Source organism: Cetorhinus maximus, chromosome 7, assembly GCF_964194155.1.
Source record: "Cetorhinus maximus chromosome 7, sCetMax3.hap1.1, whole genome shotgun sequence".
Taxonomy (NCBI): domain Eukaryota; kingdom Metazoa; phylum Chordata; class Chondrichthyes; order Lamniformes; family Cetorhinidae; genus Cetorhinus; species Cetorhinus maximus.
The window spans coordinates 60,074,420-60,199,094 of record NC_135885.1 but is presented as its reverse complement, the minus strand read 5'-3'; the positions used below and the strand labels follow the sequence as shown (position 1 = coordinate 60,199,094).

At 43.8% G+C, this 124,675-nt stretch overlaps 1 protein-coding gene across 1 annotated transcript; it reads right to left on the bottom strand.

Moving 5' to 3' along the window:
• Positions 1-7,149: 7,149 nt before the first annotated feature.
• st6gal2a (ST6 beta-galactosamide alpha-2,6-sialyltranferase 2a) lies at positions 7,150-85,672 on the bottom strand. Its single transcript, XM_078545574.1, has 5 exons — positions 84,689-85,672; positions 61,228-61,325; positions 54,778-54,879; positions 30,396-30,570; positions 7,150-16,045 (listed from the first exon to the last, which is right to left on the bottom strand). The coding sequence occupies exons 1-5, from the start codon at positions 85,617-85,619 to the stop codon at positions 15,795-15,797; spliced, it is 1,557 nt and encodes a 518-aa protein (XP_078401700.1). The 5' UTR covers positions 85,620-85,672; the 3' UTR covers positions 7,150-15,794.
• Positions 85,673-124,675: the final 39,003 nt, after the last annotated feature.

Below are 124,675 nucleotides of genomic sequence, written 5' to 3'. Positions count from 1 at the left end.
CCTATTTGTACAGAGTAATTACTTTATCCTTTCTTCTAATCTATTATGATGAAAAATATTCTTAAAACTATAAAGGTCTTAAAGTTTCAGTTAGGATAATGTACCTATTTGAATTTGTGTTGTGTTTGATTTTTTTCATTAATCTGTAATAAATTCTTTTTTGCCAAGTTCATAGTTTTTTTGTCATTATGAAGCAGTTATGAAAATAGCAAGAAGGCTTCAGGGTGCTGAAATTCAATTTGCCCGGGGTGCCAACAAACTTCAAGCCAGCCCTGGTAGTATCTATCGCATTTGCTGCAGAGGAAGACAGTGGCCTGAGAAAGTGCACAGTTCGCTGACCCCTGTTTTCTCGGTGCCCTCTTCGCAGCTAGGTGCGCTTTTTATTTCTGCTCACATTTTCCAATGCCCTTCCAAATAGTCAGCCTCCAAAGGTCACAGCCATCAGTGGCTGCCTCCCAGTTGTCAGTGTCAATGTCTGCCATCTTCATACCTCACTTGCAGGTGTCCTTTGTAGTGGAGATATGGATACACAGGAGATCGTGACCCAGTGGTCCGTTTACTGTATAGAAGGTCTTTGGGTATACGGTAGTCATCCATCCAATGAATGTGGCCGAGCCAGCGCAGACATCATTGGCTTAGCAATGAATGTACGCTGATGGAATTAGCATGATCCAGAAACTCTGAGTTGGTGACCTTGTCCTGCCAAGAGATGCCGATATGTCTGAGACAGTGAAAGTGGAACCTGTTGAGCCTGTTCTCCTGCCTAGCAAGTTCAGGTCTCACCACTGTAGAGGAGTTTGCTGAGGGCACTGGCTTGGTAGATTAACAGGGTGGAATTTTCTACGCACATTGGCAGCGGGCATGTTTGGTGGCGTGCGTAGATAATATGGCGAGAAGGCCAAAAACCGGGGGGAGAAGAGGCCTCAGGAAAGGGAGGAGGCCCTAGGGTGAGGGCTGTACCGGGGAAGGGTATTATCCCAGGGTTTGTGTGGTGGCACAAACAAGTTGATCTATGCAAATGGCCTCAAGATGGTGAGGGCTGAGGAGACAGTCTCCACAGGAGATGAGGCCAGATAGAGATATGAGGATGTGTTTGAGAGAATGAGTGGTGATGTCCCTTGAGCTGGCAGTGAGTGAGATATCAGTGAATGTGCTTGTGAGCGGGTGAGTTTAGAATGATGGAATGATTGCCTTACCCTGGCGGTATGGATGAGATCATTCGTCCTCTTTCTGCATTGGATAGCCAACCTCTTCTGTGCAGCATTGGTGCTGATCGCCATTGCCATCGCCTACCAAGCTGGACTGGTGAGATTGCTGGACCTCCTGCAGGCAGAGCGGGGTTGAGGACATCATGGCGGGCTGCCACACCATCCAAAATGCTTTCCAGGGATGCGTCACTGAATCGAGGGCTGCAGTCCTCTTGCCTTTTGGGACCATGTCTTCTGTGCATTACTCTTTGTCTGAAGCACTGAGAGGTATGCGTGCGGCTGTACTTTAAATATGGCACCTGGCATGAGGAAGTGTCAAGGTGATGGCATGGCAAGCAAATGTGAGCCTGCCCACCATCGAAACAGCGTGTTTCCCAGGAATGCATGATTAATGAGACGTGATTAGGATTGTATGGTCTGAAAAGCCGCCATTGTGGTTGGCAGATAAGAAGTACTTATTCCTGCCCGCTACCGCACTTAGCGCAAATCTGGGACGATTCCGCCCACATTTTGGTGTTCTCTCAATCTGATTTCTGTTGTTCCACACTCTCTTATTCAGCTTGGACATAATAGCTGCAGCTTTTTCAATGTGTGTTTTGATTCCAGCATCAAGTGACAGATTGCTGGTGATTGTGGAGCCTAGATATGTGAAGCTATCAATAACCTCCAGACTCTCATTGTCTATGCTGATCGATGGCAGTATGGAAACACCCTGGACCATGACATTTGTCTTTCTGATGCTGCTGGTCAAACCAAACTCTCCACAGGCCTGAAAGAGTCTGTCCATTTGCCACTGAAGGTGTCCTTCGATATGGAATGCGAGTGTTACATCATCAGCGTAGAGCAACTCTCTGAAGAGTACTTGAGGACCCATCTTGGCCTCCTCCTGAGAACCCCAGCATCACAGATGCCAGTCTCTAGCCATTTCAGTTCACTCCACATCACATACCAGCTAAACATTTAGAGAGTGGAAGGTCTCCCTGTTGATGAATCTCACCCGCTACTCACTCAATACCTTGATGGCCACATGTGTGCAATTGATGATGCTCTCTTCCGATGGGGTTCTACAGATGGAGACGAATCCATGACCTTTGTGGCTGTGAAGCACCATTTGTTTGAAATTGAAACAGCTTCAGGCACTGGATACTACAACTTAGATGAGGGGAGTGAAGGCATGGTAGCTAAATTTCCAGATGACAGAAAGATAGGTAGGAAAGTATGTTGTAAAGAGAAGATAAGGAGGTTGTAGACGGATATAGATAGGTTGTGTGAGTGGGCAAAAATTTGGCAGATTGAGTATAACAAGGGGAAATATGAAGTTCACTGTGACAGGAAGAATAAAAAAGCAGAATATTACATAAATGGAGAATAGCTGCAGCATTTCGAGCTGTAGAGGGATCTAGGTGTTCTAATGCATGAGACACAAAAAGTTAGCATGCAGGTACAGCAAGTAATTAAGAAGGCTAATGGAATGCTATCCTTTGTTAGGAGAGGAACATAAAAGTCAGGACGTTATACTTCAGTTATACAGGGAATTGGTGAGACCACGGACGGGATTTTCCGCACCGGCCCGCTGCCGGGATCTTCTGGTCCCGCCACAAGTCAATGGGCTTCTGGCTGGGGCACCGCCTCACCCAAAGCGGGTCCCGCCCGCGATGGGGCCAGAAAATCCCGGCCCACATCTCGAATATTGTGCGCAGTTTTTGTCTCCGTATTTGAGGAATGATGTAAATGCATTGGAGATGGTTCGGAGGAGGTTTTCTAGACTGATACCTGGAATGGGCAGGTTGTCTTATGAGGAAAGGTTAGACAAACTGGGCTTGTTTCTACTGGAGTTTAGAAGAGTGAGGTGTGGTTTGATTGAACTATATAAGATCTTGAACGGTCTTGACAAGGTGGACACGGAAAGGATGTTTCCCTTTTTAGGTGAGTCCGGAACTAGGGGGGCACTGTTTTAAAATTAGGGCCTGCATTTTGTGCTCGTCAGGCGCGCGTGATCCGCAGGCCAGGGAGCGGACTGGAAATTGTCCCCCGACCGTGATCGGCCCCTGACCGCGATTTCTCACCGGCTGGCCAATTAACAGCCGGCCAGCGTGAAACACGCTTTGAGAAAGGCTCAGCACTGCCGGTGGGGGCGGGAAGAGGGTGGGCGCCGACATCACAGCGGGTGCCGACGTCACCGATGCGAGCATTTCCACTGAGCTCCCTGAAGGTAGACGGATGCCTCAGGGAACTGCAGACCTCCAGATAAGAAAAGAAAGCACAAAAATGCTACAAAAATTGTCTATGCAGCACAAACAAGTGCCTGAAAGCAGACCTCATAAAAACGCTGTCCCCAGATATTTCTTTTTATTTTATATCCTAACAGAGATTTCATCCCGCCCTTGGATGAGGTTCCATCAAAAATGTAAAGGCCGCCCGGCTGATTGGCCAATCCACCAACCGTAAGGACCACGAAAAGTTGCTTACAATTGCACCATTACTGAGCTTAATTGCCCACTTAATTTCCGACTGCCACACGCGCCCGCCAGCTGAAATATTGCGTGAGGCACGATGACATCGGGGCGCTTGCCATTGTTATCTCATGTGATTTTATGCCCGTTTGGGTTGGGCATGCGCCCACCCATGGAACGTAAAATTCTGCCCCTAGGAGTCACCCTTTTAGTACAGAGATGAGGAGAATTTTTTCTCTCAGAGGGTTGTGCGAGTTTGGAACACTCTGCCTCAGAAGGCAGTGGAGGCGGGGGTCATTGAATATTTTTAAGGAAGAGGCAGATAGATCCTTGTTAGGCAAGGGGATCAAAGGTTATCAGGGGTAGATGGGAATGTGGTATCCGAAACACAAACAGATCAGCCATGACCTTATTGAATGGCGGAGCAAGCTCGAGGGGCCGAATGGCCTACTTCTGCTCCTATATCGTTTGTTCATACGTTCGTATGCAAAGGCTATGGGCCCTGACAACATTCTGGCAACAATACTGCAAACTGTACTCTAGAACAAGCTGCGTTCCTGGCCAAGCTCTTCCAGTAGAGCTACAGGGATTTACCCGACAATGTGTAAATTGCCCAGGTATGTTCTGTCCATAAATCCAACCCGCCCCATCATTCTACTCTCCACCATCAGCAAACTGATGGAAGGGGTTGTCGACTGTGCTATCAAGCAGCACTCAAACAGCAATAACCTGCTCACTGACACTCAGTTTGGGTTGTGCCAGGGCCTCCCAGCTCTGCATTGTTTCAGTGAAGCCCAACGCAAACTGGAGGAACAGCACCTCATCTTCCGACTAGGCACTTTACAGCCTTCAGGACTGAATATTGAATTCAACAACTTTAGATCATGAACTCCCTTGTCCATACCCACCCCCTTTCCGTTTCTTCCCCATCCCTTTTGTTTTTTCCAATAATTTATATAGATTTTTCTTTTCCCACCTATTTCCATTATTTTTAAATCTATACCTGTAATGCCCTGTCAGTCTTTCCACCCCACCCCCACTAGAGCTGTACCTTGAGTGTTCTGCCATCCATTCTTAATTAGCACATTCTCTTAGATAATATCACCACCTTCAACACCTCTTTGTTCCTTTATCTGTAACATCTTTTGATTATCTGCTCCTATCACTGCTTGCTTGTCCCTACAACCACACCCCCCCCCAACTTCTCTCCCCCCCCACCTTAAACCAGCTTAAATTACACCCCTCTCCTATTTTTACTTAGTTCTGTTGAAGGGTCATGAGGACTCGAAACGTCAACTCTTTTCTTCTCCGCCGATGCTGCCAGACCTGTTGAGTTTTTCCAGGTAATTCTGTTTTTGTTTTGGCCTCCCAGCTCCTGGCCTTATTACAGCCTTGGTCCAAACATGGACAAAAGAACTGAACACCAGAGGTGAGGTGAGATTGACTGCCTTTGATAGCAAGGCAGCATTTGACTGAGTGTGGCATCAAGGTACCCTGACAAAACTGAAGTTAATGAGAATCAAGGGAAAACCCTCCACTGGTTGGAATCATACCTAGCACACAGGAAGATGGTTGTGGTTTTTGGAGATCAATCATCTCAGCCCTAGGACATCCCTGTAGGAGTTCCTCGGGGCAGTGTCCTAGGCTCAACCATTTCAGCTGCTTCATCAATGACCTTCCCTCAATCATAAAGTCAGAAGTGGGGATGGTCGCAGATGATTGCACAATGTTCAGCATTACTCACAACTCCTCAGATACCATACTGAAGACTTGAACAATTTTCAGGCTTGGGCTGATAAGTGGCAAGTAACATTCATGCTACACAAGTGCCAGGCAATGACCATCTTCAACAAGAGAGAATCTAACCATCTCCCCTTGACATTCAATGGCATTAGCATTGGCGAATCCCCCATTATCAACATCTTGGGGGTTACCATTGAACAGAAACTGAACTGGATGAGCCATGTAAATACTGTAGCAATAAGAGCAGGTCAGAGGCTGGGAATTCTGCAGAAATTAACTCACCTCCTTATTCCCTAAACCCCATTCATCATCTGTACGGCATACTCAGGAGTGTGATGAAATACTTCCCGCTTGCCTGGATGAGTGTAGCTCCCACAACATTCAAGAAACTTGACACCACCCAGGACAAAGAAGCTCGTTTGATTGGCACCCCATTCACCACCTTAAACATTCACTCCCTCCACTACTAATGCACAGTGACAGCAGCGTGTACCATCCACAAGGTGCACTGTAGCAACTTACCTCGTTTGACAGCACCTTTCAAACCCACGATCTCTACCACCTAGAAGGATAAGGCAGCAGATGCATGGGAACACACCACCTGCAAGTTCCCCTTCCAGTCATACATCATCCTGACTTGGCCCCAGATGGCCTCCCATTCCCCACTGACCTCCCTGGCTCGTCTCCAGCTCTCCGCTGCTGGCCTCCAGTTCTTCCCTGCTGGACTCCCACTCTCCCCTGCTCACCTCCAGCTCTCCCTGGCTCTCCCCCGATTACCTCCCGCTTACTCCCCACTGCTAGCCTCCCTTGCTCTTCCCTGGTGGCCTCCCAACTCTGCCATTGGCCTTTGGCTCTCCCCCGCTGTCCTCTCCCATTCTTCCCCGCTGACCTCCCACACTGGCCTCCCTTACCCTCTTCCGCTAGGCTCCTGCATGGAATCTCTGATTGGCCAATCGGAGCCTTCTGATTAAATGCCCAATTAGGCCATCGAATTTTGGGAAAAAAATTCACCCCAGGACTAGCTCCGAATGATTTTTGCGCATGTGGAAGCATCCCAGTGTAGCCGCTTAGCGGTTGGTGAGTAGGCGGCATTGCGATTCCCACAGTGCAGCCAAGAGGGGTTTGTTTGGGTTTGCCAACAGTAAATGGAATGGGAGGGGCGGGCTAAAGTGGAGGGGGCTCAGGAGAGCCAAAAAATATGGTGATTTGGGTAATCCGGAGAAAACTGACAGGACATCAGGACTATAGTGAAAAACTGGGATCGTCCCGGCAAAACCGGGATGTCTGGTCGCCCAGGTAGGGTGCCTAGCCTTAGGCCTATTGATGCCCATAAGTCAACAATTAGCTGCCACTTAAGGGCCTCATTTCCGCCTCTGCAGGGCAGCCTGATTTCTGGTCGGTGAGATGCCAACCGTTTGGGTCAGCGGGGGCAGGTTATTCGTCCTCCCCCACCACCCCGCCCCTGGTAAAACCCATCCACAGAAGTCGTCATCAGTTTCAGTGGAATAATGATGGCAAAATCTGAGTTTTTATATCACTACCACTGCAAAATCCTTGTGTAAATGTTGTAGTAAAGACCAGCGCTGAACTTCACATACATTCTGTTCCCTCATTCCCCCTGTGGTCAATGTGTTCTGCTCAGAGTCTGTTTGTCTTTTACTGTTTCACTAAGCCCTGACCATTCCACATCGATTGCACTAATCTTCAGCTATTAAAATAAATATTTTCAACAGGCAGATAGGTAAAGATAAAAATGTTTATTTACAACAAGTTCTATTCAGTACGTATACATATAAAATATATAAAAGCAAAATCTATAAATATGAACATTTATAGATAAACATGTTTCTAGTTTGCTGATTGCTAGCTTCATGGAATGCAAGCTCATAATAAGTCAGAAAAACAAATTGAAAAATTAGTTAAGAGTTTGTGAAAATTTCAAATTTGTTTTAAAATGTCATTCTATTTGAGACCCAAACACAATTGTCACATCAATTATGTAAAAGAGATCTCTGGTGTGGGTTTGTGCAGGCTGTAATTTGTAATATTTACAATGCAAAATATTTAAAACTGTAATAGGATCATTAAAAAAACTCAGAAGTTACTACATGCTGAGCAGAGCATGAGAAAAATGGACTTTCAGATAAAGTCACATAAAAACACGTCCTTGAACAAAGATATATTCTTTCTCAGTTCAAGACCAGTATTTTTATAAGTGCACTCCCTGTACTGCTGCAGAGTTGTAACAGTCAACTCTTTAACCCACGGGTTTTTCTTAAAATAGATTATTCAGGCCATAATAATCATCAATGTCACAATTTTAATACTGGAAGACTGTATGGTATCACACTGTCCCTAAGGCTCATGACACAAGGCATATGGAGACTTGCTGTTGGCATGTTCATGAGACTGAAAATAAAGTTCAGCCCTTCCACATCCCTTTCTCCATATTAAAGAAGCTCCCCTGTGGTTCGAGTGGGAGCTCCAGACAGCTGGCTGCTCCAGGCCATGTTAAACAGTCGACATTTCTCAACAAAAATTTCATAACATTTTGTTAACATTTGCGCATTGTTCATTAAGTGGAAGAATCTCAAACTTTATATTTTAATTGATGTTGTAAGGTTTCAGGTGTGCTCAGGTAAAAAAAGATTATCTGTAATTACTAGTTTGAAAATTAGAGGTTTCAAATATTAATTAGAGACTAACATTCAATTCTCCTCTCATTTTGCAATTAAGGGGTTTCATAGTGTGATCAAGTCCTCTTGAAAGTAATGCTTTTGAAATGGTACTTAAAATACAGTATGATAAAATCAATGGTACTATTTTTCTTATTCCTGAACTTTCTTTCTTCATAAACAAATAGTTGGTTTACAAGCTGGAAACTTCTGGTGGTGCAGTTTCTTTAATATATTTTAATAACAGTTGCACAACCAGAATATTGTTGTTGACACTGTTAGTGAGGAAATGCTTACTGAATTCATGGGACATTCCTATGTTGCTCATTTAGTGGAACTGTTAACCCATTTAAAATGAGGTACACAACGGAGGATTTAATATAGATTATGTTCACTAATATTGCCAGGGGCCATTTTTATGCTTACATTTCATTCAAGAGAAAAAAATCAATTTGAATACATTGCTGAACATAGTAACTGAAATGAAGGAAGAGTTATCTGAAAGTAACAATGAGTCACAAATGGCTCTTTGGAAATATTATCCCAGTGAGAAAAAAAAACAGCATTCTATGGGTCAAACAGTAAAGTATATGTATAAGTATAAGAATTGCTTTTAGTTCAACTATATCAGCCATATCATTAAGAACAAATCTTCATAATATATGTTAACACATATACAATCTGAAAAATTGAATCAAAAGGATTTTTAGACAGACTTAAAAGTATCATTTCTCAAGTTCACTGTAGACACAAATTTCAGGCCTTATAATTTTTTCTTTCAGTGAATAGTGATTAATAATTTGACAGAACAACTCTTCAGCAATTATAATGTCATTTCTGAGAATTAACCAAAAAATAAAACTGGATGCAATGGAGTATTGTCAAGGAATTATTATATTAAGATAATTTACAATAATACTCCTTTGGTTATAATACCATTGTGGACTGTTGTGTTTTAAATTTTCCTGTTTTGTGATTACTAACCTCCAAATAGAGGCATGTTACATTATCTTCCTCCTTCCGGCATCCTTGACATGCTGAGGTCAAGATTCTTTCGATCGCCTACTGCAACTATCCTTTGAGGGCCTCAAAGTCTTATAATTCCTTTTTGCCTCCATTCTCCCTTCCTCCAATGATCTATAATCCTTTAAAATCAAAGTGTTGAGATGCATAGCCTTACTCTTTTAAACTTTGACGATGACCTGCACTCTAGGTACTGGCTCTTATCCAAGGTTTCCCAATAAAATGGATCACACTGTTTTATTAACCCTTATTTACAAGACCTGTTTCCTCAGCACATTGCTGCATGTCAGCAAAGCCCAGATAACTTACGCCTACCAAGAAAAAAGGCTTCATAACCTCCACCTCCAGTGTCTACACCAGTGAAGAATCCCTTTCTAGGGCAAACATGCCAAGCATGCTAGTGATACTTAAGCAAAGAAGGCTTTCCTGGCTTGGGACTATTCACAGAAAATGGCCATATTCCCAAGGATATGCTAAATGGGGGTGGGAGGAGGGGTAGCCTGTGCCAGGGGAACAGCAGGATACCCTAAGCTCCAATTCCAGGATGCTGTCAGAAGAGGCATGAAAGCCCTCAACATCAATCACAAAAAGTGGGAAATTCCAGCTGACTATAGATTCAAATAGCGACACCAGCTATGGGCAGGATCTTGTCACGACGACATAGTTTCAGGAGCTCCAAAGCAGTCGCCAGCCCTGCAAACAAGGTGTCAGCATCTTGCACCACCTCGAAGGGACAACTTCATGTGCAGCACCTATGGCAGGCTTTGCCTTTCCAGAATTGGCTTGTCAACCGTAAAAGATGATGATCTCTTCTGATCTCATCAAAGTTCTGAGGCTGCATTCCCATCATTTCTCACAGCTGGAAGGATGCCCATTGCTGTTTCATTAATGCAACCCAGAATCAGAACAGCAAGATGCAGCTTATGAAATTCACTGTCAATTCTGTAAACTTTCTTGCCATTTTGTGTGTTTCACATTTACATTGGAATATTAACCTCTATTATGAAAAAGCCTCTGATTTAAATGTCAGGGAATTCCTGTGCACTTTTTAAATGTCATCCCTACAAACCTCACCCGCTGTATATTTGGAATCAGAGTGTACAGAATGCAAAATCTGTTATAAAATGGGGGAAACAGCAATCTAGAAAGTACATTGTAATTTTAAAACTACATTCGTATTTCATTAGAACATCAGAATATTGACAACTGTAAAATATGATTCCAGTAAGAACTTTCTCAAGTTGTCAATAGCCAATCTAATAGGCCTCCCCATCCTCTTCCTTCCCCTTCCATGCGTGATCCTGTATGTTTTAATTTTGTTTATAATAAGCTTGATAACACAGCTTCTCAAATTAAAATGTAAACTTGAACAAGAGGAGCATGCGAAGAATGTCAAATACCTACATATCCCATCTCCAGAAGGAACAACATTGATTCTCCCTGTCTGATGGAAATTGGGCAGCTGGACAGTGAAAAATGAAGGAGTTCCTTGCACATTCAGGACTTGATGCATCCTCAGCATTGCCGATTTTAACCTGTTGGGTTTTATAAGCAAACGAGGTGCCCATCTATGGCAAATGTGATCCCTGTGAATTTATGTAAATCCATGCCGTACCATGTCCAAAAGATCCTAATTGTATTTTAACAAAGCCTGAGCAGGTACATCACTGCAGCTTTCCTGGCAGCTGAAACAGGACTGCAGCTGGTCAGAAGGAGAATCACAAGCCTCCCCCATTCTTCCATTCGCAAGTCTCCCCTGAAACCCGGCCCAATGTTGGTCAGCCGCCACTTAGTAAGGGCTGACTTTTGTAGACAACAAAAGTCCTTGTGTAGAGAGCAGTTGCTGTCACTATGCTACTGTACTGCAGCAAGAACTGGACTGTGTATCAGTGACACATAAGTGCGCAAGAGAAATTCCATCAGCAATGTCTCTGCCACATCATTCAGATTCAGCGGGAGGACTGTCAAGCAAACACTGATGTCCTTCTTGAAGTCAGGACCACAAGCATTTAGGCAAAACGCCTGAAAAATAAACTTTGTTGGACTGACCACCGTGTCCATGTGGCCAAAAACTGTGTTCTCTGCCAGGTCCTGTGCTCTCAACTCTCCAAAGGACAATGTTCCAGGGATGACAAAGAAAATACTTCAAAGATGTTCTGAAGCTCTCCTTGAGGTTTGGCAGCATGGAAACTTGCTATCAATTGTTGAGAATGGCGACAACTAGTCCATCAAGCTGCATCACGCTTCAAGTCACAACACATTAATGATGAAGCAGAGCAGCAGCAGAGAAGAAAAGGAAGCAAATCCTGTACCCCAATTCTCACTACCTCTTGGGATGTCCTGTCCCATGTGCCCAAAGATCTGCAGGTCAGGAACTGGCCTGTTCAATCACATGAAGAGCCATGGCAGAAACTTGCCGCCCTAGGTAGACGTCATCCTCAAATCGAAGGACAGCCAACAATGATGAGTGAGGGCTGGTAGTGTCCAACTGCTTGAGCTTTCTCTCCTGCCTATTGGTCAGATACCAGCTTTTTAAGCAGCCAGCTAACTGATGGTATGTCAGGAATTAAAATACACAGTCCTCGAACTTAGGCCAGCATGGGTACATTTTGTAGTTGGCTCGCTCCCTGCACGCCCGAAACTTGCTCGAGATTAAAATTAACTTTTGCTTGTTGAATACAAATTAGTTTTTATTTGCAGTGTTTGGAGATGTACTCATGGCTCATTTATGGATTACGGTTACCAAATTGGCATCCCACTGCAGGTCACCAGCTCTGCAGCAGCACAATATCTGACTTGCTGGCACAAGGTAGGTCAGGTGGAGGGTATGGTTGAGGGATGGAGAGTGTGATGGCAACAGAGATGGCAGCAACACACATTGGCCTGAATTTTACTGGAGATTTTGGGACCCTGATGTTGGTGAAAAGCGGGTCCTGAGCCCACACATGCGGCCAGTGGGACTGGCTCAGCACCCTTATGGTAGATGGCTTCCTAATTGGCTGTCTGTGAGCCCACTGTCCAATTAAGGATGGCAGATAGGCTCCTGATGCCGCTGACCCAATCAGAGGGCTGGCAGTTCTGAGGCCTCAGCAGCCCCACCAGGTGAGTGGGCTGCGTTGAGGCAGGTGAGAGGCCTTGGTCCTCAGACAGGCAACTAAAATAAAAAATATGAAAGATTCAGGGGCTGAGGGTCAGAAAGGAAACCCCTCTGGGGAGATTGTTGGGGCAGCGGGGGCTTCCTTCCTTGCCCGTTGCCCCCTCTTTGGGCTGTGGAGTATCTGGTTCTGATGGTTGGCGCAGGGAGGCTGGCTCCATTAATCTGGTGACCTCTCCACAAGATGGGGGAGGCTCTGCCATTGACAAATGCCTGATGGTCCTCATAGGGCCTTTAAGTCTGCCTGCCTCCTTGGAGCATACAGCCTCTCTGCATCTGGTCCCTCAGCTGGGAAAATGCCCTGGTGGCTGGACTGCATTAGAGAGCTGACCTGATGAGAATCCCCGCTATTTTACTGGTCTCCCTTGACTCCTAGCCTGCCACCTGGGGACTGGCAAAATTCAGCCCATTGTTCTTGCGGAGTCTGAAGAGAGACTCCCAGCTCCACAAAACCCACATTTTGAACTTACCATTTTTGGTCTTTTCCGTTGGACTGCAGATTAATCTGAGCAGAGTTTGCAGAATCCGTCTGGCTGTATCCCCAGATTGCCTATCTCCATTGTAACTTTCTCATAGTTATTTCGAATAACTTATAGTGAATAGTTTTTCAGAAGTATGATTCTGTAGCAGATTTCAAATGATAAACCAGGTTCCACATCATCCAGGACATAAATATCACCCCTTTTATAAACTGAAATTTCTGGGCAAAATCTAAAATTACAGCACATTCTGTATGTTGTGACACAAGAGCATGCACATTATAAGGATAACGCTGGAACTATGCCTGCGATGTAAAAAAAAACAGGTGAGAACAGATTAGAAATTCGGATCAGGTGGCTGGTATAATGGATGGCTGATCCTCATCTTGCCACTCCCCCCTTTCATGCCCAAGCCAAAGCTGAAAGTTCCATTCACTATGTTTGGAAAGCATAGGATGGTATAATGTCCAAATAACGTAAATTGTCATAAAAATATTGTTAAGCAAGATTTAATCTCAAAGCAAATTCTTAGGGGTTGAAATTGGTCTTGCCTGGAGCATGAAATAGGCTCTCAGCAAATCAGCAGCCATTTTACATTGTGCCCAATTTTCTTTTCTAATTCACTAATGAGAAAGTAGCCACAAAAAAAACATACTTTCTGCCACTATATGTAACTAATTCATCCAGTAAATATTAATTTTACAATATTAGGTTGCCTGGATGAGTGCAGCTCCAACAACACTCAAGAAGCTTGACATCGTCCAGGACAAAGCAGCCCGCTTGATTGGCACCCCATCCACAAACATTCACTCCCTCCACCGCTGACACACAGTGGCAGCAGGTTGTGGCATCAACAGGAACTCACCGAAGCTCCTTAGACAGCACCTTCCAAACCTGCAACCACTACTATCTAGAAGAACAAGGGCAGCAGAAACATAGGCCACCTGCAAGTTCCCCTCCAAACCACTCACCATCTTGACTTGGAAATATATCACCATTCCTTCACTGCCACTAGGTCAAAATCCTGAAACTCTCTTTCTAACAGCACTGTGGGTGTACCTATACCACATGGACTGCAGCGGTTCAAGAAGGCAGCTCCCACCACCTTCTCAAGGGCATTTAGGGATGGGCAATAAATGCTGGCCTTTGCCAGCGATGCCCACATCCAGTGAATGAATTAAATTTAAAAATATTAAAGTTGTGCTAAAGGTGTCTCTTTCCCATCATTCACTAGAATAGCATAATTTTTCTTGTCATGGTACAGTGTGACCAAATTATTGATTGTTAAATATTTAGGCCTTAATTCTGAAACAATGTAATCAATGGTTCCTTTAAGGATTTTCTTCTGGCTTTTGGATGACTACTCCCATTTTATAACATTTTACCTTTGCTTTTGAAGGTAGATAGAGGTAACGTTTTCGCTCCTGTTAGTCTGTAAATATATCTCAAAAACTAGTGGATGGATTTTAACAAAACTTGATCCACAGATAGCATATCACCCAAGAAGGGTAAAATGACTTTTGTTAAGAATGTTGTGGGTTGTTTTATTTAGAATGTTGTCATTTTAGAAAGTTGTGGACTATCTCAGCTGCTGTGGCGGAATTTGTCACAGCTGTCAAAATGTGAACAGAGTTTTCAGAGCAGGTTGTTGTATGTAGATTGGCCTGAAGCTTCCTCAATGAGATGTAAACTTTTAATAGAAAAATATTTATTTTTCCAGCTTTGTAGTTACACGAGCATCAACCAGGGAGGGAAAAGCACCAAGGGAGAGCTGCATAATTGTAATAATGTTGAGTTAACACAGTATGGTGAAGGTATGCGCTCTACTGAATGCCTTCTTCACTTGTTTAGTGAAGTATTTAATTTTTCCTATAGAACTTCCTTCAGGTCTGCCGAGCCATCTACAGTAGCACTCTTTGGGACCCCTAGGGAACTAGAGAGAAAGCCAGAGTTAATGGCCCACTAATTTCCTATTACACATTATGCTGAAGTCTTTGCCCTCCACTAGACTCCCACAAGCCTCACTTTACCCCAGCCCATCATAGCAACACAGGTTGGTAACTTGAGTGGTGAATTATAGACGTGAACGACATCCCATCATGGTGAGATATGTAGAACTCCAACTCACTGTTGCGTTTGGCAAGGTACTTTGGCTTGATGTGCTGGAAATTTTATTGAAACGCAGTAACACTAAAAAGTTGACATTCAGGAGTGACGAGGAGATTTAAGTACATGCACCAAATTACTCAAAACAGCAGAGTTCTAGAGGAATTAATCTGGCCTAATAAATTTCAGTAAAACTATGCTCCTTTAAGAATTTATCAATATTAGTTCCAGACTTTTTCTGGTGCAATATTTAAATTTCCCTCTGCATATTATTTTTATTTGTACATTTATACTGGCATATGATTTGATTTTTTATAATGGTCACTATGTATGCATTTAAAATATCAAATCCAAACTGCTATTACTAGCTGAGCAGAAATGTGAATAAAGCACAAACAACCCAGCCACATATTTTACTACTAAATTACATGTAACTGTCTTATTATAATAGATTAGAGGAGTCATGTATTGGAGAAAAAGGATTGCAATTTACTGTAACGTAACCCACAATGCAAAACTTAAGTTCTGGTGGTAATTGCCACTGAACTTAAATAAGACTTTCAATTTCTTAAACTATCATCTAACCTGTGTAATAGCAAAACTAACAGCCATTTTTACTTAAAACCATACAGGCCCTATTCATACAACAATCTATTCACAGTGGCATGGGAGGAAAGGGGAATCCATTGTAAGTCTATGGTCTTTATCTGAAATTTCACAACTTTAGATGGTAACCTTTAAGCATAGCGTGTTGCAATACATTTGTACAAAATGCAAAAGCTTCAATGTGATGGAACAGGATTATTTTGTAGTTTAAATGGCTCATTAACTTGATATTACCCTGAAATTAGTCCTATCTAGTCATTTCAAGTATTTTAAAAAAGGTTTCAGCATATCTGTCATGTTCTGTCTTGCACTACTTAACCAGCAATCATTCTGCAGCACAAAGTTCATTATTCTCCAGAACATTTCATGGTACAAAAGCCAGGCACAATAACCTTTCCTTTTGCATATAAATCTGCTTCCATTCCTTTGTTCATGCGTTGCACCAGAAGTTTCTCATATAGCAAAGGGTGGTAGGCACCCAAGGTACAGGCAGCATCATAGTATCGCTCATGGTAGTGACAGAGGTCAGTCAATCTGATGGAAGGGATATACTCGTAGATATTGACATTATCACACAACGACATCATAATGAGGATTCCTGAAAAATATTTCCAAACAGATGATTACTTCAGCAAGTCCACCAAAAATTCCTTAAAATAATTACATTTTGATTAGATCGTCCACCTAAGTATTATTAAAATCACTATGATCAGTCATCCTTCCATTCAAAAGTTCAATGAGCAGTCCTAATGGTATTTTCATTAATAAGACCTGATTCAATAATATCCTCATTACTTTTTCATAGAACTTTCCTAGTAATGTGATATGTGATTGTGCAATCCACACTCTCACCACCAGCCGCCAATGTGGAGCAGATTTATTAACAGTCTTCTGAAACATTTCCACGGCAATTTTTTCCAGTAAAGTTAGTTTCTATTTTACAAAATAAGGATTTAAACAAAAATCAAAGAATAAATATTTCATGCTAACATCATTACATTTATATGCCGTGTTGTCTTGTGAGTCTTTAGTGCCTTCATTAAAGTTTTAGCTAGAATCCTGATTGTGTCTCAAACGTTTAGACCTCACCTGGATATTTTACCTCACAATGGTTCAGTGGGAGCTTTAATCCCATCTCTGGGCATGTGGAGGTTTTATACATAGAGCAGCTTATACAAGAGTTTAAACAATACAATAAGGAGCAACAAATTCTTCATCTCTTCCTGTTATTGCTCATCTCATTGTCCTCAACAAGTTGTTCTGTCCCTTTAAATGATACAATAATTAATATTCCCCCAACACCATAAACACGCTGATAAAGTATGTGACACTTGCCAATCTAAGTGGCTAAAGTCTCCATTTAGAAATGAGATATCAGGATGATGTTTATGCTCCCTTGCCACATGACCATCCTATTAAACACACTGAGGAGAGGGGCTGACTGAACGGGGGTAATAGGATCGTATCAATGTCCCATATCCAATGCTAAAGGACCAAGAGCTGGATATTTGTTTTGGGGTCAGGTCCCTGACAGTGTGTCTCAAAAGTTTAGGCCTCACCTGGATATTTTACCTCACAATGGTTCAGAGGGAGCTTTAATCCCGTCTCTGGGCATGTGGAGGTTTTATACATAGGGCAGCTTATACAAGAGCTTATACAATACAATAAGGAGCAACAAATTCCTCATCTCTTCTTGTCATTGCTCATCTCATTGTCTTCATTATGGCGCTGTTAAATCTCTGTAGGGATGGCCAGTTTGTGGCCAGGGAGCATGTCTGTCATCCAGTTAAGGGCAGCAGGTGGGCTCCAAAGGCTGGAAGGCCTATTAAGAGGCCCTCCAACAAATACACATCAGCAACCTTGCCATTCCGAGGTGGAAGCTGCTGTTGTATGTAAGAGAATGCATGAGACAGCACCTCACAGTGGAGGCACCTTCTGAAGATAAGATATAAAATATTTCAATTTAAAAAGGCCACAGCCGCCAGGCAATCATTGTGAAGGGCCATCTCTCCACTGGATGGCCAGAGGCCACAAATGTGGCCCAATAGTCATTTCAGGCATTGAGCTGGATGGAGTCCGGGCCCCCAACTCTCCAGGATTGGCCTAGAGTCTCCAGGAATTTAAGATCAATCTCCAGGACACAGCTGTGTGCAATCCTGGAGAAAAATCACAGGGATATTAGAGACGATAATTTAAAAAAAAATCTTTGAACTCTTTGCCAGATGTAAAAATACTGAAAATGGGGAAAAAAGGCTGCTTGGCTGTCAGTCAAGCATCATCCATTTGGGTAATGAGTCCTTTTGCTTTCCAATTGGCTTAGGTAGGCAGAACATCACAAGGATGGACGTGTTAGTAACTAATGGCTGGAGTGTGGGGACAACTCATATGATGAAACCTCCAGAAATACATATAATCACAGCTGGCAACTCTAGATGGAGTGCTTCTCCCTTTCGGTGAGCAGCCGAAAGACTCCCTACCAGCCCCTGGCCATGTTTCAGCCTCAGTGGGGTGAGCCCGCAAGTTTCCACAGCAACCCAGCATGCTGCTCTCTGCCAAATTTCAGGCCTTCCCACCTTTGGTCCTGCCTTCAATATGTTAACTCTGTTTTTCTCTCCACAGATGCTGCCAGGCCTGCTGAGTATTTCCAGATTTTTCTGTTTTTATTTCAGATTTCCAGCATCTGCAGCATTTTACTTTTATTCAACCCTCTGCTGCACACAACAATTACTATATTAACAACCCCTTTGGTGAACCTTGCATGCTCCAAAATTTCCTGTTTCTTTGAACTGGGCAATTCTAACCTTTCAATAAATGGATGCATATTCCTGAATTTGTGATACAAAATGCAACATAGCTCTACAATAAGTAGATATCATTTAAAATTGAGTGAGGTAAAATTGAATTTAACAGAAGCAGAAAACAAGGTCAATCAAGAGGAAAGTCAAGCAGGACATGTAATGGACAACCAATCTCCCACCATCCATTTTGCACCTTCTGGAGTTGATTTTTACCCCCAATATATTCTTTTTAAAAATCTATCCCTCACTCCTACAATGTTTCCCATTATCCGTTAGAATACATCTGAAGATTATGTGAAGGGCTAAGGCCCATAATACTGGACATCACTAAGGTTGAAAAGAATGGGTATCGAAAAAGAAATAATCAAAAAATTATGATTATGTAACAGCAGGTTGCGGTTTAAAACCTACAGGTTGTAGGATGAAAGGAAAACAAGAAAGCACAGCATTCTTTAGTTGTGTAGCCCTCAAAATAGTTGAAATCATATCCTTTTATGGCAAGTATTGTATGTTGTGGCCTTTCCAAATGTGTACAACATAATTTGTGTTCTCTTTGTCCTGCTGATACATGATGGAAAAGTATATCAAAAAGTGTCTCAGGATTCAGACTTTTTAAACTTTTTAGACTTTTACACTAGTTTGTACTCATTTTTTCACAGATTGCTGTAATTATTTATTTCTTCTCCCTCTCTAGTTTTACAGATGCCTTCTTACCCTTCTCTGCTGTAAACCCATTTCAGCATCCACTACTTCAAACCTACGCAGATCAAATAACACAAGCCTTCAAAAAAAGCCCTAAGATCTGGACACACTGAATGAATGGTAGTGTTCTGATGCTTTTAGTAGAAAATAAGAGTGTGCAGAAATCATTTCCAACAATTAATGATGTTAGACTATAAAATAGAGGAAATTTGGAATAGCAATGAGTATTATAGCTTCCAAAATGTGTTTATAATATAGCATCTTAAAAACATTTTTATTTCCTAATACAGGGTAGGATTTCTGTAATCTTTATCTTAAAATCTTGTAAATTTAACTTCTTTTGCAAGTCAGTTTACAGTTTTGAAGTAGAAACATTGCATCTATGAGCTTTGAGAGGTTGCTTTCCTGGAAGAGGAAGATGCACTTGGCTGTTTAAGCAGTAAAGCACTATGATGAATATTACCCAAGTGAATAGTAAAAGTGAAACTAACACTTAGTTCTAAGGTTAGTTTTAGTTCATTTAAAAGACACCAATTACTGAGTGGAAACAGAAATTTCTAAAGCTAGATAATCATAATAGGAAGGTACCTTGCAATGAGATTATTTTTAAAAATAGTTCACTTTTTCTGTGAAAATTACACCTTTAAATATATCCTATATTTATTATCGTCAATTTTCTATGCAGTCTTTGAGATTTCAAAATCTTTGCAGCTAGAAATATCAGCTCAACGTTCAGCTTTCTTATGATATTGCATGGGAAAGTAGAGTGTTGTGGGCTGGAATTTAGCGCAGGATGAACATGCATGCATGATATGCAGATGTGCTAGTTGAAGACACCTCTGCGACTTGACAGAATTGTCACTTAGTACCAGCAGCAAATTTCTCATGAAGTAAAATAAAATAATGTATATGTCCAATTGGACAACCAGTAGCTGGACAGTATAAATACATGTGTTGCAAGGAGTCTGTGGAATTTTTATTACACAAGAAGGGTGCCTCTGGAACAAGAAGGTGGAGAATCCCTCATGTGCCAAGGAAATGCTACATTATCAGAAGTAGGGCAAATCAATTAAATAAATATTGGGTGGGTTTAATAATGGCAGGTAAGATGCCCTGTCAGAATATCGTCTAGGCAGTGAAGATAAAAACTTACCCTATTGTGTCTGCATTAAATTGAGGCCCCAGCTGCATTTAAAGATCTCATGGTACTTTTTGAAGGTGTTCTTGGTTACACTTCTCCCTCAGTCAATTCTACTGAACAGGCTAACAACTCATTTATCTTGTTGCTGTTGAAGGACCTTGATATGAGCAAATTGCCTATTGCGTTTCATTACTTAACAATGGTGACTACAGTTCAAATGTAATGCATTGGTGGTGAAGTGCTTTGGGTAAATTCTAAGGATATGGATGCAAGTTTAACAAGTGGTCTTGGGTTAAAACCAGCTAAACTGGATGTCAGAGAAGGAACTCCACACAAATTACAATTAAAACTTGGAAGGTCTTCGGGTAATGTAGAGACGGCAGTGACCTTAAATTCAATCAAAAATCAATTAGATGAAATAATGGAGGTCTAGATATGCTAAGATGTGCTGAATGGGCCCCTGCATCCATATCTTGTGATTCAGCATCATTGTGGGCCAAGATTACAAGGCTGTTGACTTGCTTGGGTGATTTGGGGGAGTCAAATAAAAATTGACAAAAAAAACTGACATAAACATTTGGCAAGAAGGAAAACTGAAGAGTGGAAAAAGAGCCATAAAATAATTTAAACTACAATGAGCTTTATCCTTCCTCCTTTAGGTTCTGTATTTTAGCTCATCTAGACACATTGCGGGTGGCCCAGTTAGTTAGATCACTAGAATGTGGTGCAGAATAATCGTCAAAAGCACAGATTCAACCCCTATACTGGCTGAGGTAGTTCTTGGAGCCTGTCTCCTTGCCTCGCCCCATAATCATATTGTGGTATAAGCAATGATTAGCAACCCTTGGACAATAAGGACACTACATGGAGAGAGACAGCGAAAACTTTAAAGAGATTCCTATACTAGGACATATTTTGCATTAATCAGTGATTTATGTTCAGGTCTGTATAAATACTTTGGGGATGGGTCAGGGTGGGTGGGGTAAGTATTTAATGATGTAAAATGTTGTTTAGCATTTGGCCATTGTAAATCTCTGAATGTCAGAAGCAATGATAAAACCCACAAACATGTCAAAATTTACAAGTACAAGTGTAGTGATTGCTAATGTATATTATTAATTGAGATAACTGAACATAACTGTTCTGTAATGTTATTAATAATCTGTAGTATAATATGATAAGAAATGCTTTCTGATAAGCATTGCTGCTGTAATCTTCAGTAGTGTTTTCATAAAGAGCTGTAATACTGTTTATGAAATGATTTAATGTCTGCGTATTCCATGTGCATCACAACAAAAGTAACCAAGGTGTAATTGTATTTGCTGTTCAAAATGTGTTCATTGCCCACTTATATCAATACTTATTTCTGTAAAATAATTTTATCCAATCAAGTATTCCTTTAAAAGTGTTAATTATGTTATATTTCTACTTAAAATCCTGATGCTATATTATAATCCAATACAACTTGTGTGGTTGGTAAAATGTAGAAGAATTGTTCATTTCTTTTTGCTTCTGTAAAGTTATTCTTTCCTCTGTACCGTATATTGTGTTTTGTTGTCAGCTTTCTGATAGTGAATGTATGTTCACTGAATTCCAATATAAAAATAAATATTGTGACTATCTTTATTCTACTTTAATGGCCTGTATTCTGCAGTAGAGAAAAAGTAAAAACAAAATTATTTTGTAATTTAAAAAAAATCTCCAACAAAATTAAAATCTAGAGCACATTTGTAAAAGTAAATATCTGTGCTAGGGAGGTCCTATCACACCATTGAAAATTCATTTACACTTGAATGGGCAAACCCTAATGCTCTCCATGTGTTTGAATGCTGAGTTGAATCTCTTAGTGAAGTATCAGCGTAGCAAAACTTGTAAGGAGCAGGGCAAATGGACATCTTACATCTTTCTGCATTAACTGCACACGTGCCAATGCCAGAAGTTGTCTGACTTGCTCCATAATAATGGGGTATGTCTATAGTCTCAGCATTACTCCTACTGCTAATTTCAGGCCATAGTGTTTTCACAGAATTGTTACAGCTCAAAAGGAAGCCATTTGGCCCATCATGTCTGCACCTGCTCTCCGAATGAGTAATTTATTTTGTTCCATTCTCTCACCTCCTCCCTGTAACTCCGCACACTCTTTCTTTTGAGATAACCGTCTAATTCCCTTTTGAATGCCTCAATTGAACCTGCCTCCACCACACTCTCAGGCAGTGCATTCCAGATCTTAACTATGGGCTGCATGAAAAAGTTTTTTCTCATGTCGCTTTTGCTTCTTTTGCAAATTACTTTAAATTTGTGCTCTCTCGTTCTCGATCCTTTCATGAGTGGGAACAGTGTCTCCCAATCCACTCTGTCCAGGCACCTCACGATTTTGTATACCCCTATCAAATCTATCCTCATAACTTAAGTTTCTCATCCCTCGTACCATTCTCATGAATCTTTTCTGCACCCTCTCCAATGTCTTCACATCTTTGTTGGCTGGTTATTGTATGGTTTGGCAGTTATTTGCCTGGATTTGGAATCCTAGTCCTGGTGTGCAGCTTGAACCTACCACCCTACTGACCCAAAAGAAGTAACAATGCCATAAAGTGCATCAGACATTCAACTCTTAACAAAAAAAAGCACACAGTATATATGGATCAAAGATTCAAGAGTCATCAGAACATTTGGTTAACAATACACGAGCAATGACTTTTCTGACATTAAGGCAAAATATTCCCCAAAAGGGTTGATGTCTTCAAACTGCATTAAAATTAGCACACAAATGTCATAGAAAGCTGTTAATTCCATAACTTGTTTTTGCACAAGTAACATGCAGACTTCATTGTATAACAGTAAATTAAATTGGTACAAACCCTAAAATGGAAGGGGATATTTGACACGATGTGAAATCCATTCAGTCATGAAAACAGATATATTTGAGTTAAAATATTGACTGGTACGCTGTAACAATTCTTTGAAAATATTATGTTAACCTTCAACTAATGTTCCAATACAGCTAATAAACACAAAGCTTTAAATTATCCCATCAATAAAGTGCACTCATTGGGCGAAATTTAATTGCCTTTTCAGAAGCACACTAGGAGGTGGAGTGGGGGTTGCCATAGAACTGGATGGGAAGGTGGGTGCACCCACTGAAAGATTTCCTCTGCCCTCACGACCAAACACTATCCCCCTTACAAGCCCTTCAAACTCACTTGAACTCTGGTACCTTCATGGTTGGTCCACACCTGCCGCAATATCAGCAGTGGCCAGCTCTTCCGGTGGCACTGCTAGGAGTGAAGAGCTGCCGGCCCTCTGATTTGCAGATCTTGGAGGCGGGACCTATGCCTCTTCCTAATATAGGGGTGCTGACACAAGTTGTAGCACCCCTAATAGCATTCCAGTAGTCATCACAAATCACTCAAATTGAATCTGTAATGTAGCACTATGTAACAAAGATAGTAATATTTCATTGTTCAATATCTATTATTATATTTCTCGTGTTCTTTTTTTTGGAAAAGTGTGGTCTTGATATTTTATACATAGAAATATTTCTAATTCACACTGGGCAGAATTTTACATTCCCCACTGACGGGTTTGCAGGTTGTGGGGGTGGACCCATAAAATTCCTTGGATGACTTTCCCACTGGGCTCCTGCATGCCCGGGCTGCTCTGCAGTTTCACGGTAAGAAGGCACGCCTGCCTGTGCCCCAATTCAAACCCTTCGGTGGCCAATTAATGACCACCTAAAAAGGTGTTTCCCACCCAGCCTCAGGTTTCAAGCTGGTGGAAGGAGCTCAGGGGTGGGGGGAATCAGAAAAGTGACCCTGCTCAGGCCTTGTAGTATAAGGGTCTGGCACAGATAGGGTTAATGTAGGACTGAGTACAGTACCACCCATACAGTGATGTAAGAGAGCACATGACCTGCACCAAAGGTCAGTCTAAGGAAGGGAAGGAAACCTGCTGTTCTTGCCTAGTTTTCTATGACTCCGGTCCCTCACCAGCATGGTTGACTCTGAACTGCCTACAAAAGTGGGTTAGCAAGCCACTTGCTTCTACAAAGCACTAGAAAACATATCAAGATGGTGACTACATAGGCTGCAGTAGTTCAATAAGAAGGTTCACCGCCAATCAGGGACGGACATTAAATGATGCCCTTCCAGTAACACTCATCCTGAAAATATTAATAAAATAGTCAAGTCTAACAGGAGGATGGTATTTTGGGTTATTATTTCAGAAAGATGACAGGCCAAATGTGTTGAAGGGCCTTCCAAATGTAGGAAATCACAGTTGGGAACTCTGCTGGTAAGAAATTCTAATTGACAAAGTTCAAGAATGAATGCCTAAGATGCTTGGAATTCATTCCAGCCTGCATCGTTTTAACACGGGCATTAACTGGAAGGATAACAATATTCCACACAGCAGCTAACACAAATGTGTTATTCACTTGTATATGAGCTTTGAACTGCCACCCTGTGAAGTTCATGGCTGCAATTCCCCACAGAAACTTACTGCTCAAGACATTGTGTTGAAGGGTGGGGGCCAGAGGGAAGTGGGTGGAGGTTGACAGGTGCAATGAGTGCAGATTATGATGACTATTAGGGTGTGGAGATGGAGGAAATTACAGGGACAGTCATCCCAAGTTACCCTTGTGTAGGTACAGAGGCATTGGCAGTTCGGCAGCTTGAGTGCCTGACCCCTAGGTGATTATTCTCAAATGAATTCAATAATTTTCACATAAATTACAAAAAGGCAATAATAAACTGGTGTAGTGTCCAATTTACAAATGTCAGACAATCTGTATCTTTGCAGAAGATGAGTTTTATTTTGTATGATTTAATTATTGGAGCAAAACGCCAGCAAAGACCATCAATGCTGTAAATTCTCTGTGATATATTGATTTTATTCATTTATGGGTTTTGATTTGAAGGCTTTTTAAGCATGATGTGTTTCTTCCCAACAGAGAAAAATAAAATACATTCCGTTTGTCTTATATATGGGGCTGGATTTTACAGGGGGTGGGGAGAGGGGCAGGAGAGTGGGGTTTGGAGAGCATACAGGTAGGAAGAAAGGTGGGGTTCCTCCTGATGCACAAAGGGCACCCTCTAAAGATAGTAGCTCCCCTTCCTTCCTGGCCTTTTAAAAACATTGGGCAGAATTTTCTGTTCGGCATTAGGAGGCGGGCCCCGTATACCGACACGTCAAATGACACGGGGTGAAGTTGAGCGTGTGTCCCGACGTCACTGCACGTCATTCCGATCTTTCATTTGGTGGGCATGCACCGGAGTCAGCTGTGCGCCCGCCGAACTGTCAAAGGCCTTTTAAGGCCATTAATAAACTAATTAACCAATTTGACAGGGCTGGCCGTCCAACCTTAAGGTTGGCGGGCAGGCGAAGAGCCCAGACGGCCTTCGGATTTTTCATGAAACCTCATCCACGGGTGGAATGAGGTTTCATGAAGGGTTTATTAAATTAATAAACATTTTGTAAACATTTCATAAATATGTCCCAGCTCATGTGATGTTGTCACATGAGGGGACATGTGTAAATGATTTCTAACTTTCTTTATTTTAAACTTTAAAATTGAATTTAATATCCCTGAGGCAGCTCCATGCCTCAGGGCGATTTCTGCACTCGTGTGAAAGATCACAGGCCCCAGCTCTTCCTCCTCCCCGCGCCTGCACAGGTAGTGCTACTGGGCGCGCATCACGCTGGCAGGCCTTAATTGGCCCGCCCACATAAAATGGCGGCGCACAGGCGATAATGGGCAGTGATCGGCTCCGCGCCCGCCTGCGCCCGTTCCCAACCGGCCCGCCCGATGGGTAGAACATTCTCCCAATTTTTATAAAAATGGCCTGCCCTCTCCCGCCAGACTGCCCATGCCAACTGTAATATGTTGCCCACACCATAATATCGGGGTACATTGTCTTGTTAACAAGCTCAATTGACTATTAATTATTTATTCACATATGGCGGTCAGGCTGCCGATTTCAGAGGACTGAGCTTGGGGGTGAGTGGGAAGGTGATGGGCTGGGCATCCACCTTATTTTACACGCCTCCTCACCAAAAACAAGCCCGGTGGAAGCACCTAAAATCTAGCCCCTGGGCTACACACTGACTTCCAACAACCTCTGCATGCAGGAATTCACCTAAATCTCTTCACTCACCCTTTGGTAATATTTCAAAATTCATGAGCTTGATTACCGACTTCCCAATCAGAGGAACTAGTTTTTCCCTTTTCATTCTATCAAAACTCTTCATAATTTAAAAAAAACTCTATTAAATTTCCTCTTAGCTCTCCCTGCATCAATGGAAATAGCTCCAGTGTCTCAAGTCTCTCCTTATAATTAATTATTGCTTGCCTTCCCTGGCATCATCCTGGTAAATTTATGGTTTTAATATTTCTAGAAATCTACACTGTGACCTAATATTTTATATAAATTCTTCATTACATTTTATTTTCTTTAGCAATCTATACCCCAATGTATTATACCAAAACAAGCTGTTGCTTTTTTTTATGGCTTTATCAAAATACACTCACATTTTTGGGAACTATGGCTAGGATTTTGCCCTTGTCGGGCGGGTTCTGTGGGGGCGGTCAGGAAGCCGACTGCCTCCCGCAATTGGGGCCGGACTGTGATTTCGCGCTGGCGGGCAAATTAAGGCCCTCCAAATGTGAAACGCGTGTGATAGTGCTCAGCGCTGCCTGTGTTGGGGGTAAGGGGGTGGGGGGGGGGGGGGCGAGTGCTCAACTTTGTGCATGCGCGTGGGGGGCGCATTAGAAAAGCTCCCTAAGGCACAGAGTTGCCTCAGGGAAATGAACAGTTTTGAAAATGAAAAATAAAGAATCGCAAAATGTTAAAAAAAAGCATGTCCTCTCATGCGAGTCTGTTACATGTTATTATTGAAATGTTTAAATTTTTATTTAATTTTTAATGGGTGCTGGAAACCTTGTCCCGCCCGTGGATGAGGTTTCCTAAAAAATCCGAAGGTCACTTGGCCTTTTCGCCAGTGAAAAGTTTCTTTCAATTATGACTTTAATGGCCTTAATAGGCCTTTTAATTTAGGCGGGTGCGCTGCCAACTCCTGCGCGTGCCCGCCGACCGAAATATTGTGCGAATGCGCAATGACGTCAGGACGCTTGGCTAATGTCATCGTGTGTCGTTTTACGCTCGTTCAGGTCGGGCATGTGCCTGCCCGACTAGCACATTATTCAGGCCTATGTATTTGAACCCCTAGGCCTCTCTGTTCATTCACACCCTCAGTGACTTACCATTAAGTATATACTTCCATTTTTTGTTTTCTTTTAACCTCATACTTATTGACATTATGTTGAATTTGTGATCTATCTGGCATTCCTTTAATCTTTCTTCTTTAAGTATTTTACAGTCCCTCTTCAATATTTGCCAACCATCAGAATTTTGGTTTATCAGCAAATTTTGAGATTGAGATCACAATACCCATTTATACATCATTTATATACACAGAGAGAAACATCACTTCTAACTCTTTTCCTGTCTGAATAACAGCCATTTATTTTAACTTTTCATTCCCCAACTATCAGCTTTCTATTCATGTGCAGGATCTTCCGGTCGGTGATCGGGTGTGGGGTCCAGTTGCCGACGTGTAAAATGATACGGGATGACATTGGGTAGAACTCCCGACGTCACCCCACATTATTTCCACTTTTAGGTCGGCAGGGGCGCAGCCGAGTCAGTTGTGCGCCCACCAACCTGTCAACGGCCTATTGTTGCCATTGAAAAACTAACTAAGGTCGTTAATGGACCTGCCCATTCAACCTTAAGGTTGGCGGGCAGGCCGGGAGCCCAGGCGGGCTTCGGAAAAAGCATGAAATCTCATCCACGGGCGGGATGAGATTTCATGAGGGTATTTAGATTGTTAAGAAAGGTTTCAATAAAACTTTTGGACATGTCCCAACTCATGTGACAGTGTCACATGAGGGGACATGGCAGGGAAAATTTTTAAACATGTTTAATAAAAGTTTTAAATCGGAGCTGATCTCCCTGAGGCAGCACTTAGCTTCAGGGAAATCTGTGTGCTCTTTTGTGTACATGCGCGAAAGCACACTCCCGGCTGAGGGAATCCCCCCGCCCGCACAGGGTTCCTGGCGGCGTCACGCTGGGCGGGCCTTAATTGGCCCGCCCATGTAAAATGGCGGCACACGGATTGGAGGCGCGCCCACCCACACCCGCTCCTGCACTTCCCTCCACAAAGGGGGGAAAATTTTTCCCCATGTTACTGCATTTTCTTTGCACCATATGACTGAATTTTCTATCAAGCCTCTTGTGAGACACCCTATTGAATCCTTCAAAAATACTTGTTCACTTTATGTGCTTGTACTTCTTTATCTATGCAATCAAACATTTCTTCATTTGCTGGATTAAGCATAACTTCCAAGTGGGTTTTTATTTATTGCCCATTTTTTTCCCTTTTTCTCCTGAAGACGTTGATTAATATATGTTATGTTAAACATATATATAACTTGGTTAGGCCATACTTGACCAGAACGGTGCACAGTACTCCATATTATAAAAAAGGCAATAAAGACACTGGAAAAACATCAAAAAAGATTCACAAGGAAGATACCAAAACTGAGAGGTTATTGCTATCCAGAAAGATTGAACAGGTTGGGCTGTTTTCTCTAGAAAAGAGAAGGCGAGGCTAAACCTAATAGGTCTTGAAAATTTTAAAGAGATGTGACAGGGTAGACATAGGCCAGAATATTGCTGTCAGCATGCGGGGGAGGGCCTGATATGCCAACCCGCAAAATGGCACACAATGACGTCGAGCGTGCGTCCCAAAGTCATTGCATGTAATTTAGAAATTTTGTTTGGCGGGCGTGTGCCAGAGGCAGCTGCACGCTTGCTGAATTGTCAAAGGCCATTAGGAAACTAACTAAGCTGATTAACAGCGCTGCCCGTCCAACCTTAAGGTTGTCAGGCAAGCAAAGAGCCCAAGCGGCCTTCAGGTTTTTCAGGAAACCTCATCCATGGGTGGGTTGAGGTTTCCAGAAAGTTTAATAAAATAATTAAATAAAATTTGAGAGGTGCACAAACATGTCCAAGCTCATGTGGCACTGTCACATGATGGGACATGGTTAAATAATTTTTCAGATCATTTATTAAAAATTTGCACTATCAACTTAATCTCCCTGAGGCAGACCCTGACTCTCCCCCTCCCCTGGCCCGCACAGGTAGCGCTATGCTACCGGCCATGCGTCACACTGGGCGGGCCTTAATTGGCCTGACCACGTTAAATGGTGGCGCGCAGCCAATTGTGGGTGGTGATTGGCTCCGCGCCCTCCCCTGGCTGGTCCTGCCCAGTCCGCCCAACACAGGTAAGTTTCTGGCCATAGAGATGTTTCATTTGTGGAGGAGTCCAAAATTAGGTGTCATAAATATAAAATAGTTACTTACAAACCAACAAGGAATTGAACAGAAACTTGACTCAGAGCATTTAGAACATGGAACTTGCTACATTGAATAATTGAGGTGACCAGCATATGTACATTTAAGGGAAGCTAGGTAAGCGCATGAGGGAGAAAGAAATAGAAGGGAATGCTAACAGAGTGGGAAGAAGCTCATGTGGAACATAAAATGTGGTGCTGCTGGTCTCAATATGTTACCCAAGTAGCCATTCTTCACACATTACTCTATTCATGTTGCTGCATTTTATTTACACCATATGACTGAATTTTTCTATCAAGCCTCTTGTGAGGCACCCTATTGAATCCTTCAAAAATACTTATACATTTTACTTACTGCATTCTCTTTACCTATGCAATCAAACATTTCTTCAAAAAAACTCAACTGGATTTGTTGATTATGATTTGTCTGACAAATTCCTGCTGATTACCCTGTGCATTTCTAAATTCTTGCAAATTTTATCTTGCGTTATTAATTCTGAAAGTTTGCCCACAACTGAGATTAGATTAACCAGTCCATAGTTAGCTAATTGGTTTATCATTCTATTCTTTACTGAACAAGGGTGCAACGTTAGCTTCCATGGAACAATTTGTATCTTTAACAAGAATTGAAAAATTGTGGTTAAAACCTTTGACATTATCTCTCTGATTCATTTCAACAGAGTGTTCACCATCTGGTAACTTTGTCACCTAAAGTACTTCTCACTTCTCAAAACAAATTCATTTTCTGCCATATCTAACTATATCTGAACTTCCACCATCATTTGTAAATACAAGGTATGTGCAATTTGGAAAGAAATGAGTTAGAGTTTCCATTAATTCTTCACTGTACAATTAGACTGCACGACTGACTGGAAAAGAGGAAAGGTAGACTCACCAATGAAGCCAGAGGAGGGAGGGTTTGGCTGTATTTTTTCCTGAGTGTTTTCCTGGATTATATCCCAAAGCTGCCAGACAAATTTTGGATGAAGGATGTAGAAGGGCTGGTCAGGATTCTTTCTTCTATATCGCAAATAGGGCAGGAACAGGTTGTAATCTGGTTTCTTGTACCACTGAGGAGCACAGAGCGTGCATTAAAAGGGGATCAAAATGCTCACTTTCAATGCTGCAGCATAATGACAGAAAGAAACAAGACTCTTTCTTTTTATTCTTATAATTTACAAAACTGACAAATAAAGCAATGAACTATTTTATGTAGATCTAGGATTGAGGGGAAAAAAAAGCAATCTCTATTGGTCTTATAGACCAAATGCTCATGACATGGTCAAATCTCAGCTAATTATTATTGTTATTTGTTAATCATCGTAAATAATAAATACATATATTTAAGCTAGTTCAATAAAATCAACTAATACTTATGCCTGGCCTGTGCAATTTTTTCATCTTTGTATAATCATACCTACAGTAGATGAGTTTAAAGTGGCCAGCACTTTTTCATATTTACAACAGCATAAGGAGAAACAGATGGATTTGATTTTCATTAAGAGACTCGTAAAGTTCAAGAAAAGATGAAGTTTACCACTCTGTTGAGAAAGCCTGGCTGTTATGTTCTCCATTTACCTTAACTATTCTTCTCCATCAGTATAATGTACTTTTGATTATCAGTTTTCTGTCATAACTATGTTTGCCTTTCAGCATACGTCCTTGTTTGTAGGGGAGAATTTTTTAACCTGCCTCAATTGTGCCATTTGCTGCATACCCTGAAGTGCACCAACATCCTTCAAAGCTCGCTGCATCATTGTGCATTTGTGCAACATGTGTAAAAGTCATGCACTGTGCGCAGTGAGGTCCTGAGTTTTGGAAAAAGGTAATGTCTAAAATGAGCAGCCAGTATAATCAGATCCCCACATGATGCCCTGTCATTAAGGTGCTTTTCCAAGCATAGCAACCACTTTATCAACTCCCCCAATTGCGATGGTCCCTGCAGCTCCTGGCCTGGATCCCCTGCTCTCCACCCTTTCCCTCATCCAGCCCCTTCTATTCCTCTGCTCCTTCTAGTGCTCCTCTTAATTCTCCTCCTCCCCTCACTCTTTCCTGATGATGTCTTGGTCCAATTATTACCCTGCCCTCTGACCCAGCTTGAATTGAAGATAACATCATGGAAAGAAAAAGTATGCGAGAGGAGCAGCCCAGGATAAAACCAAGCCTGAGAGCGGACCTGTGAAAGGGGCGAAAACAGATAAAATCAGTCTTGAGAGAGGACGTGGGGGAAAGTGAGAGGGGTGACAACCGATAAAACCAGGCCCAAGAGCAGACCTGTGGGAGAGCAAGAGGGGCAGTGAGTCGAGTTTTTTGAGGATGTAGCTAGGTAAAGGGGGACCAGTAGATGTAGTATACTTGGATTTCCAAAAGGCATTTAATAAGGTGTCACACAAAAGGTTAATTTGCAAGATAAGCGCCCATGGAGTTTGGCATAATATATTGGTATGGTTAGAGGATTGGTTAATGGACAGGAAGCAAAAAGTTGGGATAAATGGGGCATTTTCAAGTTGGCAGGCTGTGGCTCGCAAAGTGCCACAAAGATCAGTGCTGGGTCCTCAGCCATTTACAATTTATATTAAGAACTCAGATGAAGAGACTAAGGTTGGGATTTTCCGGCTCTGTCGTGGGCGAGGCGGCCCAGCCAGAAGTCCATCAACTTGTGGCAGAACTGGAAGATCGCGGCGGCTGGCGGATGCGGAAAATCCCGCCCTAAGAGTAATGTATCTACGTTTGCTGATGATACAAAGCTAGGTGGGAATGAAAGCTGTGAGGAACACAGAAAGAGGCTTCAAAGATACATGCAGGTTAAGAGCATAATTGTGAAGTGTGAGGTTATTCACTTTGGTAATAAGAATATTTTTTAAAAGGTGTGAAACTTTTAAACGTTGGTATTCAGAAACTTGGGTGTACTCATACAAGAAACAGAGGAAGTTAGCATGTAGGTACAGCAAGCAATTAAGAAGGCAAATGGCATGTTGACCTTTATTGGAAGGGGATTGCAATACAAAAATAAGAAAGTCTTGCTACAGCTGTATACGGCTTTAGTGAGACCTCTGGAATACAGTGTGCAATTTTGGTTTGCAAATCTAAGAAAGGATATACTTGACTAGATTGGTTCCCAGGAAGAGGGGGCTATCTTATGATGAGAGGTTGAATAAATTGGTCCTATACTCTCTGGAGTTCAGAAGAATTTGAGGTGATCTTATTGAAACATGGAAGATTCTGAAGGGGTTTGATAGGGTGGACACAGAGATTGTTTCCTCTGGCTAGGGAATCTAGAACAAGGAAGCACAGCCTCAGAATAAGGGGTCAATCATTTAAGGCTGAAATGAAAGATTTCTTCATTCGAAGGACTGTGATTCTTTGAAACCCTTTATCCAGAGAATTGTGGATGCTCCATCATGGAATATATTCAAGGCTGAGTTGGACAGATCTTTGGGACAGGAATTTTAGCCCCATATGGGGCTGAAAATGGAGGTGTCTGGGTGCACCTGCTTTCTACCCCAAGTCAATTCCCTGGAGGTGGGGTGGCTTTTGCCTGAAAGTGGTAGGTAGGTAGCCAGTTAAATACCTATTAAGGCCTATTGTAGAGGTGAGCGGAATTTTTCAGTCAGCCTGAAGGCCTCCCATAGGCATTAGGGATTAGGCTAGCTGCCTCTATCCATATCAGTGATTTAGATAAAGGAACCAATGTATGGGACCTAAATTTGCTGATGACACAAAGATAGGTAGGAAAGTAAGTTGTCAAGAGGACATAAAATGTCTCCAAAAGGATTTACATAGGCTAAGTGAGTGGGCATAATGAATATGTGGGAAAATGTGAACTTGTCCACTTTGGCAGGAAGAATAGAAAAATAGTATATTATTTGAATGGTGAGAGACTGCAGAACTCTACGGTACAGAGGGATTTGGGTGTCTTGGTAAATGAATCACAAAAGGGTTGCATACAGGTACTGCAAGTGATTAGGAAGGCAAATGAGATGTTGGTACTTATTACAAGGGGAATAGAATATAAAAGTAAGGAAGTGTTGCTGCAGTTTTACGGGACCTTAGTTGGATCACATCTGGAGTACTGTGTACAGTTTTGGGCTCCTTACTTAAGAAAGGATATAATTGCTTTGGATACACTTCAAAGAAGGCCATTATCTGTTGTATTTAAAATTAAACTCAATACTTCAGACTTAGTGGGATGAATATTAAACCCCTCCCTACAATGGGTAGGAGAGGGTTGGCAGGGGGGTGGGTGGGTTAAAAATTAAAAATCATGCAATGTAACCCTAACTTGCTGTGTAAATGTCTGCCACCATTTTTACTGCAATGGGTTACATGGTGTGCCTAGGAGAGGTGGTACACTTCAATGTAATACTTAAAGGAGTCTCCAACAGTGCATCTGAGAGACTGATTTAAATTTATCGGCAATGGGCCAATTTTCCCAGAGGTCAGGAAACGCAGCATGTAATTGAAAACAGAAGCCGGCAAATCCAGCAGGTAAGCACTTTTCCAGCACTGGGAAGGTCGAGGTCAAGGAGCCAGGAGGAGCAAGAGTGCATGAACCAACAAAGAAAAATAAACTGATTAATTAGTACAAAGTAATCCTTCCGCTATGGTTAGAAGTTTGGAATTTACTTTGTATATGTGGGTCATTTGCGAGATTAAATGGTATATATATTTTCTATGATTCTTGTTCTCCACATTTTCGCAGATGATATAATTGTAGCGAAAATAAATAAGCCATTTAAAAAAATGTTGATGGCATAATGAATTTCTATTATTAATAACTGGCATATTGAGATGTGTTTGTAGAACACAGTCTAAAGCGCAGGTGGAATGGAAAATCTGACATGGTGAATGGGGCCACAGTATAGAGGCAAAGTCTTAAAGGTAAAATGTCTTTGGGTTCCATTTGGATGATGTGCTATTCATTTCCATCTGGAAGTTGAACAAATATAAATTGGCCTCTATAGTTTAAGATTTGTTAACAAACTGAAAAATAGTATACTACCCAAGTAATTTTATGGTGCAGATGGGGTCAGGTGGGCATTGGGCAGCCAATGACATTTAAGCTTTATTTACAATTTTTATCCATCGACTAAATGATCAGACCTGACTTTGAAGAACAAAAAGATTCAAATCACAGGTAGTGGTGACTGAACAAAGGTTCTTCATTCTACAAACATGCTTTGTGAACTTGTGTAGCAAGAGATGCTCTCAAACTAAACTTCCTGTTCAAGAAACTAATAGATCGAACACAGAAATATAGAATAACTGAAAATAAATAAGGGCTGCTGAAGATTCGCATTCCTATTCATTATTCTGGATTCAGTCAATGAATCTTTACCTGTCGGCATTGTAACCTGTTAAAGTGAATGCTTTCAATAACATGTATAGGGTAGATAAGAGTTGAAGGGTGTTATGAAACACTATCATATTTATAATATTATTGTGGCTTATTGTAAAGTAGGTTTATGAGTGTGTATGGTTCTGTCTGTGTGATTTAATTGAATTGGAGTCAGAGAGACTGCAGGCTGAAATTATCAAAAGGAAGTAGGTGTAAAAGGCATTTAAAATGCTGATGAGTAGCTGATGAGGGCAGCATGTAGGGTGTGAAGGAAATTTGCATTTTTAGATAAGTGAAGGGGTTGTTTAGGTTTCAAATGTATGATAGGATGTTTACCTCTAACAAGATAAGCAAGGCCAAGCTGTATGTTTATTTTTCCCCAAAGGTATTGACCATATTGGCAGCATGAAAGATTTTTATATAGGAAAAGTAAATTTCCAAAGACATATAAAACAATGGAATTTCTAGATTAAAGAGAGAGAAACATATATAAAGAGGGATGGAAGACTATAGGGGGTGGCTGTGTAAAGTCCTGAAAGGTACAGCGTGTGACAACCTTGAAAAATAAAGTCTCCAGCCACTTTTTCAGAAGTCTACTGTGTCCACTAACCAAATTGGGAGAAAAGCCTTTGGAATTTCATGTCGAGTGGGTGCTGTGGTAAACTTGCTGGATTGCCTATTTAAATTTAAAATCTACTTTGGACTGTTGCCTTCAAGAGGGTGTGTAGTTGGGAGTCAGGTTAATTAGGAATTTTGGGATTTGTTACAGTATTAAGTAACTGTAATCTTGTGTTTGTGCTTGAAACCTTTTGTTAATAAATGTTTTAATTTAATTTTTAAAATCTCTAAAGGTGTTAGTGGGCTTACTACTTCTGAATTCAGTGCAGAAATCTTCTTGTAATAAATACAAATTGAAAAACTGTTGTGATAGCGTGGCCAAGTTTCCCTTGTGGATTTCATCTGCCTGGCACACATCACCTGCCACATCATAGCAAGGGCGAAAGTTTTATACAGCTGACTGCACATGAGGAGTCAAATAATGGTCTTGAAGGGAACTATAGCAATTCTTGCTGACATCCCATCAGTCACTTTAATTATAAAAATGAGAAATATTCTCGTAAGGTTATAAAAATTTATGATGACACAAATTATGTGGTCATTGTTTTTATTCATTCATGGGATGTGGACTTCACTGGCTGGGCCAGCATTTGTTGCTCATCCCTAATTGCCCTTGAGAAGGTGGTGGTGAGCTGCCTTCTTGAACCACTGCAGTCCATGTGGTGTAGGTACACCCGCAGTGCTGTTAGGAAGGGAGCTCCAGGATTTTGACCCAGCGACAGTGAAGGAACGGTGATATATTTCCAAGTCAGGGTGGTGAATGACTTGGAGGGGAACTTCCAGGTGGTGGTGTTCCCATCTAACTGCTGCCCTTGTCCTTTTAGATGGTAGTGGTCGTGGGTTTGGAAGGTGCTGCCAAAGGAGCCTTAGTGAATTCCTGCAGTGCATCTTGTAGATTGCCGCTATTGTGCGTTGGTGGTGGAGGGAGTGAATGTTTGTGGATGTGTTGTTAATCAAGCCGGCTGCTTTGTTCTGGATGGTGTCAAGCTTCTTCAGTTTTGTGGGAGCTGCACTCATCCAAACAAGTGGGGAGTATTCCATCACACTCCTGACTTGGGCATTGTAGATGGAGGACAGGCTTTTGGGGGTCAGGAGGTGGATTACTCATCACATGATTCCTAGCCTCCGACCTGCTCTTGTAGCCACTGTATTTATATGGCTAGTCCAGCTCAATTTCTGGTCAATGGTAACCCCCAGGATGTTGATAGTGGAGATTCAGTGATGGTAATGCCTTTGAGCAAGGGGCGATGGTTGGATTCTGTCTCATTGGAGATGGTCATTGCCTGGCACTTATGTGGCATGACTATTACTTGTCACTTGTCAGCCCAAGTCTGGACATTGTCCAGGTCTTGCTACATTTGGACATGGACTGCTTCAGTATCTAAGGGGTTACGAATGGTACTGAACATCGTGCAATCATCAGCAAACATCCCCATTTCTGACCTTATGATGGAAGGAAGCTCATTGGTGAAGCAGCTGAAGATGGTTGGGCTGAGGACACTACCCTGAGGACCTCCTGCGGTGATGCCCTGGGACTGAGATGACTGACTTCCAACAACCACAACCATCTTCCTTTGTGCTAGGTATGACTTCGACAAGCGGAGAGTTTTCCCCCCCGATTCCCATTGACTCCAATTTTGCTAGGGCTCCTTGATGCCACACTCAGTCAAATGCTGCCTTAATGTCAAGGGCAGTCACTCTCACCTCACCTCGGGAGTTCAGTTCTTTTGTCCATGTTTGAACCAAGGCTGTAACGGGGTCAGGAGCTGAGTGGCCCTGGCAGAACCCAAACTGGGCGTCAGTGAGCAGGTTATTGCTAAGCAAGTGCCGCTTGATAGCACTGTTGATGACCCCTTCCATCATTTTACTGATGATCGAGAGTAGACTGATGGGGCAGTAATTGACTGGGTTGGATTTGTCCTGCTTTTTGTGTACAGGACATAGCTGGGCAATTTTCCACATAGCCGGGTAGATGTCAGTGTTGTAGCTGTACTGGAACAGCTTGGCAAGGGGCGTGGCAAGTTCTGGAGCACAAGTCTTCAGTACTATTGCCAGGATATTGTCAGGGCACATAGCCTTTGCAGTATCCAGTGCCTTCAGCCATTTCTTGATATCATGCAGAGTGAATCGAATTGGCTGAAGACTGACATCTATGGTGCTTGGGACCTCCAGAGGAGGCTGAGATGGATCATCCAGTTGGCACTTCTGGCTGAAAATTGTAACGAATGCTTCAGCCTTATCTTTTGCACTGATGTGCTGGACGCCTCCATCATTGAGGATGGGGATATTTGTGGAGCTGCCTCCTCCAGTTAGTTGTTGAATTGTCCACCATCATTCATGACTGGATGTGGCAGGACTGCAGAGCTTAGATCTGATCCGTTGGTTATGGGATCGTTTAGCCCTGTCTATCAGTTGCTGCTTATGCTGCTTGGCACACAAGCAGTCCTGTGTTATAGCTTCATCAAGTTGACACCTCCTCATTTTAAGGTATGCCTGGTGTTGCTCCTGGCATGCCCTCCTGCGCTCTTCATGGAACCAGGGTTGATCCCCTGGCTTGATGGAGTGGGGGATATGCCGGGCCATGAGGTTACAGATTGTGTTAGAGTACAATTCTGCTGCTGCTGATGGCCCAAAGCGCCTCGTGGATGTCCAGTCTTGAGTTGCTAGATCTGTTCGAAATCTATGTCATTTAGCACGGTGGTAGTGCCACACAACACGATGGAGGGTATCCTCAGTGTGAAGGTGGGTCCTCGTCTCCACAGTGAATGTGCGGTGGTCACTCCTACCGATACTGTCATGGACAGACGCATCTGTGGCAGGCAGGTTGGTGAGGATGAGGGCAAGTCTGTTTTTCCCTCTTATTGGTTCCTTCACCACTTGCAGTAGACCAGTCTAGCAGCTATGTCATTTAGGACTTGGCCAGCTCAGTCAGTAGTGGTGCCACTGAGCCACTTGGTGATGAACATTGAAGTCCCCCATCCAGAATACATCCTGCACCTTTGCCACCCTCAGAGCTTCCTCCAAGTGATGTTCACATGGAGGAGCACTGATTCATCAGCTGAGGGCGGTACATGGTAATCAGCAGGAGGTTTCCTTGCCCATGTTTCACCTGATGCCATGAGACTTCATGGGGTCCAGAGTCGATGTTGAGGGTTCCCAGGGCAACTCCCTCCAGACTGTATGCTACTGTGCTGCTGCCTCGGCTAGGCCTGTCCTGCTGGTAGGACAGGACATACCCAGGGATGGTGATGGTGGAGTCTGGGACATTATCTGTCAGCTATGATTCCGTCAGGATTACTATGTCAGGCTGTTGCTTGACTAGTCTGTGAGACAGCTCTCCCAACTTTTGGCACTAGCCCCAGATGTTAGTATGGGGGACTTTGCAGGGTGGACAGGGCTGAGATTGCCGTAGGCTGAAAATGTATGGTGCAGGATATGATTATTGACTGTTGTACTCTATTCCTCATGCTGACTATGGGCGGAATTGTCCCAGATTTGCACAAAATGCAGTAGCGGGCGGGAAAAAAGTAATTTTACCCGATGGCTGCAATGGCAGGTTTTCATGTCATTGTGTCCCATTCCCGCCTCATTAATTATGCAGCCACAGGAAACATGCCATCTCGCTGGTGGAAGGCTTCTAATTTTCCCGCCACAGCATTACCTCGCTCTTTCCTCATGCAGGGTGTCATACTTAAACAAGCGCCCAGGACTGCTCCGGTGAAGACATGGCCCAAAAGCCAAGAAGAATGCAGGACCCCGATTCTGTGCATCCCTGGGACACCTACTGGACGCTGTGGAGGCTTACCACGATGTTCTCAATCCCTGCTCTGGCCGCAGGAGGCCCAGCAGTCTCACCACTCCAGCTTGGGAGGTGGTGGCAGAAGTGGTCAGTGCTAATGCTGCACATACATTGCGGAAAACAGCTGATCTCATCTGTGCCACTAGGGTAAGGCAACCATCTTATCACTCTAAACTCACACACTCACAAGGCTATCACACATTCATTGGCATCTAACTCACTGCCAGCTCAAAGGACATCATCACTCACTCTGTCTCACACACCTTCATATCTCCATCTCCTCTGAAGACTACATTCTCAGCCCTCACCATCTTGAGACCACTTGCTCAGATCAACATGTACCCCACACACACCCTGGGATATCCCCCCTTCCCCTGTACAGCCCTCACCTTGCAGCCTCTTCCCTTGCCTGAGGCTCCTTCTCCCCCTTCCCCAAGCAAGCCCTAGCCCTGCAGCCGTTGAAAAGCCACCCCTGGCTGGTTTGGTAGGTAGAGACCTGCCCGTGAGCCCCCCTAAAAGTGATGTGGTGCTGCCTGAGAAACCTGGCGCTGATGACTGTGAGCGCTGCCCGAAGCAAGGCAGGCAAACAAGCCTTTGAAGCCCGAGGCAGGTGCAGCTCACCAGGTGCACGTTGCTTATGTACAGTTGTAAAACACGTTGGCGTGTGCCTGGATGATCCAGTGTGGAGGATGTTTGTGGCGAGCAGGGCTTATAATGAGATGCTAAAGTATTGAAAATGGGTTCCCGACCTGCGTGGTGGCAAACGTGGCCCGCCTTTGACGAGTGGAGTGGACAATCCCAAACTGGTCTCACAACAGCGTGAAACCGATTTTTGGCCTTCTTGCCTTATTGCACCCTCCTGCCCACGCCAATGGGGCCGGAAAATTCCGGCCTATGGCGAATTTTACGGTTGGAAATTGGGACAGCTAACATAAAACCACACCCTGTGCTTACGTGAAACCCAGCGTGATGACATCGGATCACTCACCGGAAGTCATCACGCCAGCCTCTGATAATGTGGAAGTTGGGCAGATGCCAAAATTAGCAGCCTGCCCGTCATTTTAAAAAACTAATTAAAAGGCTAACTCAGCCTGTAAACAAGCCAATAGACTCATATTTTATGTTGCATGCCATGTTTCGGTGGGTGCAGGGGAAAAACAATCAGAGGGAGTCACGCCAAGAATGAGGAGGCATTGCAAAGGTGAATCAAAGGCTGCAAGTAGGACTATGGCTGACTTTAGCAGAAGAGTCTGCTGGAGAAGGTTCTTAAGTTTGCTCGTGCTGTAAGTTACTTCATTTATCGTTTGGAGCCTAGACTGAGAGATATTTGCCAAGGAAGAGCACCTAGAGGTAGTTGTAAAGTGAATTTCCAGCACCCCAGTATTAGACCTTGAGATTGGTGCCCCCCATGGGTGCTGGACATTTGGGAGGAGGCTCCTTCCCCATTGAGGAGGAGGACAAGGAGGAGAGAAGCTGGCCAGGGACTGGTCCACCCTGTGATCCAGGAAGTTATGGAACCTACTGCTGAGCAAGAGCCTGCGGAGGGGAGGCAGCAGCACTATCCTGCCAACGATGTACACTGGCAAAGGAAGACATACTCCAAATGTCAGAATGCCAGTGCCTGAGGAGACTGCGTCTCTCCAGGGAGACAATCAAATCACTGTGTGACCTGTTGGTTGGGGAGAGTGCCTCAAATTGTGTTGGTGAAAACCCTATGCCTGTGGTGTTGAAGGTCACAGCGTCCCTGAATGTTTTGTCTCAGAGTCCTTCCAGGCATCATCTGGAGAGCTGTGTGGGATATCTCAGCCAGGGGCCCATCACTGCACAAGGGTTTTTACAGATGCTATGTTCAAGCACAGCCATGAGTTCATTTCATTTAGCGATGAAAATGCTAGTCAGGCAGACAGAGCCAGAGGCTTTGGTAACATTGCAGGATTTCCAAAGGTGCCAGGGCTAATAGATTGCACACATGTGGCAATTGAAGTGCATCTGGATGGCCAGGGGCATTTGTTACCAGAAAAGGCTATACCATTCCATTAATGTGCAGCTTGTATGTGACCACAGTCAAATGATAACGCACATGGGCGCACACTATCCTGTTAGAGGTCATGATGTCTACATACTTAGACACTCCCAGATACCAGGGATGTTCTGTGGGCTGGAGCCCATGGATGGCTGGCTTCTGGGTGATAAAGGATAACCCTGAAGAGATGGCCAAAGACCCCAGACCAAAATCCACACACTGAGCAGGAGAGAAGGTCCAATGAGAGCCATGTTTCCATCAGGGCCATCATTGAGCAGGCCATTGGTCTCCTCAAAATGAGATTTCATTGCTTGGGCTGGTCAGGTGCTACTCTTCAATACTCTTCTGCTCAAGTCTCACCTATGGTCACTGTATGCTGTACCTTACGCAACCTGGTGCTCCAGAGAGGGGGATTTATTCAAGCTAAAAGCAAAATACTGCAAATGCTGGAAATCTGAAACAAAAACAAAAATAGCTGGAAAAACTCAGCAGGTCTGACAACATCTGAGGAGAAGAAGACAGTTAACGTTTCGAGTCCGTATGACTCTTCATCAGAAGCAAACCCCATCCTGTCGAGGAGTCTGGAGATGGGTCTGATGATAAGGATGATGAGCCAGGATAGCCAGCTGGGCAAGATGCTTTGGATGCCAGGCGGATGCAAGATTCGCTAATAATGCAAATTTCTAACTAGCAATCTGTAATTTGATCTGTGACACAATCTTGGCCAGCTTCACTTTCTCTTGGTATCTCCCACTCATCAACATCAGGGCCACCTGTGCAGATGCCAATGTAAGTACCAAATGAGGCCAATCAGGGGGCCTACATTAGCACAAACTCCCATGCAGTCAATCCAAATCAAAGACAGCATATCACAAACATTAAACACTAATGCAGCCGCAGCCGCAAGTGGTTATTTACAGTTATTTATTGAGAAAATAAATCAAGAAATTTCAGACCTAACATGAGGAGATGCTTAAATCTTTTCCAGGTGCTACAGCGTGGTGTTTTCCCCTCACTGCCAGCTGTGTTGGAGTCAGGCTCCTGACTTTTATGCCCCTTTGCCTGGGGTGACATAACTGGCGATTTCTGTTCGCCAGAGGCAGTGAGGGCCCCAGCATGGTGGGAGTCTCCGACACAGTGGCAAGAGGCTCATCTGTTGTCATGGCACTCTGAGGCATTGGTGTCAATGGCAGAAGGGTGGAGGAAAGACTGTGGCCATCAGAAGCACCCTGGGAAGTGCCTGGGAAGGCGATAGCACCTGCTCTTCTGTTGCTGTGAAGTCCATTTGGCCTTCCCTGCTTTCCTGAGAAGAACCAGGGCTTGGCTGCAACTCCTGGCGCTTCGCCCTCCTCTCGCCTTGGCTTTGGCACTGGAACTCAGGCACAAAGTTATGGAATGCAAGTCAGAATGCACACTCAGTATCCCATGAGTGAGCTGTTGGCTTTGGCCCTCCATGATAGTCTTCAGTCTCTTGATGGAGGAAACCATGCATTCTGAAGAGCGGGTGATCACAGCACTCATGGTCTGGATGGACTCCTCCACTGTCCATGCCAGTGCATGCAACCCTCCTGGAATCTCTGCCACATCTCTATGTACCTCACGCTGTCACGCAGATGACTTCAGAGGCTTGTCATCAGCTGGGGCCCAGCATCTAGTTGCCTCAAACACTCCTCCAATTGCCAGAGGCCTGCATTATCTCAGCCTCTGACAGCTGGTCTTGCAACTGTGCTGTGCCTGCATCAATGGCTATAATTCTCTTTTACTGCTGCTGAAAACGTGCCATCAAATGGGGGAGGAGCTTATTGCCCCCCATCATCTCATACCGATAAAACTTAAAGATACCAACCTTGTATCTAAATAATATTCTGCTTTGGGTCATAAAAGCCTTGAGGGCCCTTGTTATTGGTCCATAACATATAACAGCTGCTAGAACCAAATTCTACTGTGATTATAGCAGGAACTTTATCATACAATACCTTTAATGTAATAATTTTAGAGTGCTTCACAGAGGCAATTTTTTTTAGAATTATTGACTATTTAAAGAAAATGACACTGGTAAGCACATGTTTTAAAATTAGAATTAAGATAGAACATACTTTGATAAAACGTTGGTGCCAAATTTCCATATGAGTTCTCCAAATCGCCAACAGTAACTTTGGCAGGAAACTGGTGGTACTCCTGGAGTAACAGTGTAAACAACTAAAAAGGGCCATTTACGCCAGTTAACCTGGGTTCCTCTGATCCCAGTGAGAACTCGAGGCCATGATCACAGAAATTTAGGGCCATTGCATGACATTATACATGTAAGGCAAATGCAATGTGAAAATTTGAAAGTAATTTTCACCTGCATCAATTGAATGGTAAATTGGTGGAGCAGATCCTCCAGCCATTATAGAATCGAGTTATTTTCATTTCCAATTAAATTAAGGGCTGAATTTTACATAGGCAGCAGGTATCCCACTGTCAGGGCCTAAAGCAGGGGGTGGGGGAGGCGACCTTGCTTTGGCAGGCAGCGGGATCCGGGCCCACATTTTGATGGTGATTAATTGGCTGCTGCTGGGGCTGCTGTTCCTATTAAAGATGGTGACCTGCCCCAAAGAACTGCTGACCAATCAGAGGGATGGTAATTCTGCAGTATCAAAGTGCCACTGCTAATGGTGGGTGCTGATGGGGCTATGCCTGGAGGATGAGGGTGCATCGATGGCCGTGCACACTTAAAGTCAGTAAAGTGGGATACCGGGGCACTGGGCTGAAGGTGAAGGCTGGGATGGAGTGTGGTCACTGAGGGGGGTGGCGCCATGCAGGTAAGGTCAGCCATTGCCACCAGGGGACCCTTCCATGGGCAAAAATGTGTTCAAAAAGGAGGCACCTCCCATCCTGGGAGCCTGCTGGGAAACCGCCAGGGTTTACCTAACAGTCTCCCCTCATGGTGGTAGCTGGTAAAATGTAAGTGGAGATGGGAAGAGGCCCTTAACTGGTGACTTAATTAGTTCAACTGGACTTCATGGAGACAGGCTATGTGGAACCTTTCCTGCCACTAGCAAACTGGCCTGGTGGTGGGAAGACAATGGGCACATCACTTATTGCCTTCCTGCCTCCCAGCCCATCCACAAAGGGTTGGTAAAATTCAGCTCCAAATAACAATTTTGCCTGTCATTAGTGAATGGAGTTGGCAGGTCTATCAACAGTACCTTGAGGTATTGCAAACCTGTTTGGTTCAGGTGGCAGATTACTGAGACGGTCACAAATAACTCAGTTCCAAATTTTCATCACAAGATATGGCACAATCTGGTTGACTTTCTTAATTCGCACAGAGCGGGGATCAAAAATTAATACTATTTTTTCAGCGTCACTTACATCACAAGAACAAATAATAAAACAGATATTTTCTGAGAGACAGGGCCCAGAATATATAAAACCGTTTGATCTTTCCAATTACTAGACATACTCCAGGGACAGGATTTTCCTTCAGAACCTCATCGCCAGAATCAAATGGGGATCAGAAGCTCGCGCCCTGATGGAAACAGCCTCTCGGCTGTGACTTTCTCCGTGTTGGCCAATTAATGGCCAGAGGGTGGGATCACTGCCCACTTAAGGATGGTGGGCAGGATCTTGAAGATGGGGGGGCAATAAGGAGGACCTCCAGCTTGAAGGCAGCAACAGGATTCCATCACAGGTAAGTGGAGGTGCCCTCTCTCCAACTTTTTCAATTTTAAAATAAAATAAAGCCTTTTCAGCCAGGTCACCATTGTTGTGGAGGGTTAGGTTGGGGAACCCTCTAGAGGGTGGCCCGCAGCTGCTGCTGAACCCAGGCAGATGTTGGGGGTTTGGGGGTCACCAAGCCTGCCTCAAGTGCTGGCTGCCCCTGGTCTACCACTGGGACACTGCTTCCCAGCAGCTAGACTGTCCCCAACAGCTGTGGGAACCTGCAAGCTAACTGGAAAATCCCAGTTGGCTTCAGACAATTTCCCTTAAGTTGCCGTTAACAGGCTCAAGTTGTCTACCTGCTGATTGCAGGCAGTTAGTTCTGCCATGTATCTCTTCCTGCCCCTGACAGGGGCTATCCAGCCTCAAACTTCAACTGCCAACCAGGCCCTACGTTCTGATCACATCCTCAAACCACTGCCTGTCAATGGCGGGCCATGGTTCCTGCCACTGGATGTCAGGAACGTCACTTTAATACATCTGCATATAACTGTAATCCCTGCCTGCTGTGATTGCCCGCCAATGTGATTCACAGCTGTACGTAAGCACCGTGCACCTGGTGAGCTGCACTTTGCTTGGGAATTTGAGGTTTGTTTGCCTACCTTGCTTCAGGCAGCACTTGTGGTCATCAGCACTAGGCTTTGCAAGCAGCATCACATCATTTTTAAGGGAACTCACGGACAGGTCTCTACCTACCAGACCAGCCATAAGGCAGGGTTGGTTTTTCAATGGCTGCAGGGCTAGGGCTTGCTTGGGGAAAGGGGAGAAGTGGCCTCAGGCATGGGAAGAGGCTACAGGCCGAGGGCTGTGCTGGCGAAGGAGGGTATCCCAGGGTGTGTGTGGAGACACATGTTGATCTGTGCAAGTGGCCTCAAGGTGGTGAGGGCTGAGGACGCCCTGAGTCTCCAGAGGAGATGGGGCCAGATGGAGATGTGAGGGTGTGTGTGGGAGTGTGAGTGGTGATGTCCCTTGAGCTGGCAGTGAGTGAGATGCCAGTGAATGTGCGATGGGCTTGAGTGTGAGAGTTTAGGGTGATGAGATGATTGCCTTACCCTACGGCACAGATGAGATCATTCATCCTCTTTCTGCACTGGATGGCGAATCTCTTCTGTACAGCCTTGGCACTGACCACCACTGCCACCGCCTCCCAAGCCGGAGTGATGAGATTGCTGGACCTCCTGCAGCCAGAGTCGGGGTGGAGGACATCACAGTGGGCCTCCAAAAGGCATTCCAGTGATGGTTCACTGAACTCTTCTTGGCTTTCAGGGCCATGTCTTCACTGGAGCAGTCCTGGGCTGCAAGCATTGAGAACTGTGTGGGCTGCAGTTTAGATATGGCACCCGGAGTGAGGAAACAGTGAGGTAACAGCGTGGCCGGCAATTTAGATGCTGCCCACTAGCGAGACGGCATGATTCCTGTGGCTGCATAATTAACAAGGTGGGAAGCAGATGATACGACATGAAAAGCCGCCATTGCGGCCGGCAGGTAAAACATCCTTTTTCCCCACCCGCTACTGCACTTATTGCAAATCTGGAATGATTCTGCGCTTAGAATGGGATCGGAATTTGCTCAATGTTTATTTCAAAATTGATGTGTAAAAGTCTTAACTGATTTGTTCTTTACTGCTCTCCAGTAATTCTATTTGATATACTTCTAAACAATATAAGAACCCATCCACTCATTACAAAGCTAAAAATATCTTGGACCCCTCTTTTTCCTGTTTATTCTAATATACATTCCTGAATTGACTTAATCCTAACTCTCTCTATAATATCAGAGTTCACCAACACAACATTACAATTCTACACAAACTCGTACATTAAATCAAATAAGTGTACAAAATCCTATTTCAAGACTATAGCTAAACATGTCAGGAACATAATAGTGCAATACATAAGGATGTATATGTGAATGAGCCCATTCGTTTCCCAGAGTAAGAGAATGAGGGCTAAGAAAAGAGGAACTAATCATGGTGTTACATGTGAGGATGAATGATGACATGAATAGAAGGTCAGATGAAATGAGAAATAAATATAGTAAGTGCAGAATATGAATCACTGATTTCACTGGTATCTAATTAAAGTGTGGCTAATTAAATTGTTACATATATGAGGTTTATGAGATTGTTGTGGTTCAGGACTGTCTCTTTATTTTAGGGTAAGATGAGGAATGAAGGAGGTCATGTGATCTGTTCTGAATTCGGTCCAAATTTAGTGACGCCTCTCTTGGGTGCCTGCTAGATGCAGTGGAATGCCGCCATGATGCCCTCTACCCCTGCTCTGGCCACAGGAGGTCCACCAGAGTCACCAATCAGACCTGGGAGGCAGTGGCAGAAGTGGTCAGCACCACCAGAGCAAAGAGGTGGTCAGTCATCCAGGGCAGGGAGAGGATGAATGCTCTCATTTGATCCGCCAGGGTAAGTCAATCATCTCATCACTCTCAACTCTCACACTCATAAACCCATCACACCTTCACAGGGAACTCACACCTCAAGGGACAACACCACTAACTCTCTCACACACCCTCACATCTCTATCAGGCTCATATCCTCTTGAGCTCACATCCTCATCCCGTCCATGGCTCCGCTCACCACACAAACATTCCACGCAGTGCCATACATCCTGCTCACACTCTCTCCATCTGTTTTCATGCAGGAGAAGCTGGCTCAAAACAGCAGGGAGATGTCCCAGATCGGGGGATGGAGTGGCCCACAGTAGGACCCTCATTCACTTGGAGGAGCGTGCTATCGCGCTGACTGGTGAGGACATGGACGCTGCCTGCAGCAATGATGAGGTAGGCAGTGAACACCCTTGTGAGGATCCTGCACCACATCATCCCTCTCTCGGCGCAACTGTGAGTGCTCCCTCTCCTGCTTTTGTCTCTGCTGCAATACCTCTACTTTGGTTCACAGGGAGCTCTGCCAAGTGACCGACACCCTCAGCCAGTCTGACCCTCAGCCCCATCCAGGTCATCATCTCCAGCCAAGAGGACACCTCCTCCATTGAAGAGCTGGAAATAGGTAGCCTGGAAAACCCGTCACAGCGCTTACACACACCCTCCACCGCGCAGAGACACATGCCTCAATGGGACATAGATCTAGAGCAGGCTCGGGTTCACAATCTGGTGTTCACTGCACGGACGCATGTCTGCAGCAGGAGGAGGCAGGTTCAGCCGAGCTCCCCAGCACTCGGAGGACTGCTGGGGAAGAGGCATCTATGAGGTCCAAGTCAGATGACGAGCTTCTGGATTTGGTCTTCCAACTTATCATGGAGAGTTAGCAGAAGGCTGGGGAACATCACTCAGAGCTGTTGGAAGCCCTCAACAGAGCGGAACACGAGTCGGAGTAGTGAGTCCGCCTGCTCTCTGATGAAGTGCTGCCTACATGTGCGTGCATGGAGGTCTTCATGGGAAGGATGGCGGATGCCATGGATAAACTGGTCCAGCAGAACACAGAGGTGTGCGCAGGCCTGCAGCCCATCATAGGTCCTGCAGTGGTAACATTAGTTGGAAATGGGGCACCTCGTCATCCCTCCAGATGCTCCTTCCCCTCGAGGAGTCAGGCTGGGGCCCTCGGGCACCCAAAAGGAGGAGAAGTAGCAGCTGGACATCCCTGGATCATCCACTGAGGAAACTCAGAGGCTGTCCATTCCCTCTGAGTCCCCTTTGCTTGTGACCCCCTCAACCTTGTTGCAGCTGACCCACAGGAGGACAGCCAAAGGCAGCTGGGGCCCCAAGGCCTCAGCTCTCCAGAGGATGCACGCCGAGGTCATCAGAGGCAACAGGGCCAACCATTGCACAGGCTGTCCCCAGCCCTGCTTTGGATGTCAGGGCAGCACCTAGAAGAAGTGGTAGGCCTGGAAAAGTTAAGGAATTCTGATCACCAAGTGTTTGCATCGGTGAACACCTTTTGTCACTTTATAATCTGAAAATGTATTCACTTTCACGGAATAATGTGTAATGTTGTTTCAGCTTCATTGACAGGCTTTGCGAGTCCCGTTTGCGAGCCCTCCCACTGCATCACTCCCTACCAGCAGTTCAGCTGCATGCAGCCAGACCATGAGTGACTCTGGAGGGAGAAGTGCGAGTGTGGCAGGACCTTTCGGAACCTCTTACAAGCACTCTCCCATACACATAGAGCCTTCCTCCATCACATTCACCTCATTGTCCCAAACATTTTCAAAACTGCCTGCTGGGGTTCACTTCCAATTGTCCATCTGAGCTGACCTGCATCTCCACCCACCTACTGATCACGTTGCGATCCAGTATATAATCAGCTCCCCCTGTCCTTTCCCCTCTCCCAGTCATCCATGCCCTTCCCCCAACACCATTGACCTCCCTGGCATCACATTGCACCTCCCCACCATCACCTACTAGCTGAACCCTTTTCTTTCCAGGATGTCCAGGTGAACGTGCAAGTTCCCTACTTCCCTGGGAATTCCACCCCCATCCACATTGACCACCCCCACCTCCTCCTTTCCACTCCCAGGGTCAGTGTCTGCCTCTGAGTCCCTACCAACTACCCTCGACATCCCCTCTACCACTACGATGCAACCCCACCCTCCCACCCTACCAGCTCCCTCTGCCCCCTCTAACACTCACCATTCCCTCCCACCACACCCATCTTCAGTTTGCTCCCCAGGAGGCAGTCATTGACTCATAGACCCCTCCCTTACACATTCCCCTGGACAGCCCCCCTTACTCCCTCCTCTACTCTTACTCTTTCCTCTCCCCGGCCACCTTCCCCCCTCCGAACTCCATCCCTCCTCTGAACTCTGTCCTTTCCATGTTCCTCCCCCCTTACGCCTACCTCCCCACTTGCCGCATTCTCCCCAGTTACACCCTCCTCCCCCTGTACTCTCGCCTACCGCCCCACAACCTCAACCCCCCGACACCTCCATTTCCCCCCCGCCAACCGAACCTCACCCTGCCCACAGTACACCTTCCTCTCCCCCGCCTCGTCGATCATCTGTAGCAGCTCATGACCAAGACAATGATGTTCCAAAGCAGACCCGAAATGTCAATGGAAACCTCCCATTCTCCATGAACTACTTTGTGGCAGAGCCATGTCCATGAGAATCCACCCAGCATGTGATGCACGTGTTCCTCCAGCATCTTCGTCTCCTTGGATGTCTGCGATCTGAGCAAGGCCATAACACTAAGTCCCGACTTTTGCACATCACACTTGTCCAGATGTGTTTTGGGCCAGCGTGTTTTCCCGCTGGCATAATGGAAAATTGGGCATGAGCGGACAATTCAGGTTGGGATGCAAATTGGGTTCACACTGGCTTCCAGCAGGATTTGTGTTCCGCCATGTTGGATGCCATTGATGATCCTGCTGCGCTTTCATGCTGGCGTGAAACTGATTTCTGCCCCTCACCCTGAATTACTCCCCCCCCGACATCCGCCATGATGCTCAACAACAATGGGAGAGGAAATTTCTGGCCTTAGTCTCTCCAAGTCCAGGGAGATGTTAAGAATGTCAGGTTTTGTAAACAGTTATACTTTAAACTGTCTATTTAATTCCAAGTTGAGGGGGGGATGGTCTAGAGGAAAGCTAATTAGCAATTCTATCTGGATAAAAGGCCCATGTGATTCATGTTTCCATGGAGATGGGCTTCGAGAGCAGAAGACTATTGTAGGATCGAGTTGTAGATTTTCCTGAATATCACAACCTCACAGACTGATTCAGCCTGTATAAATCTGAGAGAGAGAGAGAGAGAGAGAGAGAGTATGTGTGTGTGAGAGAGAGAGGCAGCAAGTGTCTATGGTTCACCATGCAAGAATGTGGGTGGGAGCTTGCACTCGGATTGAAGAGAGCAAGTTCATGAGGATTTAAAAGCGATGGGAAGAATCACTTAGCTTTGGCTAGAGGGAAGAACCTGCAATTCAACCCTCACTGTGAAAGTCAGTTCTGAGGTTAAAAGTTATCCAGCTAAGGAAAAGAAAGGAAGCAAGTCTTAGAGAGCTAAGAATCACTTTGGACTGGTCCCAGGAGAATAGAATATCTACTTTAGGGACAGGGCAAAGTACAACCACAGTGGGCGATTTTTGGTTGTTTTTATAAGTTGAACAAGGAAAATTTTTTCTGTAGTTTAAAGTATAATTTGCCTACTGAAATAGTTTTTAGTCAATGTTGCTTTTAGTTTGTTACTGTAAACATCTTAAAACTTGAAATCTTGTTCTGTGATTCTTTCAGTCATTCACTGGAAGTTGAATTTCTTTTTGAAAGTTATTGGCCTCTATGGGGATTGTAACAAAATTAATTAAGGTTACTGTTTTGTGCTTTGTGAAAATCAAATGCTAATTTTTCATTTCCGCTGCTGAAAGTGGTTCCTAATCTGCATTTAATTTCCATTTTATTAAGTTGTTTTCTCAGTTCATCAGACCATCTATCATGTCATTATAATTTCCCCCCATTTTTAATATTTCTGACTGGTTTAATCCTATCCTTTCACCTCATCACCCCTTATTTTCCATAACCCTTACCTTTATGCTGGAAAACAAACAGCATCTTTGGGCGGTATTTAATGGAGGTGACAGGGGTCTTGCCTGCTGGCTGAAGACGTTGCCTCTGAAGGCCTGCCGAATTAGTTGCCAATCAGGCACTGAACTGGGCAGTGGTAGGCCTTCCTGGGATCAAGGACCCCATAGGCAGAAACCCCGGCTCCATAAAGCTGTTGTCCGATCTGAGGCCAGCAGTTGTGCATAGCAGGCAGCACCACTGGTGGAGTGGTGACAGCTGCTGGCTATGCACCCACCCTGGGCCTAGGTTCACTGAGGGACCCAGGCCGCAGGTGAGTGATGGTGAGATGGGGGCTGCAGAATGGGTCTTGCAGGGCTGGTGGGGGGGGGATCAGCAGCAAGGGCACGGGGTGGCTCTCAATGAGCACTCCCCTTCCCAATGCCGTTTTCCTGGATCAGGCATTGAGTGCCTTCGAATGAGGCCCCCCCCCGGCCCGAAAGCCTGCTTTTCGGGATTCCTACATGGTGTGTCCCCTGCCCACCAGTAGGTGAATACGAGCAGCGGTGGGATGAGGCCCTAGTTGCCCACTTTAGGGCCTCAATTGGTGGCCGGGTGTTCACGTGTATTCCCGGTTCGGACTTAATTGGGCATATGTAGGAATGCAGCAGCGTCCTTACCCACAACTCTACCGCCTGATTAAATGTCCCCACCACCAATCTCACCTTGGGGAAGGGGCTTTCAATTTTGCCCTTTGTGTCAGAAGGTCATCGACCTGAAATGTTCACTTTGTTTCTCTCTCCACAGATGCTGCTCTCTGAGGGTTGAGAGTCTTTGGAACTCTCTTCCTGAAAAGGCGGTGGAAGCAGAGTCTTTGAATATTTTTAAGGCAGAGCTAGATAGATTTTTGATTAGCAAGGGGGTGAAAAGTTATCGGGGGTAGGCAGGAATGTGGGGTTGAGGTTACATTCAGATCAGCCATGATCTTATTGAATGTCAGAGCAGGCTCGAGGAGCTGAGTGGCCTACTCCTGCTCCTAATTTGTATGTAATAATGATTATACTTCAAATGAACTGACTTGTTGTCTACTACTCACTTCTGATTCCATTAATCTTTTGATTTGTTAGTCATCTCAACCCTCTTCCATAAATTAATGAACTTGCATTGATATAACCCTTCTCACATTCCCAAGATGTCCCAAAGCACTTCGCAGATGGTGAATTCATTTTAAGTATAGTTACTGTAAGATAGACAAACAGGGCAGAATTTCTTTCACATTTCTAAGTCCCACAAATAACAATGAGATAAGTGACCAGTTAAATCTGTTTTGGTTCAAGGATAAACGTTGGTCCAGATGCAAGATGAATACTGTGCTCTTCCTCAAATAGTGCCACGAGATCTTTTACATCCACTGGACCAAATAGACAGGGTCTCAGTTTAACAAGGTTAAACAGTTTGACATTTCTTCTGAAAACACCTTTGGAATGCAATGACCTGCTCTCCTCTGGAGATCTTCCCTTCCCGCAAAGCGGTCACCCAGTCTGTGTTTGGTCTCCCCAGTGTAGAGGAAACCACATTGTGAGCAGTGAATACTAAATTGAAAGAAGTACAAGTAAATTGCTCCTTCACCCGGAATGAGTGTTTGGGGCCTTAGACAGTGAGGAGGGAGGAGGTAAAGGTGCAGGTATTACACCTCCTGCGATTGCATGGGAAGAGGGTGAGGCATTGGGGGTTATAAAGAAGTGGACCAGGGTATCATGGAGGGAATGGTCCCTTCGTTAGGCTGACAGGTGAAGAGAGGGGAAGATGTATTTGGTGGTGGCATCATACTGGAGTTGGCAGAAATGGTGGATGGTAATCCTCTGAATATGCAGGCTGGTGGGGTGGAAATTGAGAACTAGGGGATGCCTATTGTGGTTCTGGGAGGGAGGGGAATGGGTGAGGGCAGAGCTGCAGGAAATAGGTCAGACACGTGGTCGAGGGCCCTGTCAACCACAGTTGGCGAGGGGTCAGTGGGGTGGGGGAGGTGGTGGCAGGGCTGGCAGAATCCTTGGCTGAGGAAAAAAGGAGACATGTCAGAAGTGCCAGTGTGGACGGTAGCATCATCAGAACAGATGCAATGGAAAAACTGGGAGAATAGAGTGAAGTGCTCACAGGAAGCGGGGTGTGAGGAGGTGTAGTCGAGATTGCTGTGGGAGTTGGTGGGCTTGTAATGAATATTGATAGACAGTCTATCCCCAGAAATGGAGACGAGCAAAGTCAAGGAAGGGGAGGGAGATGTTAGAGATGGACCATGTGAAGATGAGAGAGGGGTGGAAATTGGGAGCAAAATTGATTAATTTTTCCAGTTCCAGACAAAAGCACGAAGCAGCACCAATACATCGATGTCCCAGATAAAGAGTTGTGAGAGTGGGCCTGAGGAGGACTGGAACAAGGAATGTTCCACGTACCCCACAAAAAGACAGTGACTGCTTTACAGAGCACTTTCACTGTCTGCAAGCATGATCCCAACCTTTCGATCGCTTGCGATTTCAGTTCACTGTCTTGCTCTCATGCTCACATTTCTGTCCTCAGAGCGCTACAACGTTGCTGTGAAGCCCAACGCAAGATGAGGGAACAGCATTACATCTTCCGATTAAGTACTATACAGCCTTCTGGACATAACATTGAGTTCGACACTTCGGGCCATGAACTTTGTCCTCCATTTTGTATTTTTTCCCCTAGTGCCAGTCTTTATCTTGTCCTCATGTTTTTGCTTTCAGACAGCACTAACCTTTATTCTGATTTTAACACCTAATCTGGACCAATGCTTTGTGTCTTTTATACTATCATTACCACTCTCTTTGCCTTGTGTTCCATGACATCTTTGTCATTTAATCTCCCCCCGCCCTCCAACCTATCCCTGACCTTCTATTTTGCTCCACCTGCCCTGCCCCTTTTTCAACAGCATAAAACCCATCACATCTCTACCTCTCTTCAGTTCTGAAGAAGAGTCATATTGGACTCGAAACGTTAACTCTGTTTCCCTCTCCACAGATGCTGCCAGACCTGCTGAGTTTTTACAGCACTTTGTTTTTATTTCAAATCTCTAGCATCCGCAGTATTCTGCTTTTATTTGACAGGCATTCTGCAAGTATTGCACTGAGGTATCAGCCTGGATTATAAACTCAAATCCTGGATCGGGGCTAGAACCCGTAACTATCTGATACAAAGATAAAGTGCTACCAACTGAGCCAAGCTGGCACAAAGATGATGCCTTTTACTATGCTGTGCTTTTCTGGAATTAGCATGCACTGTTTACAACAGCAGAAACTTTTCCATCAATTGTTTTTACCTTAAGGAGGTTTACTGAGTAAGGTGCAGGATCCCAGGCCACCAAAACAATATTCTTGAATAGAGTGCTATTATTAAACTTGTGCTCTGGGTTAACAAGTATCTGAAAATCAGGATAGAAACAAAACATTATTTTTGAAAAATATTCAAATGAAATTAATGGCTTAATTTGAGCATTTTGGTAATTTGCAAACTTAAATTACTCAAAAGTACTACACAAATCCTGAAGAGGTGGGGAGATATTACACAAAGGAACTTAATTATTCCAAAGATTATGTTGTTGAACAGCAATGATGCACAAATTAAACCTTAAGAAGAATGTTAGTAAGTGGTCAATTTATTCAAAATCATAAATTATGTTGATATATAAACTACATTCCTATTCCTTCACAACGTAGCTAAAAATATCACAAAGCTTTCACAATCCTGGTAAGCGACGCTGCTTGATTGACAGGTATGCTAGCTGTAAAAATAATTATTTCCAATTAAACAAAATATATGCACAAATCTTAAATAGGAATAATTTAAGTATTGGTTGTCGAGTGAGAAAAGGCTTGCCACTAGCAAAGATTGCAATTATCTTTCCCACAGTTTTAAATAAGTCTATTTGCAATTTAAAAGACAAAGAGCATCGCCTGAGAACATGCGATAACCAAGGGCCGAAATAAATTAAGCATGGTTCTCTGTTCATTCTCTAGGCAAGCTACAAATTTCCAAGATATCAAGGAAATTAAAGCAATCTCCCAGGGATATAGGGAGGTTGGGCTCATCTACAAGAATAGTCTGTAAACAATAAGCCAAAATTCTTAAGGACATATAAAATAGGAGGATAGGTCATTAGGTGCTTCGAGCCTGCTCTGCTATTCAGTACACTCATGCATGATCTTTTATCTCAATTCCACCTTCTCACACATTCCAGAGTTGGAAAAGAAAAAAGGAAAATCATAATGCACGAGTCAGCCAAATAATCTTTATTTGAATATTGTTGAAAAGAGAGACATGCTGCTGAAATTTTATTGTTTTGCAATCATCAGGAGAAATGCAAGAATGCCAAATTTCAAATGATCATATCAAAATTATACCACAAGAAAATGTGTGCTGATTGGTTGGCAAGTTGATTCTGATTGGCTGAGGTAATCGATTGCAATGGAGAAAGTAACGGGGAACTATAGATTCCCCAAGCTCCAGGGTAATTCAAAAAAGGTGCAAGACCTGAACATATTCCTTTTGTTTGCAAAGAACGGGTTGCTGCATATGAATGTATGTCGCTTCCAGAAAGAGTAAATGAGCCATGAGATGAGCTCAGCTGATTATCTTAAATTGGTTATCACTCATGTACGGTTGTAAGATCGCATGGAAGTGCTGTTGATGCGTGTTACCCTTCCAATGCTACCATACCCCTGCACAAAAGGGCATCTCCTCATACTGCCCAATCATCTGCCTGAGCATAGAACGGTAGCATTTCAGAATCCCTTTCTCATGGTTCTCTAAAATTGTTGGGATGTTATCCAAACAGCAGTTAGGTTTATTGCAAGCTATTTCCCAGCTTTGTGAGAGATGCAATTATTCTTGTAAACATAGAATAAATGAATTAAATTAGGGCAGACACGCAAAAACTTTCAACATAAATACCCGGATTTGCATTAACAGTATCAGTGAGGCTATCAGCACTCATCATTGTTAAGGGGTAAATCAGACAGCAACTTCCAATATCCACATGGTTAAACGTAGAAATGGGTTCAGCCCTTTTAACTTGCCATTACCCATCAGGTTTCCCTGAAAAACAGGCCAACTATTATTTCAAATAGAATCACTATTAAAATGGAGGCAGACAGCTTCCTTAAAAAGGTGTCAATGACAGAGCAGTATGGTCATTTGTCTCTTATCCTGCCTCTTGGAAAACTGGTGTGGGCAGGTTCAAGGCAGGGTAAATGGGCTCCTGTTTCAGATTTTTAACTTCCTATCTGAACCAAGCCAAGCATTTTTGGGGATTAAAATACCCACTCTGTGACTCAGTAAGGATGCTTCAATCTGATTGGTTGAAGAGACTGGACTCAGACTCCCCCGTCAAGAGCACCGCAGTCAACTGGATTTATAATTATTATGTTGTTGTTACACTAAAGCCCACTAAAAGTCCGTGGGAAGCTGTAGGGTTAATGAACAGTGATGCCATTCATTTCCAACTGACCCCAAAATCCAGGCAGGTGAATAAAAAGTTCTAAATACACTAATATTTCAATTATGAAGCCTTCATATAATATATTTCACTCAATCATGGGATGTAGGTTGCTTTGCCGTGGATGTTGTTAAACTTCTTGAGTACTCTTGGAGCTGCACTTATCCAAGCAATTGCAGATTATTCCATCATTGACTGTGGCTTGTAGATGGTGCAAGGGTTTTAGAGAGTCTGGAGGTGAGTTACTCACTGCAGAATATGTAGCTTCTAACTTGTCATTGTAGCCGCAATATGTGTGTGACTGGTCCAGATACATTCTGGTCAAAGGTGACTCCCAAGATGTTGATGGTAATGCTGTTGAATGTCAAGTGGAGGTGGTTAGACTCTCTTTCCTTGGAGAGAGTCAGTTCCTGGCACTTGTGTGACTTGAACATCATTTTTCACTTGTCAGTCCAAATCTGAATGTTGTCCAGGCCTTGTTTTTTTGAATTAATTCACGGGATGTGGGCTTCACTGGTTGGGCCAGCGTTTATTGCCCATCCCTAGATGCCCTTGAGAAGGTGGTGGTGAGTTGCCTTCTTGAACTGCTGCAGTCCATGTGGTGTAGGCACAGCCACAATGCTGTTAGGAAGGGAGCTCCAGGATTTTGACCCAGCGACAGTGAAGGAATGGTGATATGTTTCCAAGTCAGGATGGTGAGTGACTTGGAGGGGAACTTCCAGATGGAGGTGTTCCCATCTATCTGCTGCCCTTGTCCTTCTAGGTGGTAGTGGTCATGGATTTGGATGGTGCTGTCCAAGGAGCCTAGGTGAATTCCTGCAGTGCACTTTATGGGTGGTACACACCGCTGCTACTGTGCATCGGTGGTGGAGGGAGTGAATGTTTGTGGATGTGGTGCTTTGTCCTGGATGGTGTCCAGCTTCTTCAGTGTTGTAGGAGCTGCACTCATCCAGGCAAGTGGGGAGTATTCCATCACATTCCTGACTAGTGCCTTGCAGATGGTGAACAGGCTTTGGGGAGTCAGGAGGTGAGTTACTCGTCGCACAATTCCTAGCCTCTGACCTGCTCTTGGAGCCACAGTATTTATATGTTTAGTCCAGTTCAGTTTCTGGTCAATGGTAACCCTCAGGATGTTGATAGTGGGGGATTCAGTGATGGTAATGCCATTGAATGCCAAGGGGTGATGGTTAGGTTCTCTCTTGTTGGAGCTGGTCATTGCCTGGCACTTGTGTGGCGCAAATGTTATTTGCCACTTGTCAGCCCAAGCCTGGATATTGTCCAGGTTTTGCTGCATTTGGACATGGACTGCTTCAGTATCTGAGGAGTCGCGAATGGTGTTGAACATTGTGCAATCATCAGCAAACATCCCCACTTCTAACCTGATGATGGAAGGAAGGCCATTGATGAAACAGCTGAAGATGGTTGGGCCTAGGACACTATCCTGAGGAACTCCTGCAGTGATGTCCTGGAGCTGAGATGACTGATCTCCAACAACTACAACCATCTTCCTTTGTGCTAGGTATGACTCCAACCAACAGAGAGTTTTCCCCGATTCCCATTGACTCCAGTTTTTCTAGGGCTCCTTGATGCCACACTCGGTCAAATGCTGCCTTGATGTCAATGGCAGTCACTCCCACCTCACCTCGGGAGTTCAGCTCTTTTGTCCATGTTTGAACCAAGGCTGTAATGAGGTCAGGAGCTGAATGCCCTGGCGGAGCCCAAACTAGGCATCAGTGAGCAGGTTATAAATAAGCAAGTGCTGCTTGATAGCACTGTTGATGACCCCTTCCATTACTTTGCTGATGATCGAGAGTAGACTGATGGGGCTGTAATTGGCCGGGTTGGATTTATCCTGCTTTTTGTGTACAGGACATACCTGGGCAATTTTCCACATTGCCGGGTAGATGTCAGTGTTGTAGCTGTATTGGAACAGCTTGGCAAAGGGCGCAGCAAATTCTGGAGCACAAGTCTTCAGTACTATTGCTGGAATATTGTCAGGGCCCATGGCCTTTGCAGTATCCAGTGCCTTCAGCCGTTTCTTGATAGCACGTGGAGTGAATCAAATTGGCTGAAGACTGGCATCTGTGATGCTAGGGACCTCCAGAGGAGGCCAAGATGGATCATCCACTCGGCACTTCTGGCTGAAGACTGTTGTGAATGCTTCAGCCTTATCTTTTGCAATGCTGTGCTGGGCTTCTCCATCATTGAAGATGGGGATAGCGGGCATGCAGGCATGGATCGCTTTATTATCTGAGGGGTTGTCAGCTGAACTGAACACTGCAATTATAAGGGAATGTCTCCAATTCTGACGCTATGATGGAGAGAAGGTCATTGATGAAGCACCTGAAGATGGTTGGGCCTAGGACACTACGCTGAAGAACTGCTGTAGTGATGCCCTGGGGCTGAGATGTTTGGCCTCCCAAACCACATCATCTTCCTTTGGGTTAGGTATGATTTCACCCAGTTGGGAGCTTTCCCCCTGATTCCCATCTACTGGAACAGCTTGGCTAGAGGTGCGACTAATTCTGGACACACATCTTCAGTACTACTGCTGGGATGTTGTCAGGGACCATAGCCTTTGCTGTATCCAGTACACTCAGCTATTTCTTTGTATCATATAGAGTGAATCATCCTCCCATTAGTGATTAATTGCCCACCATTCACGACTGGGTGTGCAGGATTGCAGAGCTTTTATCTGATTCGTTGGTTGTGTGATTGCTTAGCTCTGCCTATAGCATGCTGCTTCTATTGTTTAGCATTTACATAGTCGTGTTTCATGGCTTCACCAGATTGGCACCACATTTGGTTGGCAAGTAATGCTGCTCCTGACATGCTCTTCTACACTCATTAAACCAGTTTTTATCTGCTGCTTGATGTCAATGGAGGGACGAGGAATATGCTGGGCGATGAATTTATAGATTGTGGAATACAATTCTGCTGTTTCTGATGGCCCAAGGTGTCCCATGGATGCCCAGTTTGAGTTGCTAGATGTTAATTGTATATTAATTGTGATTAATTTTATGCAGATGGTGGACATTAACTAGGGATTCACTTTTGCCCCTTATAAATAGACACAGACTGAAACTGTCATTGTTGGGTTAGGAGGCGAATGCTTGTATGCTGTAAATAAATTTGTATAAAAGTGTGTAATGATTGGTTCCAGGGCTGTCCTTCACCAACTGACTTTTTGGATTATTATTACTAGATCAGATATTAATCTGTCCCATTTGGCATGGTGGTAGTGCCACACAACACAATGAGGGTGTCTTCAGTGTGAAGTAGGGACTGCGTCGCCACAAGGTCTGTGCCACAAGGTCACTCCTAATAACACTGTCTTATATAGGTACATCTGCAACAGGTAGATTTTCAGGATGAGTTCAAATAGGTTCTTCCCTCTTCTCGCAGCTACACCCTTCAAGCCTCAACCAGTTTTGTCAGTAGTGGTGCCAATGAACATGAGGTCCCCCAGCCAGAGTATATTGTGTGCCCTTGCTGCCCTCAGTACTTCTTTTAAGTCATGTTCAACATGGAGGAGTACTGATCCTTCAGCTGAGGGGGTGAGGGTTGCTGTGTCTGTGGGTGGGGTGGGGGAGGCGGGGGGGGGGAAGGGGGAAGAGTGTGGTGTGAGTTAATCAGCAGGAGGTTTCTTTGTTCATGTTTGACCTGATACCATGAGATTTCATGGTGTCCGAGTCATTGTTAAGGGCTCACTGACTGTATACCACTGTGCCATCACTTGTAATTGGTTTGTCCTGCCGTTGAGACAGGACATGGGGTGGTGATGGAGGAGTCTGAGATTTTGGCTAAAAGGTATGATTCTGTGAGTATGACTATGTAAGGCTGTTGCTTGACTGGTCTGTGCGACAGATCTCCCAATTTTGTCACAAGTCCCTAGATGTTCGTTTGGAGGACTTCTCACCCTCAGCTTGAGTGGATGTGCCTTTGCCAAGAGTGAATCTAATGCTTCAGTTGATACTGGGAGGTTCAATTTTCTTCTTCTAATACTTTGTCTTATGGTTTGATACAAATTAGTGGCTTGCTAGGTTATTTCAAAGGGTAGTTAAGAACAAACCATATTACTTTGACCCTGGAGTCACATACAGGCCAGGCCAGGCCAGGTAATGATTGCAGATTTGCCTCCTTAAAGGATGTTAGTGAACCATTAACTAAAGGTCATCGCCACATTAGTAGAAAAAGCACTTTATAATATTAAGCAAAAATAACTAAAGCAAAATTGCATAGAAGCAATTAATGTGATGGCACACATTAACTCACTTGTGAATTAATAACACGGATTGTGGTTTTGCTTCCAACATCCTTCTCGTAACCTTGTGTAGGGGCTGCATTAAATCTCAGAACTGCATCATGGGAATCTAAAAAAGAGAAATAAACGATTAATCTTACAGTTTTTTTTAGGAATTTAAGTGAATGGAATCATGATATGCTATTTTATACAGCCGTACCCTCAGATAAATGAAGTCTACAATTACAAAGGTTTAATTCAACTAGACTACATAATATGGGAGCTTGTATTTTTACACAATATAGAGGTTGTGGCACTAGCTGAAGCAGAAGGGATAGCAGATTTAATTGTGATAACCAGGTCTCAACAAAATAATTAAATTTATTAGACTGCTCACCCATCAGAGCTAAGGAATACATTTACTGTATTCTCTGCTGAAATTGATATTTGTAAAAGAATTTTCTTTAAAAAGCCATATATATACAAGACACTTTACAGGCTATTTTTAAAGAATTCCATCCCAGAACCTTTCACTGCTACAGTGGTTTTAGTAGTAAAGCTGCTCTGCTTGATAATTATCAAAAATTCTGCCCCAATTCATTTTCCTTTTTCATCTTTGCCAGTCAGTCCACCCAAATTATTTTTTGTTTGTGGCCAGTATTTTCAGTACTTCAGACACTATAATGGAGGATTAGCAAACTGTTCTTAAAGTGCTTTAGTGGATTATTATGGAACATTATGCACCAGTTTCTAGAAGACCAGAAAATGAGCAGGTATTAATACAAATTAAAACTTATGCAAGCTAATAACCAGTTTAGTGCTCAAATCCATGTTTAGTTTGTGCAGTGTATGTCAGAGTGGACATTTGAACCTGCATTATTCAATAGGCAAATCTTCTTCATGTCTGGTCTGATTACAGCATGAAGTGTAGCAGAATTTCAAATCTGGTCAATTAATTGCTGTGGACAGCCTCTCTTTCCCAGCTCAAAAAGCATATTATCTGAAATATACAATGCGTATGCAGTTATATGTAAATTAAGTGAAACAATTAATGTGTGACAAATGTATATAAACCTTTATGTCCACAAGATGGCAGAGTAGATCTTCCAGTTTTAGTGCAACAAGTTTTTATTTGTTACTTCCAGTAGTGGGTGTCAGCTTTTCCATGTCACATTGAAATCTAGCTATGGGCTACGCTACTGCTTTCTCAAATTGTACTTATAGTAATGGTGACACTGAATGAGACCTGAGGCTTTCACTTAATTGGGGTAAATGTTTCCCCCTAGAAATGCAATTGCAATTTTACAAAGAAAACTGTAATTATCAAATAAAAATTCTTGTGACAGTTCGTGGTTCCAAAGCTGCTACTGCAAGGTATTTAAAGCCTTGCAACATTTTGCGTTGGGTCAGCCATGCAGTGACTGCTTCACACACCATCTCAGCTGTTTTCAAACTCTGTCCACATTTTCAGCCCTGTTCACTGCTCTTCTACGTCTCAATAAATACTCAGCTTGGTTTGGGAGTGCCTGGAATTTGCTCCCAAAGATATAATTGAAGAAGTCCCTGTAACAGTGAGTTCCTTCACTGTTGCTTGGTCAAAGTCCTTCAACTCCCTTCCTATCAGCACTTTGGGTGTACCTACACCACTTGGACTGCAGCGGTTCAAGAAGGCAGCTCACCACCACTTTCTCAAGGGCAATTAGGGATGGGCAATAAATGCTGGCCTAGCCAGTGACGCCCACAATCCATGAACGGCTATAAAAAAAATTGCTACTATATGTTCACCACCTCCAGAGGACCTCTCTAATGATCAATTTTCAATATGCAAATACAATACATATCAACCCCATTGTGCTGTTGAGATGGCTGACATTGACCTAGTTTAACAACTGCTGCTAAGGAAAGGCCTCTTTGCTTATCGAGGATGAGATGGCAGTGTTAGGAAAAGTTTCCCCTTATGTTTATGACTTGGGTGCAATGTTGCATTGCCCACATATTTACATCCAGTTGCACAGCAATAATTAGCCAAAGTCCAAGGAATAAGTTAAAAGCAAAAAATTGCGGATGCTGGAAATCCAAAACAAAAACAAAAATACCTGGAAAAACTCAGCAGGTCTGGCAGCATCTGTGGAGAGCAGCACAGTTAACGTTTCGAGTCCGAATGACCCTTCAGCAGGGTTCTGTCGAAGGGTCATTCGGACTCGAAACGTTAACTGTGCTCCTCTCCACAGATGCTGCCAGACCTGCTGAGTTTTTCCAGGTATTTTTGTTTTTGTTTCCAATGAATAAGTAACTTGCCAAAAGGTGCAACAATGTGTCAGTGCAGTGAGAGATTCAATATAGGTGCAACTGAACCAATTTTGTACAATGTGCTCTGTAATTCCATGCTTGAATAGCTCAGAGGTTAAAATGACCTGTGCTAGTAGCACAGCTTCTGCTGTTAACGAACTGGCAGTCTACTTTTCAATGTGCCCGATCTGCTTTCCACTGAAGTTCACAGAACAATATTTTTAAATCTTCTTGTGGACTTGTTTCCTTGTATCACTGTCACTTTTACTTAGTTTGAATTTTAAAAATCTTGGCAATATTTCCAAGTCAATAGAAAATAAAAATTTATGCGGTGAAAAATCGGCTGTCAATTTCACAGAATCACAGTGCAGAACAGGCCCTTCGGCCCATCGAGTCTGCACTGACACGTGAGAAACACCTGACCTACCTACCTAATCCCATTTACCAGCACTTGGCCCACAGTCTTGAATGTGATGACATGCCAAGTGCTCATCCAGGTACTTTTTAAAGGATGTGAGGCAACCTGCCTCCATCACCCTCCCAGGCCGTGCATTCCAGACTTTTTTCCTCTGGGTAAAAAAGTTTTTCCTCACATCCCCCCTAAACCTCCTGCCCCTCACCTTTTTGCTATTGGTCTTTTCTCATGCTGTTGACATGATTAATTTCATCCCCCCTGAATGGCATTAAAATCTGAAGTGACCTGCGATGTTACCAGAAACTCATGTGAGAGCCGAAAACCTATGTAATGACAGTTCTAAAATGCTATTTTTCCTCTTAATCCCTGCAAGAAAAGAAAGGAAAGAGGGAGAGCTGGATGCAAGAGGAAAAATTTAATCATTGGTATGTGTTGGACAGGTGAATATACCAATATTACTCAAACAAGAGCAAAATACTGGCACGTAACTTCCGAGCTCCCGGATTTGGGGGGTACCCCAAAAATGTGCTGGGAAATCCCTTTGGGAAGCTCCCAGCTAAGGGTCTGCATGGCAATTTCCCAGAAGTGCAAACTTCCTCTGGACAATTGCCCTGCACTGGGACCATCCAAAAATATGGTTTAAATTGCAAACTTTGGATGGTTCCGCTGGAGTTATACCAATAGTTACCCAGAAAAAGTTAGAAGAATTAAAACCTCTTCTAACTTCTGAATAACTATTGTAAAGACCCAGAACAACCCCATGGGACTTACCCCACACCCCCAACCTTCCCCCCAACTATGGGACTCCCCCGATCCCCCGGACCCCTCCCTCTTCCCACCCCCTCCCCTGATTTCCAACACCCCCCAAACCCCCCTGACCTCTGCCACCCTACAAGCCCCTGGACCTCTGACACCACCCCCAACCCCCGGGATTCAGACCCCCCCAATCCACCTCCCACAGGTTTCCTACCCTCTGTCACTGCTCCGGATCTTCAACTGACCTCTGCCCGGTACTTCAGAAACCACCCCCACTCTCCACGGACTTCCGACCTCCTCCCACGATGGAACTCCTCCGAACCCTCCCACCCCCAACCTTCAACAACCCCCACCCCCAGCCTTTGACCTCCCCCCCCACCCCCCCCGCAACCTCCAACACCCTGCACCAACCCAGACCTCTGATACCCCCCAAACAACCCTCCTCATGGACTTCCGACCCCCTGTCACTTCAACAGACCTCCGCCCTCTACGTCGGACCGCCCCCACCCCCCCACCACCACCGCTCACTATGGATTTCCAACCCCTCCCCCCGCCCAAACTTGTGGGACCCCCACACACCCCATTATCCCCACCCCACAAATCCTATCCACTTGCCTTAGACACTTACCTTCCCCCTGGCCTGTCAAGTTCCTGACCCTTTAAACTCACCTGCTTTACAGCAGCAAGTGCTGTAAAAAACGGGCGGGGTCCTTGACTCTGCCAGAGCTGCACTTTGCTGGGGCCTGCGAGGAGCCTTTTGATGCAGGCCATAAACAGCTCCAGTGAATGGAAGGGTCAGCGGAATTTTGAAGACAAGTGAGCAAGACCCCCATTGCCAGCATTAAATTCCAACTGTTAACTCTCTTTCTCTCTCCACAGATACTTCCTATCTTGTTGGGTATTTCCAGCATTTTCTGTTTTTATTCCAATATCATCACTGATTTCTTCTACTCATTCAGCAAATAATCTGAAATAAAATGACCTTTTCTGAGAGGCTGGAACATTAGAACTATTCATTCTATGGGCAAAGATAATTTCCAATCTGGTGGGAGATGATTTCATTGCATTAAAAAGTTACATTTTCCCTTTTTGTGTGGCCTCATTAGTGACACAGCACTGAGCACATGTAACTCTGGCTCACATTTACACATGTCATTGAAATAAAAAGTTAAAAATTACATAGAACATGGCTTATGCCCTTGGAATGTTGGCACCCAATTCTCGTACCAAAAAACAGCTTTTTATAATGGTCTTTCTTTAATTTAGATTCCAAGAGATTGACATCCATGAATAGACTCCCAGCATTTTTGCTGCTAAATCAGTTTTCTATAGACCAGGTAAAACAGCCTTCAGGGCTCAGACTGAACTACAGAAAACAGATTTAACATTGCAGGTGTTAGACTCACAGACTCAACACTGTGCCAGATTCGCATGGAATCAGGAAGGCTCCAAGGACCTTAAAAATGGCGGGTGGCGCCCCGATGTGGAAGTCCTGCTCCCATTTCCAACAAATCTATTTTTTGTTGGTAGGGGAAAGAGGGTGGAGTGTGGTTCACACAGGTGAGAAACCCAAACTCAGCAGGGTCATTTGAATTCAGTACTGAAGAGTTCTGAAGGAAGGTCCTTGACTAGGAACGTTAACTCTGGTTCTCTCTTCACAGATGGTGCCAGACATGCAGGAGAAGGCCAGTCAGCTCCCCCGATCCTGCTCTGCTATTCGATAAGAGCATGGCTGATCTTATTGTGGCCTTAACTCCACTTTCCTGCCTGCCTCCCATATCCTTTGACTCCCTTATAGATCAAAAACCTATCTCAGCCTTGAATATGTTTAATGACCAGGCCTCCACTGCTCACTGGGAAAGTTTCATCTCCTTCTTAAATGGAGACCCCTTATTTTTAAATGGTGCCCCCTAGTTCTGGTTTCCCTCACAAGGGAAAACATCCTCTCAGCATTTACCGTGTCAAGCCCCCTCAGAATTTTACATGTTTCAAAATGATCACCTCTCATTATTCCAAACTCCAGTGAGGCCCAACTTGCTCAACCTTTCCTCATAAACACCTCCTTCATCCCAGGAATCAACCTAGTGAACTTTCTCTGAACTGCTTCCAATATAAGTATGTCCCTCCTTAAGTAAGGAAACAAAAACTACACACAGTATTCTAGGTGTAGTCTCACCAATTCCCTGTACAGTTGTAGCAAGACTTCCTTACTTTTATACTTCACCGCCCCTTGCAATAAAAGCCAACATTCCAAATGCCTTCCTAATTACTTGCTGTACCTACATGCTAACTTTTTGTGATTCATGTGACACCAGGCCCCTTTGCACCACAGCATTCTGCAGTCTTTCTCCATTTAAATAATATTCTGCTTTTCTATTCTTCCTGCCAAAGTGAACAATCTCCCATGTTCCCACATTATACTGCATCTGCTATTTTTTTTCCAATCATTTAACCTACCTATATCCCTATGCATTCTTTTTGTATCCTCCTTACAAATTGTTGTCCTACATATCTTTGTATTGTTAGCAAATTTGGCTATAATACATTCAGACCCTTCATCCAAGTCTTGAATCTAGATTGTAAATGGTTGAGACCCCAGAACTGAACCCTGTGGTAATCCACTAGTTACAGTTTGCCACCCTGAAAATGATCCATTTATCTCAACTCTCTGTTTCCTGTTCACCAATCCTCTATCCTTGTTAATAGATCACCTTCAACAGCATCAACTCTTATCTTGTGTAGTAACCTTTTATGTGGCATATTATCGAATGCCTTTTGGAAATCCAGATACACGGCATCTCCTGGTTTCCCTTTATCCACCCTGCTTGTTACATTCTCAAAGAACTCTAATAAATTTTCTAACACCTTCATGAAACCATGTTGACTCTCCCTGAAACCATGCTTAGTAGAGTTGTAGAAATACATCCTCTCTATTCTAGTTCTCTATACCATTAGCCTTTTTAATTACTTTTTGTACCTGACTACTACATTTTAGTGATCCAACTACAACAACAGCTATATCTTTTTGGGCCTATTCCTAGCTTTTCATCATTTGAATAATATTTAGATCTATCCTTTCCTAGTCCAGAATGGATGACCTTACAGTTATCTGCATCGAATTCCATCTGGTACACTTTTGCCCATGCACTTAATCTATCAACAAATGTAATTTTATGCTGCTGTCTACACTACTTAATATGCTACCAATCTTTGAATGATAAAGTAATAGATTCCTTAACCATTTAAAATAACTTGTATATGATAGTTAGCAATAGTTCTAGAAATTAAACTCCATCTTGTAGAATTCTTAAGATATAGCTTATGATCAGAAACTTGCATCCAATTGGCAGGCGTAAAATGGACATGACTGATCAGGAAACCCCTTACACCAGAGTTCTGCCATGTAGCACCCCATCTAATTATCCAGTTGGATTTTGTACAGCTGTCAGAAATGCCCATTCATTTGCAGTTATTTATATTAATTAACCTTCTATGGAAAGGAAAACTGAGAGTTGCGTGTAATGGTGGCCAATCCACTGCCGCTAATTTTACTCCCAGTGGTGAAAGAAGAAATTACCCGTTGTCTATTTTATATCTCGGATCCACACTGGTTTCTATTTGTGTAACAGGTTTTATTCATAGTGCTTTAAAATGTCTACTCCATGCTTAAAGCTCTAGCTTCCAGCTCTTTCTACAGTTGATTATGTTTACTGAGTTCATACCCAGGCGGAACCAATCAAGCACATTGAACATCAATAATAAACAGACTCACATAATCAAACACAGAATAGTTGAACACTGCATCTTTTCCCTTTGTAAAACTTAAGACATTATTTTAAATGAAACCATCCCAAACAACAAACATATGTACAAGTCTTTTCTTAGAGATCAGCGTGTCCATTTTCTTTAAGTGCAGAAATAGTCTTTTGAGACATGAAATTCTCTGATGACGATGCTGATATCTATGAATTTGAGATTTCTGCTCTGAAGAAGAGTCATAGTCGAAACGTTAACTGCGTTTTATTCTCCACAGATGCTGTTAGACCCTGCTGAGTTTTTCCAGCATTTTCTGTTTTTGGCTATGAATTTTAGGTTGTGTTTCTGTGTGATCAACTTGATGAGGCACATGATAAACATCACAGTTGCTCATTGGAAAAGGAAATGTATCCTAATTGCTGTTCTCAAAATATCCCGGTCTGCTCGCTACCAAACATCTCGCGTTCCACTTTGTGTTGACATCCAGCAGATAAGTACCAAGCAACTGCTTTATCTGCTTTGGTCTAGACAGAGATGATGCAAGTTTGTGGGCACAATTCAGCTGTTTGATGCGAACCCGATCACTATCTTCAAATCACGCTTCCCTTGGCCCTGTTTGCTTGCTGAAGTACATTCTTGGTTTGCTGTGTCCTTTTGTCATTTCTTCTGTTTTTGCGCCCTTTGAATGGCGTTGGGGACTTAAGGGTGGCTAGTGGCATGCAAAAGTTACAACCTATCATAAATTCAGCTGGCATATTTCCGGTCAGAGATTATGGAGTGGATCGAAGTGTGTAAAGTAGGATATGACTGAATTGTTCAAATATTTTTCCCTCCGACATACTCGTTCACAGACTGTCCTTAATCACCCTGTTGAATCATTCAATGCCACCATTCAATTGCGGGTTGTATCACAATGTCAGATGGTGATCGATTCAATAGCTTGCTAGGAACTTCATGAACTGACTGGAAGCAAACTATGGTCCATTGTCTGCAGTGATAGTCTCTGGCAAACTTCATTTTATAAACAAGGATGTCAATGACCAAAGTGGTAGTTATGGAATTTGTTGTAACGATTTCTGGTTATTTGCTATGTAGATTATGCGCAACAAGCGAAAAATGTTGGTTCCTAGGGCCTGCTTGCACTTTTCCAAAAATGTCAACTTAGAGTTGTTGCCATGGTTTTGTTGGCCATGGTGTCGGTTGTAGAGGTGTGGGACACAGTTTAACAGATTTTTCAGAGTGTACACACTATGCAGTTTCTAATTAACTCTTCCATACAGCGATCTATTGCTGGCCACCAGATTGCTTCACAAAATCGTTGCTTCATCTTAACAACACCTGGATGTCCTTCATGGGCAAGATGAAATACATGTTGCTGTAGCACTTTCGGGGTAACTGCTTGAGCTCCACGTGCAATGCAGTTGTCATCAAACAATGCGAGTCCATGCATATTCAGTAGTATGGAGCCAATTCTTCCCCTATTTCACAAGACCACTCGGTATTTAGTATTGATTTACTTTCTGCAATATGGTGTCTGTCACCAATTCTGTCTTCAACTCCTTTCATGTAACAAGATTCACGGTCACGTGTGAAATCACAATGATCACGTAGTCTTTGATGTCACAAGTTGCTTCGCCATCACTAACGCTGTCTGCGACAGTAATATGGCTAAGCTACTCGGTTGCGTGAACCTGCGAGATACTCAACCTCAAGGTTGTACCGATGAGGACAATTCAACCATCTGTAGATGCTTAGAGGTTGATGAGCAGATCCTGACGTGGCTAACAATGTATACAGTGCTTGGTGATCGGTGTGGAGAGTGAATTTTCTACTGTTGAGATACGTGTGCCAATGTTTACAAGCATAGATGCAGGCTAGTGTTTCCCATTCTCCAGTAGAGTAATTGTGATCAGTTTCCAACAACGGGCGTGATGCATAAGTGATTGATCGTTCACTTCCTTCAATGTGCTGTGAGAGTTCCGCACCAATCACATTCCCTGATGCTTGTGTTGTGACATCCATTTTTGCATGTGGGTTGAAATGCACAAGGACTGGCAGAGATGCTATCTTAGCCTTTAACGTATCAAACGCTGTTTGCAGTGTCATTGTGCATCTTTGTGCAGTAGCTTCTGAAGAGGCTCCCCGATCTCTGTGCATGTAGGAATGAATTTGTGATAAAATTTGGTAGCCCAAGGAACAATGCCAACTCTTTGATGTTAAACAGGGTTGGAACAAAAGATTGGTTTTGATGTGTGTAAGCTTTACAGCAGCTGCTGTCAGTCTGTACCCTAGAAAAAGTCAACCTTGACTGCTGTGAATGTACATTGGTCCTTACTGAATGTCAAATTGTGCAAGTTAAGTGAGCACCGCAGATCGTGTTCTGCTCTGTCCCTTCCATGGATAACAACGTCATCGGGTAGGCCGACAAGACTTAAGAAATTATCTTCTGGAATGTGCTAGGTGCTGAGCATGGTTAATAGGACATTCTGCCATACTGAAACACACCTTCATGAGTGACAAAAACTGTAAGATATCGACTTTGCTCTGCTAATTGTATCTGAAGATAGCTCTGTCACATATCAAGCTTTGTGAAGACTGCGGAGTCAAGAAATGACGCTGATAGATCTTGGATTGTGGAAAGTGAATACTTGGCGAGAATGATGGCTTTGTTGACCGTCTGAAGGTCAATGTAGAGTCTAAGTTCACCATTTTTACTTCATGTAATGTCTTCATTTGATATCCATGGCGATGAGTTGATTCACTTGATGATACCATCTGCTTCTTAGTTGTTTTAGCTTCTGTGACACCTCAGCATGGATTACAAATGGCAACTGTCTCAAATTTTGCAAAGCTGCTGGAATTGATGCGTTGACGTGAAGAACATGATGGTACTCCTTAATCTCCTCAAATCCAGTAAATAAGGGAGGATGCTGGCATGTATAGTCTGTGTCATCAACCAGGTTAATTTGTGCTCCAGTGGGATCTTCGAATTTGAATCCAAGCCTATTGAAAAGGTTTAGCCCCATGATGCTTCTGCCTTTAGCTACATAAAACTTGAACCTGTCTAGGGTGACATTTTTGTAATGTACTGGAACTTTGATCATTCCCAAAAGTAGAATAATTGAGTCATCATAAGCTTGAAGCTGTCACAGGAGTGAAAGTTGTGAAAAATACCAATGATAGAGTCTGTCACTCAAAATAGATACTTCCGCACCAACATCAATGAGAAGTGACACTGAGATGCCCAAGATCTTGACTAAGCTTTTCCTAAAATAACCTGGTGCTTCCCCAGTCGTGGTGGTATACACATGTACCTCACTCTCAGGAAGGGACTCCCACATGTGTCAAACCCATTAAGTCCTCTTCTTTGGCATACATACCTTTATGGAGTGGTTCCACTTTAAGCAGGAGTTACCATTTTTTCTCGAGCTTGACATGGCATTGGGAATTAATGAGCACCTCCACAATTTAGGCATGATTTTGAAGGTACCTGACTGTAATGGGGCATGTATTCATGGCACTGCTGAGGTCTCTTTGTCCATAACCCTTGCACGTGAACTGGTTGGGAAAGATTTGTCCCTGAGTCTAAAGGTGCATTTCTGTATAACCTCCTTGAATCTAACATTGCAGATTCAATTTGGACTGCCAAGATTGTGGCTTTTTCCTAGGTTAAATCATCATCCTGCATGAGGAAACATTCCCTAGTTTGTGGAATTGAAGTCATTTCAATTAATTGATCACAAATTACTTCATTGGTTAGTGTGCCAAATTTACATGTGGAAGCCAATTGCTGCAGCACTGCCACGTATTGTTTAAAGGGCTTACCGTTTTCCTGGCATCTCCAGCAGAATGTATATTGTTCCATCATCACACTTTTCTATGGACTGAAGTATTTCTTGAAAGCACCTACCATTGTATCAAATGTAGATGTGTCTTCTGAGAAATGCTTGAGTATTTGCTGGCCTTCTGCTCTGAGACAATGCATGAGTATTGCCTTCTTGTGGATCGCTGCTACATATCCAGCTTAGGCCATCCCAGTAGTGAGCAAGTAGGTCTTGGACCCTGAAATCCATTGATATCACGGCATGGTCTGATCTCCCGGTGAGGAAAGGCAAGGTGCAGGAGCCAGTAAATTTTAACCTTTCTCCATCATCCTTCATGCCACTTTGTTGTAAATTTTATATCCAGGATCTATGCAGACATGACACCACTTTCTATGTCTACAGGTTTTATTGACAGAGCTTTAAAAGGTCTACTCCATGCTTACAGCTCTAGCTTCCAGCTCTTTCCACAGTTTGTTTACTTTTTTCTGAGTCCACACCCAGGCTTTATAAATCAAGCATAGTGAGCATCAATATTAAACAGGCTCACATAATCAAACACAGAACAATTGAACACTACAACCTCCAGTAAGTTTCTCCATGGAAAATTCCTTTTACTCGCATCTTGGAAGAGGAGGAGAGAGAATGATGGGATGGCCAGAAAGTTAGGTTCCACCAAAGGCAGACTGCACGCACCGCAGGCTACTTCTCTTGGCCCCTCCCATGTTTACAAGGCAGTCTCTGTACAGAACTGGCCACACAGGATTCAGGTCAGCAGACTGCCAGGAAAAGAGCTGTGCCATCTGTTGCAGCAACATACATAATTTCTCTGATAATCAGCTACACTCTCTAGCCATGTTCCCTCTAATTACTTTTGTGTGTGCGGAAGGTTTCTGTACATGGCCCCTTTAATTCTTTTGTGTGGCCAGGCACACATGGCAATTTCAAAGGGCCGACTTGAGCCTACTCGGGAGCTCTTAGGTTATTGTGCGGCTACTCAGCTTAGAGGGAATATTGCTCTCCAGTCTTCATTTTCTGCCTTTTCCAGGCATGTTGCAATACCATACTGAGTCTTGGAGTGGCAAGTGAGATCACACTTCCTCTTATCACTTCATTATGCATCATGTCTGCTTCAGCAATCATTACTGGGGTGATGGTGGCGTAGTGGTAACGTCACTAGACTGGTAATCCAGAAGCCCAGTCTAATGGGCTAGGGGATGTTGGTTCAAATCCCACCATGCTGGTGGAATTTAAATTCAATTAATAAATTTGGAATATAAAATTAGTCTCAGTAATGGTGACCATAAAGCCATCATTGATTGTGATAAAAACCCACCTGGTTTACTAATTCCCTGTAGGGAAGGAAATCTGCTATCCTTACCTGGTCTGGCCTACATCTGGACTCCAGATCCACAGCAATGTGGTTGACTCTTAACTGCTCTCTGAAATAGCCTAGCCAGCCACTCAATTTAAGGGTGATTAGGGATGGACAACACTGGCCTTGCCAGTGATGCTCACGTCCCATGAAAGAATAAAATAAACAGGGGTCGGTGTGTTGAACTGCTCCAACAGCTGGCTATATTCTGTTTACTGTCTCCACATTTACTGTGCCAGCTATTGGGTTTTCCCAGGCTGTTTAGTGAATCAAACAAAGACGGAAACATCAATTAAAAATATTAGCAGCTTTTGCTATGATCACCAATATTTCTATCACCATAAATGGACATTTACATTTAAGTGGTCACATCCCATTAAATGTACCCAGCACCAGTTGTGAGAAGTCCTTGAAGGGCTGGTTATTCCCCACTTATCTGTCCCTAGCAATCTTCCAATTCTTGGCTTAATACGGCATGGAAGTTCAACTTCAAAGGATGTAAAATTGCACGAGTCAGAATCTCAGAAGTTACTCATGAACTGCACTCTAGCACCGACCCACAAGAGTGCTCAAAGTCAGCAAGTCCGCATCATTTACCTGAGGTTGGTGGCTGTCTGTGCCACTTTGGGTACATCTCAGGCAATAGCCAGTCCTATGCTCCCAAAATTCCAGCGCCTGCTGCTGTTCAGGGATTTTATGACATGCCTAAGCCCGGAGAATTAATTTCTGCTTCCCATTACTAAAGGGCCCGATAATGAAAATTAATTACAAGCTCACCTTATCTTTGCCAATTCAGACTGTTTCCCTGACTTGGACTCTCTCAGTGGTGCTCACCTTTTGGAGACCAGTATATATCATCTCACTGGCTGTACTAGCCTCCAACCTTATATCGGGTCTCACCGAGGTTGGGGGAGCTGGAACAGTCATTGTAGCGAGTTTCTGACACCAACGTAGGTTTTACGACAATGTTCCTGCAAGGGGCAGGCAGGGATTTTATGGGCAACGAGTCAGCATATCGCAGCACTGGCCTATTTCTGGGCCTATCTGCTGCACTCCTCCCAGAGTTGGAGCAGGATTACACCAAGGGAACTGAGCATTTTTGGGCCTACATCTTGCAAATGAAGCTCTCTTGTCAAAATCAGGCAGAGTCAGGGCACTTGCAGTCAGGAAAATGCTAATATAGCATATCATCCAACTAAACCTGTTTAGAGGTTTAATAGAGAAATCTATCCACTTGACTCTACTCTGGGTCTAATTGGTCTTGCCTAACTGATCCATTATTAATTGTTAATGAACTACCTATAAATTATGATAGTCAAACTGATAGGAAACATTTCTACTGACTATCTACTGGTATATCCATTGATGCTTATAGTGTATAATTACAAAATGGAACAATAGAAAAAATCTCTCTGGACATGGCCCACTGCCTAGTTTCAGAATAGCATTGGCAGGAATAAGGTTGCCTTTCCACCAACTCAGTCTTGGTTAATTTTTAAAATTCATTCATTGAATGTGGGTGTCGCTGATTAGGCCAGCATTTATTACCCATCCCTAATAGCCAACCACATTAATGTGGGTCTGGAGTCACATGTAGGCCAGGACAGCAGATTTCCTAATATCGTAACGGACATCAGTGAATCAGGTGGGTTTTTACACCAATTGGCAATGGTTTCATGGTCATCATCAGATTTTTATTAGATTTAAATTTCATATCTGCCATGGTGGGATTAGAACCCAGGTCCCCAGAGTCTTAGGTCTCTGGATTACTAGCCCAGCAACAATACCATTACGCCATCGCCTTCAGTGAGGAAGGCCTGATGGATTAGTTACATAACAACAGTGTTCATGTTCCAAATATAATTCACAGTATCAAGTGTCCTGCCTAGAACAGGTATATCAAATGAGCTTTCAGTCGATAGTTTTAGAAATTAGACACAAACAAGCTGTTAAGATGGCTGCCACAACTCATGTGACTTCTGGCATTTGGACTGCAGACAGTATCAAATCTCTGGTGAACACTTCATTCCATATGGTCAGGGTATCTCACAACCATTTGTGGAATTCACACAGCTTCTTGTTTAAGGATGGGCCAACACCTAAAGACAATGGAGTTTCTAGACTACTTGTTTCCATGTTTCAGACTAGACAAAAGGGAAGATCAAAACTCAATGGCCACTATCAACTTCCACCCAAAGTGGATTGGGTGGGCCTCAGAAGTACAAACCCAGCAGTTATGTGATCGAAACTAGTTTCAGGTACCTCACTTTTATTACCCCAGGAGCTAGTAGGTCCATCAGAACTATCAGTTGTCAGCCAGTTTGAGAACCAGACCTTGAAACCAGCTGCAAGTCATCAAGCAGCCAAAGTACTTTACCTGTTTCAGTTTCAAAGTTAACCTGAGAACCAACTTCCTAGATATCCGATTGCAAGAAACCTCACAACCTCCTGTGAACCCTTCACTTTACAAGATCCTCATTTCAACTTTAAATCATCTAATCCAAGCAAGAAACCACAGACCTGCCATGAGGGAGACCAGAAATCATAAATCAGAGACAGAATGAGTTGTAATCTGTAAAGGTGCACTATCTTTATCAATATCCAATCTTAGCATATGTGTGTGCGTGCATAAAACCGAGTGTGCAACATTACATTAATTCAGAGTGAGTGTGAGAAAATAAATAACCTTCTTTATTTTAAACTCATGAAATCTTGATGCTGAATTAGTTAATTGGAATACGCACTCCAAAGGTAAGAAAAGACACACTCATTTCCATACAAAACATGCTGATTACGGGCACTAAGAGAGCAGATAACATTTTGTCCATAACACAAGCATTTTGAGATATTTTGATGACTTGATAAAGAATTTAAATATATTAGGTAGAAGTTGGCACCATTTATGGTTCTGATGGTGTGCCTGACTCAGGTGCAGGAGTATTTCTTGCCAGCTTCTTAATATTGAAGATTTGAATAATGGTATTAATCCAGGCATAATTGATCACTTTGCAATAGTATGCATAAAGAAAAATACTAGTTAAACACTAAAACACCCCTTCCCTAATCTTTGTTAATGCTGGATGCCATGATGCACAGGTGTCTCTTGTGACCACACTGCTAGAGTGCAAAGGATAGGACATACATAGCACAATGCAATCCTCTCATTTGCATGTTATCATAATACACCTGCTCTCACTTCGACTGTATTTTTCACATGTTCTGAAAGAGCCCAGCTTAACTGTTTCAAATCCTCACCTGCCCAGTTTCCTGAAGGAAAATTTGGCCTCAGCACGTTTACGTGTGATAGAAAGGTATAATAGAAAATGCACAATGAGAAATGTTGCTGGGAATAAATGCTGCACTTACATGAGTGTGTATAATATACAAAACTTTTAAAATAGTACGTGAAAATCCTAAGGTATTGCTCAATGAGATTTGGAGAATATGCAGCATTATAACAATATGGTGATATGCTATGTGGGGTGTAAATTAGCACTAGTCCCATATTATGAATGAATGTTGTAATATATTTTTATTATGTTGTATTCTTGGATTTCTATCGGTGCTTTTGAGTAAGCTTCAAAGTCTGCGAGCCTGTTCATTATTTTATGGTAACCATAAATAGGCATTCTTATATATTGCCGATTTCATGCAACTGACTCTATTACTTCCAACCTTCCCTCACCCCTTTCATCCTGAACTTTCAACAAAGCCTCAAAAATTCCAGGCCTGAACCGGAGTTATTTTCAAGTTTGTTCCTTACTTTCCACCTTGCTCTGTTCAAACCCTTCCATAAGACTCATCTTCTTTGCCCCCGATTGCCTCCCCACCCAACTTGTGATCAGTTATCTATCACTCTTGTCCAACCCCCATCCTAGATGACAATGCTTGTCTTTCCACAGATGCCATCCCTTTCCCATTCAAAACCAAAGTCATCATGCATTTACTGGAAAACCCACCCTAACCCATTTGTCCTTTATAACTATTGTCTAATCTGTAAAGAAAGAACTTGCACTTATATAGTACCTTTCATGATTTCAGTAAGTATCAAAGTGATTTTCAGTCAACAAAGTACTTTTGAAGTTTTGTCATTCTGCAATGTAAATGCAACAGCAATTTGCATGGAGCAGTGTTCCATAAACAGCAATGAAATAAATGATCAATTCCAAATGTCACTTTTAGATATTGGTTGTGGGATAAATATTGGCCAGGAAACTGGAAGAATTCCACAGCTCCACTACTGATAGCATCACGGGATCTTTTACTTTAACTGGAGAGGGCAGATGGGACCTCAGTTTAGCATCTCTTTTGAATGTGTTGTCACCTTCAATCTCTGCAAAAGCTCCCTTATTGATGCACCAGATAGAATTCACTATCAGTAAGTATGAGGTGATACATTTTGGCTAAAAAAACATCAGCAATTATCCTATGAAGGGAAATAAGCTTGATCCTGTATAAGAACAGAAAGACTTGGAGGTACAGGCTCACAAGGCATTGCCTCAAGTTGATAAGTCTGTTCAAAAAAAGCTAATAGAATTACAAGTTTTATTGCAAGAGATATAGAATATAAATGGCAAAAAGGTGATGATAAATCTACATATAAAACGTCAATAAAATCTCAGTTGGAGTACTGCAAGTGGTTTTGGACACCACGCTGTTGAAAGAAATGAAAGGGCTTTAGAGTGACTGCAAAGCTAAATAACTAGGAAGTTTCATTTTAAAAAAAATTCATTTATGAGGATTGGGTGTAACTGGTCAGGTCAACATTTATTGCCCATCCCTAATTGCCCTTGAGAAGGTAGTGGTTATCTGCCTTCTTGAACTTATGCTGCCTCTATGGTGTAGGTAGACCTACAGTGCTGTAAGGGAGAGATTTTGACCCAGCAACAGTAAAGGAACAGCAATATATTTCCAAGTCAGGATGGTAAGTGGCTTGGAGGGGAACTTCCAGGTGGTGGTGTTCCCATGTGTCTGCCGCCCTTGTCCTTCTAGATGGTAGAGGTCGTGAGTTTGGAAGGTGCTGCCTGAGGAGCCTTGGTGAATTTCTGCAATGTATCTTGTAGATGGTACACACTATGCATCGGTGGTGGTGGGAGTGAATGTTTGTGCCAATCAAGCAGGCTGCTTTGTCCTGGATGGTGTCAAGCTTCTTGAGTGTTGGAGCTGCACTCATCCAGGCAAGCAGAGAGTATTGCCTCACACTCATGACTTGTGCCTTGTAGATGGTGGACAGGCTTTGGGAGTCAGCGGATGAGTTACTCGCCGCAGGGTACCAAGCTGCTTGTATAGCACCCTAGTATGGAGAAATACAAATAATAAAAATTTGAAAAACAGGACTTTTTTTGGTAGAGCAATGTAGATTATGATAGAATGTGATAGAAGTTTTTAAAATTAAAGATTAAAATAATTAAGATCAAATGTTGGAGATTTAAAACAGCGAACAAAAGAAAATTCTTTACACCGAGTTGTGAGAAGTAGAATTCACTTACTCGGTTAATAACTATCAACATTCATGATTAGATTGGATAGGTCAATGAAGGAAAAGGAAAAAAATGGGATATGGAAGCAGGGTAGGTAAATGTGGTTAGAACTATTTGCTCATGCAAGGGAACACTTGCTGTAATGTAACTTCTATGTATTTTAATGTACGCATTTCTCTAAATCCCTTCAGTCTGACTTCCACCCATAATTCTAACATTCCACTGATTAAACACATGAATAACATCCTCTGTGATATTGCTTGCGATGGGGAAACTCCTCTTTATTGTCCATAATCTCGCAGCAGCTTTTTACATTGTTAGTCATGCTTTTTTCCCACCACCTCGACTTCCTTGCCAGCTTCATTGAGTTGGCACTGTACACTTTTACTTCCCTGTATCTGCATGCAGCCAACCTATTTTTGTAATGGAATCTTTTTCATTCCCTGACTTGTCACTGTAAGTGTCCCCCAGGGACTCCTCTTTTACCTGTCACCTTTCAATGACAACATCCGCAAGCATAAGATCAGCTTTTATATGTTATATATTCTATTTATACCCAGCTTTAACTCTCCAACATTTCTCTCACCCTGAGACCACTCTGGTCCTGTCAGGCTGCTTGTCCAAGTCTTAGAAAAATTCCAATTTCCTTTGGAAATACAAAAGCCGTTGGCCAGAATTTTGACGTCGGTGTGCGGGGGCGTGCATCCCAACGTCATCGCGCATCATTTAGATATCACGTTCAGCACGGGTGCGCCGGAGGCGGCTGCGCAACTGGCGAACTATCAGCGGCCTATTAAAGTTATTAGCAATGCTGCCTGTCCAACATTAAGGTTGGCAGCCAGGCGAAGAGCCCAAGCGGCCTTCACGTTTTTCAGGAAACCTCATCCATGGGTGGGATGAGGTTTCTTGAAGCTTTTATAAAATTATTAATTAATTATTTACAATTCACAAACATGCCTCAACTCATGTGACACTGTCACGTGAGGGAACATGTTTAAATAATTTTTAAATTTATTGTATAAAAACTTTTATTATGTACTTAAACTTCGAGGCAGCTCCGTGCCTCGGAGATTCCTGCGCTCTTCTGCGCGCATGCACACGAAAGAGCGTAGGCCCCAACTCTCCCTCCTCCCCCCACCCCACAGGTAGCACTGAGCGCTACCAGCCGTGCGTCACGCTGGGTGGGCCTTAATTGGCCTGCCCACGTTAAATGGCAGCGCGCAGCTGATCGCAGGCAGCAATCGGCTCCGTGCCCGCTCGCGGCCCGCCCGCCCAACATGCAGAAAATTCTCCCCATAATTTTTGGTATTGCCACAACTCTGCTCCCTTGATATTCCAACTCTTCTGGAGCAGGGATTGAGACACTAGCCTTTTGAGGTAGAGAAAGGAATACTATCATGAAGCCAACGGTGCACTCCATAGATATGGATAAAACTTAATAACCCTGCATTTTCCTAATTTGTTTCACTCCTGAAGCAACTCACTGTTCAACTACTTGAGCATATAATCTAGGCTGATACTCCAGTGCAGTACTAAGGGAATATCACATTGACAAAGGTGTTTCATTCAGAAGAGATGTTAAACCAAGGCCTGATTAGCCCTCACAGGTGGATTTAAAAGATCCCATGGCACAATTGCCCACACTGCTCCTGTATATCCGGGACAGTGTCATTTTCCATTACCAAAGACATCAATTACAATGGTGCTGCTTAAGCTATATTAACCGGCCTGGATATTTTGGGCAGTTCAACTGTTCACGATTTGTAGAAGTTTGATTACCTGTCATTCGGTATTGAACTTTAAAGGAAATATTGATCTTGGTGAAATCAACCTCTTGTTGCAGTTTTCCTGAATTATTATCTGATTTTGTGGGAAAAACTGCAAGGAATTGTATGGATTGTTATTCAAGCTTTGTCAATTTCACTTCCACTGAAACTTTGCTGGACTCCATCTGCCTGGAGTTTTTCAGGCACAGAGATCCCACTGTACTACAGTATGGATGGGTCTCTCTTGTCAAGGCTTCTGTACAGTCAGTATTAATTTAACAATGGGTCACTAACTCACTTGGTTACCAGACACCATACTGGATTCACAAACTGTTGTACATCTTTTAATCAATATGTAGGGTGAGCGCAGAATTTTAAACAATAAGACAATGAAATGCGAGAGATAAAGGAATAGAAGAAAATAGATCAAGAGGCAATTGGAAAAGTTTAAAACCAGAGTAAATAAAATAGTGATATGCACGTGTCAAATCTCCAACTTAATGGATGCCTCAAATCAACAGGAGAAAAGAAGCCAGGAAAAGTGCTACAAAATCGCAAAATACATGGGGGAGAGTTGTAAGTAGTGTAACTGGGGAAACCTCTGTCATTACTGTGGCTTTCTTGGTTCCAGCATCCACCATGTATAATGAGCAAATCGTATTGATACCAAGATGCTTGCTGTAAATGGTGGGACATGTACTTTGAGGAACAGAGGAGCTTGCTCCAATGTCCTGGTCAATATTTATCCTGTAACCAAAATCACAAAAAAAGACCCAAATTATCTAATCTTTACTACGTTGCTGTGTGTGGGAACTTGCTGTGCATAAATTGACCATTGCATTTCCTACATTATAACAGTGGCTACATTTTGAAGTGATTTGGGATGTTCTAAAGCTGTGAAAAACATGGGGAGATTTTTCTCCCCGTTGGGCAAGCGGGTCGGGTGCGGGCGCGGAGCCGATTGCTGCCCACGATTGGCTGGGCGCTGCCATTTTACTTGGGTGGGCCAATTAAGGCCCGCCCAGCATGACGCGCACCCGGAAGCGCTCAGCGCTTCCTGTGCAGGTGAGGGGAGGAGGGAGAGTCGGGGCCTGCGCTCTTTTGCGCACGTGTGCGAAAAAGTGCAGAAATCTCCCTGGGGCACAGAGCTGCCTCAGGGAGATTAAGTTCATAAAGATGGAAAAAAATTTTAAAAAAATTATTCAGACATGTCCCCTCATGTGACAGTGTCACATGAGCTGGGATGTGTTTATGAATTTTCATTAAAAATTTTATTTAATTAATAAACCCTTCAAGAAACCTCATCCTGCCTGTGGATGAGGTTTTATGAAAAATGCAAAGGCCGCCTGGGCTTTTTGCCTGCCCGCCAACCTTAAGGTTGGACAGGGAGCCCTGACAATTACTTTAATTATTTCATTAATGGCCTTAATAGGCCTTTGACAGTTTGGCGGCGCGCAGCCGACTCCGGTAAGTGCATGCCAAATGGAAGATCAGAATGACGCGCTGTGATGTCAGGACGCACGCCTGACATCACCACGTGTAATTTTACGCGACGGTGTGTGGGGCCCGCCCCTGCATGCCGAACAGAAGATTTTGCCCCATGTTATAAATGCAAGCTATTTTGTTTTGCTTACTGAATCCTGCAGTCCAGTACCCCATTGACCATTTTCTGCTCCCAGTTGACTAAGGCTTTATTTATTTCCCTAATTAACATTTGCTGTCACGTATGGCAATTATAACCAAGTACAAGTAAAATGTGTACAAAAACAGAGTGATTATTTTAAAACTTCAGTTCTCTTCAGTCTGCAGGGGGGATAAACTGAATAAAGTGAGTGAAACAGCTCTGAAGGGGTATGAGCTGCCCCATTAGAGGGAAATAATCACATAGAAGTTGAATACTAAGCAGGACAAAAGAAATTGGGTGGGATATTTATGTTACATTAACACTGAACAATTGTATGAATGTAGACATCTGAAAAACAAGCACATTGCTCAAGCAATTAAACCAATTTATGATTTTTTGTTTAATTTATTTGTCTTCCCTTTTTTCTCCAGTATTATCATTCACTTCCACCATAACTGGAATTGTCACTCATCAGCCAGCAGGAGGCGATACCTTGAGTAGTGCAACCTGGTTTCATATCCAGTTGATATATTGAATTGCGCCTTCACTGAGCTAATAGCGAAATCAGCCTGCATTAGCCTGCTTTATGCCACTGACCCACCTTCAGGGCTGTGAGCTGACTGCACATATAGATGTCAAATATCTTTTTAATTTTACAGATACTTCAGCAAAATTTCATCCCACATCAGCCGTGCACATAATGAGCCATAACTTCCTCAGAGTGGCAATCAGCAACGGATTCCCACTCCGTGCCCAATTATTTACGGGAAATTTCTTCTGTGTCCGTCTCGCCCGTCCTTCCGACACAGGCCAGGTAAGATCCAGGCATCGCAGCTGTCTTCGAAGCCAGGCGTCGCAGTCCAGCAGAGTCGGCTGAAGGACACACCCCCTTTTTTACGGCACTAGCTGCCGTAAACCAGGTAGGTTTAAAGGTCCCATTGAAATTGACAGGCCAGGGAAAAGGTAAGTCTTTAAGCAAAGTGGATAGGATTTTAGGGTGTGGGGGATCGGGGGTCAGGTGGGGTTGGGGGGAGTCGGACATTAGAGGGGGTGGGGAAGGTTGGACATCTGGGGGGGGAGGGGTTGGACATCAGGGGGTTGGATATTGGGGGGCAATGGGCGGTCAGGCATTGGGGCCGGGGAGGTCGGACATTGGGGGAGGTGGGAAGTTGGACGTTGTGGGGTTGGGGAGGTCGGACATTGGGGGGAAATGGGGGTGTCAGACTTCGGGGGCTTGGGGAGTCAGACATCGGGGGCAGGGCTGAGTGGTCGGACATCAGGGGCGGGGATGAGGGAGAGGTCAGACATTGGGGGGTGTCGGAGGTTGGGAGGGGAGGTGGATAAGGCCTGCGAGGAGGTGGGGGTGATGTTGGAGGTTGGCAGGGGGGAGGTCGGGTTGGGTGGGAGGGGGTTATGGGGGGTGAAGAGGTGGATGTGGGGTTTGGGACAGTGTTGGTGGGGGGGGCGGTACTGTGGGGGCGGGGTGGGTGGAGTCGGGACAGGTTGGGGGGTCAGGTGGGGGGGAATACCATGCAGAGTCGGGGCATGTTGGGGAATATTGTTTGGGGGGGTGTAGTTGGGGGTAGGAGGAGACATCTGTGTGGGCGGACTCCTATGGGGATTGCCGGTCTTTGTCTTTACAATAGTTACTCAGAAGTTAGAAGTTGTTTTAATTCTTCTAACTTTTTCTCAGGAACTATTTGTGTAACAGCCAGAACCATCCAAATTTTGCGATTTAAATTGTAGTTTCAAATGGTTCCCAGGGCAGGGTAATTGCCTAGAGGAAGTTTGCACTTCTGGGCAATTTCCATTCAAACTCTTACCTCTGAAGTTTCAAGGGGGGTTCTCCAGTGCATTTTTGGGGTAACCCCCAAAACCGACATGGGGAAGCCCGGAAGTCTTGGCAATATATCCACATGAACATTCCCATAGAATTTAGCACAGGGCCTGCATTCGTGAGTCCCTTCCCCCAATGGCTCCACCAGAAAATGCAGCATATGGTGTTGCACTGAGGCTTACAGACCAAGAGCATGCCGTGTTTGATAGTCTCAATAGTTAAAGCAAACTTCCAAACGGTTTCTTTCATTTTTACCATCTTTGATTTTTCAAGTTGCCTGCTTGCTCATTACTTACAGAAACCACTGTTTGCAAGCTAAAAATTCCAGTTAATAACACAAACTGCATTTTAAATGACAAAAATTTTGTTCCTACCTATTTCTTCCCCAAGGGAGGAATTCAATATTGAACCAGCAGATGTGACAACAGCACAACTTTTGAAGGACTGTCTGTTAATCCTGATCTTGTCCAGTGGAATTTTGGGAATGTGTTTTTTCCATCCAGGTGTCGAAAATGGAGCCTCCTTCCCATCAAGGGTTCTTACTTTGACTTTGTTTTTCAGCTCACAGAGAAGTTCTTCACCAAACATCTTTTCAGTCCCCATTTTCCTTTGAAACCGGACACCATGTCTGTTTTCATTCATATAGTCTTTCATGGCTTTCTGTAACCGAGGATTCAACATCCCAGATGAAATATTTCCTCTCCACAGTTTGGCAAGCACTGAACTTGATTTCGAAAACTCCATGTCCTCTAGGTCGAAGGAATCTAGATTTTCAAGTAATGGGTCTACCATTAGTTGTTCCATATTTTTCATTATCCTTTTGTGATGCTTAGGCTTTGCATCTTGAATAATCGTTTCCTCGTAGGTATAGCCATTCTTGGTAATAATTTTAACTACCTTATCTATCAACTTGTTTTGAATTTGCTGCTGGTCACCAATCCTCATCTTCTTCACTCTTATCTTGACTTGAAGTTCACCATTATCCTCTTCTTGGGTCCATTTTAGATTTTCATCATTCAAAGAATCTAAATGCAATGAATGCACAGAATCTTCATCATTCTCAAAGAAAAGGCTATTTTCTCTTTGACTTGCTGAGACCTTTGGATTTGGGAAAGCCCCCATAAAGACTCTCTGTTTACCCTGAATGGGGAAGAGCCTTCTTGTCTCAGTGAATGTGAAAGAGCTGGCTGGACGCTCATCTGTTTTGAAGTCTGTGAAATATGTAAACAGCAGCAAGAAGACGAGTGCCCATGCCAGTATCCCAATCAGCACTAGCTGCTTCCACTGCTTGGTCTTGGCTTTCATTGTCCAAACTGCACCAAACTCCTCTTGGATTCAGCACAGCTGGAGTGTGAAAAAGCCAGCTAAAAAACAATAAAGGACAGATTTGATTAACAGAGAAATATCACAGCAAAAAAAAAGAAAAAAAATCAGCAAGTCAAAATTACCTTATTTAACAGAAGGAACCTCTGGCAATATTGTTCTTTTAAAGGGGCACTGCCATCATTTGTCAGGATGAACAGGAGCTAAAATAGCTCAGCATCATTGTTGTCATGATGATATCACAGAAAAGGGACACAATTATGTCCTTACAACACAGTGACATATTGGCATGAATTCTATTATCTGATTTAAGTGTTTTCCAAAGACTTTGCAGTAGAGATTGTACACTTTATAAAGAGCATAATTAATCAATTTTATATATATCTTTGTGGGATGGGGGAACATGTCCTCCTGTTGGCAGTAAGTATGCAGGCGTGGATATTTACCAATGATCCATCTGCTTGGATTTTAGTAATTTAGTACGACATTCAAAATACACCTCCACAATGCAGCACTCTCTCAGTACTGTACTGAAGTGTCAGTCTCTAGAATTTGTGCTCAAGTCTCTGAGTGGGACTTGAACCCACAGCCTTCTGACACAGGGACAAAAATGCTACCACTGAGGCATGTCTGACACCAATGACAAATGCAAAACTAATGTTAAAAAAGACTAGCTGAACTGAAGCTATCCAACAACTATCAATGAAATAAGAGGTACCAAAGCAGAAAGATTCATTCAACAATGAATTTCAACAAAGAACACCCAAAACAAAAGGCTTCATTCACTATATAGTAATCAATATGACTTTATACAACATTTTAAAAAATGTTAATAAATACAAATACATCAAAATCATTGCCCATACATTTTAACAGGAAATAGGGGTTACATAGAATATTCAGCACAGAAACAGGCCATTTGGCCCAGAGAGTGCATGCTGGCATTTATGTCCCATTAAAGCCTCCTCCCATCCTTCCTCATCTAACTCTGTAATCATAACCTTCTATTCCTTTTTCTCTCATATGCTTATCTAGCCTCTCATTAAATGTAACTATGCTTTTCTTTTCAGTTACTTGCTGTGATAGCAAGTTCCACATTCTGACCACTCTGGGTGAAGAAGGTTCTTTGGGAATTCCTTGGTTGATTTCTTGGTGACTATCTAATATTGAGGGCAATTAGTTTTGCTCATGGGAATGCTTTCTCCATCCCTGTACTATCAAAACCTTTTGTAATTCTAAATACCTCTGTCAGGGCACCCCTCAGTCTTCTCTTTTCAAAAAGAGACCAGTATGCTCATTCTTTCCTGTTAGGTATAATCTCATATTTTTGATATGATCCTTGTAAATCTCCACTGCACCCTACATAATGCTTCTATATCCTTTTTCTCATGTGTTAATCAGAACTACACTCAGAATTCTAAGTGTTTCCAAGGTTTGATACAAGGTTAGCATAATATCTCAACTTTTCAATTCCGTCCGTCTAGAAATAAACCCTAGTGCTCTGGTTTGCTTTTTATAATATCTTGCTAACCTATGTCGCTACTTTCTGTGATTTGTGAATTTGTACTCCCAGATCCCTTTGCTCCTCTACCCAATTTAGATTCAATTTTCCAAATAATATACGACCTTATTTTGCTTATCAAAATGTAACACCTCACAATTATCTGTGCTGAAATTGCCAATTGTATGCAGATTTTGCAAGTCCATTAATGCCTTCTTCTAATTTGTTACAATCATCAATATTGACCTTCCCTCCCAATCTGGTGTTATCTGCAAATTTCTAAATTGTATTATTGATTCCAAACTCTAGATCATGAATATAAATTGGGAATAACAGCTATCTTAGCATTAAATAGCTACCCTTTACCCCCTCCTCTCTTCTTTCTGATTTGCAACCAGCTAGCTATCCATCTCACTGCCTGTCCACTGATTTGCATGCTCTCATCTTATTCATTAACTCTTATGTGGCACCTTATTGAGCCCACTTTGGAAATCTAGATGTTTTTTCTACTTTCTCTTTTTGTGAGGGTTCCATTATTTCTCCTACCAACAATATTAAGCTGTCTGGTCTATAGTTCCTAGGATATGCTCTATCTCCCTTGTTAAATATGCGTTTAAGATGAACTAAACACCAGCCCTCTGGCACAACACCTTTCATGAATTATTAAATATGTGTAACACGGCTTCTGTTATCTCTTAAGATCTGTCCAGATCAGGAGATTTATTCTCTTTGAATCTGATGACATAACTTAACATTTCTACTTTTGCTTTAAAAGTAGTTATATCGGGCTGCATTTTATGTGGTGGTAGTGGTGGGGGGCATGGTGCATGGACTGTTTACCACCATCCCCTCAACCCCCAGGGAGGGAAAGTCGGCCAGAAGCTGACAGGAAGCCTGCCCAACAGCCATAGCACACCACAGGTGGGCTAAATTGTTTAACAATGGGACTTATGCCCCTCAGTGGGAGGAACTCCTGCCCCCGGGAAACTGCTAGCCAATCTGATTGACCTGCAGATCCATCAGTCCTGGCAGATCTCAGGTGTCGGCGTTGCTGGGACTGCAGGAAGTAGCCTGAAGAGGTTCATGGCTGCCCAAGACAGGTAAGTCCCAGAGATTTAGGGAGGAGAAGGATCCTAGAGCAGGGAGCAGGGAGTGGGGAGTGGGTGGCGTGTTTTGTAGGGCAGGCGGTACAGAAGGAAGTTTGGGGTGGTGAAATCTTTGGGGGGAAGGGGTGCCCTTGATGTGCTCAGAGAACCCCTGAATGATGTTCCCCCCTTTCTTCCCACCTTTTCTTATGTAGGTCTTAAAAAACACTCTACCCACTCCTGCCTGGCTGACCATGCCAAATGGCCAACCATATTTGCATATTATTCAGGTCAATAGGCTTATTAACGACCCTAATTGACCTTTAACTATTCAGTTAAACATGGCGGGCATGCTGCCGATTTTGGCGTCTGCCCACCTAGCATATTATGGGGACTGGGTCGGAGGTGGGTGGGAAAGTAGTGGGCTAGCCAACCAACCCATTTTGCTTGCCCCCCCACCAAAAATATGGCTGCGCTGGGGCACATAAAATCCAGCCCATCATTCCTACTCTCATCCTCTGATATCATGTCTATCTGATCTATCCCTCTGATAAATGCTGATGGGTGCCAGATCCAATGGGGACCAGGCGGGCGCTTTAAAACTGGCAAAGGCAGCTCCCTGAAGGCTGCCAGGGGGTAAATCTTAATTCAGTCCGGAGACTGGAGCAATGGCCTCACCAGTGGCAGGAAACGTCAGGCAGGAGGGTGTGTCGGGTGGGCACTCGGCAGCCCCCCCCGCCCGCCTCATTTTTCGGGCGAGTGCCTCGCAGTCCTCGTGGAGGAGGTGGGTGTTAGGCGGGACACCCTCGTTCCCAGGGATGGCAGGAGGAGGCCAGCGCATCAGGCCAAAAAAGCTTGGAAAGGGGTGGCAGCCGAGGTCAGCAGCCACGACATCATGAGGCGCACAGATGTGCAGTGCCACAAAAGGCTCAACAACCTGCTGTGCTCGGCAAGGGTGAGTACCGTGTCGGCATGGATCAGTGAGGAGAAGTGTTAAGGGCTGGCTGTTCCCGCATGGAGCTCAGGGGTGTTAAAGTCAATGATGCCAGAGCTGGCCAAGGGGGTGAGCCCTGGCCACTTGGCCTGAGTGCTTTGCTGGTCGAGGGTCATGACCCGGATGTTCCCTGCGAGGTGTTCCTCAGGTGGTGTTGGCCAGACTGCAATGGCGCTGAAGTAGAGGATGGACTAATCAATGCTCCTCTGTCCTTTCAGGAGAAGTGGAGCCAAAACACCATCGAGAGGTTAAGGACAGGTGGAGGCCCCCAAACCTCCAAATCATGACAAGGTTTGAAATGGACGCTTTGGAGCTGGAGAGCCGCCACCCACCTCGGTCAGCCGGTGGTGGAGAGGCAGGGGTCTCTGACGAAGGTAAGAGTGCAGTGCACAGAGGTGAGGGTGTCGGATTGAGCAAACATTCTTGTGTAGTCTCATCATTAATGGGAGCCTCAAACCTGGAGTCCCCATTAATCATTGAAAGACGATGGTACCATGATGCAGATCTCTGTGGTCTCCTCAGGGCGTCTGGCATACACAGTGACAGTGTGAAGACTTAAACTAATGACATGTCCTTGTTCTCCCTTAGATTTGCCAGCATGCACTCGTATGCAGAATCCTGAAGAGCCACCTTTGACGCCAGAAGACCACCGGGCTTTAGATGCACCTGTGTCACACCCGCTCTCTGAACCAGGCACCAGCACAGATACCAGCACCTCGGTGGGTATTAGACCATCAGCTAGAATGTCGATGCTCAGCGGTGAGGGCGCTTCACACCCGCTTGAGGAGCAGGCGGGGGCAGAGAGTGCCCAGGGCGCTGGCAGTCGGAGGACTTCTGGAGATCAGGACGATGCTGCATTGAAAGCAGATGATGAGCCTCTGGAGTTGTCCATTAGGTGGCAGATACTGGATGTCCAGCGGGATGTGTGGGAGGATCTGGTGGAGATCCATGAGGGTATGCATGCCATGGTCTTTGTTGTGGAGGAGTCCATGTGGAGCATGTGCACTGCACTGACTCTCATTGCCGAGTGCACTGCCTCCCGTGGCCATTGTCATGGAGAGGCAGCTCAAGGGGCAGAATCAGGGGTTCCTGAGGTTACGCTCGGATCTGCAAGCCCTCACACAGGCAATGCCCTCAGGTGGTCAGTGCCAGTGTGGGGGATGGATGAGACACCCAGTATCCCAGCTTGGTTCCTGTCCATCAGTGGTGAGCAGGGAGGTCCAGGGCGACCTCACGTTGGTGCATGATCTGCTTGCTGTCTCTGTGGGCTCCTCTCAGGGTGCTCTGGATGATGGCAGCAGCTCCTCTGCCCCTCTGCCAGTGACTGTGGCATCTGATGAGGCTGTGATGACTGGTGAGATGCCAGCCATGGCACTGGCCACTCCCTCCTAGACAGAGGCAGCACAGGCTCCACTGGCCAGAGGATGACCACCAAGGTCATCAAGACAGCACAGTCAACAGGCTGCCCCCAATGCTGGTGCCAGCAAAGGCCGGGGCGGGGGGTGGGGGGGGGGGGGGGGGGGGGGGGGCTGCGGTGGGAAGAGTGCGTGGGAGGGCAACATGACACAGCACTCGTAAACGTAAGTTTCATCATGAGCACAAGAGGAACTGTTCACGGGTGATCTTCTGTTCTGCCATGTTTTCTTAATATGTTTACAGGTGTGGCCATTAACACCAGATGTGGTCATTTTCATTTGATCTGAGTGTCAAAATTATACACATTTTGCTTTTGTCTTAATGGCCTGAGCATGTTTCACCTTTCTCTTTGGTGCCGGGCACGCCTATATCTAATGCTGGATATAAGTGCACAGGTACTGAGTGGACTTTGGATTCCAATGAAAGGGTTCTTTCAGACATCTGGGATGGAGGCAGCAGCCCTGGCATGAGGTGGAAACAGATCTTTGGCAGTCTAGCTTAAGGAGCGTTGGATCAAGGTGTCTCTGGTGTCCCTGCCTCCCTATGGGATCCAGAGGTCTGCCTCCATACCCTCAGCATTCTCCTCACTGTGCTCCTCTTCTGACTGACTACTGGATTCATCCTCAGTGGCCTGTGCAGCTGTCTCAAGATCCTCTTCCTCCAGTGGGTCTCCCCTTGCCAGTGCCAGATTGTGGAGAGCACAGCGTGCACCCACGATCAGTGACACCCGCTCTGGGGGGTACTGTAGTGCGCCCCCTGAATAGTCTAGGCATCAGAAGCGCATCTTCAGAAGACCTATGGTCTTCTCCATCACTGCACTTGTGGAGGCATGATTCCTATTAAATGCTGCTCTGCCTCTGTTTTTGGGTGGCGGAGAGGCGTCATGAGCCACCTTTTCAAGGGACATCCCTTGTCACCCAGCAGCCATCCATCCAGTCGGGCTGGAGCACTGAAGAGCCTCGGCACCTGAGAGTGTCTGAGGATGTAAGCAGCATGGGAACTGCCAGGGTACCTTGCACAGACTTGCAGAATCTGTGTCTTGTGGTCACACACTATCTGCACGTTCATGGAGTGGAATCCCTTCCTGTTGACATAGGCACCCGGCTGTCCCGCTGGCACCCTGATGGCCACATGTGAGTGTCGATTGCACCCTGGACATGGGGGAATCCAGCAATCGCTGCAAAGCCTCTGGCTTGCTCAGCCCGGCTGGCCTCGTTCGCTCAGAAATGAATAAAGGTCAGTACCCGCCGGAACAGAGCGTCAGTCACCAGCTTGACGCCAATGGGGACAGCTGATTGGGACACTCCACAAAGATCCCCCATTGACCTCTGGAAAGAGCCATAGGCATAGAGGTTGAGGGCCACTGTGACCTTTAGAGCCACTGGCATGGGGTGTCCACCCATGCTAGTGGAGGTGATCTCAAGCCCAATCATCTGACAAACGGAGGTCACTGTCTTCCTGGAGAGGCAGAGCCTCCTTCGGCATTGCACCTTGGACATATTGAGGTAGCTGCATCGCTGCCTGTAAACCCTGGTAGGATATTGGCATCTTCTGCAGCCCCTTATGTCTTGGACTGCCTGCTGGCCCTGCACTCCTTGTGCCTGTGCCTCTCCTCCCACAGGTCGCTCCCCTGGAAGCTGCATTAGGACACCTGGCCTCCTCTCCCTTCTGTCCCTCTCCCACCTTCCAGAGGAGGTGCCACCAGCGGAGACCACAATCCCCATTACCAGGGTCACAGAAGGCTGTCTGATACCTGGAAGGGTCCACACAGTCAAAATTCTCTGGGGGGCCTTTGAGACACCAATAAAACCTGAAATGATGCCTGGAAATGCTAAGAATCAGATGGAGCTGACAAGTTCAAATAAGCAACTAGCAGCAAACTAACTCCTAAACTCCTCACTACTCACAATGCCAATGCTGCTGACCCTTTACATCCTGCACTTGGATGAGGTTTTATTAAAAGTGGGCTGCCTGCCTGCCCATTTTGCCCATGCGATGAGCGCAAAATCACATGGGCAATGTAAAATCACAGACAATTGCCTTTTTAATGGCCTTAAGTGGCCCTTTATTTGATGGTGGGCGCTCTGACACCCATGCACGCCCGCCGACCTGAAGATTGTGCGGGATGACGTTGGGACGCTCACCTGATGTCATCTTGTGCGATTTTATGCCTGATCATGTCGGGCACAAGCCCGCCAGCGGAATGTAAAATTCTGCCCCTGGAGCGGCACTCAAACCCAGAGCTTCTGGCTCAGAATCGGGACGCTACCCATTGCGCCACAAGACCTCCAATTTTCAATTATTCCCTTAGGTTTTTATTCATCCATAATGATTCAGTGTTTAGTAGTTCTTGCTTATACGTGGAATATCTCTTTCCTGGACTCTGTTGAACATAGGAGCAGTGGCTGCTGCCTGTAATGCTGTAGGGACTTCACCAGGGATTATTGCTGGATCAGGTAAGTAAGGGATGGATGGGGGCTGCAGGGAGAGGGTTGTGGGAGGGTGGGGGGCAGGATGTGGCTTTCCCCTTCCCGGTAATGGGTCCCTTAATCAGCACTGAACCCACCCCTCCAGCAGGCCGCTAGTAAATCCAACAGGCTTTGTTGGGTGGACTTCGGGACGCACAGGAAAGCCATGCGACTCCCATTTAGTCCCTGAGCCACCATTAAATTCCGGTGGATAATTGATGTCAATTGGCTCATTAATGAGCCTAATGACAACTGACCACGAACGGGTGAATTTCCTGCATAGGCCCCTTCCCACTTCCGACTTAACTGGGGGATGTTTTCCCGACGCTGGGAGACTGATGTGTGGCCTCTCCTGCAATTAAGTGACTACTATGACTGCCATGTTTTCCACCAAGATGAGCCAGATTAAATTCTGCCTAACTATTCAGGTCAGTGTCTTTTCATCAGTTCTGAAACATTAACCCTGTTTACCTCTCCACAGGTGCTGCCTAATCTGCTTTGTGGTGTTTATGGCCTTCTCAATTATTATCCTAAGGAACATTATATTATGATCACTATTGTCTAGATGTTCACTTACTTTTACCTCTCTGATCTGCTCTAGTTAATTTCCCATTACTAAACCTAGTAGTGAATCAGGTTTGATGAAAAGTCATGACCTGAACGTTAACTTTGTTTCTCTCTCCACAGATGCTGCCAGACTTGCTGAGTATTTCCAGCCTTTTCTGTTTTTATTTCAGACTTCCAGCATCAGCAATATTCTGCTTTTGGGTTAGTGATTCCTCCTTTGTTGTGTTTCTTACATAAGGGGTTAAGAAGAAGCCGTGTACACAATGTATGGACTCCATTAGCTTCTTCCTTTATGTATGTCTTATGGTCAATTAATTTTAGTATGGTTGAAAATCCCCCTTATTTTTACTCTATTTTTTTCCTCATTTCCCTAATCTGATTGCATATTTCTTTCTCCATCTCCTTTCCACTATTAGGAGGTCTCTATACTACCCCTATTAGTGTGATTGTTTTATTTTAAAACCTCTAGCCACATGGATTCTACTTCAGTTTTACTGATGGTTGTGCATTTTTTTCTAATGTCATTATATGCGCTCTAATAAGTACAACTACTTCACCTCCACTTTTTCCCTCTCTATCTTTTCTAAATATGTTATGCTCTTCTCTGTGTAATTCCCAGTCCTGATTTTTCTGTGGCCATGCCTCAGTAATCCTTAATATATCTGGTTCCTCTAGTCCCTCTGTTATATTACTGAATTGTGTTTTATTGCTATATAGTTTAACTCATTAATAGTAGCAGTTCTTCTCACTTTATCTGAACCATATTCTCATACTCCTGTTCTATAATGCTGTTTTTCCCCTGACCATTATGTCCTCCTTTAGACTGCCCTATATGTCTGTCCTATATGCTCCTTTCCTGTTTAATTTATATTTAGCTTGTTTCATTTCTGGTGAATCCCCCCAAGACTTATTAGCCTAAAGCCTTTGCCATCTAGTAATACAGAGGCCTCAACCAATGCTCTGAGGACATGGGTTCAAATCTCACCATGGCAGCTGGTGGGATTTAAATTCAGTTTATAAAATTTGGAATATAAAACTAGCATCAGTAATAGTGACCATGAAACTATCATTAATTGTTGTAAAAACCCATCTGGTTCACTGATGTCCTTTAGGGAAGGAAATCTGCCATTCTTACCTGGTCTGGCGTACATGTGACTCTAGACCTACAGCAATGTGGTTGACTCTTAACTGCCCTCTGAAATTGCCTAGCAAGCTACTCAGTTCAAAACAATTAGGGATGGACAACAAATGCTGGCCTCGTCAGCAATGCCCTCATTCCACGAAAGAGTGAAAAAAATCTCCCCATTTACCCTTTCTGCTAGGGCACTGGTCCTATTCCAGCTCATGTAGAACCTATTCAGATTCAATCTAATGCAATCTGCATTTAAGAACAAAAAATGAGTTTGAAATCATTTTTATACTCATGTCTTGACAAATGATTTACCTATATTTTAAGCCGCCAATGATTCTTCAGGGGATGAAGTCATGCCAGTTTCTGAGGAGGTGGAAGGTGACTCTGCACCAGAGGAGGGTCTGAATTCTAAACGTTCATCAGCGCCAACATCTCAGGAACAATGAAGAGTCCAGAAGAAGCGAGAGGAGGAAGCCATCTCCTGGTCAGGATACCTTGCAACGTTACCTCTGAAAAAGGTGCAAGACATTTCTGGAGAAAGCTGGAAGAAAGGAAGTTAAATCAGTCAAAATGAACAGGGCGTAGACCGCTGATTCCCCTCCCCAGGCAGTATTCAGGAGTAGTTATTACTCCCTAGGAAAACCTCCTAAAAAGTTTCCAGTTGTGCAGGATGTTCCAATTTCATTGTAGGGAAAGCATCTACAATTTCTGATATCACAGTTAAAATCCCTTACATATATCCATGTAATTGCAATGCAAAGTAGAGGGCAGCACATTGATTCAATCACTTGGCTACCACGGACTGGATAATTTTAGTAGAGTGCCAACATCATTTCCTGGAATTCAACATGATGTCCTCTTCTTAAATCTATCACTAGAAGGCAGGCTATGCTGACCTTATAATACAAGAGAAAAGGTTTCATTAAAACTATGGTACATTTATTGTTAGTCGACTCTTTTCATTTGTACTCTTGGCATAGTTTAGCTGTGCTTCCAAATAGCTCTCACTGAAGAACAAGTGAAAAAAAGCAACAGTGAATTCAAGCAGTTACACAGGGTAGGAAACTGAATGGAGGCCTGGGGAACCAAATACCGATCAAAATGAGTACATAGAGAGGACAGAAGTCAGGAGAAAGCACTGAAAATTGATTAGAAAATAGCAACAAGCAAATAAATAAAACAAATATTGAGGAAAGAAATTGCAATAGAAAATAGTAAGTAAAGCAAAAGAGCGTATTAATGTTAATGGTGCCCAGTATAGGATTTTGCACAGGATTCTATTATAGGCAGGGTTGGCAGATGAATTTTCTGAACTGGTTAGGGTGTTCCTGATTGTGGGCATTTGTCTCCGATTGGCTGGTTCAGATTTGAGAGGTCTGCACATTGGACACGGAGTACAATAATACATAGAATTTTTTGTAGCCTAGTTTAAACCAGTGGTGTAAGAACATCACTCATTTGCATTGTTGCATGCAATAAGGTGGGACCAAGTTTGCACAAGTTAATCTGCTCACTGCATTACTGGCAGGATTGAAGAGGCAGCCCTGAGTGTCACTGTAGACAATGCATCACTTCCTTCTGACCATGTGGGTTGCTACTAGAGATTCACCCTCAAATTATTATTCCTTTGACACTTCCTACATTCTGATGTTATGACATTAGGTTAGTTTACTATACTATTTAAAGATTTTTAGTTTGTAAAATTATATTATACATTTACCTTTTTTGAAGACTTGTTAAACACAATATTGTTTCTCATCACTCTGTCTCCAGTTGATTTTGTCTTCGATGCAGGGAACCAATTACTGCCTATTGTAAAGGTGCCCTACACACAACAGGTGGAATTCAATGCCCCCCTTGCCCCTCACAGTAAGTTCAGAGGCAGGGGTGCCATGTGATTGGGTTGGAAGGTGTGGGGTGGAGATACTGCAGCCCTCCCACCTTCCTCCGTTCAAGTCCAAGGCAGGAAGGCTTGCAGGTAGCTTTCCCGGCTGAAGGCCAATTGAGGCCCTTAAGTATTCAATCAGTGGTGGGCAGTGAACTTGCCATCCACAGGTGGCCTACAGGAGGGGTTCCAATTGAGGGACCCAGCATTGGGATTGAGGGGGCCTGCAGAAATCTACCCCACTGCCCTTGCTTCCGACCCCCAATCGCCCCAATTGCCACTGACCACCCACCCCCCCCCCCCCCCCCCCCTCCCCCCCCCAAAAATCCCACCCACACTCACCTCTCTCCAGGGATCCATTTTCAATCCCATCTGAAGCTCCCACTGGCAGTGGCCACCAGTCCTAGTGGCACTGCTGGTACTGGAGAGCTGCTGGCCTTTCACTGACCAGCAGCTCTTGAGGCACGATTTCAGTCCTACTGCTTAGTTAAGTGCATGATGGAAATGAAATAGTGTTGGGCGTTCCAGAGAAAAGTGGCAAAACCCTCATTGCCCAGATTAAATCCCAGCCAATGTATTACCCCTCCACAAGCCACTTGTCTCTTGCATTTTCTGGTGTGCTCTAGAAACTGCTGATCCACTGGATTTTCTTAATTTGTGCATGTAAAAAGTGTGACCATTCCTATATCTTTCGTATTTACAAAAAAACATAAAACTGGAAAAGTCCAGATAGTAAAACATTATTTATGTCCTTGTGAAATGGTCCTTTTTTCCCAAAGACATCATGTTTTACATACTAGTAAGAAACAATGAGATGCTATAGTTATATGATTAATGGACAATTCATATTTATGTAAAAAAAAATCTGCAGACAAGTAGTAGTTAAATATAACTCCCATTTAATTTGATTTACAGTACAAACACTTTAATGCATTCACTTCCTCAATCATCTTAATCAGCACTTAGTCAATTTACACTATTCTATTAAGGTGTGCTTATAGAGATTGGCATACTGGATTACTGGCGGTGCTAATATGCCACACTAAATTGTAAATATTTATGAATGTAAAGAACTCGTGCTATATTTCAAATAACCTTTTTTATTTACAATGAAAACACTAATTGGTTTTTTCACCACTTTCCTTCCACATGATATATTACTTAGCACATGCCTTAGAAACATTTCGATCAGAGTCAAAATACAAGTTAGCAGTCTCAGCCTGGCAAGCTACAGTATGGCATCAAGATGATTGATGTCCTATGCCCTTTTGATTTTTCTTTGAAATATTTTTCTTTGGTCTCTGCTACATCATTAAGGAGGCGGGCTGAATTTGCAGGACTGCAGAAGGACGTTAAAATAAACTAGGATGCTTCAACAATCATTTCATATAATTTGTTTCCATAACATCATTAGGTTCAGTAATGCCAAGTTATTGTTTTGATGGCAATCCATTTTGTTTGGTCAGCTGAGTGACATGTTCAGAAACCCAGCATCATGCTTAGGAGTCTCCAAACCAACTTACCAAAGTAGTTTCCACTTGCATAATATAGAATACACAATTATTTTCATTAGAAAAAATCCCTTATATAAGTTTAGAGAATTTGGACATAGGTTATCTATGGATTAAAGAGCCCTAAATGTGCAGAGGAGTACTGCGAAAGACTAAACATCTAAAACTAAGCAGCTTATTCACACAGAGAGCTCGTAAGCATCATGTTGCTTGTGCAACTAAGACTACCCTAAACATTACAGAAATGTTTTGCAGAGCTATTTGAAGTGGAATTGACAGATCTAACGAGCAGCACTGTCTCATCAATTGTACTTCAAACCTGTCTAACTCAGGTATCTGATTACAGAGTCTGCCACAGAGGATTAATTCAACTTTCATCTCTCATCAATAGGCATGTTACCATGGAGTGAACTCAATTCCAAAGAGTCATCACTTACCTGATCCACCTGTATCTTTAACAAGCAGGATAGTCACTAGTTGGTTATTAGAGAAATGACAACTGTAAGTTTGGTTCCAGCTAGGCAGACAACAGGTATCACAAACTCCTACCAAGTAGCATGGAAAGCAGTACAGAAAAAACGTAAGTGCATTACCAGTCAATGTTCTTGCTGCAACATGGATACTCAAAAGATCCCATGAAATTATGATACCCATCAGCAACTTAAGGTGGCATTCAACTACAGGTAAATGAGTTTGCATTCGCTTAACTGACCTAAAGGTAATACCTTCTAATTGCTGTGAACCTAAGTCTGAGAATTAGCACTATATGCACATCTGTCTTCTACGTAGTGAAAGGTCCTACACAATATGGCAAGCAATGTCATACCCACTTTAATGTCCAAGTCAATTGGTGAAAGCTAATGTTTAATCCATAAACTCATATACGGGTTGATCCAGGAACTCTGGCTGCCAGGATGTTGACTTCCCCTCCCAGGATGGTGAGTGGTTGAGCTACAATAACAACCTGTATTTATGTAGTGTCTTTAACATGTAAAACATCCCAAGCACAGGAACATTATCCAACAAAATTTGATGTTGAGTCACATAAAGAGATTTAGGACAGATAAATTAGGCTTTAAGAAGCATCTTAAAGGAGAGAGAGGTAGTGAGGCAGAGAGGTCTAGGGAGGGAAATCCAGAGCTAAGGCCTAAGCAGCTGAAGGCTTGGTCACTAATGGTGGAATTATTAAAATTGGAGATGGACAAGAGGCCAGAATTCAAGCCTCACAGAAATCTTGGAAGATTGTTTACCTGATGGAGGTTACCGAGGTAGAGAGGAGCGAGAACATGATGCAGGTGAAGATGGTTGGGCCTAGGACACTACCCTGAAGAACTCATATAGTAATGCTCTGAGGCCGAAATGATTGGCCTCCAAGAACCACAAATATCTTCTTTTGTGCTAGGTACTGTTGTATATTTTATATCTTGGATCTGTGCAGAAATGACACACCAGTTCTGTATGTGCAGGAAATTTACAAAAGTTTTATACAATGCTTTAAAATGCCTCCTCCATGCTTCCAGCTCTAGCTTCCAGCTCTTTCTACAGTTTTGTTTACTTTTTTCTGAGTCCACACTCAGGCATAACCAATCAAGCACAGTGAGCATCAACAGTAAACAGACTCACATAATCAAACATAAAACAATGAACACTACAGGTATGACTCCAATCAGTGGGGAGCTTCCTTCTTATTGCCACTGACTTCAATTTTACTTGGGCTCCTTGTTGTTACACTTGGTCAAATGCTGCCTTGATGTCAAGGGTAGACACTCTCACCTCACCTCTGGAATCCAGCTCTTTGGCTCATGTTTGGACTAAGGCTGTAATGAGGCTGAATGGTGCTGGTGGAATCCAAACTGAGCGTTCAACAATGTTATTGGTGAGTTACTGCCACTTGACAGCACTATAGATGACACCCACAGTCACTTAGCTTACAATTGAGAATAGACTGGTGGGACAATGATTGGACTTGGCCTTTGGTGGATAGGTCATACCCAGGCAATTTTCTGCATTGCTGGGTAGATGCCATTTTTATAGCTTTACTGGAACAGCTTCGCTAGAGACGTGGCCAATTCTGGAGCCCAAATCTTCTGTACTACTACTGGGATGTTGTCAGGGCCTGTAGCCTTTGCTGCATCTATTGCCTTCAGCCAATTCTTGATATCACATGGGGTGAATCGATTTGGCTGGAGACTGGCATCTGTGATGATGGGGACAGGAGGAGGCCAAGATGGATCATCCATCAGTATTTCTGGCCGGTGATGGTTGCAAACCTTTCAGCCTTGTCTTTTGCACTGACAAGCTAGACTCCACTATCTTTTAAGATAGGGGATGTTTTTTGACCTCCTCTTGCTTTTAGTTCTTTTACTGCCCACCTGGATGTGGCAGGCTGCAGAGCTTTGATCTGATCTGTTGGTGGGATTGCTTTACTCTGTCTACAGCATGCTGCTTCCACTATTTATTTTGCCTTGATCCAGTTATTATTAATAAATAATTGAAAGAATATAAAGAACCTTATACAGGCACATCTCCATTGGTTCTGCATACTTCCATCACTCGCTTATGTCAGTGGAGAGGAGGAGTGGGCAGAACCATCCAAAAGAGAAGAATGAGAACTCAGTTCCAGAGAATAGGGGCTGAATTTTTCTGTCGGCAAGAAGGGGGCGGGACCTGCTCACCGACACGAAAATGACGCGGGATTACATCGGGGGGAACTCCCGACGTCATCGCGTCCCATTTAAATCTTCAGGAAGGCGGGGGCACACCGCAATCAGCTGTCCGCCCGCCGACCTGTCAATGGCCAATTGAGACCATTGACAGGATAATTAAAACAATTAAAGGACCTGCCCGTCCAACCTTAAGGTTGGTGGGCAGGCCAGGAGCCCCGGCGGGCTTCTGAAAAAACATGAAACCTCATCCACTGGCGGGATGAGGTTTCATGTCGGTTTTAAAAAAGTTTAATAAAGTTTTTGTGCACTTTATTAACATGTCCCACCTCGTGTGACATTGTCACATGAGGGGGACATGTTAATGATTTTTTAATTTTTCTATTTTTAAACTTTCAAAACCTTTCAGCGATATCCCTGAGGCACCACTTGCCTCGGGGAGATGTGCGTTCTATCGTGCGCATGCGCGAAAGAGCGCACTCTTGCATTTGGGGAAACCACCCCGTCCGCACAGGAAGCGCATAGCGCTTCCCATCGGGTGTCACGCTGGGCGGGCCTTAATTGGCCCGCCCACGTAAAATGGCGGCAGGGCCTGTTTCGGCGGCAGTGATCGGCTGCCCGCCCGCTGGCCGTCGAGTCGGTTGGGCCCACCCGCCCGTTGAGGGCAAAATTCAGCCCTAGGTTACTGATACTGACCCATCAATTTTAATTGTAAACAAAAAATGTTTTTCAATAAAGGACATTAAAGTAAAACATAATTCTTTCAACAATGTGAGTTTTCATAAGTAAATTGTTGGTGGAAGCCGCTTAACTGGGATTTGGTATCACAAAATTCCTCCAGCAACATAACGTATTACACTAAAAAAAAGGAATTAAACACACAGTGTATGAAGGCAACACATGTTGTAACTGCTGGTAAATGTGCAGCATGTAACAGGTAATCAGAACAATAAATTTACTGATAAACAATGGTTCCAGCTGTTATATCACTATAATGACAGCTATGAAAACATTCTGTTGATTACAATATGGAGACTCTTACTTTGGGCCTAGCTTAACACTGATTAATTGCTTCCCCTCTACTGCAAAACAGAATGCACATCAGCATTAACCTTTATCCTACTGAAACCTGCAGGTGCAGCACAGCAAATTAAATATTTTGAAGAATATAAATTATTTAGAAAAGTCAAAAACTTAGCTTCGCTTTTATATAAATATCAACCTCTTCGTTCTTCCTTCCCAACATAATTCTTCCCTCAATAGAACAGTAAGTATAATCTTCCCTGACTTTCTTTGAGACTGTCACTGAATAAATATTCCCCAAAGGGCATTCAAGTGATACTAGTACTGTTTACTGTTTTATATACCTTTTTGCTGAGTAAGATACAATTTGTTTTGCAAAGATATGGCCTAGATTTTGTTGAACAAGGCATCTAACTGCCATTTGTTAGACATATTTGTGCATGTTTAGTTGTTAAACAGGGCGAACAACAATAAATCTCCTTTGCAATCAGATTGAAGACTTGAGAAGCAAGCAGGGGAGGAATACAGAAGAAAATATAAATTAAAGTAGGCAAATTCACTGTTAATTCAGGTACAGAAAAAAATAACAGTGGGAAAAAATAATGGCAATGTCATTAGCCTCACTGTTACTTTGACATCAAAGTCTGGCCCAATATTAACACAGGACAGAATTTTTCATATGGTGGGCGGGCTCGGCAGGAGTGGGCGGGTGTGGAGCTGATCGCCACCCGTGATCGGCTCCATGCCGCCATTTTGCGCGGGTGGGCCAATTAAGGCCTGTCCAGTGTAAGACGCGATGGGTAGTGCGTTACCTGTGCGGGCAGGGGGAGGAGGGAGAGTCAAGGCCAGTGCTCTTTCATGCATGCATGCAAAAGAGCGCTTCAATCTCCCTGAGGCAGCTCTGTGCCTCAGGGAGATTAAATTGATATCAAAATTATTAAATAAAAGGTTTAAAAATTTATTTAAACATGTCCCCTCATGTGACTGTGTCACATGAGTTGGCACATATTTTTATATTTATGAAAATGTTTTTAATTTATTTAACAAAAGCTTTAGGAAACCTCATCCCGCTTGTGGATGAGGTTTCCTAAAAAACGCGAAGGCCGCTTGAGCTTTTCGCCTGCCTGCCAACCTTAAGGTTGGATAGGCCGCGTTACTAATGTTATGAATTACTTTCTAAATGGCCTTAATAGGCCACTTACATATCAGCGGACGCACAGCCAACTCCGGCGTGCCCCCACCAAACGAAATATCGCGGGACTGCGCGATGACGTCAGGATGCACGCCCGACGTTATCGCACATCATTTTACGCATCAAGTGTTGGGCCCGCCCCTGCACGCCTACTGAAAAATCCTGCCCACAGTCTTTATTTAAAGAAAGTACTGATGATGTAAATATATTGGAAAATCGGCGCACCGCTATGAGTTATTTCTGCAAAAACTGTGGTATACAAACAGTCACTTGGTAGTACAGAACTTGAATATGACTGAAAAGAGAGACATTACATTGCTGTAGTGTTTCCATCCCTCCCTCCTCCTCAAACAAAAAAAAGAGAGGAAGAGGCAGTGCCTTTAGGAGTGCACCAGACCTGCGAGGGACACTCTTCTGAAAGTGGATTTTAAAGAAAAAGCAGCTGATTGGTGAGTAAATCCTGGGAGCAGACTCGGAGGGAGGAGCACCGGAATGGTGAGTATAAATCTAGCCTACTTCGGGGATTCGCAGCCTTGTCTCCTGGGAGCAGACTCAGAGGGAGCAGCACCGGAGTGATCTGTGTAAATCTAGCTCACCTTGGGGATTCGCGGCCTTGTCTCCAGGGAGCAGACTCAGAGGGAGGAGCACCGGAGTGGCGAGTATAAATCTAGCTTACCTCGGGGATTCATGGCCTTGTCTCCAGGGAGCAGACTCGGAGGGAGGAGCACTGGAGCGGTGACCTCGGGGCACAGAGTAACTGAAGCCAAAACTGAAAAAGTGACGTCACATGAAAGCTGTGACCTGATTGGTTGGTAGGAAATCTGCACCAAATTTGAAAAAAAAACTGCAAAGCTAATTAATAAATTAATTAACTAAGTAGAGATGGCTGGGCAGGTGACGTGCTGTAGTTGTATGATGTGGGAGCTGGCAGATCCCATTGTGAGCCGCAGTGACCACATCTGCAGCAAGTGTTGGTTGCTAGAGGAACTCCGGCTCAGAATTGATGAGCTGGAGTCCGATCTCCGGATGCTGCAGCACATCCGGGAGGGGGAGAGTTACCTGGACGCTTTGTTTCAGGAGGCGGTCACATCCGGTAGATTAAGAACCTCAAATTCAGTCAGTGGTCAGGGTCAGCAGGGTATGACTGCAAGTGAGGCAGGTAGAGGGATCCTGTGTTCAGGAACAGAGGAGCCTCAGCTCTTGACCTTGTCCAACAGGTACGAGGTACTTGCTCCCTGTGTGGATGAGGAACAGGGTTGTAGGGAGGATGAGCCAGCTGACCACGGCACCGTGGCACAGGAGGCCATTCAAGAAGGAGGAGCAAAAAGACAAGTGGTAGTTTAGGGGATTCTATAATTAGGGGAATTGATAGCATCCTTTGTAAGCAGGATCGAGAGTCCCACATGGTATATTGCCTGCCCGGTGTCAGGGTGAGGGACATCTCTGACCGGCTTGAAAGGATATTGGAAAGGGAGGGGGAGGATCCAGTTGTTGTGGTCCACGTCGGGACAAATAACGTAGGTAAGACTAGGAAAGAGGACCTGTTTGGGGATAATCAGGAACTAGGAACTGAATTAAAGAACAGGTCCTCAAGGGTTATAATCTCCGGATTACTACCCGAACCACATGCAAATTGGCATAGGGACGCGAGAATAAGGGAAGTAAACACATGGCTAAAGGAGTGGTGCGGGAAAGAGGGGTTCCATTTTGTCGGGCACTGGCATCAGTATGGGAACAGGAGGGATCTGTACCGTTGGGACGGTCTCCACCTGAACCGACCTAGGACCAATGTTCTAGCGAAAAGGGTAAATAGGGTGGTCAACAGGACCTTAAACTAGAAAGTGGGGGGCGAGGGAAGGGTAAAACTCCAAGAAGTATGACTAATGGGAAACAAAGCAGCAGGTTAGCATGAGGGGGGTGGATTCAACTTCATGGAAAATTATGAAAAAACTCAAAAGAAAGGAGAGCCCAGGAGAGTCTATTAAAGTCTCCAGAACACAAAATAGGACAGAGTGTTTGGAAAGGGCTAGGAATCTAACTTCAAGCACATCAGATAAAGGGACGACAATGAGAAAGGGGACGGGAAATACAGGACTGAAGGTGTTGTATCTGAATGCACGCAGTATACGAAATAAGGTAAATGAGCTTGTGGCGCAGATTGAAATTGGCAGGTATGATGTGGTGGGCATCATGGAGTCATGGCTGCAAGGGGATCAGGACTGGGAGCTAAATATCCAAGGATATACATCCTATCGAAAAGATAAGAAGGTTGGCAGAAGGGTGGGGTTGTTTTGTTAGTAAGAAATTAAATTAAATCGATAGCAAGAAACGACATAGGGTCAGATGACATAGAATCTGCGTGGGTAGAGTTGAGGAACCGCAAAGGTAAAAAAACCATAATAGGAGTTATGTACAGGCCTCCGAACAGTAGTCAAGATGTGGGGCACAAGATACACCAGGAGATAGAAAAGGCGTGTAAGAAAGGCAAGGTTACAGTGATCATGGGGGATTTTAATATGCAGGTAGACTGGGAAAATCAGGTTGGTAGTGGATCCCAAGAAAAGGAATTTGTGGAATGTGTACGAGATGGCTTTTTGGAGCAGCTTGTGGTGGAGCCCACTAGGGTACAGGCAATTCTAGATTTAGTGATGTGTAATGAGGCAGATTTGATAAGGGAGCTTAAGGTGAAGGAACCCTTAGGAGGAAGTGACCATAACATGATAGAATTTACCCTGCAATTTGGGAGGAAAAAGCTGGAATCAGATGTAACGGTATTACAGTTGAATAAAGGCAACTACAGAGGCATGAGGGAGGAGCTGGCCAGAATTGACTGGGAGATGAGCCTAGCAGGAAAGACAGTGGAACAGCAATGGCAGGAGTTTCTGGGAGTAATTTGGGAGACACAGCAAAAATTCATCCCTAGGAAGAAGAAGCATACTAAAGGGAGGACGAGGCAACCATGGCTGACAAGGGAAGTCAGGGACAGCATAAAAGCTAAAGAGAAAGCATACAATGCGGCAAAGAGTAGTGGGAAACCAGGGGATTGGGAAGCCTACAAAGACCAACAGAGGACAACTAAAAAAGAAATAAGGAGGGAGAAGATTAAATATGAGGGTAAACTAGCTAGTAATATAAAAGAAGATTGCAAGAGTTTTTTTTTAGATCTATAAAGGGTAAGAGAGAGGCAAAAGTGGACATTGGGCCGCTGGAAAATGACGCTGGAGAAGTAGTAGTGGGGAACAAAGAAATGGCAGAGGAACTGAATAGGTACTTTGCGTCAGTCTTCACGGTGGAAGACACGAGTAACATCCCCAAAGTTCAAGAGAGTCGAGGGGCAGAGTGAGTATGGCGGCCATTACCAAGGAGAAGATGCTAGGAAAACTGAAAGGTCTGAAGGTGGATAAATCACCTGGACCAGATGGATTACACCCCAGAGTTCTGAAGGAGATAGCTGAAGAGATAGTGGAGGCGTTAGTGATGATCTCTCAGGAATCACTGGAATCAGGAAGGGTCCCAGAGGACTGGAAAATCGCTAATGTAACCCCCCTTCTGTTTAAGAAGGGAGTGAGGCAAAAGACAGGAAATTACAGGCTGATTAGCCTGACCTCGGTCATTGGTAAAATTTTAGAGTCCATTATTAAGGATGAGATTTCAGACTACTTGGAAGTGCATGATAAAATAGGGCAAAGTCAGCATGGTTTCATCAAGGGGAGGTCATGCCTGACAAATCTGTTAGAATTCTTTGAGGAGGTAACGAGCAGGTTAGACAAAGGAGAGCCAGTGGATGTTTTCTACTTGGACTTCCAGAAGGCCTTTGACAAGGTGCTGCACAAGAGGCTGCTCAGTAAGAGCCCATGGTGTTAGAGGCAAGGTACTAGCATGGATAGAAGATTGGCTGTCTGGCAGGAGGCAGAGAGTGGGGATAAGGGGGTCCTTCTCAGGATGGCGGCCGGTGACTAATGGAGTTCCGCAAGGGTCAGTGTTGGGACCACAGCTTTTCACTTTATACATTAATGATCTAAATGAAGGAACTGAGGGCATTCTGGCTAAGTTTGCAGATGATACAAAGATAGGTGGAGGGACAGGTAGTATTGAGGAGGCGGGGAGGCTGCAGAAGGATTTAGACAGGTTAGGAGAATGGGAAAAGAAGTGGCAGATGGAATACAACGTGGGGAAGTGTGAGGTCATGCACTTTGGTAGGAAGAATAGAGGCATAGACTATTTTCCAAATGGGGAGAGAATTCAGAAATCTGGAGTGCAAAGGGACTTAAGAGAATCCTGAACTAGGACTCCCAAGGTTAACTTGCAGGTTGAGTCAGTAGTTAGGAAGTCAAATGCAATGTTGGCATTTATTTCGAGAGGACTAGAATATAAAAGCAGGGATGTGCTGCTGAGGCTTTATAAGGCTCTGGTCAGACCACATTTAGAATATTGTGAGCAATTTTAGGCCCCGTATCTCAGGAAGGATGTGCTGGCCCTGGAGAGGGTCCAGAGGAGGTTCACGAGAATAATCCCAGGAATGAAAGGCTTAACATATGAGGAACGTTTGAGGACTCTGGGTCTATACTCGATGGAGTTTAGAAGGATGAGGGGGGATCTGATTGAAACTTACAGAATACTGAAAGGCCTGGATAGAGTGGACGTGGGGAAGATGTTTCCATTAGTAGGAGAGACTAGGACCCGAGGGCACAACCTCAGATTAAAGGGAAGACCTTTTAGAACAGAGATGAGGAGAAACTTCTTTAGCCAGAGAGTGGTGAATCTATGGAATTCATTGCCACAGAAGGCTGTGGAGGCCAGGTCATTGAGTGTATTTAAGACTGAGATAGATAGGTTCTTGATTGGTAAGGGGATCAAAGGTTACGGGGAGAAGGCAGGAGAATGGGGTTGAGAAACTTATCAGCCATGATTGAATGGCGGAGCAGACTCTATGGGCCGAATGGCCTAATTTCTGCTCCTATGTCTTATGATCTTATGAGAGAAATGAGCCCTGACATCCCAGCCCATGCATACTTCCGATATGTAGATGATACTTTCGCGATTTTTGAATCTGCAGCCGCATGTAAGGGTTGCCTTACACACCTTAATACGCTACATCCCACATTCAAATTCACTTTTGAAATGGAGCAGTATAATATGCTTCCTTTCCTGGATGTGCTGGCTGAGAAATCTGCTAATAGTTTCTCCACTACTGTCTACCACAAGCCTACCTTTACCTGTCAATATACACGTTGGGACCCGCATCGGTCCACACGCTATCAGGTTGGCCTTATCAGCAATCTTGTAAATACAGCCCCAGCCATTTGCTCACCTTATAAGACTGATGCAAAAATAAAGCACATCAAAGCCAGCCTGTGGGGCAATGGCTATCCTGATCCGATCATTGTTCACTGTGTATCACCCAAACTCGCAAATGGGTGAAAGGCCACCACTGTCAGACCTGAAAAGTGCTCGGTCCACTGCAATTTACCGTGGAAAGGCAAAATATCTCAAAAATTTGAAAAACAGGTTAAACAAGTCATTTCAACCTGCTACTATGCAGTGGTTCCACGAGCGGTATTTTCCATTAACAGGTTGCTGCCGTCAGTCCAGAAAGACATTCTGTCTACCACACAATTGTGCAAAGTCATGTATGACTTTCCATGCTGATGGAATGCCAGGCATGTAGGCCATACATCCCATCAATTGACTGATTGAATCAAACAGCATGTTCCTTCGGCTGTTCATAATAGGCAGAGTACAGACTGTACTCAATTAGCCCACGCTTGCAAAACCCAAAACACAAGACCTACTGTTGGATGTGATTCCGTGATTGGGCAGTACTTGCTGAACAATCCTGAGTGCGCTAATAGCTACACTAACAACTAACTTAAAGTAATTAGTTGAGCTCACAAGGTGGCTCATTTACACTTGCTATGAGTGATATACATTCAAACACAGGGACAAATGGTACATGTTCAAGCCTTGCACCTTCTTTGAATTACCCAGAAGCTTGGGGAGCCTAGGTTCACTTGGTTCTCTCGGTTCACCATTGCTTTATCCATGGCAACACCTCAGCCAGAGTCTATAAAGAGTCTATTTGCCTACCAATTGGCAACCTTTTGTCCTGTAGTATAAATTGTTATCATTGATTGAAATTTGGCATTCTTGCATTTGTTCTGATGAGTGGGAGGAGAAAAAGCTTCAGCAACATGTCTCGCTTCTGCAAAAACTGTAGTAGAAGATTTACTTTACATGCAAAATGGTAAACATATTCTTCAGAAGCAGGCTGATGATTTTGCTGCACACAGTGCAGAGAATTTCTAATACCAGGATTCTCAAAATATTTCTTTGAAATAGCCTCTATTGTGAACATATTACTAATCCATACAGTTATAAATTGGCACAGATGTTCCCTTTTTACATGAGAGATTTTCCACTTTGGTTGTCCTGGTGCAAAACAATATGTCAAGGAAATTGCAGCCCACCCCTACATATAATTTTCTATGCATTAGTCTTAATGAACAGAAATCAGGGGTTGCTCTGGGTGTACTGGAGTTCAAAATTTACCCTTATAACAAAATGAATTTGTCCCTCAATGTTATAACATAAATAAACCGTATTTCACGAAATAGATGAAGATAGGTCTGTACAGAAAGAATACTAATTGTCAGCTAAGATAAATTGAATGTATGTATAGATTCCCAGATATCTGACATTGATGTATTTGTAGCTTGCCAAATCCAATCTAGACTATGAATGAAAGAATGAAATTATTTTGGTTCTTTGGGTTTTTTTTCACTTGTTAAAAATACTTTCTTCTGGATGAAATTATTTTTATTTCACGTTGCAGTGTTCTTTGATGCAAGGCAGCATGGTTACCATCACTTGCAATTTGCCAACAGTTTTTTCAAAAACAAAACCAGAGTTTAATTTAAATAGAATCATCGGCCAGAATTTTCCCCTACCCCTGTCACCCATGGCGGGTTCTCCCGCAGCGGGGCCGGTGAGCCACTGAAATCTCCGTTCACATTGGCAGGACCAGAAGATCCTGCCGGTGTGAGGGGCTGGAAAATTCCGGTCATAGTTTTCTCTTAGAAAAATATTACAATCCATTTTCCTAATTACTACGAAACAATGAATAGTAAGGAAGATGTTTATTCCAGCGCCTACGCAGATAAACTACAAATAAATATATCTGATCAATAGGACATGCAGATAATAAGGTACACACCATTAGAAGTATGAGGTGATGCATTTTGGGAGGACTAACACAGCAAGGGAATACACAATGAATGGTAGGACCCTAGGAAGTCAGGGGATCAGTGGGACCTTGGTGTACATATCCACAGATCCCTGAAGGCAGCAGCACAGGTACATAAGGTGATTAAGAAGGCATAGAATATAACAGCAGAGAGGTTATGTTGGAACTGTATAAAATGTTAGTTAGGCCACAGCTGGAGTACTGTGTGCAGTTCTGGTCGCCACACTTTAGGAAGGATGTGATTGCACTGGAGAGGGTGCGGAGGAGATTTATCAGATGTTGCCTGGCTGGAGCATTTCAGCTATGAAGAGAGACTGGATAGGCTAGGGTTGTTTTCCTTAGAGCAGAGAAGGTTGAGGGGGCACCTGATAGAGATATACAAAATTATGAGGGGCATAGATAGGTAGACACTTTTCCCTTTAGCAGAGGTGTCAATAACCAGGGGGCATAGATTTAAGGTAAGGGGCAGGGGGTTTAGAGGTGATTTGAGGATTTTTTTTCACTCAGAGGGTGGTTGGAATCTGCAACACACTGCCTGAGGGGGTGGTAGAGCCAGGAACCCTCACAACATTTAAAAAGTATTTAGATGAGTACCTGAAACACCATTGCATACAGGGCTACGGGCCAAGTACTGGAAAATGGGATTAGAATAGATAGGTACTTGTTGGCTGTCACGGACACAATGGGCCGAAGGGCCTGTTTCTGTGCTGTATAACTCTATGGGCAGAATCTTCTGTTCAGCATGCGTTCTGACGTCACCGCGTGTCATTCTGATCTTCCATTCGGCAGGCGCGCAGCGGAGTCAGCTGCATGCCTGCTGAACTGTCAAAGGCCTGATAAGGCCATTAATGAACTAATTAAACCTATTGAGAAAGCTGCCCATCCAACCTTAAGGTAAGAGCCCAGGCAGCCTTCGCATTTTTCATGACACCTCATCCATGGGCGGGATGAGGTTTCATGAAGGTTTCATTAATTAAATATAAATTTTTGTGAAAATTCATAAACATGTCCCAGCTCATGTGACACTGTCACATGAGGGGACATGTCTGAATAATTTAATATTTTTATTTTTTCCACGTTTAAAACTTAGGTTAATCTCCCTGAGGCAGCTCTGTGCCTCGGAGATTTCTGCACTCTTTCGCGCGCATCGCTCCTCCCCCACCCGCACAGGTAGCGCTGAGCGCTTCCGGGTGCACGTAACGCTGAGCGGGCCTTAATTGGCCTGCCCACGTAAAATGGCAGCGCCCATCCGATCGCGGGCGGCGACCGGCTCCACGCCCGCTCCTGACCGAAGGGGAGAAAATTCTCCCCTATGGTTCTATGACTGTATATATGTGCATTATGGTAAAGGAAGTGGCTCCCCTGATGGCTCAGCGAGTTTATCTATGGAGCAGCTAAGCCAGACAGATCAGAAAGTCTCGGTCAATGCTGAATTTCCTAATCTCAGTTGGAACAATGGAATATCAGCACCTAAATTAGATAAGTTAAATTAACCAGAGATCCTGCTCCCAGGGACTATCAGTGACCCAACTGAAACTGAATATGTGGACATTAAGTGCAGACAGGATCAGGATTAGTGCAGACAGGATCAGGATCAGGATCAGGCTCAGCTGAGCTAGACCTCATGGTAAATAGCCGACTGATATTCAGCATCAAGACTCAAACATGAATAGTAGTGAGATAATATGGGTATTGAAAAGAGAGACAAGAAAATAGATGAGAAAAAAGTAACATACAATAAGCATTAAAAAAAACAGATGTGATATTACGAGATTTTTAAAAAGACTTTGGATTAGGAAAGAAAGCTACCTATTAAAAAGAAATGCAAGCCAATGATCATCCTGAAGTAAAAAGATATTAGAGCGACCAGTAAGAATTAACTGTCCCTACAAACAGGACACAATCAACTTATGTTGATTGATTACCCCTTAATTTGTTATCTTGGAAGTTCTAAAAACAGAAAACAATTTAAGGAAAATGCTGCCAATAATGCCACTGAACATAAAAACAAAAAACTGCGGATGCTGGAAATCCAAAACAAAAACAGAATTACCTGGAAAAACTCAGCAGGTCTGACAGCATCGGCGGAGAAGAATAAAGTTGATGTTTCGAGTCCTCATGTCCCTTCAACAGAACTGAGTAAAATTAGGAGAGGGGTGAAATATAAGCTGGTTTAAGGTGGTGGGTGGGGGGAGAGAAGTGGGGGGGCGGTGGTTGTAGGGACAAGCAAGCAGTGATAGAAGCAGATAATCAAAAGATGTCACAGACAAAGGAACAAAGAGGTGTTGATGGTGGTGATATTATCTAAGAGAATGTGCTAATTAAGAATGGATGGCAGGACACACAAGGTAAATCCACGTGGGGTAAGTCGGAGACGGAGACAGTCACTGAGAAAGGAAATATGGCTGTGTAAGTGGGTTTTAGTAAACACCTTGTCAAACACCAGGAGAGAAATGGAAAGCAATGAAGGTGAACAAGGCAAAAGAGAGATACGGAAATCCTGTCGGAGAGAAGAGCAATACTTCTTCAAGGTAGGCATTTCTTGAAGAGAAGTGGCAGTCAATTAAACACAGAGATAAAATAATTGGTGTAAAATAAATCAATAGATATTTTTACTTTGTCTTACTAATTATATCTTGATGAATTTTTGTCTTCATTATGAAATATTAAGAATGAGGAATGCAATAGTTTTTACCATTCTGTACACTGACTACCAGCTCAAACACCTAGTCAGGTATAGGTGGTTAACTATGAAAAGAAATTCCCATTATTGGGCTCCATCCATGTATCTGTCCAGCCTTGGAAAACAATCCTTGCTATGCTGAAATTGCACCTTACATTTCCTACTTCTGTGTGGATAATTTAGAATGCAAATAGGAGCAGATTTTGTGATGTGATCCACAGGATAATCTGTATTAGTGATGATGATTGAAGGATAAACATTGGTCAGGACACTGTGGCAAGTTCTTTTTCTTTGAATGGTGTCATGGGATGTGTTACATCCAAATGAGAGGGCAGATTGGTTTAACAACTCAAGCAAATCAGTATTACATTGAGGTGTACGCCTAGATTGTGTGCTCATGTTTCTGGAGTGGGACTTCAGCCCACCACTTCTCTACTCTGACTCAAGAATGCTACCACTGAGTCAAGGATAAAACCTTTTAGAACATTAGAAAAAAAGGAGCAGATGTCAACTATAAGGATCCTGGAGCCTGCTTCACTGTTCAGTAAGATCACAGCTAAACTTCTACAATCAACTTCACTTTCCCACCCTATCCCCATATCCCTTGATTCTCCTAGTGGTCAAAAAATCTTCATCTTGAATATATTCATCGACTGAGCATCTGACGCTCTGAGAGGAAGAGAATTCCAACAATTCACAATGCTGAGTGAAGATATTTCTCCTTATCTCTGTCTTAATAGATAGATAGATTTCTGATTTATAAGGGAGCCACAGGTTATGAGCCGCAGACAGGTAATGGAGTTAAGGCCACAATCATATCAACTAGGGTCTTATTGAATGGCGGAGCAGGCTTGAGGGGCCAATGGCCTACTCCGCACACCCAGTCTGCCAGCGTTGCAAACTTTGGGGAGGCCCTTGCGATTTCTAAAACCCCAAGCAGCTGAGCAGTCAGAGCAGAGGAGTGAGAAACCTGCCTCTAATTCTGTTGAAGCCACAGGGGTAGCACCACCTAGGGATAGTAGGAAAAGGAAGAGAAAGACTTTGTAGTTTTACAAGGGAAATCAATTGGGTGTTTAAAAGTTTGTTGAATTGTCAGTTTTATTGTCAATGTTTATGAACCGTAAACTTTGTTTCAAAGCTCCATTGTCCAGTCACCTCCATTGTTGCCTGCCAAATGGCCTTCAGCCTTGAGAAAATAGAATGAGGAGAGTAGAAGATGAGCAATGAATGTCAGTGAGACTGCTTTGTACTGGGGACTAGGTCTGGGTGCACAGTGGGTTGGCTCATCGTCAGTGAGTCACTCAGCTACACTACCTCAGATTAGCTGAAGTATAGCTGAATGAGCCTGACCCGTGCAGCCCTGGCAGCTAAGTGAACAGTTGCAGGCACCCTGGCCACATGAAGATCCTTCTCCTCCTAAGATGCGGAACGGTTATTACTTTCCTCCTTAGCTCCAGGCTTCCCTGCTGGAATATATGGTGCATGGTGCAGCAGACTACTATCATTCTAGAAACCTTTTCTGATGCATACTGAAGGGTGCCCTCAGACCTGTCCAAGTAGCCGATGGCCTTCTTACTGACCACTCATGTTCATATGGCTCCAGTTGTACCTAGCCTGTGCCTTTGTGGTATGGCTTTTCATACGTATTATCAGCCACATTCATAGAGAGTAGCATTTGTCTCCAAGGAACCATCCCACCAGTGAAGAAAGACTTCACTGGCACTGAATGAAGGCATCATGCCAGCTTACTGGGTATCTTGCACAGACATGCAAGGTCATTTTTCACTGGTTATAGATCAGCTGAATATTGTTGAAGTACAATTCCTTTTGATTGAAGAACACTGCCTGTTGATCTGAGGGCATTTTGATTGTTACGTGGGCAATATGACTCCCAGTACCTGTGGGAATCCAACCAGAACAGTAAATCCGAGGGCCCTCTCATTTTGAACTGCCCCATCAAGTGGAGTGGGTGTAAGTGGCAGCCCTGAACATGGCATCCATCACTTGTGTGAAATTCTACCGATGTCACCAGCAGCACTCTGGACGAAGACAAAGGCAAAGAAATTAAGGACTGTGGTAACTTTGTCTGTCACTGGCAATGCATGTCAACCTGGTTCACTGGCTGGAGGTCTTCTTTTCAGGAGGCTGCAAACATCAGTAACAACCTGACATGAGAGTATGAGCCTCCCTGGCAGGTTAAAATTCCCCCCCAGAATTCCTATGATGGCTGACAGTTAAACCCACTGCATGGTGTAAATAATGAGCCACATAGATCTGAATGGTACCCAAGTTTTATCCTTACTCTGTGTTGAGTTAGCTGATCTTGGCTGGGGAAACTACTGGGCATTCTAATTTAAACATCCCAGAGTTAGAGAATGGAGAAATCAGGTAGAATTCCCGCTCCTGGTCACTAGGTAGCTACACTGGAAGAGTGCATGCGGACATGCACCCACTCTGACCAAAAACATCTGTACAACCTCAGTATGAATCAATGCCTTTGGGGCAGGAGGAAGATCATGAAAGGGAGGAGAGACTTTTTTAAAAAAAAGATATGTGGTTATCTCCTATTATTCTCTGAATCCATTATCTCCAGCAGAAGATTCAGCAGAATGTCAATCCTCATTTGGCCTTTGCAAAAAAAATACTTCTATCTGATTAGTTAAAAAGATCAAGAGGTCAAAACTGCAGTGGATCACAGCCAATGTATTTAGTAGCTTGCACTTAGACTTTTTGTTCAACTATCAGAGAACAAATGTATTCAATTTGACTCAAGGTGACCTTTACTGAATGAGTCATGGATATTGTATGGAATGAGATCCTGCCCCCTAAGTTTTATAAAGAGGGTTCCTAAGAGATATTAGATGACCAGCCTAACAAATGCATTGTGTTTTGCTTTCCAGCTGAAGATTCTCCTAAGGCTTTTGTATTACTGACATGATATGTATCTAGCTTTATAGATAAGAAGTAGATTGCTTATATTGAACTAGTTGCCTGTATTGTTTTGCAAATATGCCACACAAATGTAAAACAGGATAGCTAAATATAAAATATATATAATATTCTTCCCACTGGGTTCATACGTTCAAACAAAAAAAGTTTAATTTAATTCCCTAAAATATTAATCATGAAAATCTAAGCCAGAGCACTATATTTTAATTTCCCCAAACATCCTGTCATTGAAAAACAGGCAACCAGTTTAATTTTTTACCATTAAAATTCATCTGATGCAAGATGACAAGATGACACTGATGAAGATTATTTTCAAAAATACAATTAATATTACTCATACAATATTGTTTGCAAAGGGACTACACCCCCTAAACAATTTTCCAACACTTCCTTACTTAGCCATTGAAATGAATTATTCTCAACTTTGGAACAACACTACTTTTGATTCCTTAAGTAAATTTAATGACTGAACTTTTTGTTGAAAATGTCATCAATAAAATAACATTTGAGATGTTATGCAAAAACAAATTTTTATGGGCATAAGAAAAAACTCATCAAAATTATAATCAAATTCACTCCTTACGGCAAATTTTGAAGATCATATTTGATATTAACAATATGCTGTGTCTCATATTGAAAGACCATAGACTGACTTTTGAATCTGATGCATTGGTTCTGAAAGGCACCTGCTTATAATATGGGCACATTTTTATAATTGGCAGGTGGGCGAGAACATGCCCACCGGTACTGCCACCGGTCTATTCTCTTCCTCCTGTCCCGACTTGCAACCCTGCATATCAGCCCTCCAAACACTCATACAAACTTACTTGCAGTTGCCAGCTGAAGAACACTGAAGATTATGCCACGGTGCTGAAGTATATTGTTATTGATTTGTCTGGAAGTCCCCATGTTAAGTCAAATCCCACAATTCCATGTGTCAAGCAGGGATTTCCAAAATTCTGGGTTGCTTTAGAAGCAAGACCAGTGCTCGATGTGGGTACTAGAGACTAAGGCTTTTAGGCTTACTTGATGTATATGGGCTGTTTAGTTTTCCATTTAGGATGGCAGCTTTTTCAATTTAACATGAAAATGCACAGTCTTTTGGAATACTTAATGGAGCTTAAATAATTAAAACTCTTTCTTACATACTTTATAAGCTAATGAAAAAATGCTATATATAGATAAATATCCTAATTCTAATTGACAATGTTCATACTTTATTTGCAACCCTTGCTTATAATGTCAAATTGAGCTTGGATTCCTTCCAAAATTCAAGCTGCTGAACACATTAAAATTGCCCAAACCATATGTTAAAAACTGGCGTTGGCAAGAATCAGGAACATACTGAATCTAAGGATCTCACATGGGCACTAAGTTTATAGCAATGCATCCTTTTACAGGATCACAAGGGGAAACTGTGTTGCACTTGGTGTAAAGAATTGCCTGATTGAAGCACGCACACACACACACACACACACACACGCACAGGATTGAACACAACTGCAATCCCTGCCCAATTTTACATCCATTATGAACTAAAATATCTGTATTTTCAAAACAATAAAAAAGACTGGTTAAATTTCTGAAGCAGCCAGGAAGGTCCAATGGTGTAAATGCCAAACCTAAATCAGTATGTGATCATCAAGCTCAATGCTGCTTTCTGGAGTTGGGTCAGATCCATTGCTGCAACATGCAAGTGCTTCAAAGCAGCAATAAAGTTGTATTATACATTCCACAATTTGGTAAGTGTATATTACTTGTGTGTAATTGTGAGTTTATTGTGGGTATTAACTAAGAATTCACTTTGCCCCTATAAACAGTCACAGACTGAAACTGTGCTTGTTGGGTTTGGAGGCGTATGCTTGTATATGTGTAATTCTGTAAATAAATGCTTATAAAAAAATGTAAAGATTGCCTCCAGTTCTATCCTTTGCCAACTGGATTTCTGGATTATAATACGACAGCAGGGTACAGTTGCCCTAAGGTGAAGGTTGGAAACTGACAAAAAAAAAAATCACAACATTACAATCCTAGTGGCCAATGTGAAAATAGCAAAAGCAAGTGTAAATTGTGGGGTTATCATGTTCTAATGTTGTAAGTGTCTAAACCATATGACCAGTGGAAGAATGAAGTGGATAGGTAGACCTGGTTATATCCCTACCAAAATGGAAACAAGGTATGGCCTTGGCATTGTTGTTTCCCACTAGAAGTAAAATCAGAAGTATTTTGCGAGATGAATGCCCATCAATTGGAAAGTGGTGAAGGTATGGATCTTCTATTAGAGTTCTTGGATGAAATCTACAAAAAAGATGATTGGTTAAAAGTCAATTAAAGATTGACAAAACTCAATTTGGGGATCCCTGGATCAGTACTAGCATTTAAATTACTGGGTTATGCTAAGGTGGGGTCTCAAACAAGCAGGCTCCTGCTCCTAACTGGTTTTTCAGGAAGGGGGACCATTTTAGATAAGGTGTCTGCTGCCATGAAAAAAACCTGGAGATAGTCATTTCCTTCAATCTTCATGGAACAAATGGGACATTCCGCAATAACACAAAGAATAGAGGACTCAATGGCTGCCAGATTTTGAAATGGTCCAGATACTGGATGCAGGGGTCAATACAATGGAAGGGCTGTAGAATGGAGAGGCAGAATGAAGATAAAAGCACCTTTGGCATATTTGGCTTTTACAGCAGAAGGCTAATCTGAAAAACAATAATAGGTGAATGAATCCCAGCAATGCAGAAGGAAAAGTTAATAGTTGTTCCAGGTGTCACTCAAAGTATCATCATGTGGTAAACTGCCCAAAGTGGAGAGGCAGAGTCCTCAAAATGACACATGGCAAGGAAAATTCTGAGGAAGAGGATGTAAATAATGATGAATCAAAAAAAAAAGCTATTCTAGTCACAAGGGGTTTAGTCCTGTGATGAAAGATGTTAGTCGCAGATTCCTTTAAGTGGCCAGTGCTAGATAGTACTTGCACTTCGATGGTTTGTGGAACAGATTGTTTAAAACGTTACCTGATTCATTAGGTAGTGAGGATTGATGCAAGGTTAAGGAATATAAAGTTCTAATTGCTTGAGGTTTGGCGATAACAGATTGAGGTCATTAAAGAGAGTTGTAATTCCATGTAAAATTGCTGGAGTACACCATTTTATATGTATCTATGTACTCTCCAGTGAGATACCTATGTTGTTGAGTAAGCCTTCTATGGAAAAAAAGCACAAACAGCACTTGACATGGAGCATGATAAGGCAATTATTTTTGGAAAGGCAGTAGTTTATCCAGTCAGGATATTATTGTATCCCCTTAACAATATCTGATGTTTCTCATCAGAGTGTTGGACAAGTATTAATGGCACCAGATGATGTGAATCTGGGAGAAAGAAAACAAGTTGTCTTAAAGTTACATAGACAGTTTGCTTTTTACTATTTGTCAAAGGTTAAAAATCCTCCTAAAAGATGTAGTTATGGTTGATGAAGATTTTACAAGGCAAATATAAGATATTAGTGAGAAGTGTGAAATCTGTAAAAAAAAAGTATTGGAGGATGCCGAAACATCCTATTGTAAGCATTTCATTGGCATATGGCTTTAATGAGATAGTTGTCATAGATCTAGAGATATTGGAGAAAGGGAGAAAGGCAGAAATATTGTCATTGTACATTTTGCAGACCAGGCAACCAGATTTAGTCTTTCTACAATAATACTTAGTAAGGAGTAAAGAGTGATTATGAAAGGCCAGAATTTTCCAGCCCCACTGGCATCAGGCTTCATGGCGGGCGAGCGTCAATAAATGTGAGAAGCCCAAAAATCGGTTTACTCCGTCGTGAAACCAGTTTGGGACCATCCACTCCACCTGTCAACGGTGAGTCACGTTTCCCACCCCCATACGTTGGGAACCTAATTTCAATAATTTAGCATTTCATTACAAGCCCTGCTCACCGGAATAATCCCTCCACGTCAAATTTACTGCCCATATCGGCATGGCTTCAGAATGACCTGCTTCACGACTGCCTTTAAAAGGCATGCACCTGGCAAGCTGAACTTTGAGGGGAGCTCGGAGGTGAGCGCACACAATCTTGCGCAGCGCTTGTGAGCATCACCTGTAGGACATCGAGGAAGAAGCGTCGTGTATTCGGGTGGGAGGGAGTACAGGCAAGTCACTTTTCCCGGCTGCCTTTCAGTGCGGTGCTGGGGCAAGGGCTCCAGAGCAGTTGAGGCCAGTGGGGGGGGTGCAACGCAGCACAGACTGAAGTACTCAAGCACATGCCGGGGTGGTGGGGGGAGGGGGGTGTGGGAAGCGGCCACGCATTTAGAAAAGCTTGTCAAAAGTGAGCATTCTTCCGCAGCCGAGACGTTCAGCTGCCGCTCCATTGTCATGCTTGGAGTCAGGCCTCTGAAGACTTGCTGCTGACTGAAGCAATGCAAAAGTATGAAAGTGCCACCAAAGGTTCCAGAGCTTTTCACCCCTCAGGTGCAGACTGCAAATTAATGTGCATTTTAGGAGGCAGCAGAGCAATTGGTCAACTGGGCAGGTTGTACAGTTGCCTTGCAAAAGGTGGCCATAGCACAGCACCTTGCAATGTCTTTATTAAGGTTTGGACCAGTATCCATCATGGTTCAAGCTAACAGCACAGCCTTACAGTGTGAGTTAGGAGAATGCCTGTGCCTGAGCTGAGAGCACAGCATGCAGCCCAGTGGCCAAAGTGGAGTGGGGGTAGGTGGGGTTTCAGACAGCCAATCAGCGCACTATGCACTGGCCATCCAAGTGGTGGCCAGCACTCTCCTGCATGTGTGAAGGGGCCTTCAGACTTAACCAAGAGAGGTTCTTAGGTCACCTATGCTAACCCGTGCATCTCTCTCCTTGATCCTGCAGGAGGACCACATCAGGATCAAAACGTGGTGATTTAGCGGTATGCCTCTTCGCTTACAAGGAACTGAGAAAAAGAAGAGAGTGGTGAGGGGGCCTGGCTCAGCAAAGGGAGGAACACCTCTACCCAAAACTGAAGCAGGGCCTGCTGCGCATGCATCTCGCACTGTGAGCCATCACTCATAAGTGCCTCACTAGACCCAGGGTCTATAGATGGTGCTTGTCATTCCTGCAGATGACTGCAAACCAGTGTCAAAGGCTGAGCATGTCTAGGGAACTGGTCAGTCACATATGCCACCTGCAGAAGGAGTTGGTGCCATGGGGACATGGAGGGCATCCACTGCCAGTGGCCGTGGCGCTCAAGTTTTATGCCAGTGGCTCCATCCAGGGCTCAACAGGTGACCTGTGCAGGGTCTCTCATGCCTACATGCATAAGTTTATCCAGAAGGTCATGGACGCCATCGCAGAACTTTGCATTTCCCCAGGATCAGAAAAGCCAGGAAACAAAAGAGCTGGGGTTTGCCCAGATCTCTGGTTTTCCACAGGTGCAGGGTGCCATCTACTAAACTCACGTGGCAACAAGCAGTTAACTACGTCAACTGCAAGGGCTTCCACTCACTGAATAATCAGCTGGTGTGCAACCACCACAAATGCATCCTACAGGTCTGTGCACGATTCCCAGGGGCGTCCACGACTCCTACATCCTTAGCAGGTCTCAGATCCCTGACATCTTCCAGGGTCCCGAGAGGCTGCAGGGTTGGCTCCTCGGGGACAAGGGTTACCAAAGAGGATGTGGCTGATGACACCCATGCGGTGGCCTCAGACTGAAGCAGAGTGATGGTATAATGAGGCTCATGCCGTGAACTGGACTTTGGTGCAGCAAACGATAGGCATTTTGAAAATTAGGTTCCGGTGCCTTGGCACATCCGGTGGAGCACTGCAATATAGACCCCAGAGGGTGTTGCACATCATGGTCGCTTGCTGCGCGCTACACAACCTGGCGCTGCAATGGGGGGAGGATCTGGCTGAGGAGAGATGAAGAGCTGCAAGTCTCCTCTGATGAAGGCACCGAAGGGGATGACGGTGATGAGTTCTCGAAGGCGAAGATGCCTGTGATGAGGCTGTCGCACAGGCCAGATGAGGCAGGCGCACTCAGAAAGTCCTCATAGCCGCAAGCTTCTTGGAGGATGATGATGTAGGATCAAAATCCCCTCCAACTGGGAAATTTATGGAACATAATTTCAAACACACGGACATGTTTTGACCTCATGATTGAAACTATAAATTTCAAAAAGATAAACTGCAGTCAGCAGTACAGGACTGGGTAGCAAGGGGTTAATTTGAACATTTAGTGAAAACACGGTGACTCATCAAAAGGGTTTGGACATTGAACTAATGCAATCAAGAAGGCTGATTACCCTATACAATGGCACAAAGGACATATCATCAATACAATACACTCAAGGAATTATTCAACCGCCAAAGTCAATAATAATGGAATAGGGTCATTCAAACCCTCATTAACTTTGGAGCCAGATGCTGTTACTGTAGCACCTCAAACAGCAGGAGAAATTGTTCATGCAATGAGAACCGATAATATTCATCTGGATACATCTTCCATGGAAAACCCTACATTGTTTCAACCAGCAGCAGCTGATGTCATTTGTCTGGACTTTGCGTGGAATCAACTAATGGACATTGGAACAACAGGAAATATGTTTTGACATGTCTGAGTTAGATTATTGTAAAAACAGAGCAGGTCTGAGCATCTGGACTGCAGTCAAGGAGGAGGGTCAGAAAGGGTCAACCTGGCTCGTGGGCCTACAGTTCTCACCGGAAAGATCAGTTGTGTTGGGGAATTGTCAGTGTTTTCAACCATATTGTGATGATACTGGCCTGAAGATCTTGGGCTGCAGTCGGAAGAAGGGTCGAGTTTGGTCACCTTGACTCAGGCCTACAGTCAACACCGAACAGACCAGTCATGTTGGGGATTGTAAGTTTCAGCCAAATTGTAGAGATATTGGTCTGAGGGTTTTGTGAAGGTTTGGGGTGAAAATTTGGTGGTTTTTTTTTGCCGGTACCTTGTAACTTGTTTCAGCCATATCTTGGTCACATTGGTCTGAGTTTTTTTTTCTCTTAAGGTTTCAAGTCAGGACATGGTGTTTTGCCAGTGTTTTTGTAAGTTTTACAAACTGACTGTGTCAGGTACTGGGAATAGGTTGTTTTAAATTTTGGGTTTTGTACTGTGGCGTTATGGGCTATTCAATAAAACAATTGTGAATTATCAGAAGAAACTTGTCTTGCTGGTCACTCTGTCCAAGCTATACCTTCTGAATCTGATGTCACAAACTTGAGTGTGGGAGGGTCTGAGAGAGAAAAGGGGAACCCCTACAATGACGACGCAGTGAGGACAGTCCTGGCATCTTCACATTGCACCTGTGAACGTTTGACTCCTGTGTGGCTGGTGGCAGAGCACATACCCTTAGTGATCAGGCTCCTGTCATGGAAATGCAGCAGAGGCCCTAACTGGACCCCAGGAGGACAATAAGGACATGCAGGGAGGATACGCCATAGATCTTCACATAGCAACTGTAAACGTCTGACTCCTGTTTCGCTGAGCGCAACTCACTTGCACTCTGATCAGGGTCATATCATGGAGGCACAGCTGTGAAAGTTTCAATGCACTTGATCCTTTGTCTGTCTCCAGCACCTGGCCCCTTCAGGAGCACAGCATCACTGGTCACAGATGCTGAAGAAATCGGGGGGGACACCTCAAAAAGGTGCTGAGAGCACACAGAGAGAATGATGGAACTCTGTGACGCCTGCCCACGACATTCTGGCAGCAATGACAAGCACCACCGAGGTGCAGGCATCAGTAGTGTGTCCAGGGAGTGTGAAATTGGACCATGACTTTGGTCTGAAGGTTACACGCTGCACAGGGAAGAGGCCCTGGACTGAGACCTTCATCTTGGGCAGGAACAAAGGTTTCACACCTGAGTGACACAAATACTGCTCATGATAACAAGGAGCCATAAACAAGGAGGCATTCTTATTTACAATAGTGAACATTATGTACAAGTGATTAACACCCAGGCCCAGGCTGTGCAATTACAACTTCTTAACCTTCCTAACCCTGCCACTACATCTTGGTGCTCCCCCAACATCTACAGTGGAGGTGGATGCAGCCTTTTGACCACTACACCCTTCTGTGATTACTTTGGCAGGTCCTAAAGGGCAACTGAAGGGCCCCGACCTGCTTTGGGCATCCTGCTGTGGGCCAGCTGCATCCTCCTCAGCCTGTTGAGCTGGAGTAGCAGGGGTGTGTGTGAGAGTTAGTGGTGTTCTCTCTTGAGGTGTGAGATCCCCGTGGATGTGTGATGGGTTTGTAAGTGTGTGAGTAGAGAGTGACGAGCAGAGTGACTTACCCTGGCTGAACGGAGGAGATCATTCATCCTGCGGTGACACTGGGTGGCTGTCCTTTTTTTTCAGGTTGGTGCTGACCACTACCTCCCATGCTGGACGGGTGACCTGGTTTGCTGGTCTTCACCCAGAGCGAGGCTAGAGGATTTCACGACAGGCCTCCACAGTGTCCAGTAGGTGTCCGTGGAAAGTGTTGCTAAACCTGGGGGCAGCATTTTTCCTCCTTTTGCCAACCATGACTTTCCAGCAGCTTTTGATCCCTTGGAGTGGTAGCTCTCTGCCAGGGGTGCCTTTTAAATATGGTGCCTGGCTTATTGAAGGCCTGAGGTGACGGTGGGCCGGGCAAATCAGAGGCCCCCCTACTGCCAGCGATCTAGAGTGTTTCCCATATTTGCATTACTAATGAGGCGGGATGCGCTAGGAATGGGATGATATGGCA

Bases quoted from the DNA above. Each gene is read 5' to 3' on its own strand.
- st6gal2a (XM_078545574.1), bottom strand. From the start codon at position 85,619: ATGAAAGCCAAGACCAAGCAGTGGAAGCAGCTAGTGCTGATTGGGATA. The intron at 54,880-61,227 runs GTGAGTTAATGT...CCTGATTTTCAG, and splicing joins TCCGTGTTATTAATTCACAA to ATACTTGTTAACCCAGAGCA. The intron at 16,046-30,395 runs GTGAGTCTACCT...AATATTTTTCAG, and splicing joins TCCCTCCTCTGGCTTCATTG to GAATCCTCATTATGATGTCG.